Raw genomic sequence first — 144179 nt, 5'->3', positions numbered from 1 at the left:
AAATGTTTGTTCTCTTCCAATACTTGTATGTATATATGTCCCGTAATATACGCATAAGTATCAACAGTCAAATTGAGATTGTACGTTTGAAGTTTATTAAATTTCAGTAGGTATAACGTACTATATAATGATATTATTTTCTACGCAGCAACAAAATAATGTCATATTATTTTCGTATATTCATATGAAAAAAGTACATACATATTTCCTTGATTCTTTTTTTAAGTATAGAAATTAAATACATATATAATTTTAATATAACATATATTTATTTTCTTATATTTTACTAGCTACTCACTCGCCTGGGTGTACATATATTATATATATTAACCTTCCTCTAGAATCACTCTATCTATTTAAAAAAACCGCTTCAAAATCAGTTTAAACATACATAGGGATGGACAGACAGCGGAAGTGACTTTGTTTTATACTATGTAGTGATACAAATAATATTTATATATTCCTATTACATTTTTTCAAGTATTACAGTTTTTAACAACTCGCAATATACTGTTTAAATGATCACATTAATTTCCTTTCCACTGGAATAATAAAATGCATTTAATTAAACATTAAATAAACCTGCAATTATTAAAAAAATATAACGTTCACATAACTACTAATGTATAACTAGCTGAATTTAACTTTACTTTTCTAAATTAAAAGAATTTTTCTAAAATAAAAGTAGCCTAAATTACTCCTTATTAAATCAGCTACCTACCAAAAAAAGTCCCGTTAAAATCGGTCCAGCTATTTCAGAGATTAACCGGAACACACAGACAGCCAGACAAAAATTGTAAAATATGTTATTTTGGTGTATGTACCGTAATTATATTCATATGCATGTAGTAATAAACGGTTATTTCAAAATTACAAACAGACACTTAAATTTTATTTATATATAAATATAAATTTTAATAAGTAAAAAATAGAAAACTTTATTAGGTACATTTTCACTTAAAATTTAATAAACGAATTACATATAAATTGCACCGGCTTATTATCTCTCATCAGCGCTGACTGGTAGACAGTCAGCAGGCTTTAGATCCGCTATGTACAAAAATTGTGAGCAATAAATAAAAAAATTACTACTATAAATGTAAAAAAATTACTCACGAACAAATATGTTGGACATCAGCGTTGCTGGCAAACAGAAGACGATCACCAGTATATCAGCGACCGCCAGGTTCACGATGAAGAAGTTGGTGACAGTCCTCATCCTCGGCGAGCGGTACACCACGGCTATCACGAAACAGTTCCCGATGAGACCCACTACAAACACGAGCAGATACGCGACGCAATACACTGCTGTCATAGCACCGCTGTGCCTATACATAAACTCGTCTGTTATCACACCAAAATCAGATCTATTCATCGTTATATTCATTTTAAGAGGATAGCGCTCCATTGAATCATCTAAATGGGTAGATAGGGGCTCTAAGTCTGGTAGAACACTATTGTCAGGCACAAATTTACTGTTCATAACTTCAATAATGGAATTCGAAAGGATATCTGCAACGTTATGGTTCTTCGAATGATTCTCCCTATGCGAGTGGTTATGGTGCCTCCCATGATGCCTAGTCTCATGGTTCGGTGTCTGTGTTGAGTAATTTAAGAACTCCATTAGATCATCAGTGAAGAAATCCCCAGTCGGGATCCTAAGCGGTGCCATAGCTGAGTTTATGACATATCGACACAATTAATGTTAAACACAACACACAAAACAACATCAAAATTGTCATAGCACATAGTTAAAACAAATGTTCGTATCGTCAATTAGAAAAGTGAAAAGTTTCGTAAAGTCGGTCGCTCCGTGGTAGCCGGTCTACGGTCGTTCCGGGCGGCGTTGACTCGCCGTCTGGCGTAGCGCTCACTTGCCTCGTACTACGGACTTCGACGCATGTGCATTCTGCTACGGTTTCGGACAAAATCACTTTATGCATTTATGTATAGACTTATTTCAATAGTAGTAAAGTTTAGATTGGCTTGTCTATTGCTTAGAGAGAGAGTTTTGAGGAAGTAGGAAGGTTATCGGGATTGCATTCGCAAGGTTCGACAATAGAATTCCGTCTAGTTTTGATAATTTTTGCAAGCAACGAATTGTAACAATACCTTTTTATTAAATAAACTCCTACACTCTCTCTTTTTATATGTAAAAATAAATATATTTAATTAAACTGCCTGCCTGGATGTTATAGCGCTGTAATTAGGTCGCGTAACTAAAACTCTCTCATTAAAACAATATCCTGCACAGAACAATGCCCCATGTACAATAATGTTTTAACAACCCTCAAAACTTTGTTCGTTACACAGTATACCAAGGAAATTCAAATGTTTTAGTATGATAGTTTAGTATTTAATTTTGCAATGCTTATTTTAGGGTAACTAGTTGTTTTTCTTTTGTTTATCTATATATTAATACAGAAAATAAAGACTTTATACCCATTTTTACGAAAATTGCGTGGACTCTGAGTATGAAATTTCGAACATTTATAGTTTATATAGAGAAGTGCAGAATTCTAATATATGTATATTTTATATTATGGGAAAAAAACACAATAAATCAATAAAAAAAACATACACTACTATGTATGTTTTCGCACACTTATATGTAGATTAAATAAAAAAGAAGTGCAGAAATCTAATATATTTTTTTAATGATGTATAAAAACACATTATATCAATAAAAAAAATCATTACATACACTACTATGTACTTGACACACACGCATATATACTCTTTTGTTTAATTGTTATTGCAGGTTCAAAGATTTTTTTGTGTTGTTATTTTTTTTTAATTTCGACCACTAGTTTTTTTATATGTACATATCTATTTCTTAGTTATGTTAAAATTTATTCTTGTAGTATTAGTTTTCTTGAAAATTCATAATGCACTTGCATATAATTCTGTGGGTGAATATAATATGATGTAATTCTATCACACTCCATCCCGTCCGATCCGTCATACTCGTGAACGGGTTTTGTATATACTACGACTGATTTACTCTTATTTCAGTTGGTTGTATATTGAATTTAATTGAATTAGTGCTAATTGGTAGTTTGTATTCACACACTTCAACTTAAAATGTAAAGTAACAATAAAATTATTTAAAAGAGCAACACGCAAGTTTCTTGCTCGTTCTTCTTGTGATGAGACAGCTTTCCGAATGAGCGGTAGATTAAAAAAAAATGTGATGACTATTCAAAAGTGCTTCAATGTAAGTTTATTTGAATAAATAATTTTCTATTCTTTCTATTCTATTCTATCATATAGAATATTTTTAATTAGTCGCTTGAAAAGCGAAACAGGCTATAAATCTTTATATATAAAAATTACATATCACATTGTTTATCCGCGATAAACTCCTAAACTACTGAATCGATTGCAAATTTGATTTGCACATTGTATGCAATTTGATCAACTTGAAATATAAGATAACATCTCAATTTACAGTCGCAATATTATTTTATTCAAAAACCTTAGCCACAGCAACGCGTGGCCGGGTTTGCTAGTGAAACTATATGTTATTTCTCATCTGCTTCTTCCTTATCCCATTTATTTGCGGTCATTATAATAATATGTTTTTCTCTTCCATTCATCCCTGTTCGCAGTCATCTCGTTATTTACTTTCTTTCTTACCACATCATCTTTTACACAGTCCATTCATTTCTTTTTCGGTCTTCCTCTGCTCTTATAACCATCCGCAATCATATGTAACACCTTCCTTAAGATATGATCTTCATTCCTACGCATTACATGTCCATACCACGATAGACGATTACTTTTCAACCTCTCCGACCGCCTTCCTTTATTTCTGTACGTATTTAATTGTTTTTTATTATTAATAAGATTTACATATACTAATAACATATGGAAACCTTCAAGAAAAGATTATTCCTTCTTAAAAAGTCGGCAACGCACTTGCAATTCCCCTGGTGTTGCGGGTGCTCATGGGCGGCGGTAATCACTTACCATCAGGTGAGTCGCAAGCTCGTTTGATCTCTAGGATATAATATTGCGTTTTTTTTTTGTGCAAAGAAATATATATAATTGTTCTCAGAATATCAGTATAAATGACGTAATACTTATTATTGTACGTAAATAAACTTGAACGACATTTTGAAGCGGTTTCCTTGATCTTCGCTTTTTTCGTATTGGAGCATTATATTGTAATAACTTCAAAAAGGTCTTGTGTTTCTTCAATTAAATAATACTTGAGTGGTTTCACCTTTATTGTGCTATACAATTTTTTTAGCCTATAGGTATGTATAATAATATTAAGAATTACTATAGGTTATGTAATAAGAAAAGTTTTAATAAATGGACTATATCTATGTCTACGTAATTTATTTTATATACAATAAATGCATCAAAATGTAATTTATATGAATCAATAACTGATATGTTACTTGTAAATACATAGATTACATTATTAAGAACTGACATTAAACCAACCACAAAGTTTAATGCAACCACATGAGAAGATAGAACGCTTTTGACAGAACGGTGGTCATTAAGTATATAGTAGAGTGAGAGGCACATGTCATTCGTCCGACGACAGCTCGCCATTTCACCCTCGCTTTTTTGACTTGATCGGTCCATCGCATACCTGATCATCCTCTGGATCTAGTACTGTGGGGCAGTTTGATTCCTTAATTTTATAATATAGAAATATAATACAAATAACGTAATGGATAGGCATTATTAAACGACTTACTTCCGATGGTCGCGGGTTCGATTTCTCGCACGGTGCAAATATATTCATTAGTATTATTTTTTTTATTTATTTATTTCTTTTTCTTTAAGTATAACAATATCAATACAAATTGATATACATCTAAGATAACACAAACATATTTTTAGCGTTACACAGACAATAAGTGTTTTTAAACATATAACAGTACGAAAATAATATATATAAAATAAATGTGACGATCAATAATTAACTCAGTAAAAATATTTATACACGTTTTAATAGATATACCTACACAATACAACAATATCAAATCATTAGTATGATTTTTTGTATCTATGACTTTTAGTATGTTTTCTATATATATATTTTCAATATATATATATATTCTTATAAGTTTTTGAACAAAGGAAGGCAGGTGGACGGACACTCTAGATTTAGTCGCGAATGCGAATAGGTATATATATTTAGTTATAAGACGAATCAATCGCGATTCATAATTGTAAGTTAGAATTAAATAAATAACTTAAATGAACTTTCTTATAAAAAACTCATCATAAATTAATATACCTATATATTAATTATGTGATGCAAATATTTGTGATAATAAATAAATAAACTGAAATAAAATTCCATTTTGTACAATGAATGTTTTACAAGCAAATTTAAACAGTATTTTATGTCCTTGCAATTAGGTGAACTTATATGTAATAACTAGCTACTCAGCCCGGCTTCGCACGAATGTACATGCATATTTTTTTTCTCTTTATTTTGACACATACAGTCGTTAAAAAAAACTCATATATTATATATTATTACTAAAAAACAAGACATTGAGTATCGAAAATTAGTTTAACAGTAGTATTTACTAAAATGAATCACTTCGTTGACATTTAATAATAAGCTAAATATGACAATTAGAGATGAATACTGATAGTTAATTTTAAACTTTCGTGTTTAATATACATTATTTAAATTATTAACCGGGTCTTAACACGAATATTTTTTTGGCAAATAAAGGTATTTACCTCTCTCGATGTTTCGACTAGGTTGCACTAGCCGTGGTCACGAGCTGACTGGAGTAACAGCGATGTCAATGTAGATAGGTGACAGCAGTTTTTTCTTCATCTACCGTCACTAGATTGTTTAACGAAAGTTCGCGACACACAGCACTCACGGTATCCGTACAACGTAATACGTTTATTTGCCATAAAATTATCCGTGTTAAGACCCGGTTAATAATTTAAATAATGAACACTGATTTTTGTAAATTTGGTTAACTCATACAGTACATATATCTATTATACTTATATATAAAATAATAAAAGTACACCATAAATACAGTAAAGACAAAGTTTAGTAATTCCTTGTGTATGACGCCTTGTATTATATATATATATATATATATATAAACCGTCCTCTTGAATCACTCTGTCTATTAAAAAAACCGCTTCAAAATCCATTGCGTAGTTTTAGAGATTTAAACATACATAGGGACAGACAGCGACAGCAAATTTATTTAATATATTGTACAATGAATGTTTTTCAAACAAATTTGAACAGCTTTTCCATGTCCTCAAACTTAGGTGAAATTACATGTAATAAAAACTCCGATCCGCGCCATCTATTGAACACATAGGAAACTAACATCTTGTACGCTTGAGTTTCAGTTCAGAATGGAAACTTATATTTCAGGTTTCAGCCGATGGCGCTATTGTTTTGTTTATCTTAAGTAATTTATTATTGGCAGAACAAATTTGGTAAACTTTCAATCAAATAGTAGAAAGAACGGATTGGTTTGTGTGTAGTCTGTGTGAAATAAAAAACAACTTTGTATGTTATATGTTACATTAACGAACATGTATAATATAGTATAGATACAATATTGTATTGGGCTTAGGTCTGTAATAATAGTTGTGTAAATAAATAATAATAAATCCTATATAAAAGTGAAAATTTACTATGTAATGTAAGTGTGGGCCCAGTGTACCATAGTTACCGTAGCATTTGAACTGTCGTGCATGTAATTTACTCTGCTATAAAATAAACCAACAATGTTTGTTCTCTCTGATTGTTCATAAAATGCATAATATATGCAAGTAACTGTAAAATATATTTGGTTTTAAGAAAGTATCATTTCAATCTGTTCGACGACTGAAAAGATAGCGAATAGAGATTCTCACGAAAATCTATATATATATACTAGCTGTTCCGGCAAAAGTTGTTTTGCCTTAAAATAAAAAAAAAAATTAGGGGTGGACTACCCCTAACATTGAGGGGGATGAAAAATAGATGTTGGCCGATTCTCAGACCTACTCAATACGCTCACAAAATTTCATGAGAATCGGTCAAGCCGTTTCGGAGGAGTATGGGAACGAAAACTGTGACACGAGAATTTTATATATAAGATAACTCACAGGTGACTGACTGACATACTAATCTATAAACGCACAGCCCAAACCACTGGACGGATCGGGCTGAAATTTGGTATGCACGTAGATGTTATGACGTAGGCATCCGCTAAGAAAGGATTTTGATTATTTCTACCCCTAAGGGGATAAAATAGGGGATGACAGTTTGTATGAAACTTTGTCAATTTTAAACCAATCCTTTCCCTTTAGAGGTGAAATTTTGAAATAAATTTCACATCTAAAGGGAAAAATTAACGCGAGTGAAGCCGCGGGCAAAAGCTAGTGGATAATAAAACATAAAAAACGAAGAATTATAATGTAGATATTTAATCAGCAATCCATTTCGCAAATGAATATATATAAGTTGGATTGAATCCACAAACATTGCCAGATAAAAACAATAAACCACTACACCGCTAAGGTATGAAATGAAACGTCATAGGAGACAAGTGGAATAACCCACAAATATACAATTTTTATCAATACATAACGTCCTTGGAATGGGGCGTTGACTAGAAGGTCTGTCGTGTCATTCCGTTTTGCAATACAAGAGGTATCCAGGTAGGCAATCCATCATATGCGAGCTTTGTAGGACAGAGCTCGAATTAAAGTTGGGTCAACGACCAGGCCCCCTTCCCCACTGGGCACACTTTGCACGTGCCCAGGGCCCCGCGATGGATTGGGGCCCCTAGTCTAGTCTAGTCCTTATTCGATTACCAAACGATAACCGATAGCTACTCTACTCTCACCTGATAATCAGTCTTAACAAATGCTTACAGACTATGGTCAATTTATTCGGTTTTGTTAATTTTTTTTATAATGTCTGACGAGAACTTGAACCCATCCTCACATATCTTTTTAAAATTATTTCTGCCTATCTTGTCTAAATTTGACTGTCTGTATTGACTAATATTTTGGGAATATATATATGACATGTAAATTTAAATTATTTTATGTATGTATATACATCTAATAAATGGCACATGTTGTCTGTTGTATGTCAGAAATGACTAATGTGTTGAACTAATATATGTTAATTATGTTAAACCATCACTGTAAAACCACATTTAAACAATAAATTTCATTTCATTCATTAAATTTCATTACATTTCATTAAATTTCATTACATTTCATTAAATTTCAATAAATTTCATTTCATTTCATTTCTAGTTTGTTTTCAAAAATAGTCGTTTTCAAAAATGTCTATGCTAACCAAATAGTGTTTTATTAATATGGTCGTAGGGGCCCCATTTGCGCCAGTGCCCAGGGCCCCTAATAGGTGAAAGACGGCCCTGTCAACGACCCGCTGTTTCATTTGTCGAAAGCTTACGGCTGTATAAAGTAATTTCTCCACACTGTAATGAATGGACTCAGAAATCTGATTTCACCAGACACCTGGAGTATACATAGGAAATAGGCCCACGCAAGATAATATTTATTGTCTGTATGTAAATATATTTAGTATTGTAATATATACATATAAATAAAATTGGAGTGTCTGTTTGTAACATTGAAATAAAAGTTTTTTACTACATGCATGTGAATATAAATATGGTACATACACCAAAATATTTTTTTGTACAATTTTTGTCTGTCTATCTGTTTGTTCCAGCTAATCTCTGAAATGGCTGCACCGATTTTGACGGGACATTTTTTGGCAGGTAGTAGATGTAATAAGGAATAACTTAGGCTACTTTATTTTTTTTGTAAATATAAATATACATAGAAAACACCCAGACCGACACAAACAATCATATTCTTGTATACAAATGTTTGCGCCGTGCGAGGAATCGAACCAGCGACCATCGGAAATAAGGCGGTTTGCTACACCGCTAGACTACCGAGGTCGTCAAACATTAGTAACAAAAATATGCTATATGAATAAATGATTGCAAATTTAATAGGCACAATCAGCAATAAAAAAATTATGATGGTAGCTGATTCGATACCACCACTACCTGTGGAAGTTTTCTCTAGAGAATACTGCATGGTTTTTTTCAAAACCGACCCAGATTTAGTAGTAGAAGTATCGATTGGAAAATGCATAAACTGTTCTTAGTTATTTATCTTAACACAAAATCTGTTATTGAGTGAAATAGTAGTTTTTCTGTTATTTGTTAACGAAAGTTTTCTTGCGAGACTAAAGCCGTGCTTTTTCAAAAGGTCCAGTTTTAGAGGAGCTTCCTTTCGCGTACTCTTAGATAATAGAATGAACTACCTGCTGAGGTTTTCTCGAGAGACTTCAGCATGGGGTTTTTCAAGATGGGTATGTTAAGGTTTCTTAAGGGTCGGCAACGCGCACGTGATACCCCTGGTGTTTCAGGCGTACATAGGCTACGGTAACCGTTTACCATCAGATGAGCCGTAAGCTTGATTTCCACCATAGGAGTACAAAAAAATGCCCTTCCACGCTGCATCTTTTTTTCTGCGGTCGCCGCTCAAAACCCTTACTGTCCCAAAGGCCATCTGTCCTACAAGCTATGTGGCCTTCACATTGCCACTTCAGTTTCGCAAATCTTCGCACTAAATGAATAAATTGATCGCCGCAACGATTCATCACGGATTCGATCCCATTACAACATGTATAGCACACTACTCAACCGCTAAACCAGCGAGGTCTTCAAAAGTTGTTGAATTAATTTGTTTATTGTTTCTCGGAAAGTTAGCTAAAAGTGCCTACTAAGTATATTTACAAGTTTATACCGAAATAGCTCATTGGGTTCTAGTAATTATAAAAGCACTTTGGTATTATTCGGCTACACTTCAATTAGTACTAATAATTTGTAAAAGACATTATTCAAAATTTAATGTCATAGTTCATATTTTTGAATTCATCAATACACAGTCCCCTCTGATCGAACCCCCGTCTAAATCAAACGGGGAAATTACGACGGCCTGAGCCGAGGTTCGAACCCCTAGTGGTGCCCTCAGACTAAAGTCGTATCCGTCAGGCTGGAGTTGGCCGCTCCATAAATCCTTCCGCGGGTTTAAAGTGCCGTCTGCACTCGCCCCCTAACGTCCGGTGAAGCTGTAAAGGCCAGCTGCGGCCAACAGCATTAGAGTAGTTCGAAAAAAAGTAGTACCCGTTCACGAGTATGACCGATGAATTAAGTCAATGTTATAAGATGTAACTAAGGTTACTTTAATTAAAGAAGTTCAACCCGAACGAAGGCATATTTACAGATGTAATAAACATATATTGAGGACAATATTTAGGTCTAAAGATTCAAAATAAAAAAAGATTGAATTTCTTTTGTGTTAGTGTATAAGTCTCGTATTTTGTTTCTAAAAACATGCTAAAAATATTTAATAATATTACAATATAGTATTTACACACAAAAAATAAACATTATTCTGCGTGAAAACAAAAGTGTTTTTGAAATTTTATTTATTACTAGATATTCCTAAAATAAAAGTAGCCTAAGTTACTCCTTACTACATCAGCTACCTGCCAAAAAAAGTATCGTCAAAATCGGTCCAGTCATTTCAAAGATTAGCCGGAACAAACATACAGCCAGACAGACAGATAAAAATTGTAAAAAAATGTTATTTTGCTGTATGTACCGTATTTATATTCATATGCATGTAGTAAAAAACGGTTATTTCAATATTACAGTCACTCCAATTTTATTTATATGTATAGATACTATATAAATAAACGTTAATTTCCGCGCAAAGTCGCGGTTAATTGCTAGTATGAGTATATATTTAAATTAGTACTCTGGTTAATATTTCGCAGAACTGAATAATTACACACTCAATATATTTTGGGGTACACATATTTAGAGATCCATTTTCCACCGCGGGTGTGTCGACCCTTAACACGAACGAGAATAATCTCGAATTGAAATGCATAGCAGTGTCACGACGGCATATGTTTGGCCACGCATTACATACATATATATCATATATATAAAATTATCGTGTCACAATGTTAGTTACCATATTCCTCCAAAATGGCATGACCGATTTATATGAGATTTTATACGCATATTCAGTAGGTCTGAGAATCGGCTACTGTCTATTTTTCATACCTCTATAATTATCCACCCCTTAATTTTTTTTTTATAATCTAAATATATATAACTCAAAGGTGACTGACATAGTGATCTACCAACGCACAGCCCAAACTACTGAACGGATTGGGCTGAAATTTGGCATGCAGGTAGATGTTATGACGTAGGCATCCGCTAAGAAAGGATTTTGATTAATTACTTGGGTAATTAATCAAAATCCTTTCTTCAAGGGGATAGAATAGGGGATGAAAGTTTATATGAAACTTTGTCAAGTTTAAACCGATCGGGCTGAGACTTTAAAATTTCACCTCTAAGGGGATAAATTAACGCGAGCGATGCCGCAGGCAAAAGCTAGTAAATACATACATACTAAATTTTCACCCTTCTTTCCCCTATATTTTAATAGCGATATTAATTTATATAGCAAGGCAACGTTTGCTCAACTAGTATGTATATATTAATATGTGAAGTAAAAACTTTTTTACGAAAAGTCGTCGAAATTTCACAACAATCCTCGGTGATCCAGCGCTTTAGCACACCACTTTAGGAGGGTCGCGAGTTCGATTCCTTGCATGGTGCAAATATATATTGTATTCATTAGTATGATTGTCTGTATCGGTATGGGTATTTTCTATATATATTATGTAAATAAATCTAAGTATTTATATAGTGTTTTACATTATAATTTTAATTTTTTCCCTACCGTCCAGTTCGGTATATAAATCCGATTGAGAAGAACTGGGAAGAAACTCAATTGGATTACTTTTTTTTTAAAGCTAGTTTACTTGCAATGTATATTTATATAGGTGTCTATGTCTAACATTGAACGAAAATCCCGTGCATGAACAACTATTGCCATGCACGTTCGTCATTAAAGTAATCTTATAATTAATCTTTGAACTCTTTAATCTCTCACATACAGTCTATGACCTACAGTTGCGAGTATATGTAGATTCTTTATATCCTGAATGACACTATCGTATAAAAACATCCATTTCTACCAATACTGGCTGTATAAACACTCGACGGTGCACTGTGGAGTGGCTTCCATTTCCTAGAGCCAGACATCTGTTATTGAATTGAAAAAGAAAAAACAGTTTTTGGCGGGAAACTCTTTGTTTTTCTGGTAATTTCCATTTGTGCAAATAGTACATTAGGTGAAGTAGAAATTCTGAATCAGAGTGCAACATATAGTTTTCTTGCTCGTTCTTCTTGTGATGACAATAAAAAAATGTTTCAATTCGGTGGAACAGATAACTTTTGGAGATCCAGCCTATCGTCATAGTCGTAGAATACTGACAGATCTGACAAATATTTGAATAGAACAAAGACTGGCGTGTGTGATCGTCTAACATAGGATCACACACGCTAGTCTTTGTGGAAAATATTGACCAAATAATACTTACATGTAGCCGGATCGTCGGATGTTCCCCTGGAAGAGCCGGGGGTCGATGCTCGCTTGTTGCGATTCACGTCTGGTTTCCACTTCAGATCTGCTGTCCACATCAACTTGATGAAAAGTTCATAATGTTCTTTTGGATTATATTACTCAAATTTTGATTTTATGAAACACAGCTACGTTGCATCCGAAACAGTTTTCCGGATGAGTGGTAGATAAAAAAATTATAACTACTATGCAGTAAGAGTGCTTAAATTTGAGTTTATTTTAATAAAGATTTTTGGATTTATGTCAAATAAAGTGCTTATATTTTATTTATTTGTATAAAGATTTTTGTATTCTGCGCTTCAAAATCAAAATATCTTTATTCATGTAGACTCTTATGATATGTTAAATCTACCATAGACTACGTACTAGTTGAAGTTGTAGTCTCACCTATTTCAACCAAGCAACTTGCTTTATGATATCGGTTGTAGGATCTTATTAGACAGCGAAATTTCACTGCAGGTAATTACAGGATAAAAGGTATGACATTTTAGTACTACGGACATCACGTTATCATTATAGATGTGTGATGTGACAAGAATGGATAAGATAAAGAATGAATACATTAGAGGAAGTATGAAAGTAGCGTCGGTGTTGGAGAAGTTGAAGAGTAATCGTCTATCGTGGTATGGACATGTAATGCATAGGAATGAAGATATTTTAAGGAAGGTGTTACATATGAATGTGGATGGTTATAAGGGCAGAGGAAGGCCGAAAAAGAGATGGTTGGACTGTGTGAAAGATGATATGGTAAGAAAGGAAGTAAACAACGAGATGACTGCAAACAGAGATGAATGGAAGAGAAAAACATATTACGCTGACCACTAATAAAAGGGATAAGGAAGAAGCAGATGATGGACATCACGTTATCATAATAATAAAATGTGTACTCATAAAACTGAATCACTCTTTCAAGAAACATCGTTAGTATTTTTTCATGCTAAATTGTTCACGTGACTGCGTAATTTATGGTAGGTAGGAAGGATATGAAAATACTTTCAATTTGCAACTCTGCCACTTTGGGATAGAGTTACTTTTAGCTTGTAGATCGAATACTTGAATACCCCAATTTAATTAAGAATTATGACTGCGAGTGGCTAAGACCAAACCAATACGATTTCCATCAAAAAACGTGTTACAGAAATCATGAAATAACACGTTTCCTGGAAACAAATAACTAATTAACGTTTCGAACCGTCACGGTAAGAATCCAACTAATTTTAAACCGTAATTAAACCTTAAACAAGGTACAAAATGAGAAATATAAACTCTATGTATATGTAAACGGATGGGAACATATTATAGACAGCCTGTTCAGTTATCATACACCATGTAAGTACATAGTTACTTAATACTAGTTATTTCCACGACTTCGGCCGAATGATACTCTAATTTAAACATAAAATTTCTTATAATTAAAGAAGTAGAAGTTACTCCTAATAACATTAGCAATCTCCGAGTGAAAGTTTTATCTAAATCGATCTAGCCGTTTGACCATGAGAGCGACCATGACCACATGACAGAGATCATGATGACCATGATCAGATGGACAGACATAAATACTGACAGGCAAACGTTTTGTTAAGTTATGTTTTTGATGTTCACAAGTTGTTAATTTTGAAAAGTTGTTAATTTAAAATTGCAAACTGAAACATCTATTCTTAGTTATTATTAAGCAATAGATTTTAATAATGCATTTTTATAAATTATGATCATCATTACATAATATAAAACAAAGTCGCTGTCGCTACTACAAAACTACGCATCGGATAAAGAAGCGGTTTTTTTAATAGATAGAGTGATTCTAGAGTAAGGTTTATATTATATAATACACCCATGTGAAGCTGGGGCGAGTATTTAGTAAATTTATATTGTTTTATAAAACTTCCAATTTATTCGCAGTTTTACAGTTATTTCTCGCAATAATTGCGTTATTAGTACATCAAGTTAAATACATATAATCATTTAAAACAGGCGTATAATCTGTAATTCATTAATTCATTTTTTAAGTACATTATAAAGTTTTAGTACAGAAATGTTATGTTACAAGAAATTTATACTCGGAATATTTATAAATTTATTACTAGCAAAAGTAATAATGTATGTACATCTGTAATTGGTCCTATACTAGAAAACGAATCTTTGTTCTTCAATCTAATTAAGGTAATGACAAGTTGTAGATAAAACTGTAGATGCAGAAAATAAATAAATTACAATTTAACATCTTATATATGTAATATACATTTTTACTATTTTATATCTCAAGTGAACATCACTACAAACTCATTTTGGCGGACGACATATTTATTTAGCTCTACATAATCTCCAAATACTTCAAAGCAATCAGTTCCCATCGATATAATAAAATAAGTTTACCGAAAAAAAGGTATGGGACCTTATTTGTTATCCGACAGATTACTAGTAAACACACAAAAACAATAACAGGTTCGATGAACCCGCGCCTGCCTTCATTCATTCGAAGCCTGTGCCAAAAAGGATTAAAACCAAAATATGTTAATACATTTTCAAACAACCGTCGCTGTTTGAGTTATTTTAAACATATCAATAGCTAACGACCCGTCCTGACGTTGCATATGGGTATATTCCATTACTGTAGAGGACTCTAATTTTGTTTTAAACCTTTTTCGCCGTTGTTAGCAATTGTATACATTATACAGGGTTATTGGTAACTCGATGTATTCCCGTCAGTACGAGATAGCAGCTCAAATGCAACAATTTTGACATACCATAAAATAGTTTTTTCAATTATTCTTTTTCTATTAATTATCGACTATTATACCTTTTTAGATAGCTTATTAGATGAGAAAGTTTTATTAGTAATTTGTACGCTTAGAGTCATAATGTTTTTTTAAGTTACATCGCACTTAAACTCAAGTAACGTTTAATTTATCAAAAAAAATAAAATTAAATGTAATCATAGCTATTATTTATTAAGCATTCATTGGTATTTTGTGAGTTATTCTGTTTTGTTACCAAGTCTTCTACACATAAAAATTAGTTTAAAAGACATTCAACAAGCCAATTTTTTTTAATAATGTTCTAAAGACGCTGAATTTGATATTTTTTTTTTAAAATCACAAAATTTAAAATAACCCGAAAACTATTAAGTTTCGGCCAAACATATATAGGGTTAAAATTATTGTATTTGAGCTTCTCTATTTCGTCCTGATGGGAATACGTCGAATTACCAGTAACCCTGTATGAAGGGAAATTTACAATGGTAATGTCATCATATCATCATCATCTGCTTCTTCCTTATCCCATTTATTTGTGGTCGGCGTAATATGTTTTTCTCTTCCATTCATCTCTGTTCGCAGTCATTCCGTTATTTACTCCCTTTCTCACCATATCATCTTTCACACAGTCCATCCATCTCTTTTTCGGTCTTCCTCTACTATTTGGGGTAACCATTTTTCTCACCATTCATCTCTGTTCGCAATCATTCCGTTATTTATTCTCATTCCTCACCATATACATCTTTCATACAGTCCATCCATCTTTTTTCGGTCTTCCTCTACCCTTATTTCTTACATTCATATGTAACACTTTCTTTAAAATATGATCTTCATTCCTACGCATTACATGCCCATACCACGATAGACGATTACTCTTTAACCTCTCTGATGGTAATGTCATTACGATTAAATATTGGTTGCTCTTTTTTTATTTGCTCTTTTGCATTCCATAGACTTCAAACCATATACGTTTTTGCGTTTTGTTTTAAATTCTATTTATTCCTTTTTTTTCTCACTTGCTCGTGAAAAGTATTTTGTCGGGTATGTGTTTAGTAATATCACTTCTCTCCTTATACACTACTAGCTACTCGCCCCGGCTTGTATTGTATTGTATATATAAACCTTCCTCTTGAATCACTCTATGTATTAAAATATACAAATAAACCTTCCTCTTGAATCACTCTATGTATTAAAATAAACCGCTTCAAAATCTGTTGCGTAGTTTTAAAGATTTAAGCATACATAGGGATGGAAAGACAGTGACAGCGACTTTGTTTTATACTATACTAGCTACCCATCCCGGCTTCGCATGGGTATACATGTATTATACAAATAAACCTTCCTCTTGAATCACTCTATGTATTAAAATAAACCGCTTCAAAATCTGTTGCGTAGTTTTAAAGATTTAAGCATACATAGGTATGGAAAGACAGCGACAGCGACTTTGTTTTATACTACACTAGCTACCCACCCCGGCTTCGCACGGCCAGTCAGTTATATATTATTCGTACGTCCATTACAAACAATTATACAAAATGACAATTATTTTTCTTAAAATACCGATAACTTAAATGGTCTAAGCATTCGTCTAGACGTCATACTCAAGACTTCTTTAATCTTCCTGATAAGTAATGAACACATTAGCAGCAATTCTGTAAGTATTGTCAATGACAGCATCCCTGTATTTTTAAGATTCTAACGTACCTCTCAGTGGTAGATAAGATCGGTGTGTATTTTTATTGCAAGCTATTTTTAACCTACGACTCAAACAGATAATGTTCAAATTTAACTGCAAGTTGACACGTTGGATTCAGGTGTTCTGTAATGACAAAGAATATATGATATATCTATGGCCATACCATAAATAAAGAAAAGTAAGGCGATGACAGGTGAACTGTCAAAATAGCGAGGGAAGAAAAAGTCATTCAGAAAGTGATACACACGTGCACAAATGATTCATATATCTATAATTAATATTGTTAGTTGATGAATATTCTATAAATAAACATTCAAATAATACAGAAGACTTTGATTTAAAACACATATATTACTTTTGTATTGAAATCTATCTCAGGAGGAAAACACTGACTATTCAGTTAATATATTTATTTACATACTCGTGACCTAGTGCTGGTTGTAGGGTCTAGTCTGTTCTAATCACTACGACTGTTTTAATCCTATTGTGTATTTAATATATGACCCTAATAAATTAGTGTTAGTTGGTGGTTTGTATTCGCACGTTTCGAATTGGAAATGTAAAGTTACAATGATTATTTAAACGAGCAACACGCAAGTTTCTTGCTCGATCTTCTTGTGATGAGACAGCTTTTCGAATGAGCGGTAGATTAAAAGAATGATAACTATGAATATTCAATGTATTTAATAATAATAATAATCTCAGGACAATTCACACAGCGCCATCTAGACCCAAGTTAAGCTAGCTAAAGCCTGTGTTATGAGTACTAGATAACTGATATAAATACATGGATACATTTTTTTTTGTAAATACATACATATTACACATAGAAAACACCCAGACCGATATAAACAATCATACTCATGAATACAAATGTTTGTGCCGTGTGTGGAATCGAACCCGCGACCATCGGTCTTAAATCGGTGTGCTAGACCGCTAGACCACCAAGGTCGTCATTTAAATTAAGTTTATTTGAATAAATGATTTTTTATTCTATTCTATTAATTTATAAAAAATCAACATTACCCTTTAGTTCAACAACTCGTTATAAAGTAAGGTAACGAACCCCAAATTTAAAAATCAGGACTTGAATTTGGAAGTGGCAGGACAATTTAAATTTATGCAATGTATTAGTACAATAAATGTGACAATTATTGATCGTCACATTTATTGTATATATTATTTTCGTACTGTTTTATGTTTAAAAAGACTTATTGTCTGTGTAACGCAAAAAATATGTTTGTGTACTCTTAGATGTATATCTATTTGTATTGATTTTGTTATACTAAAATAAAGATGAATTAAAATAAAAAAAAAAATGTATTATCAATGCATGCAATCTACTTGTAGCCATCCATGTTTGTGAGGAGAAATAAAATAAATTACAATAATTGTAAACAGGACGCAATAATAGAGTTGCAATAGCTAAATAAATATATAGTGAAAACAGATGAAACGAAATTAGAATAACTAAAATAATCATATTGTAAACTAGATATTAAAACAGATGCACGAATTATAAATATAAAATTTAAAAACCCAGGACGCTGCGCTAGTACTAATCAGGACCTCCCTTGACAGTACATATCTAGGACATATCCTGGAAAAACAGGACGGTTGGTAACTGTATCATAAAGTGACGAGAAATAACTGTAAAAAAATATTCGTGGCAGATATACGTGATGCGGATTTGTATTGACAGCACCGTCGTAAGTTGACGGTAATATCGTTATATATATTTGACATGATCGATACCGTAAAATACGAGTTTCGGAATACATTTAATATAGAGAATTATTTATTTTAGGTGTTATTTGTGAATAGAATAGAATAGAAAATCATTTATTCAAATAAACTTAATTTAAGCACTTTTGAATAGTCATAACAATTTGTTTTTTATCTACCACTCGTTCGGAAAGCTGTCTCATCACAAGAAGAACGAGCAAGAAACTTGTGTGTTGCTCTTTTAAATAATCCTTGTAAGTTTACATTTACAAGTCAAAACGTGTGAATACAAACTACCAACAAGCACTAATTTTTTGGGTCAAATATAAATATGCAATAAGATTAAATCAGTCGTAGTGATAAGAGCAGACCAGTCCCTACAAGCAGCACTCGTTTCACGAGTATGACGGATGAGCCAGCCATCACTGCGCTCGACCATATTTTAGGGAGCCCAATGACCCGGCCCACCACGCCGCCACATGTCTGGACATTTTAGTGAGCATGACTACTCATTCCACACGACCACGTCACAGTGAAATAATTTTAAATATTATTTCCGAATTTATTTTTTTATATTCAGCAACTATACGGTATGTTATTTGTAAAATACTTTTAAGTATTGTTTATTGAATATTTTTTTTATATTCAGCAACTGTACGGTAAATAAATTAAAAAGTTGTATTAAAAAACGTTAATTATATGCTAGTGACCTTAAAATTGTTAAGCTATGTTTTATTCCTTATTGTTACTTTATTTTACCTTTACTTTATTTCTTAAGATCGTTATTACATTCAGCAAGTATAATACATTAAGCAAATTAAAAGTTGTATTAAAAAACGCTAATTTTATGTTTGTAACCGTAAAATTGTTAAGCTATGTTTTATTCCTTAAGATCGTTAGACCTTTTTATATTACGAGTTCATATTCTTTAGCATACAGCCTTATTTCCGATGGTCGCGGGTTTGATTCCTTGAACGGTGCAAACATTTGTATTAATTCATTGTTTGTATCGTTCAGGGCGTTTTGTATACATATTATATATATAGGTATTATATATTGACAAAAATATTGTATTCGTGTATTTATATCAGTTGTCTAGTACCCATAACTCAAGCTCTGCTTACCTTGGGACTAGATGGCGCTGTGTGAATTCGCCAGGGTTATTATTATTACATAACCGCAGATAGCGGGTAATAACTATCGGATCGGGCCCAGTGGCGTGCCCTGGGGAACACCTATGTCTAACAGAGAAAATATTGCTGATGATGATTCTCTTGTTATGTCAACATAAATATTGTTAGCCATCATTCAAGAATGATGCGTGTTTACATAAAAAATGTTTTACGTTTGTGCGTATCTTCGTGAGTAGTTACGAGGGCATTGACCTCGTCAATATGTACGAGTAAAATGCACAGTTGATTGCAAATACAATTTTCCGTAAGCCCAAAAGATCACGGCAAGCCGCCATAGTCAACAAATGTGTTGGCCCAATTGATAAGAAAATAGCGTATACTACGTAATAATAATAATATAATGTCTCAGGGACTGCACACTGCATCATTTAGTCCTAAATAATGGAAGCAAACATTAAAAAAAAAATATCATACCTTTTTGATATCTTATACATGACATATTTTTTACTCACTACAACTACAATCCTAATTTTAAATTTCGTCCTAAAGTTACATTTCGTTATGTTAGTTATATAATTTGGGTGATAATCACAAAACCATCGAATAATCAAAGGACAGTAGAAGATCTACATTTTATATCTACAGTTATATTTATTACCTACTTACGCAGAGGTTGATACAAATGTTGTATTGCAAACAAGGGCAAATTCCACGTGATCCATACTGGAAACCATTATGGTCAATTACTGGTAAATTGATTATCCTTCCTATCATTTCATAATTTAAGAGCTGAACTCTTGTCGGTGGATTTCTCGTCACCTTCCACGAGCTTTTATCAATCTTTTCAGTTGTTGATACGACACGAATCCAACTTTTTCCTTTTTTTTTGGGTTAGATCTTCCCCTTCCTCTCTTTCCATCTATTTTTCCTTCGATAATACTATTAATAAGTTCGTCGTATCGTATCAAGTGCCCCAACATTTTTCGCCGCCTATTCTCAATAATATTTTCTCATAGTTTCCTCAAATTTTCATCCTCCACTGGTGATCCGGTATTTTTTTTTAATTTAATTTAATCCATAGACCGATAAGTCCATGCGCTTTTACGTTTAGTTTTAGATTTTTTTTCCTTTTCCTTTCACCTTCTCCACGATATTTGTAAATATTATATTAAGTATGTGTGTGGTAGTGTAGGTTTCCTCCTTGGCGATCCGGTGTATACCGTTAGAGCAGATGTGTATATTTATTATCGTAAATAAACAAATCGCTGTCCGCTCGTGTCTTACACTGTTTACCGGTACTTGGTGGAGTTCAAACACCATTTCCATCAGATACGTTTGTTCAGCGTTCGGGCAATAGACGGATTTGTTATGACTGTCACAAGCCACTGGGCATTTGTCATTGACTGCACTTCTAAAACTATATCAAAATATACCATATTTTATTGGCTGAGCGGGTTCTTTTCAGAATGCGATATTGGAATGTTTGAATGTAGCTATTGTTGTGGACAATGTATAGTTTTTGTCTGCAACTGGCCTTTTCAGCTTCACGCGATGATAGGGAGCGAGTGCAGATGGCACTCCAAACCAAAGGAAGATGGAGCGTCTGAAGGCCAACTCCCGTCTGACGGATAAGACTTTTGGGTGATGCTAGGGGTTCCAACTTCGGCTCAGGCTGTCGGAATTTCGATCTCCGTTTGAATTGGACGGGGATCGATCGGAGGGGACAATGTATAGAATATAATACAAACCGTTTATTGATCACAATATAATTCAAACTCAAAATGTTGGAAAAGACAACTTTTGTACAACGCTTAACACAAGATCTTATAAAAATAGATATATTTATACTTTTTTCCCCGGACAATGAACACAGCGCTATCTAGCCTCACGGTAAGCAGAGCTTGTGTCATGGCTACTATACAACTGATATAAATACTTAGATATTCTTTACATAAATACATAGAAAACACCCAGACCGACACAAGCACCTGGCGAGTAATCGAATCCGCGAACATCGGAAGTAAGGAAGTGTGCTAACTGGCCACCGAGGCCGTCAAAACGTCCAAAACTAATGTTAGTATATTACACTAACCAATATTCTCGCTTTCTGTATGTTTTTTTTAAATCAGTTAAATAATATTTATAAATTATAATTTTTTTTAATGGATGAAAATGGAATGGTGTTCAAGCGGTATTTGTTGGAGAGGCAAAAGTGGAAGGTGGTAAGATGAGCACGAAATCTAGTCAGTTAGTCCAATGTGAGAATTTCAGCAGAAATTAACCACAATGATTTCTAGGGACCGAGTGGAGGTTTATTTGAAACGCTAGTAGAGGACGCAAGCTCAAAAAGAGTCCTGATTTTAACGGGTTTGACTGTAACCTATAATATACGTACTCATGCAAAGCCGGATGGATAGCTATATAAACTGTTTAAATTATTGTAATAAAAAAAACACTAATAATGCAAATTGATTTCAAGCTTTTGCTGCTACAGACAAACAAAAAAATAAATCACGACCAATCGAAATAATGGTCCTTATTGTACGAATTTATTAGCCAAATATTTGTCCAACGTTCTACAGTTTACGGTTTTGTGGGTAAAACAACCTGTACAAGATGCTGCACAACAAAGCACACAGACTGTGGAAGTGAGCTGAAGGTAACTCGTCTAACTGCAACATTGAAAAGTATAGCGAACTAGGTTTATTACTCTGTGGCTTTCACGCGGGAACAAGCACCATATTCTTCTTTTTTTATTTTACGACCCGTGTAAATTTTTCCCGTAATAAAATCTCGAATTTTCCATTACTGTATTAATGGCCGTTTTTTGACGACAAAGGTTAGTGAACTGACTCGATTGTTTTGGTCCATAAGTTCACAAAATGCGATAAAAATAATACTTTATCGGACTCTCCATTGTAGTTCTGTCTCTGACCTCAAGGTATAACACTTTTATTACATATTTTCTATTTTTATAATCTATACATATAAATAAAATTGGAGCGTCTGTTTGTAATATTGAAATAACCGTTTTTACTACATGCATATGAATATAAATACGGTACATACACCAAAATAACATTTTTTACAATTTTTGTCTGTCTGTCTGTCGATCTTTTTGTTCCGGCTAATCTCTGAAATGGCTGGACCGATTTTGATGGGACTTTTTTTGGCAGGTAGCTGATTTATTTTACTTTTGCTACTTTTATTTTAGAAAAATGAACATGCGGACCAAGTCACGGGAACAGCTAGTACATTTGTAATATTCCAAACATACCAGTGAATTTATAAATGCGCTGCAGATATTTAGAGACATTTTTGTTAAAAGTTATACATTAAAAATTAATAAGCTCAAAAGAAAACATAATATATATTTCTTTAGAAATAGAAATATGCATTTAACTATTTTTTATAGAAATAAATTTCAAAGTAAGTTCTTTAAATAGTATTTTTTCATTAGATACTCTGCCGTGGTATGTTATTTTCATTTTGTAAAAATATACTTAAATATCATTACAAATTAAGATGTTCACACTGACTTCACAAATAAATATGGGACTGGAAGCCGGGATAAAGAATAAAATATTATAATAATCGGTTTTTATTAACTCACTTTAGTCTATTTTTATTTTACTAACATAACGAAATGTACTAGTTCAGATTCTTATTAGTTCTTCTCATTTGAAATAACAATGAATGAATGAATGAATGAAAACTATTGTTCCTCTCATTGTTAACTATAATAACGTTTTTATAGAAAAACTTTCAATCCATAGCACTGACAATATTATCTGATTACACTAATAATGAGTGCGTAGTGATTTCTATGTTGATTATCGCATGCCCCTTACTTGTTATACTGTAATTATTTATATAAAAAACATCTATTAATAAGAGCAACACACAAGTTTCTTACTCATTCTTCTTGTGATGAATCTGCATTCCGAATGAGTGGTAGAATCAAAATATGACTATTCAAAAGTGCTTGTAATAATTGTACTCAATACGCTTACAAAATTTCATGACCTACTCAATACGCTCACAAAATTTCATGAGAATCGGTCAATCCGTTTCGGAGGAGTCATCATCATCATCATCGGGAGGAGTATGGAAACGAAAACTGTGACACGAGAATTTTATATATAAGATATATTCTAATTAACAAATTTATTAATAGTACAGTCAATTTTAGACCATTTTTTTTATAAAATTCATCTACATTATAATAATAATAATCTCAGGATTCACACAGCGCCATCTAGTCCCAAGTTAAGCTAGCTAAAGCCTGTATTATGGGTACTAGATAACTGTTTAATACATAGATTTTTTTTTCGTAAATACATACATATTATACATAGAAAACACCCAGACAGATAGAAACACAGACGACAAGCAACACATTTTACGTATGTTCACAAAATGAATATACTTAAAAACATTTCTAGACGTCGATTATTGAAAACATACAATAGTGTGACAATGACTTAATGAGCATGTCTCCAAAATCCACATAATCTCAGAAAGGAAGTTCCCTAAATCCCGTCAAGTGTTGATACACAGTCCCGCGCATTTTGCGCACACATGCATATCTGGGACATCCTATGTCTACATCCAGGTTACAGCTGGATCGGTCACCGACCCCGTGACGTCAACGAACGCCAGAAGGGTCCTTATCAGTGCACAAAACTGCGTAGTGCGGGGGCTGCAATTGTTTGGAAGTGCAAATTGATTTTGTCAAAGAAACATCCCTGTTTTTATGTCGCCTTGGTAAACAAGGCCATAGAAATAATTAAGCGACAAGTAAAAGAGTTATTTCCTTATTATTCTAGCATTTTAATATCCTTTTATTTTTTAATATTTTTTAGAAATAGAAACAGAAATAATCTTTATTCCCTAGGCCATATTATAAAATATGCTCTCTCAAATATGGTTGAGCGCAGTGAAGGCTGCTGTAGGGATTGGTCTGCTCTTATCGCTACGACTGATTTAATCTTATTCTGTATTTCTATTCAACCCTAATAAATTAGTGCTGGTTGGTAGTTTATATTCTCACGTTTCGAATTGGAAATCTAAAGTTACAATGATTCTTTAAAAGAGCAACACACAAGTTTCTTGCTCGTTCTTCTTGTGATGAGACAGGCTTTCCGAATGTTGTTGATGTGTTAATAAAAAATAACCCAGGATAATTAACACAAGGCCATCAAGTCCCACTGTAAGCAGAGCTCGTGTTATGGGTACTAGACAACTAATATAAATACTTAGATGATTTTGTAAATACATGCGTAATATACATTGTAAACACCCAGACCGATACAAACAATCATAATTATGAATACAAATGTTTGCAACGTGCGAGGAATCGACCCTCTACCATTGGAGGTAAAGTGGTGTGCTGAACCGCTGGACCACCGAGGGTGACGAAATGATAAAATTTACAGTATATTTAAATCCAACAAAAACTAAAAAGAAAATTAAACTTATAAATATATCGAGCACTAGTCTTTTTAATTTAGTTCAATTCAATTCATAATATCTTTATTCATGTAGGTCTATTACAGACTCTTATGATATGTCAAATCTACTGTCAGTTCGGAATGAAAACTGACACAAAACTCAGCTCGTACATCAAGTCTATAAGTGTATAATCTATATTATTAAATTATTAAATTTCGTCAAAGGGTACGGTAGACTCGAACGAAACCTTATGTGAATAACAAAACATAAAAAAATATTGATTTCGAATCGACAACATATATCCGCATAATTCGGATTATGGAGTATTTCGTTAAATTCTAATGACACTGACAAACAAACCGCAGTCGCCATCTTTTCATTTCACTAACATTTTCTTCGGTCGTTGACGTTTCGCGAAAATATTGTTTTTGACACTTTTTTATGATAAAATAGTATGTGTTTCTTCTTTAAACCTGAAATTGGCCGATTGCGAGACAAATTTGGCAATTTTTTTTTTATTAATTTGTTTTACGGCTCTTGATACAAGTCCTTTTTAGCCCAACTTAAAGTTTTACTAAAAAATAAAAATTATTTGTATAAAAACTTTTGCACTTTTTATTTACTATATTTATTAAACACAATGAACGAAGTTTTACAAATCTATGCCTTGCTTACTTTTAATATTCCATGAGAAACGATGACTACAGAAATATCTACCCACATTTCATCTGAGCGAAGCCGGGTTTTCATCTAGTATTTATATCTATCAAGTTAAATATAGCGAATTTTAATTTATTTGAAAATAAAATACAGCTCTTATTACTCGCTAGTAATGATCGTTAAAGTTTTTTGCTCACACAAAAAATCAAATATTTCCTGTAAATCTAATCTTAATAATATTATAAACCTGAAAGTTTGTATGTATGGATGTTTGTTACTCTTTCACGCAAAAACTACTGAACGGATATTCATGAAACTTTACAGTAACATAGATTTCCATCAGAATAATACATATGTTATATTTTTTATTAAAATTTAAAATTGGTGTAATCGTGGGCACAGTTAGTAATATTATAAACACGAAAGTTTGTGAGTATTGATGTTTGTTACACGTAAACGGATATTCATGAAACTTTACAGTAACATAGATTATACATCAGAACAACACGTAGGCTGTAAATTTACGCGGTGAAACTGCGAACACATCTAGTATTACTATAAATGAACAATTATACACCTCTAAATATAATTTCGGTTCATTATGATTATATCTATCTAAATATATATAACTCAAAGGTGACTGACATAGTGATCTATCAACGCACAGCCCTAACGACTGGACGGATCGGGCTGAAATATGGCATGCAGGTAGATGTTATGACGTAGGCATCCGCTAAGAAAGGATTTTGATTAATTCTACCCCCAAGGGGATAAAATAGGGGATGAAAGTTTGTATGAAATTTTGTCAATTTTAAACCAATCGGGCTGAGACTTTGCATGCATAAAGCTATATGACGTAGGCATCCCCTTTCATTCATAATTTAAGAGCTGTGCTCTTGTCGGTGGAGCTCCCGCCACCTTCCACGATCTTCCATCAGTCCTTTTAGCTGTTGATACGACACGACTCCAACTTTTTCTTTAACTTGCTTGATATAGCTGTGTCTTGGTCTTCCCCTTCCTCTCTTTCCATCAATTTTTCCTTCTATAATGTTGTTAATTAGTTCGTCGTGTCGTATCAAGTGCCAATTTTTCCCCGCCTAGGCATCCCCTACGAAAGGATTTTGATTAATTCCACCCCTAAGGGGATAAATTAACGCGAGCAAAGCCGCGGGCAAAAGCTAGTAATATTATAAACGCGAAAGCTTATAAGTATGGATGTTTGTTACTCTTTCACGCAAAAACTACTGAACGGATTTTGTCGAAACTTTACAATGATATAGCTTATACATCAGAATAACACATACCGTGAAATCGCGGGCACAGCTAGTATTACTATAAATGAACAATTATACACCTCTAAATATAATTTCGCTTCATTATGATTATATCTATATGTATATATATATATATATATAACTGAAAGGTGACTGACATAGTGATCTATCAACGCACAGCCCAAACCACTGGACGGATCGGGCTGAAATTTGGCATGCAGGTAGATGTTATGACGTAGGCATCCGCTAAGAAAGGATTTTTGTAAATTCCACCCCTAAGGGGATAAATTAACGCGAGCAAAGCCGCGGGCAAAAGCTAGTAATATTATAAATGCGAAAGCTTATAAGTATGGATGTTTGTTACTCTTTCACGGATTTTGTCGAAACTTTACAGTGAAGCTATAGCACTGTAAAGTTTCGACAAAATTCATCGTTCAGTAGTTTTTGCGTGAAAGAGTAACAAACATCCATACTTATGATAGAGATATTCAGTGGATTACGTATACAGTTGTAAATATAATTTATTTCGTTCCGATTGCAGTTGCACGTTACACACAAACTGTTACTTAGCAACAATACTTATTTTAAATGTGATGGATTATACTTTTTCTACTTCAATCAATGTGCCTAATACGGTCCCTTAATCCATTACATTTAAGACATTCTACATCTCTACATTTAAATAACATACATAATATAAAACAATATACAGAAGAGTAAACAATAGAACTACTAGCAAAAAACATATCCAAAATTAAATCTGTTAAAATACTAACAATTTCTGTTGGACCTACAATGTGCCTAATAACTTATAAGGTGTGTACTTTATACGTCAGCGCCAACCGCGGACACAGCTAGTATTACTATAAATGAACAATTATACACCTCTAAATATAATTTCGTTTCATTATGATTATAAAAAGGGCGTTAGGTGTAGGAAGCTACTTTCCCTCGAACCAGAGTAACCTTTTGTTGCTCTGAAAAACTTACCAACAAAAATAGATTAACATTATTTTCAATTTACACGCTCTCTGTCAAGATAACTAATTTTACATGTTTAAAGTGGCCATGAAATTGGATTTTTCAGGATCTCTACCTCATGAAAGGTGAAATGAAAATTGTTAAGGTGCAATTTCATTCCTTTAGGAAATTATCACGTAGAGTTACGGCAAGAATTTGTGGATATTAGCTGTGCTGTGGTGTCATCCGCTTTTTTTTTTCGGTCTACACTAATGCTGTTGGCCGTAGCTGGCCTTTACAGCTTCACCGGACGTTAGGGGGCGAGTGCAGATGGCACTCCAAACACGCGGAAGGACTTATGGAGCGGCTGAAGGCCAACTCCTGCCTGACGGATACGACTTGAGTCTGAGGGCACCACTAGGGGTTCGAACCTCGGCTCAGGCCGTCGTAATTTCGATCCCCGTTTGGATTGGACGGGGATCGAACGGAAGGGGGTTTCATTCGCGTGAAATTTATAGCAAGAATAGAATATAATAGAAATTCATTTATTCAAATAAACTTACATTGAAGCACTTTTGAATAGTCATTACATTTTTTTAATCTACCGCTCATTCGGAAAGCTGTCTCATCGCAGCCTATGTGTTATCATAGCCTATGTGTTAATCGGATTTATAAGTTACATTACTGTAAAGTTTCATCAAAGTCTATTCAGAAGTTTTTGCGTGAAAGAGTAACAAACATATGTACACTCATCCCTCTATCCATCCATACTCATAAATTATTAGTAAGATGTTTGACAAAATAGGTACTTAGATTCTCTCTTATTCCAGAAGGGTCTGGGTAGCAAAATCTGAAAAAAAGAGCAAGTAGATGTTGGTAAGAGATCGCTTTGAGTGATAAGAACGCCTTTTGTTCGCATATTTTTCTCTCTTTCTTTTTTGTAATTATTTGTTTTTTTTATGAACAATAATCAGTTATTATTATTATTTGTAAAAGTGTATTTGTAAAAAAATATGTTAATCTATACATATAAATAAAATTGGAGTGTCCGTTCGTAATATTGAAATAACCATTTTTTTTACATGCATATGAATATAAATGCGGTACATATACCAAAATAACATTTTTTACCATTTTTGTCTGACACTCTGTTTGTTGCGGCTAATCTCTGAAATGGTTGAACCGATTTTGACGGGACTTCTTTTAGCAGGTAGTTGATGTAATCACTACATTTATTTTAGAAAAATTCTCTAATTAACTTTTTTGTAAAATTCCACAAGGACGTAGTCGCGAGTACAGATAGTTGTAGACTATACAGAGATGTCAGCATAAGTGTGTTTCTCTCATAGTTTACAACTGCTTACATAGCAAGTTGCTCGCCATTTTGTTTTGGTTTTAGAGTATTCCTACAAGATAAGAGGCATCACTTTGATAGCCTCGATGGTCTAGTTATTTAGCATACCGCTTTACTATCCGATGGTCGGGAGTTCGATTCCTCGCACGATACAAACATTTGCATTCATGAGTATGATTGTTTGTATCAGTCTGGATGTTTTCTATATATAATATGTATTTATTTCCAAAAAAAGATGCATCCATGTATTTATATTAGTTGTCTAGTACCTATAACACTAGCATTGCTTGGGACTAGATGGCATTGTGTGAATTGTCCTGAGATATTATTGTTAGAGATAGATATTAGCTTAGTTCTTTAAAATGGCAACGGATGAGTGTACCATGATAATGTGATGTAAGTAGCTGATTGCTGTGAAGCTTTATAATAGACGTGTGCTAATTTTCCATTCAAATAAAATAAGAAAATATTCGCATATCACTGCAGCTCGGATCGAACTTGTGACCGTGTGCTAAACCACTAAGCTACCAATATCTATGTTGGCAACCGGCCGCCGCAAACTCTTTTTTATAATTTTATTATTTTTAAATCTATATTTTTAGAATAGTTCTTTTTATACATCAAGATTTCTGATACATTTCAATTATTCTATTATTGTCCTTTTGATCGTTCGCAACTACACATTAATCTTATACATAAAATTCTCGTGTCACAGTTTTCGTTCCCATACTCCTCCGAAACGGCTTGACCGATTCTCATGAAATTTTGTGACCGTATTGAGTAGGTCTGAGAATATGCTAACATCTATTTTTCATCCCCCTAAATGTTAGGGGTAGTCCAACCCTACTTTTTTTTTATTTTAAGGCAAAACAACGTTTGCCGGGACAGCTAGTATATTATATTATTTTATTTCACGTTGATCTGAAATATAATTGATTTACAGTGTAGTATTCCTATTCGCTACTCTATGGCATCGCGATTTTAGAGTTATTTAAAAAAAAATAATGCAAATTTATCTCTGTGATGTGGCAACCCCATGGATCACTTTTCTTTTCGCGCTTGAAACGGCATCGCCGTCATTAAAACAATTTATAAAGTTTTGGCTTTTAAAAATGGCAAGTTGCAATAAATTATTGAAGAAACTTACTGAGAAACAAAAATATCACTTCCGACTCGTGCGTCGAAATAAATATGAAAGTTTCGACGGAGAATCAAAAGTTGTACAAGTCAAAATACTAAACGAAGCAGAAGCCCTATAAAGTTTAACATAAATGACCCTCAGGGTAGAATATACAAGGTAACTAATTATATTTTGTACAACAATTTTCAATGATTTCCAGATTTTGTACACGGAAATTATTTTTAATTTTTTTCCTAACCTCAATCCGGACGCCGGCAACACGTGGGGTTTGTTTTTCGTTCCCGTACGAATCCGTGTCGGTACGAGATACTTAGACACGAAGATCAACGCTAGTACGAGATACTAACGTTGATAATCTACTTTGTTCACGTTTGCTACGAGATACCTATGTACGGAACAAATAATCGTAAGTATCTACCACGTATTTCGTGGTTTCTATTTATAGAATCCGTGTCGGTACGAGATACTTAGACACGAAGATCATCGTTAGTACGAGATACTAACGTTGATAATCTACTTTGTTCACGTTTGGTACGAGATACCTATATACGGAACAAAAAAATCGTAAGTATCTACCACGTATTTCGTGGTTTCTATTTATAGAATCCGTGTCGGTACGAGATACTTAGACACGAAGATCATCGTTAGTACGAGATACTAACGTTGATAATCTACTTTGTTTACGTTTGGTACGAGATACCTATATACGTAACAAAAAAATCGTAAGTATCTACCACGTATTTCGTGGTGTCTATTTATAGAATCCGTGTCGGTACGAGATACTTAGACACGAAGATCATCGTTAGTACGAGATACTAACGTGGATAATCTACTTTGTTCACGTTTGGTACGAATACCTATATAAGGAACAAAGAATCGTAAGTACCTACCATGTATTTCGTAGTTTCTATTTATACTATCCGTGTCAGTACGAGATACTTAGACACGAAGATCGACGTTAGTACGAGATACCAACGTTTATAGTCTACTTTATTCATTTTTTGGTACAAGATACCTATGTACAGAACAAAGAATTGTGAGAACCTACCATGTATTTTGTTGTTTCTATTTATAGAATTCGTGTACTTAAAGTCACGAGACACATGATGCACTCTTTAGTTAGTTTGTTATGCTCATTTGGTACGAGATACCAATGACAAAACTGAATATTGTAGGAGATAGGTACATGCTACATAATGGGACAAAAACATTTATATTTTTATTTATACCTGGGCCTCTTGTATTTCAGACATTACAAATGTATTACAAACTGAGACTTCTGTTAGTGAAGACCTTGGTGACAGCTCACTTATGTGCCTAAAAGTTGCTACAAAGATATTAAAAAGGGACACTATGCCAGCGATGAACCAAGCTTGGAGGACCTAGAACCATATGGGGAAGCTTTTGGCAATGATTATGAGAAAGAATGAATATTTTTGGATGGAAAATATGAAGATACAGCAGAAAGATACATATTCTCACATATATCAAATAATTTTTTCACAAATATAATACAAACAAACAAGTACTTATTGAAGAAAAACAAAAATCTCTTACAACTGTAAGTATTTTTAGGCCCAATACTAAATATGTATTGAGGTGAAAGCAATTTTAAATGAGAGCTCTAAACTGAGGGACAAAACTGTAGAAGCACAGCAGCACCAACTAGGTATAGCCACAGCTATAACTGGACAAGTTCTTTCAGACCTAATTAAAAATCAGGTGCTGAGAACATTCTATTATTTAAATCATTGAGTGATGCAAGCAAACTCTTAAATGAGAGGAACCATCATCTTATTAAACAAGAAGGGTGATTCTATCACCATTGTTAAATAATTTTTTATCACAATGATGGGAAAAAACAAAAAGGATAAACATGTATATACAGAAAACCTAGGAGTAAGAATTAAAGCTAATTATTATTCCTTAATACACATAAAGAAACTACAATGACCCATAACAACAAAGTTTACAAGCAAATCTGTAAACATAGTGGGTCCAACTTGGCAAGCTGTTCCAAACTCACAGGAAGCAACAAAAGTGGACCAAGGAATTACAAGTTCACTCAGCCGCAGAGACCACCATAGATCTAGCGGCGCCCCGAGAAACTGCAATAAGGTGCCTACACCAACAGGCACTAATGGTACATACAGCCATCAGGTACATGCTGACAATTTAATAAATATATATATACATATATATATATTTCTTTCATATGGGCGGTCACTAACTAGTGATCCAGTCATACTGCAGTGAGTGCAAGGATATTGTACCCACCTTTTTTTCATATGTCAACCAATACATTTGACAACTCTAATAAATAATATGTCAGTAAGTGGAAAGAAAACTCACACTGCTATAATTTTCTCAATCTAGAGGCTGTAACACAATGTAAACATGAAGACAATGAATTAAATTCCTCAATGGAAAATTTTGGTTCAACCTAAATTTCAAGCCTCTTAACAAATTTGTTAAAGTAAAATATTTCAAGAATATTCTACTTCAATTCACAGTATTTGTAGTTGCTTACCTTCAGAGGCATGGCTACCTGTCAACAATATATCTTGATGACTATATGTGTATAGGATGTACCTATAACAAAGGTTTAGCCAATAGACATGTCACCCTCCTTATTTTCTTATGTTTGGGTCTCATTGTTAATTCTGAAAAAGTATGTTAACTTAGAGAGACTTACATCCTGCCAGTTTCTTGGATTTATTATTTATTTCCACACTATGACATTTAAATTACCATTATAAAAATGTATTGATATTAAAATGTTAACAACAAAATTAAAAAATCTGAGACTGTTAAATAAGAGCTTTTGTAAAGTTACTTGGTACTCTGGTATCAGCCTGTCCAGCTATATCTCTTATGATAGGACACTTAAAGAGCAATGAAAAGGGCTACATGGCCCTATTACACCGCAATGATAAGTATAATGATGAAAGTGTTAGAGGACTATGATCTTATACCGAACAGCAGTTGTAATTTACCAATTAGAATTACTAGCTGCCTAGTTTGGGCGTCAATGGTTTGCAAAACTGTAATGTATTATCAAAAATTGATAACACTACTACTATCGCAGGTGTTTAACTAAATGGGCAGTGTTCAATACTCAAACTTGAACGACATCACTATAGACATGTGGAGTTGGTGTGAAAACATAAATATAAATATTTATGCATCATACATTAAGTCAAAAGAAAATGTTGTTGCTGATGAATCCTGTTACACAAATATGGACACAGAATGGGAAATTAATGACAAGGCATTCCAATGAATAAGAAGTCAATTTGAAACCTCACATATTGATTTATTGTGATGGGTATGTTTCATGGAAGGAAAATCCATCTACCTTGTAATATGGATGGTTCAACACAAAATTGGATAATTTACCTGCTGTGAGACTTAACTCTGATACCTCCTGGTAACTAAACCCATCATATGCAAACTAGTAATAACCTCTTGTTATTTCCCTTTAGGACAGCTCATCCACTATATTGTCAACTTACCCTGACAATGAACCTCTTCTGTGGACAACATTCAGACACCGAGGTTTGCCAGAGAGTTCATTAAACATCAAGCTAGCATCTGTATCAACAGGTATAATGAAACAATATTATACTACTTACAAAAGCTGTTGCCAGTTTTGTTAACACAAACATAATCAAGGATCAATACTTGGCTCCATCCCTTTCAATAATAATAATATTATTTTATTTTTATTCTTTACTGAAAACTTTGAGAGTGGAATTGGTTATAACACATGGTAGGATCAGATGGCAGAATCAAATGGTTTCTTCTCAGACATGTATATAGATTGAAATCATAATATATAATAATACATAATCACTATAACGATACAGAGGAATGTGGAACCCATCTGTGGTATTACGATATCTGGCTAGTTTACCAAACACTTCAACTCTAAATCTTGAAGTACTCGGCAAAAATTTAACAACTCTACTAGTTCTAACCACTGTTCAATGGGCTCAAACCCTGTACATAATAAAACTTGAGTATATATTAATATCTGAAAATAAGATCGCTATTTCCATCAATTCACTGAATTGATAGACATCAAAAAACAAACAGTTTTAGAACTTCCATGTTAACATCAAGAACCAAATATATGACCAGCTAACATGCTTCAGGAGTAAATCAAGCATACATTAGTAATTAGAAATAAGGAGCAATACCTCATAATCATATCAAAAGTTTTACCATCGGACATCATAGCATACCATTAGTAGATGCATCAAATGCACTCTGGAGGATAGTGGAATTGATATTGTAAGTACACATCCCGCCACCTCGTCGGTGAATAAAGCGGGCGTATCTCTTGACATGATAAGGAAAACAGCTGATTGGTCAGGACATTGACCTTCGGAAAATTCTATAATTTGCCAACTAAAAATAGTTGTAATACACAATTTTTGGAATTCGATTAGTATTGAATAATTAATTAATATTACAATTGAAAAAGTCTGATTAGAATTATATTAACATTAGAATTATCTTTTTTTAGTTCTTATGAACAATTAATCAATGTGCTTAATTACATTATTTTGAAAAATAATTAAAAATGCTGATTATTATAAATACTTTTATTAATAATAAGTAATAATACCCATTATGAAGCGACTCTGAACAGCTACACTGTAAATCAATTATATTTCAGATCAACGTGAAATAAAATTGAAAATTGGACTAACTTACCTAAGTGACGTCCAATTGTAATTTTGTGAACGTTGATCTGAAATATAATCACCCGCCCGACCCAACATCAGCCTACTGTTGCTGATCCCGTTCATAATGGGTAATGTACATCTGAAGATTTCAGCTCTAAATCAGTGATCCATGGGGTTGCCACATCACAGAGATAAATTTGCATTATTTTTTTTAAATAACTCTAAAATCGCGATGCCATAGAGTAGCGAATAGGAATACTACACTGTAAATCAATTATATTTCAGATCAACGTTCACAAAATTACAATTGGACGTCACTTAGGTAAGTTAGTCCAATTTTCAATTATAAACTACATGTTTTCATCATTTAAATACTCATACAGTCCATCGATCCATTACAATCTGCGTTAATACAAGTATTACGTAGGTACTTTACTTACGTCACTGTTTGAATTCGCAATGGGAATTTTTTGGCAATATGTGTAAGAAGATATATGAAACATTTCCTTGAAATATAATACTTATTTGACTTGGAATGAAATCTTCTAAAAAATAGATCCAACGGATAGATTCTGCGTCTCAAACCAATACGGGGTGCGTTTACCTTTGTCGATTCACATTCTAGTCACGAACTAATCGTACTGCGGGCCATTTGTTACGATTCAATTCCTGAAACCTAGTTTACGTGGTTCTAGCTGATAACTAGGCAATTGTTCAACACTTAAACGTTACCTAGACCTCGGTGGTCTAGCGGTTTAGCACACCGATTTACGTCCGATGGTCGCGGGTTCGATTCCTCGCACGGTATTAACATTTGTATTCATGAGTTGTTTGTATCGGTCTGAGTGTTTTCTATGTATAATATGTATGTATTTAAGAAAAAAAATCTATGATAATGTATCACATATATAGTACTCAACAGAAGCTTTAGCTAACTTAACTTAGATCGAGATGGCGCCGTGTGAATTGTCCTGAGATTATTATTATTATTATAAATATTAGGTTTTTAGGACTCAAACTAAAAAAAATATTACCATGAATTTAAATCAAACCAAAACAAAATATATTTATTCATGTACGTCTATTACAGACTTTTATGATATGTCAAATCTACGATCAATTCGGAATGCTTTCGAGATGAGAACTGATAAGAAACTCAGCTCGTATTCTTTTCAAATATGGTTGTACATGTTTACAATAATACAGAATCATTCACAATTATTGCATTATTATAGCCCTTATTCAGATCAACTTGATTACATTATTTAAAAAAAAACATTAAAGTTTACAAACGAAATTAAATATTGTAGCATTTGTACCTTTTTTAATTTCTGCAGATCTGTTTGCCAATCGGCAATAATTCCCATTCTCCTCTTTCTTGAGCCACTGTTATATTAAAACGAATACTAATATTACGACCTGGCTTTACCTTGCACAGATGGACAATTCACAAGGTAAATATAATAATTTAAGAGAATGTAACGAAACCTGTGCTAGGAATACCTGTGCTGCAGTATTCTGGTCCGATCTTGATCTCGTAGTCTCTGTCGTGGTCTCGTCGTAGGTAATCAGTTCATAGCACTTTCACTAGAATTTGAGACTTTAGTCTGGAAAGAATGAAAATAGTTTGGTACAAAGCAATAATAAAAATAATTTTCAAACTATAAATTACATTATATAGGTTTATATTAATTTCATAGTACCAAATAGGGCTCCGCTGAGCATATGTCGTGACGGGGTGCCACGATGCTGATATTCTGTGGATACCTTCATATATAATAATAGAATTATTATATATGAAGGTATTGTTTATTTACTTAATTGTAATACTAAGAACTTAAAATTAAAAAGCTTAAAAAATATAATACAATAATTAAAATATATTTTTAAAAGAAGTCCCTTTAGGCAAAGTTCCGAAGATACTGGCAGCGTTCCAGTTGAAGATACATACATAGATCTAGGCGGATAACACAGAGTAAACATTTACGACATACTACCATGTATAAATAAATATCAAACATAACTACACACTGAAACATATAATAAACATAGGTAATACTAGTAGATAGACACCTTGCATTACCATGACTAGGCAATAAAGTAAAAATTTACCTACGACGATTGCATCACACTACTATATGGATCGTCAACTTGTTTGCCATTTTGTTGCCATAAAAATAACAACGATGATAAATATAGACTACAAGCTATTCCCGCGACTTCGTCCGCGTGGAATTTAACATTATTTTTCTAAAACAAAAGTAGCCTAAAGAACTAAAAATTATTTTGTTCGTCTTAATTTATTCGTTCCATTAGGTACTGATAGGTTCAAACTAATACATTTATATCCTGCATCATCCCTTATTTTATCCCCATGCGGGTTGAATTTATCAATATCCTATTTAAGCAAACATCTTCATCATAGTAGGTCCAATCTTTAATTTCAGTTCAATCAGTCGAAGATCTAAGAAGATTTATACAAACTTTCATCCACTATTTTATCTCCTTAGGGGTGGAATTTATCAAAATCCTTTCTTAGGGGATGCCTACGTCATAGTAGCTTTATGCATGCAAAATCTCAGCCCGATCGGTTTAAAATTGACAAAATTTCATACAAACTTTCATCCCCTATTTTATCCCCTTGGGGTAGAATTAATCAAAATCCTTTCTTAGCGGATGCCTACATCATAACATCTACCTGCATGCCAAATTTCAGCCCGATCCGTCCAGTGGTTTGGGCTGTGCGTTGATAGATCACTATGTCAGTCACCTTTGAGTTATAAATATATAGATTTCGGTTACGAATGTAAGGCAAAAGATTCAGCCGCAATATAACAAAGTGCCTTCACATGTCCTTGCCAAAAACATCTAGTTCTCTCCCTGATCCCTACAAACACTTGTATGGATGATAAAATATGTTAGGTATTTGAGTAAAATATTTAGGCAAATATAACAATTTAATTCACATACATGTCCCATATTTGGAATGAATAGGGTTTATATTTCATACTAGCTGTACACACGACTTCGTCCGTGTGAAATTCGACTTTATTTTTCTAAAATAAAAGTAGCCTAAGCTACTCCTTACTACATCAGCTACCTGCCAAAAAAAGTCGCGTCAAAATCGGTCCAGCCATTTTAGAGATTAGCCGGAACAAACAGACAGACAGACAAAAATTTTAAAAAATGTTATTTTGGTCTATGTACCGTATTTATATTCATATGCATGTAGTAAAAATCGGTTATTTCAATATTACAAACAGACACTCCAACTGTTTGTTTTTTCCGGCTAATGTCTAAAATGGCTGGACCGATTTTGACGAGACTTTTTTTGTAAGGTAGCAGATGTAATAAGGAGTAACTTGGGCTACTTTTATTTTAGAAAAAGTCGCGGGAACAGCTAATGTTATATTATCTACAGGCCGTATTAATTTAATCAAAAACACAAATTTGTAAATTCCACTACAATTATTGTTTATCCTATACGAAATATATTATCCTGATAGATATTTTATTAAGAAGTTGTTTCGTTAAAAGCTATCAACGAGTTTACAGATGACTGCCCACCCCCAGTTGATTAGCTAGCGAGAGGCAATTAATTTATTGCCTCTTGCCCATCCGCTTCAATTCTGCTCTAAATTTACGTTACAAGATTTTTATGAAGATCTACACCATTATCTATATTTATAGCGTTAGCTGTAATGTTCGAACTTGTGGCGGCGTGGTGGGGCAGGTCGATGTGCTTCCTGTAATATGGTTGAGTGCAATGATGGCTGGCTCATCCGTCATACTCGTGAACTGCTGCTTGTGGGGACTGGTATATTCAGTTTGCGAAGACTGATTAGATTTTTTTTTGTAATAGCATATGCTGGTGGTCACTCTATTCTCCCAAATCTGAATTTAAATGACTGTGTTTTATTGTAAACATGTACAACATTTTTTTTGAAAAGAATACGAGCTGAGTTTCTTGTCAGTTCTTCTCATCTCGAAATCATTCCGAACTGACGGTAGATTTGACATATTATAAGAGTCTGTAATAGACCTACATGAATAAAGATAAGTTGATTTTTTTTTTATTTTATCATGAATGGAAATCTCTGGTCTCGCGGTTTAGTACACCGCTATACTTCCGATGGTCGCGGGTTCGATTTCTCGCATGCACAAATATTTGTATTCATGTGTATGATTGCTTATATCGGTCTTGGTGTTTTCTATGTATAATATATATGTATTTACGAAAAAATCTTTATCAGCTATCTAGTACCCATAACACAAGCTTAACTTGGGTCTAGATGCCGCTTTGTGAATTTTCCTGAGATTATCCTAATTTTTTTTATGCTACGATAGTGACAAACAAGCATACGGCTCATCTGATGGTAAACGGTTACCGTATCATAGACGTTTGACACACCAGTGGTGTTGATTCCGTGTTGCCGACCCTTAAGGAACCTTAATATACCCTATTTGAAAAACCCCATGCTGCAGTCTGGCGAAAAAATCTTCATTATCAGATTACAGAAAAATACTACATTACTCAATAACCGATTTTATGCTAAGAAAAATAACTAAGAACAGTTTACGCATTTTCCAATCAAAACTTCGACTAAAGCTGGGTCGATGACCGAACAAAATAACGACTTTTGAAGGGTTAAGGGAAATATATTGAAAAACATCCTGGCGGCTCCTTACGTGAGTAGCACTTTATTACTGTTTAAAAAGTTCGACTTTGGCTTTGTATTTACCTACCGTGAGACTTATGCTTGCCTAGTAGGCAATCATAAGTCTCACGGTAGATACGGTATCATCCTGCCGTAGAGATTTGTGACATTAAAAAAAAACCGGAAATATATAAAAAAAAATACATTATACTTATATAATATTTCTGATTGACTCTCCGTTGACAGACATACCGTTAACAATTCTAAGAGTTGGCACGTGTGAGTCCTATTATTTTCGATCGCAAATAGTCATTTAATATTTTTAAAAATCTAATATATAAAATTCTTGTGTCACAATAGTAGATACCATACTCCTCCGAATCGGCTAGATCGATTTTTATGAAATTTTATACGCATATTCAATAGGTCTGAGAATCGGCTACTATCTATTTTTCATACTCCTAAGTAGTAAGGGATATCCACCGCACACGGCAAAATTTTTAATTATTATGTGGCATTAAAAATTCATACAGCCCTTAATTTTCACCCTTCTACCACAACCTCTATTTTTAATTGCGATAGCAATATTTAAATTTATATGGCAAAATAATGTTTGCAGGACAATTAATTATTACATAAAAATAACAATTCTTTCCTCCTTATAACAATTTAAGTAAACTCATATAGAACTATGTTTTGCATATTTCAAAAGTATTATTGATATACCGACAACGTTTGCCGGTGCAACTAGTTAATACATAAAAATAACAATTCTCTCCTCCTTGTAATAGTTAAAATAAACTCATATAGAACTATGTTTTGCATATTTCAAAAGTATTATAGATATACCGACAACGTTTGCCGGGACAACTAGTTATTACATATAAATAACAATTCTCTCCTCCTTGTAATAATTAAAATAAATTCATATAGAACTATGTTTTGCATATTTCAAAAGTATTATAGATATACCGACAACGTTTGCGTGACAACTAGTTATTACATATAAATAACAATTCTCTCCTCCTTGTAATAATTAAAATAAACTCATATAGAACTATGTTTTGCATATTTCAAAAGTATTATTGATATACCGACAACAACAAATCCCTCTTCTGGGATAAGTCCGCCATTGTACGCATGTTTTTTTTTTCTAAGTCAATTGTGTCCTTTTATTTATAATGTTATTGTACAATAAAGTATTACAAACAAACAAACAAACGTTTGCCGGTGCAACTAGTTATTACATAAAAATAACAATTCTCTCCTTATAACAATTTAAATAAACTCATATAGAACTATGTTTTGCATATTTCAAAAGTATTATAGATATACCGACAGCGTTTGCAGGACAATAACAATTCTCTCCTCCTTGTAATAATTAAAATAAACTCATATAGAACTATTTTTTTGTTTTGCATATTTCTAAAGTATTATGGCAGACGCCATAAACCCAAAAACGATGTCATAAATTATTTGGTGGCCTACCCAAAGCTCCATTAATTTTTACCGCTCTATAAGGAAGCTGTTTATGTGGATAACCTTAACGTAAAAGCGACTCGCTCACAGTTATATACTCTAGTTTACATATAATTCAGCTCATTTTTATCTTCGCATTCAAATGAAATCTTATATATAACATTCTTGTGTCACAAAATTAGCCGTTTTAGACGACTATGATAGTCCTTCAAAACGGCTATAAAATTTCATAAAAATCAGTCCTATTATCAAATTATTATAATTCAAAAAAGCAACACACAACTTTCTTGCTCATTCTTCTTGTGATGAATCTGCATTCCTAATGAGTGGTAGAATCAAAATATGACTATTCAAAAGTGCTTGTAATGAGTTTATTTGAATAATTATTATTTTTATTTTCTATTTAAATTTTATGTGCATACTCAGTAGGTCTGAGAATCGGCTATTTAAGACATCGTTTTTCAGTGATACCATATCTATGTAAATATATATTACTCAAAGGTGACTGACGTAGTGATCTATCAACGCAAAGCCCAAACCGGAAGGATCGGGCTGAAATTTGGCATGCAGGTAGATGTTATGACGTAGGCATCCGCTAAGAAAGGATTTTGATTAATTCTACCCTCAAGGGGATAAAATAGGGGATGCAAGTGTGTATGAAACTTTGTCAATTTTAAACCGATCGGGCTGAGATTTTGCATGCACAAAGCTATTATGACGTAGGCATCCCCCAAGACAGGATTTTAATAAATTCCACTCCTAAAGGGATAAATTAACGCGAGCGTAGCCGCGAGAAAAAGCTAGTGTATAATATGTATGTATTTAGAAAAAAAAAGATCTATGTCTATGTATCAGTTATCTAGCTTAAGCGAGCTTATCTATGTATTATCAATTTTAACTATATTCTTCACGATCACTTAAGATGTAAAATCCGCTTCATTCACAGGAAGTTGCATTAAGCTAACTGTCCGGTTATTGACTTTGGGAAATTCAAAGCTGTCTAGTACAATAATGCTTCTAGATTCGAAACATTATCTACCTTCAGTCTGTCTGTAGTTAAAGCATGAAAGAGAATTTTCTAGATTATTTTCAGGACTGTTATTATAGACTGGAATAATTAGATGCACTGACAGCATTCTATATATGGTTTGACGGCCTCGATGGTTTAGCGGTTTAGCACACTGTTTTACGTCAGGTGGTCGCGGGTTCGATTCCTTGCACAGTACATTTGTATTCATGAGTATTATTGTTTGTATTGGTTGTTTTCTATGTATATTAAGCATTAGGTCTGGGTATATTCTATGTTTATTACATATGTTTTTACAAAAAAATGTATCTATGTATTTATATCAAATTCAAATTCAAATTCAAAATATCTTTATTCATGTAGGTCTATTACAGACTCTTATGATATGTCAAATCTACCGTCAGTTCGGAATGATATCGAGATGAGAAGAACTGACAAGAAACTCAGCTCGTATTTTTTTTCAAATAATAGTGGAACATGTTTATGATAAATACAGTTATTAAAATTCAAATTTGGGAGAATAGTGACCATATCAGTTGTCTAGTACTCATAACATACATAAGCTCTGCTTAGCTTGGGACTAGATGACGTTGTGTGTATTTTCAAGGGGTACTATTATTATTAGTTTATATATTTTTTTTATTTCCATAATGTGTCATTGGACTCCCTAAAATATGGTCGAGCGCAGTATGGCTGGCTCATCCGTCATACTCGTGAACGAGTGCTGCTTGTAGGGACTGGTCTGCTCTTATCACTACGACTGATTTAATCTTATTGTGTTTTTATATTTAACTCTAATAAAGTAGTGCTGGTTGGTAGTTTGTATTCACACGTTTCGACTTGTAAAATGTGAACTTATAAGGATTGTTTAAAAGAGCAACACACAAGTTTTGCTTATTCTTCTTGTGATGAGACAGCCAGATGAGCTGTAGTTTAAAAAAAAATGTTTACTATTTAAAAGTGCTTAAATTAAGTTTATTTGAATAAATGATTTTCTATTATATTCTAGTCAAACTCAAATTTTAAAATATATATATATATATAAATAGCTATAGTTTTTTAAATCTATGACCACGACGTACGGATCGACGACTGATAAAATCTACCTAACCTTTTTATTTAAACCCTGAAAAACATTGAAAAAAATGTCTTATAATCAAGTAATATAAAACACAAATTGCCCTATTCATTTAAATAAATTAATTGAATATATTCCAAACAAGATCATTGGTGGATGTAAAATATAAGCAAACCGTATTCTCTAAAAGCAAATAAGCTACCAGTTGCAGACGAAGGAAATGTTAAATGCAGCCAATAAAAGCCTATACAGATTTGGTGGTAATAAAAAATCCTAAAATCGTCATCCAAGTGACGTCATTCAACAGAGTGCGTTCACCCCGCGCTCGCCACAGGCCTATAGGGTGACCGTTCTGTACCCGCAACACGGACAGTGTTCATTCACTGGATTAACTTACAGACGTTGATAAATTACTTTATTATTATCTCAAGCTTAGCCCATGATAATATTGGAGTTAATTATATTAAACGGTTAAAGTCTATTCATATTGCAACGGAAGGAAAATGTACTTTTATTTTATTTTTTATTTATTTAATTAACAATATAAACTTACAGCTAATTGCCAACACGTTTATGTTTTAAAACTATTTATACTACTTAAAACTATACGATGATGAATATATTCTTATTTTAGTAATTATGGAATGCAAGGCTTCTGTATATACGTCAGCATCTTGGACCTTACCTAAAAATAAATTTAATAATTGCAATGCTCTCATAGTGGGAGAATTGCTAGCGTGGCTTGTGTACCGACGCGGTTTTTTTTTTTTATAGGTGATTATGGATTGGTGCACCCGCCTGCGCTAACGGTTTACGCGGGCGGGGCACCAGTGGAGGATGATAGGATGAACATGAGGTCAGGTCAGTTAGCCCATCGTAATAGCGACGCGGTTGCAAACAGTCGGACACGACGAAGGTGACACTTCTCACGTAATTCGGAGGGATATTGAATCCTATCCGTTCTACAACTGCGGGATTATCTATCTGGTTGCGCAGCAGCAAACAGTAATGGACTTGTGTAGGCTGTAGTGATAATTCTGATACACTTGTTTTGTTGTACATAATCTTAAATTATAAACGTGAAGGTTTGTGAGTATAGATGGATGACCGGTTGAAAATCCGTTGCGTAGTTTTAAAGATTTAAGCATTCATAGATACGGACAGACTGCGACAGCGACATTGTTTTATACTATGTAATGATGATATAAAATACATATATAGATAATATAATATTACATAATAAATTTCTCGTGTCACAATGTTAGTTGCCATATTCCTCCGAAATTTTATATGCATATCCAGTAGGTCTGAGAATCGGCTACTATTTTTCATTTCACTAAGCGATAAAAGTTGTAACACCCCTAACAATTTTATATATTTGGGCAATTTTTTTTTTTAATTGGTATTAAATCCTAAATTTTCATCCTTCTACTACCCACCTCTTTTTTTTAATAGCGTTTTTAATTTATATTGCAAAGCAACTTTTGTCGGATTAGGTAGTATATATGTATATATGTATGTATATATATTTACTTATGTATTGACTTTTTATTGCACTAAACATATATAATATATATACAAGAATTATATATATAGAATATTATACTATACAAATTTTGATGGACAAAAGCTGTTTCTTATCGCTCGCTTATATAAAGTGGCCAATAATTTACCAAAACATAGAAATGATTTTACACCATAACGAAAGTTTCAATTCCCTTTTAATTGTATTAGAAAATTATTACAAAGCTTTTACGTGGGAACACTGTAGAATAGAGGTCTATTGAACATCAAAAGGTTTTCACTAACGGATGGGAAAGCCACAAATAACCGCAACAAATGGTCACACGGACCGTTTCAAAGCACCTAGTTGTGTTTGACTAACATTTCGCAAACATTTATATCTCTTTGTTTTCTATTATTGGTTCCATAGTCAGGGGCGGACCGTGAATTTGTGGGGCCCCGGGCTAAAACCAATATTATTAGAGGCCTACCTAATTTTACAAGTCAACTATAAAAATACTCGATTAACACGCACATTCATGGGTTAATTAATCTCAGGGTTATCAATAGAGGTGTCAGATTTTTTTTCAGCCTACAAGAGGCAAATGCTGAAGTAGGCAAAAAATTATGAGATTTTAGTTTTTTACATGGGACAAATGAAAAACAATATTATATAGTGACATTCTTTATTCATTTATATATTTTTCTGAAGAGCAAGTCTGGTTTAATATATTGTTATTGGTTTAAAAAAAAATACAATTATAATCGTAATTAAAAACAGTCATAAATTCGCTTTTTATTAAATTATGGGTTTATAAGTAATTATGGGTACAATTTAGTAAGAATAAGTTTATTTGCGGACAACATTATAATTTTAATTTTCATACTGAACGTTACGTGCGTGAGTATTTTTGTGCTTTTAGATCGATCAATTTAATAATAAAAAACGGAGCACGGTTAGAATACGGGACAGAGTTAGTCCCGCCGGGACATTTTAATCTGAGCTTAAAATATGGGACGTCCCGGGAAATAAGGGGCGTCTGGCAATGCTAGTTTTTTTTATGGTTGATAATGAAATGGTGCACCCGCCTGCGCTAACGGTTTACGCTGGCGGGGCACCAGTGGAGGATGATAAAATGAGCATGAGGTCAGGTCAGTTAGCCTATCGTGACAAATTCATTAAGAATTTATCACGATGGTTTCCAGGGGGAACCGCGTGGAGGTCGACCTAACATGGTACATTGCTAGCAATGAGATCATCAGTCGACATTACTAACAATCCCCTTTCCCCCCTGGCAATGCTAGTTGTCAACCCTATGGTAGATTTTTTAATATTTTAGATTATTTTAAATCTACATAAATAGCCCATAAAGGCTAGGGGCCCTGGGCTAGTCCAAAAACGCAGGTAGATCCGCCCCTGTCTCTAGTTGTTATTATATCGGCCAGTGGTCCGTAACAGTCTATTTCCCACTAAGAGTAAAGTCAAAGTTTAATATTACTGTAAGTAGTTTTTTGTTTGTTCCGCTTTCCTGTTGATTGTGTATTCTAATGAATGTTTTATTTGGGACTGCTCTCCTTAACTTGCGTTGATTGATTGTCGACTGATAAGTTTATAGTAATTTAATTAAATTTAACGGTGTATGATAGTTGTATGTAACCTAAACTTTAGTTTTAATATGGTTTATTATAATTATGTACAATCTCATTTGAGATGAATATGAGTAAGGATTTTATGTTGATTTTAGTTTGAGACGAGAAAAATTGTCAAAGTTTTTTCGGATCGAACTATTTAAATTCCGAACTGATGGTACATTAAAATGTTCAATAGTGCCTATGATTTGACGGTCTTACTTCCGATGGTCGCGGATTCGATTCGACGGGTAAAACACTTGTATTCATGTATTCATGATAGTTTGTTTCGATCTGGGTATTTTCAATATATATTATGTATATATTTTTAAAGAAGTATATCTAAGTACTTATATCAGTGGGTGCATCATTTCATTATCACCCATTAAAAAAAATTGTTAAGTATTTTTATTTTATGTATATCTTTCAATAATGCCAGTCCTTACCGCACTAACAGATACTATTTGGAATAAATAATCTATCTATAATCTCAGGACAATTCACACAGCGCCATCTAGACCAGGACCGGATCCACTTATGGACTTTTTGGCCTGCAGCCCAGGGCCACAATTACAAAGGGCCCCGATTTCCCACTGAAACGATATCTAAAATATAGAAAAATATCTAGAATATTAAAAAACCTATCATAAGGTTGGCAACTCTGAGATCAATCAACCAATGCAAGTGCGCGTCTATCGAAAGGAACGGGGAATTTCTGGTCGCTTGTTTTTGGTCGGTGTACTTTTTTAGTTGAGTAATATAATTAGGTAGGCTAAGTAGATTTAGCGCAGGGCCCCACAAATTCACGCGCCCCTGATGTAGACCCTAGAAATATTGGAATAATATGCTTATAGACTTTACATCAGTATATCATCAGCTTGTTTCCCATTCCAGTCTCATTTCAATGTCAACAATGTTTCCTAAAATTGTGACCTCGAGCTGAAATAAATAACTTTACAAAGTGCAAAGAACTTAAGACGTGATAACACTCCTGATTACAGATGCACGTGTACCTTTGTTTGTTTTCCTCAGATTTCATGATATGTTTAGTTCGCGACTTCTTAGCTATGGTATTCGAAATATCAATAGATTATTGTGTGATTCATTAGATTATTGTAATAGTTGTAACCCATTATAAAACACCAAATTGCGAATATATATTTTTATTATAACGTCTATATAATCAGGCAGTATGAAAGTGGCGCCGGTGTTGGAGAGGTTAAAGAGTAATCGTCTATCATGGTATGGATATGTAATGCGTAGGAATAAGGATAATAATTTAAGAAAGGTGTTACATATTAATGTGGATAGTTATAAGTGCAGAGTAAGGCCGAAAAAGAGATGGATGGACTATGTGAAAGATGAAATGGTAAGAATGGGAGTAAATAACGAGATGACTGCGAACAGGGATGAATGGAAGAGCAAAACATATTACGCCGACCACAAATAAATGGGATAAGGAAGAAGCAGATGATGATGTATGTATGTTGATATAGTCAGCGGTGTAACAAATACTGAAGAAGTAACAAAAGACAATGGTACTTTTGAGAAAACAGAGTTCTATATTTGACAATTATAAAATAAATATTACTAATCAGGTTTTAATCACTTTTTGATCTCCAACATGCTCGCCACGCCAAAGGACTATGGTGATGATATATTCCAACATAATAATGTTTTTATTTGTTAAAAGATCTAAATTAACATTATAATAATGATAACAATAATCTTTATTTTACTGCTCATAAGGTACAATACCTGAGTTCAACATACAATACCTTGCTTTGTGTCACTACTCTACTCTACAATATTTCACTCAACTATACACTATCTAATATATATTTTTTTTTATTTTATTATTAATTTGAATATGTAATTCAACCAAATTTTGAAACTTGTAAAATTCTACAGTAATCATTAATAGAATTTATTGGTTACTACTATACTACTCAGCTGTGTTTTATGCCTGGAGAGTGAAAAGGTCTATTATATTTTGCGTTGCGTGTGAAAATTTGACAAAAGAGAAGAGATAGTGAAGGAACTCAAAATGAGAGAACTCTCTAGCGAGAGTGGCTATAGTAATAATGAAGTAATAATAAACTATATATCTAATAGATAGAGATCTGGGTTTTGTAATGTAATCGATATAATAGATTGTTATGATAAACAGCAGGATCTATCTATAGTATAAGTATTAAATTTAATAAAAGAAACTAAAGAAATCCTATAAAGTAATATTTTTATTACAATTCTTACACTACACAGTATTTACAAAATTACAAAAACGTCATTTAACATAAATATGCATAAGGTGGTTATTATATTAACTATCGTAACACTATAAAGTCTTCCTTTTACTTTCTGAAGACATCCCCAAAATGGCACTATTAACTGCAACCACTCTCTTTGGACATAAGTACCAAGATTATGAAGGTAAAGCTACGGTAGGCAAGAAGAACAATATCTTACACTAACATGTACAGGCATTAAGTCTTATTTACATTATGTATACACATAAAACACTATAAATACAACTAAATTGCACAAATCATAAACTCAATTGTCTATCACAATAGAAGTTCGTAGAGTATTCCAACAATCACAGATTTGAACTAAATATGCTATAATGGCCTAGCAAACATAAGCCTCTCGCTGCCTTGTCTGCGCATTATTTCTGCTGCAGCAGGCGTTGCCACAAACACAGCAGCCTGCCCACCCAGCTCCATAAACTTCCCTCTATTGTTCTTTGCACTTGGCTTTCTCTTCATCCTCGTATCGAACACATCCTCTGCTTCACTGTGATCGTAATCAATCATAGGCTCATTCATTCTTCTCACATTCTGCTTGTTAGTGTTCATGAAGTACGATTGAGTTATATTGGAAACGTTTGGAGATGATATCTGCCTAGTTAATCTGGCTTCAGATCCAATTCTCTCCAAAGGCGGGAAGTGCCGCTGCATGTTTTCGGAGAATGACTGTCTTCTATAGTGGATAGGTCGAGGATCGATGGTCGGGTGATGAGCGAAAGAAGCTCGTCGAAGGAATCTGTGGTCCTGCTCGGATCGATGGAAGATCTTTCGACCTTCCTGATTGTGGTTTGACTTTAAAGAATCTTCGTAACTGCAACTGAAAAGATAAAAATACTATCTGAAGAGATTGAAATTTTTCAATGTTGATTCTTAATTTATATCAATCAAATTCTCAGCTCGAACAAAATTATTTGAAGTACTCGTATAGCAAGATAGTTATATATTAGAGGTTTGATATAGTTTAACATATCTTAAAAAAGAATAATAATATACATATAAATAGACCAGATCAGACCAATACAAAAGTCATACCCATGAATACAGATGTTTGCATTATGTGAGGAATCGAACCAGCGACCATCGAAAAGTAAGGCGGTGAACTAAATTGTTAAACCACCGAGACTGTCAAATGTTTGTTTAAATGGAGTTCATATTTATCATTATGAGAAAAATGGTAATTAGGTAAATTCTATAAGTTATCTTAAAATACTAATTTCATTTTGAGTATTAGAATTGTTAACAAGATGGATATTGTTATGGGCATTACAAACATTTCTTTTTTTAAAAGTATTCTTACCCGCTGCTCTCTTCTGAAGTGTGCAGGCTGGACTGTCCGCACGGACATCGAACACCTTCAGCGATCCCGGAATCTTGGCCACTGGAATTCACTGACGTTATCGATGTGTCTTGCCCCTTCCTATGTTGGATGTACATGAACGGTATGTGTGTTAGACCTCATGTTAAATATCGTGTAGGTATCGTGTAATGTGTTAGATTCACCAATGACAGTAAACCAAAATATGAATATGACGGTCGCATTATCTATTATTTCTGAATTATCATTAACATATTAAACATTATCAATGAAAGTTGATGGTAATGTAATCGAGTTGAGATTGTGATTATCATCACAGTTTCTTTATTTTAACTTATTGTATAATTTCAAAATGATGTACAAAATAAATGGATCAAGAATCTTTCAAATTTAATATAGATTAAAGACGCAGTCTTTAGAATTTAAACAGACTATGATACATCAGTGAATCTGCACAGAACTTGAATTATCATATTATAATACAAAATAATAGTAATAATAAGAAGTATAAATACAAATACAAATGCAAAGTAAAGTAAACTGTTGTGAAAATAATTCTGATTATAATATAGTTTAAAAGGTAAACGTAAATATAAAGCATGGTTATAAGGTAAATAAATATTATTATATTACAATGCTAAATATAGTTATATTAGGCGGAAAGATAAACAATATTAATACAATAGTAGAGTAAGCAATCACAATCAAAACTCGACGTGGTGTATAAAGTTTTATGTTAGTTGGGAAAGTATTAAATTGGTTAGTGTAGAATGATAAATTTAGACCAATACAGTTAGAGCCTAGACACATTCCTGAAATATTAATAAAAATAAAGAATATATAATATGTGTTAGTTAAGCACACGGTTAAAAATTGTTGCAAAATCAATAGATATTGACGCACCTTTTCTGCATTGGTCGTTGATTGAATTTGATGCACATCCTTTCGTGTTTCGGATTGAACTCATTATTAACGCATTTCTGATGCGCTTTACCGAAGTCTTCCACCGTGTTCCCGTGTGGACATATCTTCTTTGCTACATTGTGATTGACCACATCTATATAAGAATCGGCTTCACTGTACGACTGGTTCAATTCTTGACACTGGTTGGCCCCGGATGGGAATAGGCCTCCGTATTTAGTTAGGTGTTCAGTAGAAAAAGCATTAAGACGTTGGGAATATGGTTTCTGACGTTGTCTGTTAGGGCAAAAGATAGAAGAGGATTCAGTAAGAGGTAACATTTTATATTAAAGAAACATAGATGTGATTGAAAGGGGGTGAGTGCAAAATTACATAGTGCTACATTTATACAATAGTGCTAACTACGAAGCATTCAACGAAGGCAAAGGTTCGAGTTTCGCTAAATGTAGTAGTGAGTTGCATGCTTTCTTTAGTGATGACGTTGGGGTCTGAAATACAATGGCATTAAAATAAACGTTGCTTACCTGTAGTAGCTAAAACAGAAAATATTAAAAGATCTACTCTTAAATATCTCAAGTATTATTACAAATTTTTTATATGAAATCCTATAGTTACCTAGTACCCATAACACAAGCTTTAGCTAGCTTAACTTGGGTCTAGATGGCGCTGTGTGAATTGTCCTGAGATTATTATTATTATTATTATATCTCAAGTATTATTAGAAAATTGTTTATATGAAATCCTATAGCAAAGAAAAAGAATAAATTAAAATTTTTAGGACGGATAATTTTTCATACGACACTTTCTTGTCTTTGTTTTGCAAAACTTTTATTGAATTCCATTATTTTAATATTCAGAGCTAGAATTAAAGTAGAAGTGACAAAACACATTGAAATATTGGTATACGTAACTACAATCAATCATTATTTAATACTAACTTTTACCAGCGGCTTCGCTCGCATTGAATCAAAAACATGTTTTTTAAAAAAAAGGATCCTATGTTCATTCTAATACCTCCAAGAATATGTGTATAAAATTTTATGACGATCAGTTCAGTAGTTGTGCGTGAAAGCGTAACAAATATCCTTACTTTGCCATTTATATTATTAGTAAGAATAAATTGTGCGATGAATCATTGTGAATTTTCTAAGATAATTGTCGAAAATAATGAGGATATAATCATTGAATCAATAGATTTCATACCTCCTGCTCCTCCTGACGCACAATATGCAAATAGCAGCTGTACAGGCACCAACAAACACAATACAAGCAAGTGCTACGATGCTTATCTCCATAGTGCTGAGTAACTTTCCACTTCTTGCTTGAACCATAGCTGTTCCACCAACTTCTAAAACTTTGAATCCACCCAGCTCATGGCGGAGATCTGCCTCTCTTTTTAATAGAGACCTGGAATAATAGTAAGAAAATAATAAAAGACAATGTACGTGTAGCTACTAAATTTGAACAGAGATCAAGAAAGAAAATACTGAAAGTACGTAGCAGTTAATGAAAAATGGTAAATTAATAATTTGTGATTAGATCATCATCATCATCATCATCGCAGCCCGGAAGACGTCCACTGCTGGACATAGGCGTCCCCTAAAGATTTCCACGATGATCAGTCGTGCGCTACTCGCATTCAATGTCTTCCAGCGATCTTGACCAGATCGTCGGTCCACCTTTCTGGAGGCATTCCCACGCTGCGTCTTCCGGTCTGTGGTAGCCATTCGAGGACTTTATTGCCCCAACGGCTATCTGTCCTACGAGTCGCTTCAATGTTGCAATTCTTCGGGCTGTGTCTGTCACTCTGGTTCTTCTGCGGATCTCCTCATTTCTGATTCGATCACGTACAGTAACTCCGAGCATAGCCCTCTGAGTGACTCTGAGCTTGTTTATGAGGCTCATAGTTAGCACGTGATTAAATAAATTTTTAATATTAATTTTAAATAGTTTTTATTTTTTCAGAGTCAATGGTAAATCGTACAGTAGGCACTGATACAGTTGCCGTATCAAGAAACTTATTATAATACTAGCTGTACAAACGACTTCGTCTGCGTGGAATATATCTTTATATTTCTAAAAAAAGTAGCTTAAGTTACTTCTTATTACATCAGCTACCTGCCAATAAAAGTCCCGTCAAAATCGGGCCAATCATTTCAGAGATTAGCCGGAACAAACAGTCAGACAAAATTGTAAAAAATGTTATTTTGGTGTATGTACCGTATTTATATACATATGCATGTAGTAAAAAACGGTTATTTCAATATCACAAACAGACACTCCAATTTTATTTGTATATATAGATAAAAGAGGTGCACTCGTATCTTAGAATACTGTATTGTATTTTTTTTTGTCCCGTAGTATTTATATATAGTATAAAAAAAGTTAAACTTAGCTGTAGTTTTTATTTTATGTGTTACTGTAAAATTGGTAGTTTGTAGTTATTATTTCTCACTTATATTCAAAACATTTTCAAGTTCAAATTCAAATTCAAAATATCTTTATTCATGGTAGGTCTAATACAGACTCTTATGATATTCTGCATTCAATTAGTGTTAGATGTAAAAACGAAACTGGGTTAGTTATACGTTTCGACGTGAAATTTTCATGATAATTTCATAACTTTGTCAGAGCAAACTTTTAATTAGGTATACTATCCACCTCACAATAGAATGTTTCCTGTATTCACATTACCGAGATCGAATTCGAGACCTAATTTATGTAAAATAACTTTATCACCACTACACCGTATCGTATAATTCTAAAGACAATATTAGTGATTCATCTTTTAAATTAAAATCTTATTTAGGTAGCTTATTTAAAAATAGATCTTTAATGTTAATTTGATTTTATACTAAAAATAACATGACCTCAAGCTTTCTATAATTAGCGCAAGATCAACATCAATATGAGAATATTAAAATAATAATCAACAGAAAGGCTTTGAACTTTTTTTTATAGTAATACTACGGTGGTAAACAAAGATATGGCCCATGATGGTAAACAGTTACTCCTTATTACATCAGCTACCTGCCAAAAAAAGTCCCGTCAAAATCGGTCCAGCCATTTCAGAGATTAGCCGAAACAGACAGACAAACAGACAAAAATTGTAAAAAACATTATTTCGGTGTTATACCGTATTTTATATTCCTATGCATGTAGTAAAAACGGTTATTTCAATATTACAAACAGACACTCCAATTTTATTTATATGTATAGATAATTATTTGCAAAAAAATAATCTGCTTTGAGAACCAACGACCTCGTTACACATGTCAATACATAATTCATTCTCGGTAGTCGTTACCCTCTCGTAGGAGGGCTAAACTGAAAACAAATGAAACTAAATGTGAACACTACGCTATGTACTAACTTCAAGTTTACTTCCAAAGAGAGTTCGTGTTTTGGAACCCTTTACCCTTCTGGAAGCGCTCTCCGTTATCTCAAGGGTCACATCCGTATAAATCCGGTAGTTTAATTAATTTTTTTTAATTTCCGTATTTAATACTAACTATTAATGTAGTTTAACACGTGCTATTTTATGGTAAACAAAGATATTTACCTCTATCAATGTTTGGACTAGGTTGCTAGCCCTGGTTACGAGCTGACAACTAAACCATCAATTCAAACAGAAATAGAAATATAAATAATCTTTATTAAAATAAACATAATATAAGCACTTTTGAATAGTCAAGTACTTTTATTCTACCGCTCATTCGGAATGCAGACTCATCACAAGAAGAATGAGCAAGAAACTTGTGTGTTGCTCTTTTGAATAGTCTACGTTCCGAATTAGTGGTAGAATAAAAAAATATGACCATTCAAAAGTGCTTGCTCTGTTTGTTTGAATAAAGATTATTTCTATTTCTATTTCTTGGCAGTTGAAATAGGCCACTCAATATCTTATACGAAGCCTGTATCCGTAAAAATGGTATTTCTTGGCAGCTGAATTAGGCCACATATTGACTTATATGACGTCTGTATTAGTATATTAGTAAGTATAAATTAATATTTTGCAAAAAGAAACTCGATAGGCCACTTTATAACTTGTACAAAACCTATCTCTGTAAACATGATATTTTGCAAAAAAATTCTTTAGCTGATTTTACAGTCTTTATTTAGGAAATCTGAATTTAACTTTTTTATCAAAGTACAGTCATCCTGAAATATCCAATCAAAAAGGATAACCTTTTATATCATCATCTAGTGCTTATAAGCAACCTAAGTTCAAGGAACTTTTTACGAGCACATTCCATTACGTTTTTTTTATCAACTTCACTGGCGCACTAACTGATTGTCGGACAACGAAGATTAAGCTATACATATATATATATACATATAAATAAAATTGGAGTCTCTGTTTGTAATATTGAAATAACCGTTTTTTACTACATGTATATGAATATAAATATAGTATATACACAAAAATAACATTTTTTACAATTTTTGTCTGTTTGTCTGTTTGTTCCGGCTAATCTCTGAAATGGCTGAACCGATTTTGATGGGACTTTTTTTGCGAGGTGTAATAAGGAGTAACTTAGGCTACTTTTATTTTAGGAAAATGAAGTTAAATTCCACGCGGACGAAGTCGCGGGTACAGCTAGTTTTGAATATAACATTTTTTACAATTTTTGTCTGTCTGTCTGTTTGTTCCGGCTAATCTCTGAAATGGCTGCACCGATATTGACGGGACTTTTATTTGCCAGGTAACTGATGTAATAAGGAGTAACTTAGGCTACTTTCATTTTAGAAAATGAAAGTCAAATTCCACGCGGACGAAGTCACGGTTACAGCTAGTTTTGAATATACCATTTTTTACAATTTTTGTCTGTCTGTCTTTCTGTTCTGGCTAATCTCTGAAATGGCTGCGGGACTTTTTTTTGCCAGGTAACTGATGTAATAAGGAGTAACTTAGGCTACTTTTATTTTAGTAAATATATGTTATTTAGTCGCGGGTACAGCTAGTGGTAAATAAAAAGGTAAAGGACAGATAGCTTACTTCTGTAGCACTTCCATGTCGATGATCGCGTTGGACATGGGATCCACAGCGTAAATATACACGTCAGTCCTGAAAACAATAGGTCACTGATAAGTGGATATCAAACTGGTTCTAAGCTTCTAAATTTCCTTAAAATATTAATAAATTATAATCGTTTGCATCTCTACTGTTTTTTGGATAATGTAGATTTGTACAGGCGAATGAAATTTTTAAATTTCATACACTCTCGTTTTTAAATCTTCAACAAACATTTATACGACGACCTCGGTGGTCTAGCGGTCTAGCACACCGCTTTTCGACCGATAGTCGCGGGTTCGATTCCTCGCACGGCACAAACATTTCTATTCATGAGTATGATTGTTTGTCTCAGTCTGGATGTTTTCTATGTATATTATGTATGTATTTACAAAAAAAAAATTATGTATTTGTATCAGTTATCTAGTACCCATAACACAAGCTTTAGCTAGCTTAACTTGGGTCTAGATGGCGCTGTGTGAATTGTCCTGAGATTATTATTATTATTATACACAAAAATAGTATAATATATAATACAATTAATTGTTTTATTTCTTATACTCTTTATTGCACTAATTACAGAAATTACAGAACAAAAAAAAAGAATTAAAATAGAAAATATACATTGAAACTTTGTTTGTATATATAAATATACATTGAAAGATGGTCTTACTGCTAAGCAATCTCTTCCAGATTACCTTTAGGTGGATAGAGAAATCAAAATAAGAACAGGAGAATTTGTTGACAATATAAAAAAAAAATAATGAAAGTATAGTTTATTATGTTTAACCTTTCTATTATCAGACTGCATCTAGTTTCACGATAGAAATCGAAACCAAACATTGCAGCAAAGTACTCTCAAAGGTGACTGACATAGTGATCTATCAACGCACCGCCCAAACTACTGGACGGATCGGGCTGAAGTTTGGCATGCCGGTAGATGTTATGACGTAGGCATCCGCTAAGAAAGGATTTTGATTATTTCTACCGCCAAGGGGATAAAATAGGGAATGAAAGTTTGTATGAAACTTTGTCAAATTTAAATCGATCCGGCTGAGACTTTGCGTGCATAAATCTACTATGACGTAGGCATCCCCTAAGAAAGGATTTTGATAAATTCCACCCTTAAGGAGATAAATTAACGCAAGCGAAGCCGCGGGCAAAAGCTAGTTTTAATATAAAAATGATGAATAATATGTAGTAGTGACTTCTTTTATATAATGTAATACTGCAACTGGGCTTTACAGCTTCATTGATGCAGCGAGTGCAGATGGCAGAAGGACTTATGGAGCGGCTGAAGGCCAGCTCCCGCCTGACGGATACGACTTTAGTCTGAGGGCACCACTAGGGGCTCGAACCTCAGCTCAGGCCATAGTAAATTCGATCACTGTTTGATTTGACAGGGAATCGAATAAAGGGGATATAGTGATTTCAATATTAGGGGCATATATAAAAAATTAGGAAAAAATGTTTTTTAATCGATTGTTAATTTTTCTTTTTTCGGACTTTATGCTGTTGACCGCAGCTGGCCTTTACAGCTTCACCGGACGATAGGAGGCGAGTGCAGATGGCACTCCAAACCAAAGGAAGGACTTATGGAGCGGCTGAAGGCCAACTCCTGACTGACGGATACGTCTTTAGTCTGAGGGCACCGCTAGGGGCTCGAACCTCAGCTCAGGCCATAGTAAATTCGATCACTGATTGATTTGACAGGGGATCGAATAAAGGGGATATAGTGATTTCAATATTAGGGGCATATATAAAAAATTAGGAAAAAATGTTTTTTAATCGATTGTTAATTTTTTTTTTCGAACTTTAATAATGTTGGCCGCAGCTGGCCTTTACAGCTTCACCGGACGATAGGAGGCGAGTGCAGATGGCACTCCAAACCAAAGGAAGGACTTATGGAGCGGCTAAAGGCCAACTCCCGCCTGACGGATACGACTTTAGTCTGAGGACACCGTTAGGAGTTGGAACCTCCTAACCTTCTAACTCCTAACCTCCTAAGGGATATAGTGATTTCAATAATATTAGGAGCATATAAAAAAAATTGGAACAAATGTATTTTATTTGATATTTAAAAATAATGATAACTTTTTAAAAATCGATTTGTAAATTCAAATTCAAATTCAAAAATCATTTATTCTTGTAGGACATTTTAGCCGCTTATGAACGTCAAATTTTTACATTCTAATTTTATTTTTTCCCTACCGTCCAGTTCGTTATATAGATCCAATTGAGAAGAACTGGCAAGAAACTCAATTGAATTACTTTTTTTTTTAAAGCCAGTTTATTTACAATGTATTTTTATATAGGTGTCTATGTCTAACATTAAATGAAAATTCAGTGCATGAACAACTATTGCCATGCACACTCGTCATTCAAGTAATCGTTTAGTGAGTAATAGGCTTTGCTCAGTAAATATGATTTAACAGATGTTTTGAATTTATTTAAGGGTAATTCCAACATATCCTTTGGTATCTTATTGTAAATTTTTATACCTATTCCCATAAAAGACCTATTAACTTTTTCTAAACGATACTTGGGGACAGCGAGTTTGTCTTTAAATCTAGTATTAATATTATGAATATTGCTGTTTTTTGGAAAATAGAATTAAATATTTGTTTTCGATCGACAAAATGAAATAAATGTTAACTTACGCGACTCCGTCCATGGATGCCTTTGCGTTTGATTCTAGCCGTCTCACTCTAATATCATACCCTGTTATCCCAGTAAGGGTCCGAGTAATATTAATGATTCCCTTTTCAACTTCCATTGGCTTTGCACCGACAACCAGCACTAGTTGTTTATTTTCATCTAGCACATACACCTGCAAATAAAACAAGTCTATTAACTTCTCTCTCTATTTATAAAGAACTAGATGTTCCCGCGACTTCGTTCGCGTGGAATTTTATTTTATTTTTCTAAAATAAAAATAGTCAAGTTCCACCTTATTACATCAGCTACCTGCCAAAAAAAGTCCCGTTAAAATCGGTCCGGCCATTTCAGAGAATAGCCGAAACAAACAGACAGACGCGGACGAAGTCGCGGGTCCAGTTAGTAATATATAAGAAATAATATATTGAATTATTAAAGAACAGGTGTATAGTTATAATAAAGCGTTCGTAGATGATAATAAGTCCTAAGTTCACCGGCTCATCTAGATTTAAATAATATTTGGGCTTGAATTTAATATATATTGCTTTTAATATTAAATTTAAATACGTATGCCCATGAGGGATCACGCTAAATATAACTTATTAAGAATTATGAGAATAGAATAGAATATAGCCTATATGTTATTCTGATGCGTAAGCTATATTACTGTAAAGTTTCATCAAAATTGGTTAAATAGTTTTTGCGTGAAAGAGTAACAAACATCCATACTTAATAATGTCACATCTATACATATAAATAAAATTGGAGTGTCTGTTTGTAATACTGAAATAACCGTTTTTTACTACATGCATATGAATATAAATATGGTACATACACCAAAATAACATTTTTTACAATTTTGGTCTGTCTATCTGTCTGTTTGTTCCGGTTAATCTCTGAAATGGCTGGACCGATTTTGACGGGACTTTTTTTGGCAGGTAGCTGATGTAATAAGTAGTAAATTAGGCTACTTTTATTTTAGAAAAATTAAGTTAATATCCACGCGGACGAAGTCGCGGGAACAGCTAGTAATTCATAAAAATGTTCTTACGTGTACTCACATTATAAAACTCTAAGAGAAATCAGTACTAAAACTAAGAACAATAAATGAAATGTAATAAATAAGTGCAGTCTAGACACTCTGTAGCAGTTTCGAAAACGATAAAGTTGTCTAGGTGATATTCTCCGTTTGTATACACTACTTGATAATGGCTATAAGGCCTAAGGAGAAAAAGAAAGATAAAGAGAGAAGAAAGAAAGAAAGAGATAAGGAATATTCTTAACAAACATTACTTATTTTAGTTTACTAATTTACTAAAAACTAGCTTCGAGTAACATTATAAAATGAAGTCGTTTCCGGTGTCTGTTCGCTTAGATCTTTTAAACTACGCAACGGATGCAGTTTTCAGCAATAGATAGAAGCCGGGAAAGGTAGCTAAGTTAGTAAAATTAAAATCTACAAAGTCATTCTTTGAGTTCATACAATTAAATTGGGTTTTAGGTACTTAGTTTTCTACTAATACATATTTGCTAAAATAAGAAAACTACATACAAATACGTTAGCAATCGCCGATTTTCCATCATCAGCCCCTCGTTTGTCAGTCGCTTTTACGTCGAATCCAAACACTCGTCCAGCATCTCGAGTTAGAGATGACACAACACGTACAGTTCCAGAAACTGCGTCGATGGCAAATCTGGGAGCTTGCTCGTTGATTATTTGATAACGAATGTCAGCGTTAATTCCTGTATCAGCGTCAGTAGCCTGGTAAGAGTATACAATTTTATCAGAACCTGATTTAAAGCAAAAAGCCAGACTTAAAAAATCAACCGACCGATCTAACGTACAATTTGTTCACTCATCCAAATTTGTAATCAATAGTATATTTGCCCAATAAATTCAAGACTATAAGCAATTCTATCATTTTCTACAACCCGTAATCTGCTGAAGACAACCTCACCGACCATCTGAGCATTCGAGCCGCATCATCACGTATTATTTGGTACTAAGTACTAAGATGTTTAAGTAGATACAGCCTATTTGTCAAATATTAGCTTTTATGATATTGTGTAGAAACAGTTTGTTATTTTACATATCTGTTTATTTTTATAATCCAAAAGAAGAGAAAAAATCATTATAGTTATTGTCATATTCAAAATATTTTGAAAACCCACCTGTAACTGTATAACTTGATAACCAAATGCTGCAGTTGTAGGTATAGCAGTCACTAATGGTCTGCCACCGTTTATAAATTTGGGAGCATTGTCGTTCACGTCCTTTATTCGTACCAACACTTTTACGTCATATTTACTCATTCCTTCTAGAACATCGTCGGCTACTGGATAAATCATGTGAGGCATATCTCTGCTCACTTTCTGTCTTTCAGCCCTTACTATTACTTCATAAATATCCTTAACTTCACGATCTGGACTTCTTACCAAATACAGAGTACCATTACGAGGATCAATCACAAACATTTTCTTAATACCAGGTACGTCTTCATTTAGAATAAAGTATTTCATCTTCGTATTTTCATAATGCTCAGTTAAATTTAAAGTGACTAGTTCAATTGGTGTTTCAATGTTTTCTTCTACTTCTAATTCATAGTATCTTGATATGAATACAGGTTTATCTGACATTTCAACTTCATCAGGAACATCAGTGACAGTCAGCATCAATATGGCAGTTGAACTTAGACTAGGCGATCCTAAATCTGAAGCTACTACCGTTACATTATGTACCGATTGCGTTTCATAATCTAATCTGCCCATTGTAGTGATTATTCCTTCCTTAGAATCAATGGCAAATAGATTTAATTGATTCTTTTTTTGTGGTAAGCTATAGAGAATCAAGCCGTTTCCATTTCCAATAAAGTCAGAATCATTCGCATATACCTTAGTAACAGTAGTTCCTATAGGTGAATTTTCTTCTAAAGTAGCTTTATAAATAGGTAACATCATAACTGATTCGAAGTTATGGTTTGAAATTTCATCTGCTTCTGGATGTTGCCACTTCAATAATTCATTGTAACCATAGAACTTTGGCGCGTTGTCGTTTACATCTAATACTTGTACTTCTACACTTACTGAAGAAGATAGTTTATTATCTGCTCCGTTATCTCTTGCTACAACGGTCAGTACATATTTGTCTTCTTTTTCTCTGTCAAGTTCACCATTAACACTGAACACTCCAGTCAAAGGTGATATTTCAAATGGCAGTTCTTGGCTGGATGGTTGGATAAAGTAAGAAATATTGGCGTTTTGTCCATAATCAGCATCAGTGGCATCTACCTTGCCTAGAACTTTTCTTGTATACTGAGCCTCCTCAACATTAAACATATACCATGATTTTTTGAACATAGGATAATGATCGTTGATGTCTTTTATAAAAAATCGGACAGAGATATGGTCACTCAACTCTCCGCCATCTAATGCTGATATATTTAATCTAAATTCTGATTCAGGAGGTAATGTTCTTGCAACAATAATATGTCCATGTCTTTCGTTTATTACAAAATATCGTTTAATTTGTAAAGAATCAGAGGATACTTCATGCGGAGGTATAAATACTTCTGAAATAAATTCGTATCTGACTTGACCATTAATTCCACTATCCATGTCAATGGCACCTAATTTTAATATTGTTGAACCTATAGCTACATTTTCTGGTACTAAAAATAACGGACCTAGGTCTCCAATTTTTAGAGGAAATTTGTTCCTTGGTTTCACTTCTACATTTACAAGACTCCCTGATGCTTCATTCTTTTTTTCTTTGTATATTTTTACTTGAACATTGTCATCGGCTTCCAACAAATCAATATTCTCTCCGAATGGTATTGTTAATTGTTTATATATGGGTACATTATCATTTTCATCTACGACTGTAATTGTTAATGTTGCATCTGAACTTAAACCCCCTCTATCTCTTGCTACTATTTTTAGCAAATAATTACTTTTTTCTTCGCGGTCTATTTTGTCACCAACAAATGTAACGATACCAGTGTCTTGATCGATATTAAACATTTCATGTCCATCACCAAAAAGTGTGTACATAAACATAGCATTTTCTTCGATATCAGAATCCGTAGCTAGTATTCTATTAGTAATTTTAACTTCTGTGCCTTTCTTCGAATTTTCAGGAATATATCCTTCATATGCCTGTATTTCAAATATTGGTGGGTTATCGTTTTCATCATCAACGTGAATGGTTACTTGATATATTCCTGCACCAGAAATCATTCCTTTATTAAATTCTGCAATAATGGTCAAACTGTATATATCTCGCTTCTCTCGATCTAAGGGCTTTTGGGCATAAATTGATCCGTCTTCTCCTATAAAATAAAATGTTACAAAGTTAATTTAAAAACAATATTTCATTATGTAATTAATAAAATAAAATATTTCAATACTTTACCAATAGCTATGTCCTCTGAAACATCTTGCTGATTGGCAATTATGAACCGAATATTTCCTGTATTATTCGTAGATAATGTACTTATATTGACTGGAAAAATTTGGCCAATCATTGCTCCTGCTACGTTTTCCTTAACATGAAACACGAGCGGAGTTTTAGAACCCCTAAAATGAATAATTATATTATTGAAAATCCTAAGGCATAAAAATACAGAAGATATGTACAAAAGTATTACTTCAATAAAACACCTCTCTCGTCATTAACATCAACGACATGAATTGTAGTATTCGTCGATATTGTTATATTAGAATTGTCCTGCATTGCTACCGCCTCAAAATCATAAATTGGACGATTAAATTTTGTTAGTTCTTCTATAACTGTTATAACCCCAGATTTTTCTTCGACAGCAAATGGTACTGTAAATATAAATATAATGTGTAAAATCTTTGGATTTGCAATGAAAGACTCAATTTTTTATACATTGGCATACCAACCTCCTTCTTCATAACTATGTAGCAAATCATAAGAGACTTCACTTTTTTCCATCGCATCATTGATTCGAATCTGTCCAACGCTTGTTCCAATGCCAACATTAGATCCTACCCAAAATTCGTACGGAGATCCAAGAAAGTCCGGTCTTTCTGATTTATTACCTAATAAATAATTAGTGTTACTTTAATATATACAATTATCTATTAAATAAACAATCTGATTTCACAATTTTATATTTACCAACCTTTACCAGGTCTAGTAACGTCAATGGTAACTACAGCTAAAGAATATCTTCTCTCGCTAGGATTAGCAGGTTGATCTGAAGCTTCAATAAAAAGAGCATGCCTTCCTTCTATGATCGGAGTTTCAGCTACACTAATGGCACCAGTCTTGGCATCAATCAGAAATGGTGATGTAATAGTTAAATTACTAGTTCTTTGTAAGTCGTAATAAACCATTCCATTTCTGCCTAAGTCTGGATCAACAGCCTTAATTTTTCCGATAAACGTACCAATTTTAGAATTTGACTTAATATTAAATTCATAAAGGTTACTCGGAACAAATACAGGATTATTATCATTAGCATCTAAAAGAGTTACTTCTACAGTTACAAAAGACATAAGTTGATGAGCTTCTTCGAAAAATTCAATATTTTCATTTTTATTTCCTAATTTATCAGGAAAAACGTAAGTTGTTCTGTCTCTGTCTCTGTAGCCTGGTCTAGATGTAACGGAATTTCTACGCCATTTTGATTGTCGTTGTTTATCATAAAACGCTCCAACAACACTGGGATTTTTTTCTTTAGCATATACTTTCATCCTCAAAGATGAGTGACGTTCTCTGTCCAAAACGGTCTGAAATGCAAACATATTATCTCTTATATTTTTTATATTATATGAATATCCTTATTTTAAAAGTATTAAACAATTTGCTTTTAAAAGGCTATCCAAACAGTACTTTTGTTTCAAAGATTATTAAATAACATGACAGTTTAACAATAGCCCAGTACCAAACAAGGTAACATAAATATGTTTTACACAATTGAAAATCATACCTGATTTTTAACAGTGAGCCATCCACTCCTAGGATCGATTGAAAAGGCGCCTTTACGATCGCTGAGTTGATACGTAAACTCTCCATTATCACCTTGATCTATATCTGTTGCCATCACTTGTAATACACTGAAACCTGAAAAATAAATTTATAAAATCATCGGCTTGTCATATAATAGAATAAAATCCCCGAAGCTAGGTGGAGCGATAACATACGTAGGGTTGTGGGTAAAAATTGGACGAGAAGGGCTGACGATCGTACCTAGTGGCGAGCCTTGGGAAAGACCAAGCAGTAGTGGACTGCAATGAGTTGATGATGATGAGAATGACGAGGCGGTAACAACGTAGCCATTGCATTTCACGTAAAAATGACTGGAGGAATTACAATTAAATTTTCACAGAAAAAGAGATAAATAATAGATATACTATAGTTTTCTTTCTTTCTTGTTGCCGTCTGATAGTATAATCACCGGCACTATTAGTCAAGTAAGAATAAATGAAAATTATTTATTGCTTACCTCAAAGAATATAGAAATAGAGTATATAAGAAAAAAAAACAATTCATACAAGAAGCAAAATAATAATCGATCTGTGGTAGGCCAGTGGTCGAAATTAGATCTTAATAAAAAATACAATAAGATCTTTGAATCAGCAATAATAAATAAAAAAGAGGATTCATACGTATGTGTCAAATACCATGATATTGTGTTTGCTGTTTTTTATTGATTTAATGTATTTATTATAGATAATTTAAAAAAATAATAGCATTATGCACACCTACGCTATATAACCTATAAATGTACGAAATTTGATACTCTACTGTCCTCGCAAATTTTGTAAAAAGGGGTACTAAGTTTATGCTTCACGTATTAATATAATATAATGATATTGTTTGCATATTATATGTACTTACCGTTGGGTAAATTTTCTACGATGCTTATGTTATAAAAATCTACTTCGAATTCAGGTAAGTTGTCATTTAGATCCAATATTTCAACTTCTATTCTGGCTTGTGCTGTTTTTAGAGGATTATCGAGCTGCGATGCCTGTACTTGTAACACAAACGTGTTACCTGAAATAAAGTTATTAGTATTGAACGATCTATTTACATTCAAAAGCCTAAGTTCATCATATTCATTAGGAATTAAAATATTTAATTAAATATTTGTAATTAATTTATTAAATATATAAAAATTCGCGATGTCTACTACAACTACAAACCTAATTTTGATGAAAATTTTATATGTACACTTGATAGGTCTGAGAGCAGGTTGTTATCTATATTTATAGCCCTAATTGACAAGGGTGGCCCATTCCAAATATTGTTTTATTTTTAACGACTTAATTTTATATTTCATTCAAATAAAAATAAAATACATATAACCTAAATGTATTACTAAGGTTGTTATGTATTTTTTATATCCCTAATTGACAAGGGTGGCCCACCTTAAATATTTTTAATTTTTTGGACATAAATTTTATTTTTCGAAAGTAAAAATTACAACCTAAATTTTCACCCCTCTATTATCAACCTTTATTTTTCAAAAGGCAAAAGAAGTTTGTCGGTTCAACTTGTTTTTATATAAACTGTTTCGATATCTACCTTCATTTTGTAGATATAATACCAAACACACTAAAATAGTTTGTACCTTACAATAATAAAAGTTCTATTACATTTACAAATAGGAATAAATGTAATATCTTTAAGAATACCTGGAAGACCTGTTTCAGCATCAAGGTCTATTTCTTTCTCGAGATACAAGGAACCATTGAGAGAGTCTAAAAGGAATAGTTTTCGCTCATTGCCTGCAACCAGTTCGTACCGCAGAGCTGCATCGATACCTTCATCTTGGTCAAATGCCTTTATATTTTCTTGAAATGTTAATGCCTGATGTATACGTTTACCCTATATCAAAATACATAATATCATATAATGTTACTTATATTATATTTCAAGCATTGTGTTAAAATTCTATAAACATATATTCTTTAGGTAGGGAAAAACTATAATATAAAAAATTTTACGTTCATAAGCGACTAAAATGTCCTACATGAATAAATGATTTTTTAATATACTATACATGGAAAACACCCTATACAAATAATTATACAAACAAATACAAAATGTTTGTACCGTACAAGGAGTCGAACTTTTAGTTCGACCATCAGAGGTAAACCGCTTTGCTAAACTGATAGACAACCGAGGAAGTATGGTAAACCATATATGATGCAATGTAGCTTTCAGTTTACCCTGATGTGTTACTAATTATAAGAACGAAGGGATTGTATCCACGCTATAAAATTACCATTTAGGTATTCTTCAGTATTCGTTCTATCTCTATTCAGTAACCTTGCTTCTCCAATCACTCAAGCGCGATAGCAATACTTTTAATCGAAATCTTGCCGTAAATATTTACGTTATATTCTACTCGGTTTACTCTATTATTACAGTAAATATAGGGGTATTTTTTTAATATTATCAAAATTTTATTTCTATTTCACATTTTTAAAAGCATCTATCTCAAATTGTACATGCGAATGAGCTAAAGATAGGTCCTTTTTTTGATGAGAATCAAAATTTTCAGTTACTTCTAAATGTAAAATAAAATTTGCTTAAAGAAAATCTAACTTGCCTTTGCACAAAATTTCATCGAGTTTAATTATAATAGTTATTTTAGAAAAAAATCAAAGTAATTAAGAGACGGGCTTAGGGCGAAAAATCTGGGATATAAGCTTTTTTTTTTAACTACTATGGTGGCAAACAGGCGTACGGCCCATCTGATGGTAAATGGTTACCGTAGTCTATGGACGCCTGAAACACCAGGGGTGTCACGTGCGCGTTGCCGACCCTTAAGAAACCTTAATATACCCTTCTTGAAGAACCCCATGCTATAGTCTCGTGAGAAAAGCTATTAGAGATTGCGTGATTATCTACTATACTACACTAGTACACACAGTATTATAAAAATGGTGAAGAAGTTAGTAATATTTACCAGCAGTGGATAAAATTCGGGTATCTGCGTTCTGTAGACGTCGCGTGAGAACTTTGGCGGCAGATCATCATTATCCAATACGTAGATCACGACTGTTGTGTTGCTGCTACGAGGTGGAGATCCACGATCCTGGAATTAGTTTAATAAGACATTTAAAATTTAAGTTTAGTACGCGATGGTCCTCGCATGCGAGCAGCGCAGGTCCGATCGTCGTGGAGATCTTTGGGGGAGGCCTATGTCCAGCAGTGGACGTTTTCCGGGCTGCGATGATGATGACGCGACGATCTTGTTACGTCCGCCTCTGCCTCTAGTATATAGGTAGCATTTGAAAACCATTGGTTTGTCTCTCAGAGCAAAATCACTAAATTACTGTTTATCATATTCGTGCAAGAAATTGAATCTGCACCCTGGAAGTAAAGTGGTGCGCTGAACAGCTAAATTACCAAGGTCAAAATTTTCAAGTCTAAGTGTTGATGAACAGACTACCATAATTGAAGAGATTTGTTGATATTGGTAATCATATCTATTTTATCTTTAATAATTTAAGAAAAAGTCTCTATTTTTTTCTCCGTTTATACCTTCCAAATATTCTAAATATCCTACATTTAATGCTACAGTTAAAACTTTTTCCGGAAGGTTCAAATATTTAATAAATGCACATGATCACACTATACTATAGTTCCCCATGTAGTGAAAGAGTATTGTTAGTAATGTGGATTGTTGACCTCATTGCTGACAAAATGCCACGAGGTTCTCCCTGGATATCATCACGATAAATTCCTGGTGAATTTGTCATGTGAAACTGACCTGACCTCATCCTCATCTTATCATCCTCCATTGGTGTTCCATCAGAGTTAACCGTCAACGCTGGAATAAGCACTCCATTATCATCTTTTCGAAAACTAACATTGTATACACGTGTGAAGGAATAGTTGGTGTCTAGTCCTCGCTAGTTTGTATGATACTTACCGAAGCTGTAACTACAATTTTGAACTCCCTATCTCCCGTATCGTAGTCAAGTTGTCTCTTCAATATGAGAGCAGGTTTGTGTGAACTTTCAAGTGCGAAGTGGTCATCACCGTTGCCACCTGTGATGCTGTACTGGATATCCGAGTTTGGCGTATTGGGCTTGTCTCGATCAAATGCACGGATTCCTTTGAATATTGTTAGACCTGTGAATATTGAATATGTCAGTGAGATTGTCTACTCGGGCAATGATGGACTTGTGCGAGTAGCTGATGTGGCCCCCAAGGGGCATACTGAGGAGATCCCTCCTGACGAAGAAAACCTTACTCCATGAGGACATAATTGTCTATCAAAATGCTAGACTGGTGGTTGTTGTTGGAAACTATTTTATAAACCTTTTTTATTCTCTACATTTCTATTAGTACTACACTCAATAGTTGTTTTGCCTTATAATAAATAAAAAAATTAGGGGTGGACTACCCCTAAAATTTAGGGAGATTTAAAATAGATGTTGGCCGATTCTCAGACCTACTCAATACGCTCACAAAATTTCATGAGAATCGGTCAAGCCGTTTCGTAGGAGTATGGGAACGAAAACTGTGACACGAGAATTTTATATACAAGATGAAGCTGCATTACGGTGCCTGATTGACATAGTTGTTCTTCCAGAAGGAGTGTCGGGGGAGGGGGGAAGGGGGGGGGATCGTGACAATGTATGGGGGAAGTGTAATTTTCGCTAGTTTTTTATAAACACTATATTGTTTTACATGTGACAAAAGTCATTACAATATTTTACGACTATATCGGTGCCGTTTTCCATTGTTTGGCTAGTCTTGATCTCCTTCCTTCGCAGTCAGTTTATTATGTACATTATAGATACATATATAGCTCAATCTAATGATAATGACACTAGACTAAAGAAATATAAAATATAATATATACATATCAATTATTAATCGTTATATAATATTAAAAAAATATGTCGACAAACATAGACTTCATGAAGAACGAAGTAAGTTAGTTTCAGTTATGGTTCACATAACACAAGCTCTACTTAGGCTAGATGACGCTGTTAATAGTCCAAGTATATTATAACTATTTTGCTATCCGATTCAAGAATATATGTCTATACAAAAGAGCTTATATAAAGTCTATTTGGATAAAGAATATTACTATTTCTTCTTTGGGAAAATGGTTCATTTTCAGAAATACTATCACTGGTTTTAGGCTTGCCTTCGGCGTATATATCTTTAGGGAAAATGGTTCATTTTCATAAATAATATCACTGATTTTAGGTTTGTCTTCGGCGTATATATCCTCACTCCTTACTAATATTGTAAATACGAAAGTAAATCTGTCTGTCTGTCCCGCTTTAACGCTAAAACTACTGCACCGATTTAAATAAAATGTGGTATACATATAGTCTAGACCCTGAGAAAGGATATAGGCTTTTTAATGCGAAGATTGAGTTGTAAGGGGTTGGAAGGGGAGATGAAATGTTCTATGGAGGTATCAATATGACTTGAGTGTCATATTGATAGTTTGTATATTGAAAGTTTGTAAAAATTTTACCCTTTAGGTGGTAAAATAAAATAGGGGATGAAATGGAAATTCCTCATTCGTCCTCTATTACTTGCGAATGAAGACACGGGCTCAGCTAGTATTCTATAAACCTAGAACTTGTAATATACATAAGTTCTACTTACAGCGAAAATAATATAACTTATACATATCTGAAATTTGGGTGCTACAAACTGGCTTATTAATCTTTTAAATTTACAAACTCAAGTACGTACTACAATCAATCAAAGAAGAAATTTCATTATGTTGAATTACCTTCATCTGTTGCCTAAACGCTACATCTTAATATAGGGATGAAATTATTTATTAAGCTAGTTGTTCCCTTCGAATGCATGGAATTTAACTTTATTTTTCTAAAATAAAAGTAGCCTAAAGAACTAAAAATTATTTTGTTCGTCTTAATTTATTCGTTCCATTCACTGATAGGTTCAAACTAATACATTTGCATCCTGCATCATCCCTTATTTTATCTCCATGAGGGTTGAATTTATCAAAATCCTATTTGAGCGAACGTCTTCATCATAGTACCTTTAATCTGTAATTTCAGTTCAATCAGATGAAAATCTAATAAGTTTCATACAAACTTTCATCCCCTATCTTATCCTCTTAGGGGTGGAATTTATCAAAATCCTTAGGGAATGCCTAGGTCATAGTTGCTTTATGCATGCAAAGTTTCAGCACGATCGGTTTAAAATTGACAAAGTTTCCTACAATCTTTCATCCCCTATTTTATACCCTTGGGGGTAGAATTAATCAAAATCCTTTCTTAGCACATACCTACGTCATAACCTCTACCTGCATGCCAAATTTCAGCCCGATCTGTCTAGTGGTTTGGGCTGTGCGTTGATAGATCACTATGTCAGTCAGTCAGTCACCTTTGAGTTATATATATTTAGATAGGAACATTTTTGAACATTACTATTATATATTAGAAGAGAAATTATATATTAGATGGTGTGGGTCGCAGTTTCAACTACCGTTTAAGGATGCTGATATATAGTCGGTTAGTTGTCAGGTTAATCACACTGCCCTCTTTGGAGAGGAGATGGAGTAGTCAGTATTTGAAGCATCGGAGCAACCTAAAGGTCAACCGACTGTATATCAGCGGCCTAATTTAAAAGAATTGGTAGTCGTCCCAGACGTATCGAATCGAAATGTCTATCCGTTCTTTAACTGCAGTTTCGTTTGCTATTACTTACGAATTCTTGTTTTTGCTCCTAATGTTTGTAAACATATATTTAATAATCTGAATCAATAATTCGGGGTTCAAATACAAATCCGATTTCAAAGTTTGTTTGTATATTCCAAACAGACACTAAATAACATTTTAGGTGAATTGTATACAAGCATAAATCATTACATAGACAAGCATAAAACAAAGTCGCTGTCGCTGTCTGTCCGTCCCTATATATGCTTAAATCTTTAAAACTACGCAACGGATTTTGAAGCGGTTTTTTTAATAGATAGAGTGATTCAAGAGGAAGGTGTATATGTATAATACATGTACACCAGGGCGAAGCCGGAGCAAGTAGCTAGTTATATATAAAAGTCGTTATAAAAATAAAATTTGAATAGAGACATTTCAAATCCCTTAAGTGAGATTGCGAAATTCTCTAAATGACAATGTAAATATAGAAAAAAAAAACAAACGTCACATCACTATTATCTAAAGATAGAATGTATGCCTATGAGAATATTCTCGAAATTCCACATTATACCCACAACATGCGTAATCGTATCCATGTCGCAGTCAAATATTGTATATCGATTTATTATGAAATTCCCAGATTCTTTGGAAAACATTACTTACATTACTTTACATAAGTGATTCATAAAGTGCTACACGTGAATAGAAATAGAAATAATCTTTATTCAAATAAACTTAATATTTGCACTGTTGAATAGACGTATTTTTTTTTATTCTACCGCTCGTACGGAACGCATACTTACAACAAGAAGAATGAGCAATAAACTTGCATGCATGTAAAAAAAATACGGAAGTATCCATTAAAAATTGGGAAGCTTGCTTGATGCTTTGAAAATCTCCTACATATTATTCCGTTCCTGAGATAAGTATAGTCTTTTGAATTGTAATACATATTTTTATTCTATCACTCATTCGAAAAGCAAGAAGAATGAGCTATTGCTCATTTTATTTTAATGTTTTTTTTTGTATTTTTTAAAATAAAAGTAAGTACCAAAACAAAATTGGGAAGTTTGTTTAATGCTTTGCAAATTTCATGCTTATTAACCGTTCCTGAGAACTATAGATAAACAGATTTGAATAATAAAAATATTTTTTTACCTCCATAAATTTCACGACCTATGGTCCAAGTCGTATCCATTAGACTATACTTTATATTTTCCATTCTAGGAGTCTATTACATATTTTCTTGTAATTGTCAAAATATATATATAGCTACAAAACTTATTGCAAAATATTATATTATATTATCAAAATATTTTTATCAAATCTAGGCGTTTCGTACTTTAACAAAAGATGCAATCTGGATGTAACATTATAAATGTTTATAGCTTGTATGGTGTTTATAGCCTGTCACGTGGGTTGTGATTTTCGTGCTCTATTTATGTTATTTTTGGTAAAATACACATCAAGGGTATCATATATTTTTAGTATATGTTACTCTAAATAAATATTTGTATCACTAAATTACCGACCGACCGCAAGAGTGCGTATACGAATTTTCTACATTCTGGTTTATCACGATCTACCAAACAGTTATTGACATTCTAATGTTACAATTAAGTATCAAATGTTTTAGTGGAATCATTAAAATTTACATATTTATTCTGTGTATTGTGTAATCTAAAATATGTTTGAGAGCAGTGATGGCTGGCTCACCCGTTATACTTGTGAACGGGCGCTAGGTTGTAGAGATTGCTCTCATAACTATGACTGATTTACTTTATAACTCAAGTAACTATTTATTTATTTATATCAACTTTGCTATTTGTCAGTTTGTATTAACACAAAATTCTCGAAAATATAATTCTGAACAGCTATTATGTAAAAGAGCAACACTTGAGTGCGTAGCGATTTCTATGTTGATTATCGCATGCCTTTTACTTGTTATACTGTAATTATTTATATAAAAAAAGCAACATACAAGTTTCTTGCTCATTCTTCTTGTGATGAATCTGTATTCCGAATGAGTGGTAGAATCAAAATATGAATAAGATAAAGAAGATATAAGAATAAAAAATATTCAAAAGTGCTTGTACTGAGTTTATGTGAATAAAGAATATTTCTATTTCTATTTCTATTACTTGTTCTTCATTCTACATGTGATAAATCTGCTTTTTGAATGAATAATAAAATAAAAATATGACTATTAAAAAGTGCTTATATTAAGTTTCTTTGATTAATGATTATTTCTATTTATATTCTGTTTTCTCATAGTTATAGCTGTATGAGTAGATAGTCTACGTTATGATTGGCAATTGAAATTTTCCATCCGTTGGGCTGCTGTAATAGTTTGAATAAGTTTAGTCCATCCCGTCCAGTAATCGTGAAACTCAAGAATTCTGTACTATTTTATTCTAAAAAGACTCTAGAATTTTGTATTTTATTATTATAAAAAATAAACTGTTTTACTAACCTGCCGGTGTTAATTCGTCCACTGTAACTTTATATGGCAAATCTATGAACTTTGGTGAATTATCGTTGACGTCTTCTATGTACACTGTCACTGATAAGTAAGCCGAGATCTGCAATTAAATATTATCAATAATTTAATATAAACAGTATATATGTGGGAAAGAGAAGGAAGCATTATGTTGTCTCTAGCGCACACTGCTGGCGTCATGCGGCCATTAAGCTGCAAACGGTGCGAAAAGTTGAACGTCACACCACGCTATCTAAATCCTGGATTATTCATAGACTAGAGGTTAACTAATGGAATTGAACTGTTTTTTTTTTAAATATATTATATTTCTAGAGTAAAAAGTAGCCTAAGGTACTCCTTATAAAATTAGCTAATTGTGAGTGAAAGTGTCATCAAAATTGGCCCACAAGTTTGTGACGGTGTCACACACAGAAAGTCTTGAAGACACTTCAATGTTATTTATTTGTATAAATTTTGATATTGTAAATAACAACTGGGGAATATTGATGACTGTATAATTGTTTTTGAACTTTATGTTTCTAGTATTCCTTGCCAAAAATTCCAAAAATAGTCGTTACTAAAAATAACTACTTACTAAACGTATAACAGCGAATTAATATGAAAAATAATTTGTCGCCAGTGAACGATAAAAACCAATTTACACTCGGGCGAAACTGAATCGGTGGTAAAGTATACAAACATCCAAAATACCCGTCCAGACAATGAACTTAATAAAATCTGATGGATAACCATTAATTATCTGCTCAAACAAAATAGGAACCAGACGAGAAGGCGGGAAACCAATTCCTTCCATTTGAACCTCGAGTAACTAACTGTCAATTTCATAAATTTCCTTTTGAAATAACACAGAAATCTTCGGCCGCGGAGTTCGTCGACTCCCATTTTAAAAATGTCTTCACGTTTTTACGATACGGGTTATAAAAACAACGTAAAACCGTCTTCCCGTTCTTTTATTGAGTGTTGCATGAAAACGGTTGTTATATACAGTGCATTATTTCGCAGCAGTTTTATTTCAGTTAATGCATATTTTTATGAGTTTAATTGTTTTATTACGACTCTAAGATTTCCACGCAAATTTTCAGACTACTTAAAAAGTTAAAGTAACTTATCAGTTTGATTTAAGAAACCTACAAGTAATTAATCTAAAATATGGTCGAGCGCAGTGATGGCTGGCTCATCCGTCATACTCGTGAACGGATGCTGCTTGTAGGGACTGGTCTTCTCTAATCACTATGACTGATTTCCTCTTATTAATTGTTTAACCAGTTGTTGTGTATTCAATATTTTTTCTATTTGATTATTTAATTGAATTAGTGCTAATCGGTAGTTTGTATTCACACACTTAAACTTAAATTGTAAAGTAAGAATAAAGTTATTTAAAAGAGTTGCTCTTTCAAGTTGTTATTCTTTTAGATGAATTTGAGTTATAGAGGTATCCCATCACCAGTTTCAAAATCAGTGTAACTTACAAGATCATCACCAGAATCGAAGTCGCAACCAAGTCTGAACTTCATAACATTTTGCGGCGTGTCACTGTCGACCATGGAGTTGAGGCTTTGTGCTAACACCACGGAGACGTGAGTTCGATTCACGTCTCGATACGTAAAGTATTGGGCATCTTCTTCTTTATCCACCGGTTGGAGACTGAGGTTCTTTCTGGAAAAGATAAAATCATCTTATATATAATTAGTTACCCACCCCGGCTTCGCACGGGTGTACACGTGTTATACATAATATATATATATATAATAATAATAATATATAATAATAATAATAATAATATGATTTATTTATTTCTCCTCACAAACATGATGGCAACAATACATGTAGTATTTTTTATAGTAAAATACTTAAATTTATACATATAAACCTTCCTCTTGAATCAGTCTATCTATTTAAAAAAACCGCTTCGTAGTATTAAAGATTTAAGCATACATAGGGACAGACAGCGACAGCGACTTTGTTTTATACTATGTAATGAAAAGAGAAGAATTGACTGGTGAATCTCAGAAAATATGGCTTTCTAATATAAGAAACTAGCTGTGCCCCGCAACCTTGTCCGAATAATGAATATTCAATAATCAACCCAAAAAAGGCAAAAGAAAAAAGTTTTATCGTCCTAGTTTCATAAATGACAATTTTCCATACAAACTTCCATCGAGTATTTTATTTTACCCCGTTCGGGGTTAAAATTTTGATATTCAATACAAACTTTCATCCCCTATTTATTCTACCTCTTTAGGGATTAAAATTTTCACAAACTTTGAATGTAATATTTATTTATATTTAATTAACAGCCTAAAAAATAAGTTTCAAATTTCTAACAATAAAAACGACGATGCTTTCATACAAATGTTTCATGTCCATTTCAACCCCTCACAATCTTTCTATGCCATTATAAAGTAACCTACGCCCATTCCCTCTTTCTCAGAGTCTAGACAATCTGTGTACCAAATTTTATTAAAATCGGTTCAGTAGTTTTGGCGAGACAGACAGACAGACAGAGTTACTTTCGCATTTATAATAATTAGTACGGATAGTAAAGAGTAAGGAATATGTGAAATATTTTCAAGTTAAACTTACAGTGCCCTCTATCGACACCTATTACAAGTTTCAAACAACATTAGCAGTCAGAAAACACTGTCTGCTTTCATAAAACCGTTGTCAATGTATAGTTTTATATAATCGACAGATGGCGCTATGCACTACTATGTTATTTTATACAAAGTATATAAGCCTAGCTGTTCCCGCGACTTCGTCCGCGTGGAATTTAGTTAAATTAATAATTATAAAGTTTTATATTTCTAAAATAAATGTAGCCTAAGTTACTCCAGCTACCTGCCAATATAAGCCCCGTCAAAATCGGTCAATATTTAATATACAATAATATCTTATTAAAATTATAAACGTGAAATTTTGTAAGTATGGATGTATATTTCTTACTCTTTCACGCAAAAACTACCCAAATAATTTTCACAAAACTACAATAACACAGCTTACATATCAGATTAAGACATAGGCTATAAATTCCACACAGATGAAACCGATGGCACAGCTAGTTTACCACAAATTAGACCATCATCTTAACAGTTCGAGGTCATTTATAAAACATAATTAATTACCCACCGAACCAGTTTACGACACTTCAATTAATGTTCCCAACATGTTCATTGACTGCAGGTATGAAACTTTTACGTAACGATACGTAAATATCAGGGTCGTACAAACAGGTTCGTGAGATGATCAATAACATAATTATTATCAGAAGTAGATCATTTATAATTTCAATCATTATATATTTAGCTTGCTTCTTCATATATTATTGCATTGAAGTATAATTAATGAGTGTATTGTGGGATTGTATTTACTTTTTAATGATTGTTTCGTAATCAGATGGAAGTGATTTTTTATTACATATGTCCATTACTAAAATAATAAGATAGATAGATAGATAGATATATATATATATATATATATATGGACATATAGATTGATATATTCTTTTTGATTGATATATTTTTCACAAATTAAAGCTACAGACAAAATAATTATACAAGTAAAAGAAATGGTCGTGACTTTATGTGCCGCAAAAGACGTATAAAAACCAACGTAGCATAAAACTACAAATACTTAATATTATCTTATCTGTGATACAGATAAACCTTTTTAAGGCCCCGATGGTGTAGCGGTTTAGCACACAGCTTTACTTCCGATGGTCGCGGGTTCGATTTCTCGCACGCTGTAAACATTTGTATTCATGAATATGATTGTTTGTATTGGTCTGGGTGTTATCTATGTATATTACTATATATTATTATATCAGTTGTCTAGTACCCATAACACAAACTCTGCTTACCGTGAGACTAGATGGTGCTGTGTTAAATAACCAGGGTTATTCATTTTTATTTATTTATTTTGTTTCTACTGTAAAAGCACTGAATAATTTTTTTCCTCTATCTTATATAATTCCTTTAAAATACGTAAATATTATCTAATTTGCTAGTGTTAAATTAATTAACTCGCAACCTGTGAGCCATTAAATTACCAATCATAATGTACAAATTAAACTGTGATTTACTATAGGTACTTATTACTATACTCAATTATGTTATCATGTAACATACACTCACACACTGCGCCCGTTACGGTACTGTAACTTCATGATTTATACTTTACAATTCTACTTTAACTCAAATACATTTATTATTACCTGTACTCGCGACTTCGTTCGCGTGAAATTTAACTTTATTTTCTAAAATAAAAGTAGCCTAAGTCACTCCTTATTACAACAGCTACCTGCCAACAAAAGTCCTGTCAAAATCGGTACAGCCATTTCAGAGATTAGCCGGAACAAACAGACAGACAGACAAAAATTGTAAAAAATATTATTTTGGTGTATGTACCGTATTATATGTATTAAAAACGGTTATTTCAGTAATATTATGTTATCTGTGATATTACAAACAGACACTCCAATTTTATTTATATGTATAGATTGAGTATTAAAACATACATATACGTAGCACAAATAGAGAACAAAGTATGGACTATGGATCTATAATATACTCCATATTATAGAATAGAATAGAACAGAATAGAAAATATTTTTATCAAATAAACTTATTTGAAGCACTTTTGAATAGTCATAGTTATATTTTTTTTAATCATCACAAGAATAACGAGCGAGAAATATAATAATATTGTGATAATAATATACTATCTTTAAACAATTTTTTATACTACTATTGTGGTAAACAAGCATACGGCCCATCTGATGGTAAATGGTTACCATAGCCTATGGACGCCTGAGACACCAGAGGTGTCACGTGCGAGTTGCCGACCCGCAAGAATCTTTGGATAACTCAGCATCATCTAGTCCTAAACTTAGCAGATCTTGTGTTATTGGAACTAGATAACTGATATAAATACTTAGATTTTTTTTTTGTAAATACATACATAATATACATAGAAAATACTTCGCCGGGTGTACATCTATTATACATATAAACCTTCCTCTTGAATCACTCTATCTATTTAATAAAACCGCTTCAAAATCCGTTGAGTGGTTTTAATGATTTAAGCATACATAGGGACGGACAGAGAGAGAGAGAATTTGTTTTACATATACTATGTAATAATATATTATTATGTGTAAGCTATATTACTGTAAAGTTTCATCAAAATACGTTTAGTAGTTTTTGCGTGATAGAATAGCAAACATCCATACATACCCACAAACTTTCGCGTTAATAATATTAGTAATATTGCATATATAGGGACGGACAGACAGCGACAGCGACTTTGTTTTATACTATATAACCATAAGATAGTTTTGCGCATATATCATTAACTAACTTTTGCCCGCGGCTTCGCTCGCGTTAATTTATCCCCTTAGGGGTGGAATTTATCAAAATCCTTTCATAGGGGTGCTAGTATATTTATGAAAGCAAAGATAGTAGATTTATACATGCAAAGTATCAGCCCGATCGGTTTAAAATTGACAAAGTTTAATACAAAATTTTATCCCCTTGGGGGTAGAATTAAAGAAAATCGTTTCGTAGCAGATGCCTACGTCATAACATCTACCTGCATGCCAAATTTCAGCCCGACCCGTCCAGTGGTTTGGGCTGTGCGTTGATAGATCACTTTGTCAGTCACCTTTGAGTTATATATATTTAGATATACAGTTAGATTATTATTATATGTATAAAATAAGTAAAACGGATACATTAGTAGTTCCGGTGTCTGTGAAAATCTTTTGCCTCGTGGTCTAGTCTTAATTGTGAGTGTAATTATATAACAGTATTAACTTGTATTCTGAGTTAACTACTCGAGTTATGTCACTATAATATGCTATTTATGCTCTTAAATCGGGTTAATAGAATTAACGGTAGTTTTGTATTATTCAGTTACAATTACCAGCTGACTAACTGCCATAATTATATCCGTTATATTATAGTTTAGTATTATCCATATATATTTATTCATATATACATAATATAATAATAACAATCTCAGGACAATTCACACAGCGCCATCTAGACCCAAGTTGAGCTAGCTAAAGCTTGTGTTATGTGTACTAGATAACTGATACAAATACATAGATAATTTTTTTTTCGTAAATAATATATATATAGAAAATACCCAGACCGATACAAACAATCATACTCATGAATACAAAAGTTTGTGCCGTGTGAGGAATCGAACCCGCGACCTAAGGACGTAAAGCGGTGTGCTAGGCCGCTAGACCACTGAGGTATATATATTGATAGACGCGAGCAGCGCAGGACCGATCGTCGTGGAGATCTTTGGGGGAGGCCTATGTCCAGCAGTGGACGTCTTCCGGGCTGCGATGATGATGATTGTTTATAAGTTAAATAACTGTTACAAACAATCATACTAATAAATGTAAATGCACCGTGTGAGGAATCGAACCCGCGACCATCGGAAGTAAAGCGGTATGCTAATCGTCAATAGTAGCACAATTTTATGTAGACTAGCTGACCATCGCAACGTCGTCTGCATGACACTGACTTCACATTTATCATTATATTTCGACCAAATATCTTAATATCCTTTTATATAAAGCCTACTAGCTACTCGCCCCGGCTTCGCACGGGTGTACATGTATTATACATATAAACCTTCATCTTGAATCACTCTATCTACTAAAAAAACCGTAGTTTTTGCGTGAAAGAGCAACAAACATCCATCCGTTTTCACAAACTTTCGCGTTTATAATATTAACTAGCTTTTGCCCGCGGCTTCGCTCGCGTTTATTTATCCCCTTAGGGGTGGAATTTATCAAAATCCTTTCTTAGGGGATGCCTACGTCATAGTAGATTTATGCATGCAAAGTCTCAGCACGATCGGTTTAAAATTGATAAAGTTTCATACAAACTTTCATCCCCTATGTTATCCCCTTGGGTGTAGAATTAATCAAAATCCTTTCTTAGCGGATGCCTACATCATAACATCTACCTGCATGCCAAATTTCAGCCCGATCCGTCCAGTGGTTTGGGCTGTGCGTTGATAGATCACTACGTCAGTCACCTTTTAGTTATATATATTATATTTAGATAGGATTAGTAAGATTGCATTACTGTAGAACCATATTTGTTTGTTGTAAAATCTTTGCACCTTACATTGCTCAAAGCGGAATGAAATCGCATTATGCATTGTCCAACATATAATGTGAATATGATTGTATATGTTAAACTATGACAAGATATATATACTGTTGTAGAAATATGTAGTAAAGCTAATGGTGAGATGGTAGAGAGTGAAGTGACATAATATATAATTTTGTTTTTATAGTTTTGATTATAGACAAGGAAACTTTAAATATATTAATATCAAAAAAGCTTCTCAACATATACAAACAACTGTAGACAAATACCAATAAAATTCAGATCATCATTAATATTATGTTTGGTTTTATATTGCAATAGAATGTCCGTCCTTGTGATGCTATTATTAGAAAATAATGAATTATTTATTTGGTATTCAATCAAGTTTAATTGTTTGATATATATATAAATATATATATATTATTACTAGCGTTTACCCGCGGCAATGCTCGCATTGAATCTATTAAATAACTTCATTACATGCTGCTACATGGCGCAGAAGTAGCAAAGTGTTGATATTTTATTTTATTGTTTTTATATTATATATATATATATATATTTTTTTTTAATAAAAAGTATCCTGTGTTGATTCTAATACCTCCAAGAATATGTGTAGAAAATTTCATGATAATCGGTTTAATAGTTTTTGCGTGAAAGCGTAATAGGCATCCCTACTTTCACATTTATAATATTAGTCAGGATTATTTTGCCTTATATGCAAAACAAATATCTATTTATTACGAATATGAACAATAACAAGAATAATAAAGCTCAGAAAAAAAAAGAAGACAGACAAAATTTGTAAAAAATGTTATTTTGGTGTATGTACATATTTATATTCATATGCATTTAGTAAAAAAACGGTTATTTCAATACTACAAACAGACACTCCAATTTTATTTATATGTATAGATTATATAAAACATAAATATAATACCTACAGAACCCCATAAATCCATGTTAGATATGCTGGTGGTGATATGCTAAATATATAATTTAATGTCTTTCAAATAAAATTGCTATCATTTGAGAGACGTATTGGAGCAACACTTCTATGTCTTATTGTCCAAATCAGATGCAATCACTGTTTCAAGATAAATGCTGACATAAACCATATTATATTTGAATGCCAAGTTTTCAACATACAACGGTTGACATATATTTCAGCGCGGCTCATTGAGGTTACTTGTGACCCGAGAGCTGGTAGCTATTTTGCCCAAAGGCTAAGTATGGCCATTCAAAGAGGCAACGCTGCCAGTATCTTGGGTACGCTGCCTCGATGTGCCGCGTTGGATTACAATGATTGTTTTTTGTAATTGTTTATATAGAAAATTGATATTGAGGAATTATGTATATTTGTTTAATACAACGGTTGATTCTTGTCAGTGACATTAGAGACATCGCAAAGGAACACTCACAAAGTATTCCCCGCCGTGTTCAAGATTTGCTATCTCACTTTGAATATTTTATTCCAATATATAACTACATTGTACATACTATGGAAAAAATTTAATATTAATGAATTATTACTAAAATTGTACTGTCTAAGCTTATATAATAGTTTATTTCTTATGTTTTGTATTAAATTCATTATAAAAATGTATTCGACTGAAGGACTTGTATCCATAGTCATGAATAAAGCATTATTAAAAAAAAAAAAAAATTATTTTCCAAATCGATGTCAATTTCCACCTACTGTCACTTTCGTAACTGATTTAAATGATAATAATAATATCTGCGCCTAAATCGGAAACACCATTGTTGTATGGTAACTTTGTATTGCGTAAAGTATATATTTACATAGATAATCTCATTGTATACAAAGTAGTAGTAAGTTAGCTACTGGTTCTTTGTATAAAAAAACACCTATTTATTTTTATATATACCTATAAATTTCTTTAAAAAAGTCTATCTAAAATTATGCATAGGAATTAAAAATCTTTTAAAAAAATCTGCTTAAAATTATTCACAGGTATTAAATTTCTTTTAACAAAATTTACCCAAAATTATTCACAGGTATTAAATTTAAAAAATTGTTGACTATTCAAAAGTGCTTCAATGTAAGTTTATTTGAATAAATGATTTTCTATTCTATTCTATTCTATTCTATAAATACCATATATAGAAAATACCCAAACCGATACGTTTATATATAAGTAGTAGTAATCAGTCATACTAATAAATACAAATGTTTGTACCACACGAGGAATCGAACTCGCGACCATCGACTGCAAAGCGGTGTGCTAAACCGCTCGACCACTGAGACAATAAAATGTTGTAACCTCCTATCTACTTACATCATTACATAGTATAAAATAAAGTCGCTGTCGCTGTCTGTCCGTCCCTATGTATGATTAAATCTTTAAAACTATGCAACGGATTTTGAAGCGGTTTTTTTAATAGATACAGTGAATCTTTTTTTTTTTTTCGGACTACTCTAATTCTGTTGGCCGTAGCTGGCCTTTACAGCTTCACCGGACGTTATGGGGCGAGTGCAGATGGCACTCCAAACCCGCGGAAGGACTTATGGAGCGGCTGAAGGCCAACTCCTGCCTACAGTGAATCTAGAGGTAGGTTTATATATATAATACATCTACACCCGTGCGAAGCCGGGGCGAGTATCTAGTTAGGATATATAGTGATGCCTACATTCATGCATTGTCATTTTTACGTAAGAACTTAGTACCTTATAAATTCACTGCCTCCTTTCTCAAACCGGTATAGAGCAATACAAGTATTATTATGTACCATTGTGCAAAAAACTTTTAATTTAAAATTTTTTAAGCAAAGTATCATATTTTATTTAATAAATAATCCTGGACAATTAACACAGCGCCATCTAGTCCCACGGTAAGCAGAGCTTGTGTCTTGGGTACTAGACTTAGATTATTTTTGTAAATACATACAATCATACTCATCAACACTCAGACAGATACACACAATCATACTCGTGAGTACAAATGTTTGTACTGTGCGAGGATCGAACCCGCGACCATCGGACGTAAAGCGGTGTGCTAAACCGCTAGACCACCGAGGTCGTCGAAAAAATGATTACTTATATTAAAAGTGATGGATTACACTTTTTCTTCTAAAATCAATGTGCCTAATATTGCATTCCATGAACAGTTATTTTCTGATGGATGTTTAAGATAGTTCCAAATGTATAATATTAGTTCACTCCGTACAAACTATATGGCGCCATAGGTAAATGTAGATGACGCTATTAAGATTTTTTTTGTTTTAATGACCTCCCTATAGTATTTTTTTTTAATTCTTATCATTCCTATTGAATGGTATTTTCAATTGGAACCCTCAATAGCAGATTTTCGACCTCACGGTACCTATTGGTTCACTACACTTACACTTTTTCTTCTAAAATCAATGTTCCTAATATTGCACCGTGAACAGTTATTTTCTGGACTACCTAAGTTTACAGGTAGATTATTTATAAATTATAAATACCTTATATTAAAAAATATAAATACCTTGGATGTACTTCAATCTGCAGTACTTCCTCTCCCACTTTCAGGTTCTCAGGTATCCTCACAAACTTCAAATATTCGCCAACTGGGTAAAAATTGCAACCTGCAATAAATAAAACAGTAATTTAGTTTTTATATTTGTCGGAGAAGTTGAAGAGTAATCGTCTGTCGTGGTATAATACCTAAATACCGTTTAACCAAAGTTAGTAATTCGTTTTATGGTAATTGCGTAAGGTTTTACAACAAACTACCAGAGTCTGTTATAAATCTGCCAGAAAAAAGATTAAAATGTCGTGTAAAGCAAAAAGATTAAAGTTTGTAAAAAAGCATATTATAAAATTGTAGAGTTCATTAACGATAATAATGTTTTTGTAGAAAAACTTAAAATTCATAGCGTTTGACAATATTATCTGATTGCACTAAGAATGAGTGCGGTTTTTAAGTTGATTATCGCATGGCTCTTACTTGTTATTGTATAATTATTTATATATAAAAAATCTATTCAAAAGAGCAACACACAGGTTTCTTGTGATGAATCTGCTTTCCGAATGAGTGGTAGAATAAAAAATATGACTATTCAAAAGTGCTTTTATTGAGTTTATTTGAATAAAGATTATTTCTATTTCTATTTGAATGCGTAGGAATGAAGATAACATTTTAAGGAAGACGTTACATATGAATGTGGATGGTTGTAAGTGCAGAGGAAGGCCGAAAAAGAGATGGATGGACTGTGTGAAAGATGATATGGTGAGAAAGGGAGTAAATAATGGAATGACTGCGAACAGAGATGAATGAAGGAAAATAAATACATATTGTATTGACCCCAAATAAACAAGTTAATTAGTATTTATATTTACAGGAAAAGACACCCTCTGTAGCGTTCTACCGCCGTACTTCTAATGCTTGTGGGTTCGATTCCTCGCACTTACAAACATCATTCATGAGTCTGATTGTTTGTATTAGTGTGAATGATTTCTATACATATATGTTGGGTATGTATAGATTTAATGTGTAACCGATTTTGAAACATTTTTATTTGAAAGTTAATGGTTCTTTTATGGTCGCACATATCTTTTTAATTTCATCATCATCAGCCCACTGCAGTCCACTGCTGGACATAAGCCTATCCCACGGCACGCCACTGGGCACGATCTTCAGCCCTTCTCATCCAGTTACTACCCGCAACCCTACGTAAGTCGTCGCTCCACCTAGGTGCGGGGCGTCCTACACTACGTTTGCCAATTCGCGGTCTCCACTCTAGAACACGCCTACTCCAGCGAGCATCGGTTCTGCGACAGATATGACCAGCCCACTGCCACTTCAACTGGCAAATACGAAGAGCTATGTCGCTGACCGTAGTTCTCTGGCGAATTACTTCGTTTCGGATTTGATCCCTCAAATAAACTCCAAGCTCTTTCCATAGCTCGTTGAGCGACTTTGAGTTGGTGGACCAGTCGTATCGTCAGTGTCCACGTTTCGGCACCGTAAGTCACAACGGGTAGGACGCACTGGTTATAAACCTTGGTCTTAAGGCTTTGTGGTAGCGACGACGAGAAGACTTGACGAAGTTTCCCAATCATTTTAATCTTTTTAATTTAATTCTTTTTTTTTCATGAGTCATTCATAGTTGAGATATATTTCTTTGAGGTCTGAACACGATATTATAGGTATATACATTAAAGAAATAAACATATCAAAGCAAAATATCTTTAAATGTAAGTCTATTACAGACTCTTATGTTATGTCAAATCTACCGTCCGTTCAGACTCTATCAGTTCTACAGTTCTTTCGAGCTAAGAATAATTGACAAGAATCTCGGCTCTTATTCTTTTATATTAAAAAAAAAGTATTTATATTGTTGAAGTATAAAAGGACTAAGCAATGGTATTTCCACATAATACTACATGCATTTTAAATAATAAGTTACGCATAATCGAGAACAATAAATAACAATACAATGTGGCTATTACACATGCCAGTAAAAACCTTACTTCGTACGGCGCCTAAACAATGGGATAAAAATACTCCCATCTCGTCAAGTCCTTAATAGGGGATAAGTTATTCGCGTTACGAAATGTCGAATTCACACCGATATGCGATAGATTGAAAGCACTATTCTGCTGTCAAGTTGGAGAGCCGAGAAATATTTGTGGGAGAATCTTTGGTAAGGAATACAGCGTATGTTACGAGATGACATTGAATGAGTATGTAAAGAGTAATCTGTGATTTTTTTTTATCTTAAATATATATAACTCAAAGGTGACTGACGTAGTGATCTATCAACGCACAGCCCAAACCACAGGACGGATCGGGCTGAAATTTTGGCACGCAGGTACATGTTATGACGTAGGCATCTGCAAAGAAAGGATATTAATTCTACCCCCAAGGGGATAAATTAACGCGAGCGAAGACGCGTGCAAAAGCTAGTTATATATGTGTACTCTTATATGAAAATTGCCATTATCATCACATTATATCTATCCACTTTGCTTTTGATGGTCACGAGTTCGATTCTTCTCACGCTACATACATTTGTATTCGTAAGTATGATTGTTTGTATGTGCCGGGATATTTTCTATTTATATTTTGTACTAGCTGTAGCCGCGACTTCGTCCGCTTGGAATTTAACTTTATTTTTCTAAAATAAAAGTAGTCTAAGTTACTACATCTACTACTTGCCAAAAAACATACAGACAGACAGACATACAAAAATTGTAAAAATTATATTTATAATCATATGCTTGTAGTAAAAAGTGGTTATTTCAATATTACAAACAGACACTCTAATTGTATTATTAAATTTATCTGTAAACATGTATTCAGCTCGTATTCTTCAAATCAAAATATCTTTATTCATGTAGGTCTATTACAGACTCTTATGATATGTCAAATCTACCGTCAGTACGGAATGATTTCTATAACAATTTCGATAATAAGAAACTCAGCTCTTATTCTTTTCAAATAAATATTATTTCAAAAGAATACGAGCTGAATTTCTTGTCAGTTCTTCTCATATCGAAATCATTCCGATTTGATATATCATAAGAGTCTGTAATAGACCTACATGAATAAAGATATTTTGATTTGATAAAACAAATTAAATCATAACATTTACTTATACTTGAGCAGCAGTGTCACTATTTTTATTTTTGATTCTATTATTCACAAAATATTGACCAATTTGTAGTTTAGGATGATATAACTTTGCGTAATTTGAATGAAAAAAAATTGATTGTTATCAATAGGATTAGTTATGACGGTGGTTTTAATATACTTAATTTTAATCACCACTAGGTCCGGATCAAATCGACCCGCCTGTAACAAACAGTGGCGTCGGCTATGGTGAATTTTCCCATCGGCCACAAATCGGATTTCTCAACGTGTCGCTTGAGTGGTAAACGATGGCTCTGTCCGTAAAATTTGCAATTACACGAGCTGTGAAATCTGTTTATAGAATGTCCCTATGCGATTTTTACGCAAGAAGTTTTTATAAAAGCGTCGTGGTTTAGTTCTTTTGACACCACAGTATGTGAATTCGAATCCAAAAAGACTTTTTTGGCAAATATATGCTTCGAGCGAGTGCGCGATGGAATCCTAAACTACTAAACTGTATTTGATGAAACTTTATATGTATAACTACTATTATTGAGATATTGTTGTTGATTATTGTTTGTCCGTGATGGAATCTTAAAGTACTAAACTGATTTTGATGGAATTTTATATGTATATTACTAGATTTGAGAAAAATTTTATATCTATTTTTATACCTCTAAATGATAAGTGTGGCCGACACTCATAATTTTTTTCTAATTTTTGTTTACATATATATTTTAATTTTTATTGGTACATAGTGTATATAAAATATAGATAGAGATATAAATGAGATAAGTTGAATACGATAAATTCTGAAGAGAAATCTTTCTGTTAACAATGTAACGATGTTAAAGTGTAATTAACTCTATACTATTGACATATCAATTTTTTAATTTATTTAATTTCGTATCCGTAATCTTTATGAAAAATATATACCTACTAACTTCATTAGGTTTGTTCATTTATTTGTGAAACTTAATTTCTCGAGGTACACAAAAAATGCACACCATTTTTGTTGTACAGAAGATATAAAAATCATTAATATCTGAAGTTACTTAAAAACATTAGCGAAGGTAATCAAAGACCCTTCATGTGCACACATTATATAGCGAGATATTTACCATTTTATATTATCAAGGACCTCCTAATCATATGGTATAATCACAGTAACCTAGATACATCAAAATAATAATTGCATTCAATAGTGTCTAGTAAGACAAATCCAATATTGTCTACTAGGCACTGCCGTGTCTAAACTGTGTCACCCCACCTTACATTTTCCTATTGTTATTTAGTATATAAGAACATTATTTCTATGTACATATTGTCAGTCTATTATCATGTGTAATATACATCGTCTCGACCAACAACATAGTAACATCTTATATATAGCTAGACATAGCTGGCAGCTATCTTGGACAAAGAATTAGTCTAGCTATTCAAAGAGGGAACGCTGCCAGTATCTGCAAAACGTTGCCTAAAGGGACCCCTTTTAATAATATATTTTAGTCATCATACTATTATTTTTTTTTTAAGCTTTTTAATTTTAGGTTCTTAGTTGTACAATTTGGTTATGTAAATACTAGTAATAAATTTAAATGTATGTACCTAAAAAAAAAAGTCAATTCATTAATTAAAGTTAAGGTTACAGCTATAATTTATATAGATCAAGTTACGAATTCGTAAGCTAGACATATATATATATACGATAAGTTCTGAAGAGGAATCTTGTGGTTAACAATGTAACGATGTTAATCAACTGTGAAATAACTCTATACCGGTGGCATACGTTCACATAACTCGACATCACACGTGTGGCCGATTCCGACCCGATAAAGTACCGCAAGAACACAACAGGGTTGTCACTGCAATAGAAATAATAATGTATTTTATATAAAAAATTGGCCCTGACTACTACAAAATACAACATATATATTATACATACTTAACGTATATTTATTATATACTAGCTATGATAGACTGCGTTGCATCCGCGTTAAATGTATAAACCTATATGTTATTCTGATGTATAGTTTACTGTAAAATTTTATTAAAATCGGTTCAGCAGTTTTGTTGTGAAACAGTAACGAACATTCATCTATACCCACAAATTTTCGTGTTTATAATATTAATAAAATAAGGTGTTGTAGTGGATCGTATTTGTATCAGTTTATTACTGACTTTTATTCGGAATAAAGTCAGATTTCTTTTGTAAAACGATATATACGAGTATTTTATATTTAGGTACAATTTAACGACCTCGGTGGTCTAACGGCTTTACGACCGATGGTCGCGGATTCGATTACCCGCACGGTACAAACTTTTGTATTCATGAGTATGATTATTTGTATCGGTCTGGGTGTTTTCTATGTGTAATATGTATGTATTTTAAAAAAAATATCTTTGTATATGTATCAATTATCTAGTACCCATAACACAGGCTTTAGATATCTTAACTTGGGTCTAGATGGTGCTGTGTAAATTTTACTGAGATTATTATTATTATTATATAATTGAAAATTATTCATGCTAATGGATCAACACAAAAGCCATTTTAATTGTAAAAGAAATAATAAAAAAAAACATACATTTACGAATATAGTATAGTATAATATTCATAAAAAGATTTTTTTATTTACACATGATGTACATATATTTTTCTAAGAACATTATCAGGAGATGAAAATTCAAAACAGTAAAGGTTCTATAAAAAATAATGTATTATATCGATAAAGATGTTAGTATAGAATGATTCTAGACCATTCCTGAATCGTCCTGAGTCATACGGATCTACAATCTTCCTACAACACAATTCTTTTGTTATTTACATAATTTTGACTAAATTTGTAAATTGTAAATTTTGAAAAAATATATAAATAAAATTGCGAGAACCCTATTGATAGCGGCCTGCAATCAGTCATAGTTCAAAAGTAATTTAGGAATCCGCGAGAATTTGTTTATTAAAAAATATTATGTGTTCCATCATTTACAACCTAGTATGCCAGAAACGTGGGAAGGCCTCCAGCAAGGTGGACCGACGATCTGGTCAAGATCGCTGGAAGGCATTGGATGCGAGCAGCGCAGGACCGATCGTCGTGGAGATCTTTGGGGGAGGCAGCAGTCCAGCAGTGGACATTTTCCGGGCTGCGATGATGATGATGATGCCAGAAACAATAGCGTCTCTATTATAATTTTTTTTTTATTTGTATTCAAAAGTATTTAAGTTTTTTTTTTTATTCCTTTATGTACACAACTGCAAATGTACCAAAAATATTCACAGAATGTTGGAGGGACCTGGCTTTCGTGGCACAGGTTCACCTATATCGATGATTTAATTTTTATCAAAATAATCTTAATATAAGCACTTATAAGTAGATAGTTATTCCACTACTACGCTTAATAAAGCAGATTCTCCTAAAAGGAATGACATGAATTTAACTACATTTATTACCGTTCTTCTTATATACTGATTTAATCAAACATTTATGTTACACTAGCTGATCCCGCGACTTAGTCCGCGTGGAATTTAACTTTATTTTTCTAAAATAAAAGTAGCCAAAGTTATCCTCCTTATTACATCAGCTATCTGCCAAAAAAAGTTCTGTCAAAATCGGTCCAGCCATTTCAGAGATTAGCCGGAACAAACAAACAGACAGACAAAATTTATAAAAAATGTAATTTTGGTATATGTACCGTATATATATTCATATGCATGTAGTAAAAAACTTAATAATGACATACGAGTGATGTAGAGAAAGATGTATATTTCTTCAACAGAACGGATTGAATCTGCATTTAAAAGTTTAGAAACACTAAGTTTATAACACCTTTTATAAACACTGCCATTTGCAGTGACAAGTTGTATTACATAATGGTACATATTCGCATCACTGTGTACACGAGACGCGAGTTGGTCGTGTCTCAAATTTTAGAAACTAAAATTAGCTGAGAATCTGATGTGGACGATTGATAGTGTCTCGTTAAGTAAAAGTATGAGAAAACCAAATATAATGCAACGTATCTAGATTTTGATGTAGAAATTTTTAGAGAATTTTGTGACCTAACATTTAAAAGTACTCTAATTGTTTGATAAGAAATCTATTAGAATAGAATACAATAAAATTTCTTTTGGACAGTTTTATTTTTCTATTCGTATATATCACTACTTCGGAAAACATAGATATCTTATATATAAAATTCTCGTGTCACAGTTTTCGTTCCCATACTCCTCCGAAACGGCTTGACCTATTCTCATGAAATATATATATCTGAGATTTATATCATCTATTTTTCATCTCTCTAAATGTTAGGGGTAGTCTAACCCTAATTTTTTTTTATTTTAAGGCAAAACAACGTTTGCCGGGACAGCTAGTATATATATATCACTTGGTTTTTAAATAAATGTTGTTCAGAGTTACATTTTGAAGTCAGATGTATGTAGGTATACAACTGCCAATTATTTATACACATATATGTACCTTATATTTTTGTTATATTATTGTCATTTTTTAATCTTTATTCCATGGTCATTCCCAATAGCAACGATAGTTTTTCTTCACGTAAAATTAACCTACAGTCCATAAAAAACAAATTCAAAATATCTTTATTCGTGTAGGTCTATTACAGACTCTTATGATATGTCAAATCTACCGGCAGTTCGGAATGATTTCGAGATGAGAAGAACTGACAAGAAACTCAGCTCGTATTTTTTTTTAATGTTGTACATATTTACAATAATACTATTTCATTTAAATTCAAATTTGGGAGAATAGAGTGACCACCAGCATATGCTATATAAAAAAAATCAAAAAATTGTTTGTATCATCCGAAGAATCAAACTCGGGATCATCTGAAATAAAGCTACGTATTAAAACTCAAAAGATCTCTATAGTGCTTATCAAATAGGAGGTAAAAACAATTGTATCAATAATAATCAGATATAGAGAAATCGCGGGAATATCTCTAAGGTCGTAACTGATAATATTGAAGATGTAACACGTTCAATGAAGTAAAAAATTGAAAGGTAGCCCATGTAATGATAGACAAAGCTGATTTAATCTTCGAGGGAAAAGATATGGCGCGGCAGAAGGCCATGGTGCATCTGCATTATGATCTGTAAGTGCTTCCTCTTATTGTTTACAAAATAACGGGTCTGCGCGGAGAAGTTTTGTTTTGTTCACTTCAAAATTGAGATGTTCTATCTATGATACTGTATATTTAGCTATATCTATTTTATGTTTATACATTATAAAGAAAATAATAAAAACACGATGGAGTGAAAAAGACATTGCTCGAGGAGGTGCGGCCAAAGTTTCGTCGCAACTGAGATAAATATACAGTGGTGAATATACAGATACAGCTACGATTAGGTACTTAATATATTTTAGTGGTAGCTATATGTCACGAAAATCGACCATAATAAAAATATCTTTGAATCAACGATGAAAATTATAAGACTATATAAAAAAAAAATTCTATATTTTTCTTATTAATATTTTCTTGTTTCTCGTTTAATCGTTAAAATAACCGTTTTTTACATGCATATGAAATATAAACGCGGTACATACATTAAAATATTTTTTTTTACAAATTGTTGCCTGTCTGTCTGTTTGTTCCGGCGAATCTCTGAAATGGCAGGACCGATTTATACGCGACTTTTTTTGGCAGGTAGTTGATGTAATAAGGAGTAACTGAGGTTACTTCTAATTTAGAAAAATTCTTTTATTTTAGAAAAATAAAGTTAATATTATACATACGTTTATAATTAGACGTATATGTATATTATTTATTTATTTAATTTTAATTCGTTACATCCATATTGTGTTAGTAAAAACATAAAACTATGTTAGTATAATATACATATACATATATTTAATATATATCTGTGTCCACGTCCAAGTTATATGTATCATATATTCGCAATTTTTAAATTTATTATAACAGTTTTTATATTATATTATAATTAAAGTTTTTTTTTAATGTAACAATCTCGTAAAATATATTAACAAGTCTGCACTCAATATTACGCGCTCGCCCAAGAAACCAAGTGACATCCTAAGTACGACCGTGCTTATGTTTATAAGTGTGGTATCAGAAAACTCGTATCACAGAATCCGTTCTACGGTGAAAGTCCGTTAGTGGCCTAAAACCTACAGGAGGTAACTACTATAGAAATTGCTCCAATAAATTACAGTGCTAGTCTCCATAATCTATTATCTAGGTCCATTGTTCCGATCCACGTAACTGATCTCTGGATCAGCATCAGCCGGTCATGAAAGCGTGATCCGTTATCTTATTTAAGTAAATATTTGTTGTGATTACCTCGGTGGTTTAGCGGTTTAACATACCTTACTTCCGATGGTCGCAGGTTCAATTCCTCGCACAGTATATTTGTATTTATGATTGTTCGTATCGCTCAGGCTGCTTTATAAATATAGTACTGTACCCGCGACTGCGTTCGCATGGAATTTAACTTTATGTTTCTAAAATAAAACTAAATCTAATCTAAAACTTAGGCTAAGTTACTCCTTATTACATCAGCTACCTGCTAATAAAAGTCCCGTCAAAATCGGTCCAACCATTTCAGAGATTAGCCGGAACAAACAGACAGACAGAGAAAAATTGTAAAAAATGTTATTTTGGTGTATGTACCATATTTATATTCATATGCATGTAGTAAAAAAACGGTTGTTTCAATATTACAAACAGACACTCCAATTTTATTTATATGTATAGATATATATATAATATGTACAAAAATGGTCGCAGGTTCTTGAGTTTGCATTCATGAGTATGATTGTTTGTATCAATCTGGGTGTTTTCTATGTATATTATGTTTGTATTTATATAAAATTGTATCTATGTACTTTTATCAGTTGTCTAGTACCCATAACACAAGCTCTGCTTCCCTTGGTAGTAGATGGCGTTGTGTGAATGTGTATCTTTGTATTTAGATACATATTTTTTATGATTAAATTCGAATCTCACTTAATTTTCATAGATTCGTTCAACATGACGTCAACGATTAACAATGCTCTCTGCCCGACCTATCTCGGATAATACTCGTGATATGATGATATGATATGATATGATATATTATGTTATAATATATATGAAGCAATGAAGCACAGTCTGCCACAATTTAATTTATTGTTTATTTTATTTGTTTTGTTTTAATGTCTATGTTATGTAAGATTAGACTAAGATTTGTTCCTGGATGTATAAGTTATTATATTAAAATGTTCTCTAAGTAATAGTGTAATTGTTACACTATCTCGTATATACAATATATATTGATTATAATTAGACTTGTCATAAGTGTCTGTTATGGACCTACATGAATAATTTTTTTTTAAATTTTGAATAGTATGAATCGAATAGAATAAAAATCATATATTATATATTTTAGCGACTTCTATGTTGATTATCGCATGCCTCTTACTTGTTATACTGTATTTATTTATATAAAAAAAAACATCTATTATAAAGAGCAACACACAAGTTTCTTGCTCATTCTTCTTGTGATGAATCTGCATTCCGAATGAGTGGTAGAATCAAAATATGACTATTCAAAAGAGCTTGTAATGAGTTTATTTGAATAAAGATTATTTCTATTTCTATTTCTATTTCATATATTCAAGAAAACCACAACAAAATTATAACGAACGGAAAATGTCTATGTACATGTATCAGTTGTCTAGTACCCATAACACAAGCTTTAGCTAACTTAACTTGGGTCTAGATGGCGCTGTGTGAATTGTCCTGAAATTACTATACTACTATATTACTACTATTTTACCCTAATACGTGCCTTTGCTGGCCGTATTAAATGTTGTATGCTTATAAAAAATAAATATCAAATTCTATAAATATAAATATCAAAGGAAAGTGAAGAAGAAAGCGCGTACGCATCTGAATCAAGTTGAGAGTTCAAGTTCGATGCCGGCTGGTTACATAACTCTCAGTTCAACAAACGCGGATGCCATCAAAATATGATTAGCATAGCATTAATTATGAAATCGATTATTAATAGTTACGAAGAAAGTTTTCATTGAATATTGAACAGGATTATGGGAAGCGAGGCGTTGTTATATTAATATATAAAGCAAAATCTTTGTGGCTCCTTTAACGAAAACACGTGGACGGAGGTGAATGAAATTTGACACACATATCATTACATAGTATAAAACAAAGTCGCTGTCGCTGTCTTTCCGTCCCTATGTATGCTAAATCTTTAAAACTACGCAACGGATTGTGAAGTGATTTTTTTAATAGATAGAGTAATTCAAGAGGAAGATTTATATATATTCTCGCCCTGGCTTCATCCGAGTGTACATATATTATGCATATAAACCTTCCTCTTGAATCACTCTATCTATTAAAAAAAACCGCTTCAAAATCCGTTGCGTAGTTTTAAAGATTTAAACATACATAGGGACGGACAGACAGCGACTTTGTTTTATAATATGTAATGATATATTTTTTTTATTGATGATAATGGAATGGTGCACCCGCCTGCGCTAACGATTTACGCTGGCGGGGCACCAGTGGAGGATGATAAGATGAGCATGAGGTCAGGTCAGTTAGCCCATCGTGACAAATTTACCAAAAATTTGACAAGATGTTTTCCAGGGGGACCCGTGTGAAGGTCAACCTGACATGGTACATTGCTAGCAATAAGATCATCAGTCCACATTACTAACAATCACCTTTCCCCCTAGAATTGTTATATTATTGATCTTATTAATTGTAAACAGTTGTTGTGTATTCAATATTATTTCTATTTAATTATTAATTCAATTAGTGCTAATCGGTATTTTGTATTCACATACATGACGACCTCGGTGGTCTAGTGGTTTAGCACACCGCTTTACGTCCGATGGTCGCGGGTTCGATTCCTCGCACGGCACAAACATTTGTATTCATGAGTATAATTGTTTGTGTCGGTCTGGGTGTTTTCTATGCATAATATGTATGTATTTACGAAAATAAAATCTATGTATTTGTATCAGTTGTCTAGTACCCATAACACAAGCTTTAGCTAGCTTAACTTGGGTCTAGATGGCGCTGTGTGAATTGTCCTGAGATTATTATTATTATTATACTTAAACTTAAATTGTAAAGTAAGAATACAATTATTTAAAAGAGCAACACACAAGTTTCTTGCTCATTCTTCTTGTGATGAGACAGCTTTCCAAATGAGCGGTAGATTAAAAAAACTGTGATGACTGTTCAAAAGTGCTTCTATGTAAGTTTATTTGAATAAATGATTTTCTATTCTATTCTATTCTATTTTAAAATCTTGGTATTGGTCTGATTTAGTAGTTATAGTGCATAGTAAGGTCGATGGTTAGAAATTCAATACACCAGATGAATGTATAGCGATCTGGCATCGAGGCATGAGAAACTGAGTGATAGCTCTTAGTGAAATTGAATATATTAACATAGCTTATATGACTACGGTAGGGACATCAACAATATCCCACTATCTCAGTAGAAACCTAAAAGATATTTTCAATAGACCTCGATGGTATAGTGAGTTAGCACACCGCCTTTCTTCTGATAATCCCAGGTTCAATAACCGTACGAGGTACGGTACAAAACATTTGTATTTATGATTGTTCTTATCGGTCAGGCTGCTTTATATATATAATAGTAACCGCGACTTCGTCCGCGTGGAATTCAACTTATGTTTCTAAATAAAAAAAAATTCTAAAATGAAAGTAGCCTAAGTTGCTCCTTATTACATTAGCCACCTGCCAATAAAAGTACCGTCAAAATCGGTCCAGCCTTTTCAGACATTAGCCGGAACAAACAGACAGACAAAAATTGTAGAAAAACGTTATTTTGGTGTATTTACCGTGTTTATATTCATATGTATGTAGTAAAAATGGTTATTTCAAAATTACAAACTATTATATACTAATACTATATTACTATATAGTATTAGTTAAATCATCAATAAAGCAAATACATAAAAAAAAAAAATATATAGGACCTGTACGGAATAAATATCTATCTATTCCGTACAGGTCCTAACCTTGACCCTCACGAGACGCGAACGAATCTAAGAATCACTATGAAAGTGAAATTATTCTATGTGTACGACATTCCATGACCAGCATTCTAGTGTGAATAAAAAAGACGATGTAATACGTAGTAGATCTACTATTTTAAAACTGGTTACTTTGTAATGGTCGAAAGCGAAAGCATAAATCCAATAAGATGAATATGTTTCATAGGACAGTGACACGAGTTGTTTAACACTCGAAATTGAATCTTTTAAACTGGTACAGTAGGAGTCAATATTGCACAAAATATCACAGTCAAATGTTTGTAGCGTATGGAGACTCGAACCCACGAACATTATAAGTAAGGCAGTGGGATAACCCCTAGACCATATGGGGTCCTCAAAAAATGAACTAAGATTATTTTTTATGATTACGAATTTTTGACTCTGATTTTTTGTACATATTACATATATATCTATACATATAAATAAAATTGGAGTGTCTGTTTGTAATATTCCGAGACCAGACAGACCGATTCAAACAATCATACTTATGAATACAAATGTTTGTACCGTGCTAGGAATCGAACCCGCTACCATAGAAGGTAAAACGATGAGCTATACCACCGAAGCAGTCGACATATTGGCGACGGTTACTGTTTACCATCAGGTCGGTCTTTAAGATTATCTCGTGACACTACAGCATGGGATTTTTAAAGAAGGGTTTATTAAAGTTTTCTTAAGGGTCGACAACGGACACGTAACACCCCTGGTGTATCAGGCTAAGGTAACCGTTTACCATCAGATGGGCCGTAAGCTTGTTTACCACCATATAATAGTATAGAAATATAATAGAATAGAAAATCCTTTATTCAAATAAACTTAATTGAAGCAGTTTTGAATAGTCATAACATTTTTTTTTAATCTACCGCTCATTCGGAAAGCTGTCTCATCAAAAGAAGAACGAGCAAGAAACTTGTGTGTTGCTCTTTTGAATAATCGTTGTAAGTTCACATTTACAAGTCGAAACGTGTGAATACAAACTACCAACCAGTACTAATTTCATCATCTGCTTCTTCCTTATCCCATTTATTTGGGGTCGGCGTAATATGTTTTTCGCTTCCATTCATCCCTGTTCGCAGTCATCGCGTTATTTACTTCCTTTCTCACCATGTCATCTTTCACACAGTTCATCCATCTCTTTTTTGGCCTTCCTCTGCCCTTATAACCATCCACATTCATTTGTAACACCTTTCTTAAAATATTATCCTCGTTCCTACGCATTACATGTCCATACCATGATAGACGATTACTCTTCAACCTCTCTGACACCGGTGCCACTTTCATACTTCCTCTAACCAACCAGTACTAATTTATTAGGCTTAAATAGAAATACACAATAAGATTAAATCAGTCGTAGTGATAAAAGCAGACCAGTCCCTACGAGCGGCACTCGTTCACAAGTATGACGGATGAGCCAGCCATCACTGCGCTCGACCATATTTTTTTTTACACTCAGCCCGAGTGGGCAGGGAAGTGAGCAGTGCGAGAGTGTAATCAGGAGTGGAAACACTTCCTAAGCCATTGGCGATGCCACTCGCGCTGCTCGGCGCTCCCTCTATTGTCGGTTGTTCGTGCGCGAGTAAAAGGACTGGAAGCGCGAGTGGCAGCGTGTTTTTACATTCAGCCCTCTCGCTCAGTTGTAGCCCGGCAATATTTTCGGCAGCGCGAGTGACAGGGGAAGCGGCTATATGTAAACATAGCATTAGGGAGCCCAATGACTAGGCCCACCCCGCCGCCACATGTCTGGACATTTTAGTGAGCATGACTACTCATTGCACTCGACCACGTCATAAAAAAATCGTGTTTACCATTCGTATTACATAAAAAGATGTTCTTCGACATTACTTGATGACATCTACAATAGTGAAACTCCAAACAAACAAGCACTAAAACATAACTGTCAGAAATGGTTGAACTAGTTTCCAATTGGCGGTTTTACGATATAGCGCTGTATTTTATAACTAATATTTGAACGACATTTAAATTTTAACTACACACAATATTTACTGGTGTATACATATATTATAAATTTCCATAATTCATAACGTACTTGCTTTGACCGCGGCTCTGTTTGCACTCAATAAAATGCCCTTCTTTAATTTATATTTTCAATATTCGTTTCCTATGAGATTTGAGCCGTTTTGAACATAGATTTAATATAAATATTACCAATATTATAAATGCAAAAGTTTGTGAGTATGGATGTATGGATGTTTGTTACTCTGTCTCGCAAAAAGTACGAAATGGATTTCGATGAAACTATAGGGCAGGCTGTACTGTGCGTATGTTATGTATTATGTTAATCACGGCTGTGCTATTTCCAATGGAATGGTACAGCGGTGATTTTTATATTTATATGTGAATGTATTTTAATTTATATTTTATTTTAATTTAATATTAATTTTTGATATTATTTGCATTTTATTTTTGTGTGTGTATTTTGTGTCTGTACCTACTAATATTAATTATAAGAAATCTGTAATACTAACAAAGTGGGCAAGTAAGCCTGATAATATATAACATACATTATTATTATTTTTTCTAAACTTCAAAAAAATCTCATCTCCCCTCTTAAGGAGAGGAGATGGCAACTTATCCCCGGCAGAAGCACAGTCGGCCGGGGTTCAGGGCCCCAGGGAGAGATACTGGCGTACAATGCGGGCAGAATCTAAGAGCACCGCTTTCTGCATCTTTCCCGGGAGTGAGCCGCCTCGGAATCCCAACCGTCTGAGATGTTGCTCCAGACTGGTTGGGATAAGACCGTTCACCGATATAACGAAGAAACTTAAAGACTGTACAAGTAGAAACTTACGCAATAAAAATAAGCTAATTTTACCTAAATGCCGTCTACACAAAGTTAGTAATTCATTTTATGGTAATTGCGTAAGATTCTATAATAAACTGCCAGAGTCTACGCTAAATCTTACAGAGAGGCAATTCAAATCTTATATTAAACAAATGTTATGTAAAAAAAGCCTATTATAAGATAGATGAATTTATAGATGATAGCAATATATAGCAAGAACAAGTTTATTTGCGGACAACGTTATAATTTTAATTTTCATACTGCTTTCTTGATATATGATAGCGTAGCGGCTTTTGTATTGATTGCCGCATGCATCCTTATGTAAAGTGCGAATACTGTAACTACCATATAGTAATTTTTGTAGCTGTGACGTGGTCGTGTGGAATGAGTAGTCATGCTCACTAAAATGTCCAGACATCTGGCGGCGTGGTGGGCCGGGTCAATGGGCTCCCTAAAATATGGTCGAGCGCAGTGATGGCTGGCTCATCCGTCATACTCGTGAACGAGTGCTGCTTGTAGAGACTGGTCTGCTCTTATCACTACGACTGATTTAATCTTATTGCATGATTATATTTGACCCAAAAAATTAGTGCTTGTTGGTAGTTTGTATTCACACGTTTCGACTTGTAAATGTAAACTTACAAGGATTATTTAAAAGAGCAACACACAAGTTTCTTGCTCGTTCTTCTTGTGATGAGACAGCTTTCCGAACGAGTGGTAGATAAAAAACAAATTGTTATGACTATTCAAAAGTGCTTAAATTAAGTTTATTTGAATAAATGATTTTCTATTCTATTCTATTCTAACGATTGGAATGATTTCGGTGGACACCACCCCCCACATTTCGGTCACCTCGTGAGCCAGGTCGAGATATTTTCTCTTTTTCTCAGTTTCAGCTTTCACGAGGTTCTCGTCATGCGGTATGGTGACGTCCACCAAAAACACCCTCGAAAGTGCCCGATCCATCACCACGATATCAGGTTTGTTCGCAAGAATGGTCCTGTCCGTGATGATGGATCGGTCCCAGTGGAGCCTGACGCTGTCGCTTTCGAGGACCGGCTGGGGCTCGTACTTATAGTACGGCAACCTCTCATTCGCGAGGCCGTACTTCAGAGCGTACTTATTATTATTATTATTAATATTTTTTATGTATAAATTATTATTAAACCGGTTTAAAAACGGTTATTTCAATATTACAAACAGACGCTCCAATTTGATTTATATGTATATTACAATAACAATATACGTATATATGTGTATTAAAGCTGTAGAACATAAATCAAGCAACTTTTTTAAGCGTGAAGAATGCTTAAATCCTAACCTGACCTAACCTCATAAAAGAAATTTATATAATTATAAAAAAAACTAATAATCGTAATTTTACGATGTTTTTCTAATTACGTAACATGTTTCTATTGGCAGTTTCGTAAATATTCATTAAACAATATGAGCGGATCTTGCTCATTAATTATGAAATTTGGGAAAAAACGAAAGTGGCCGCACCGGCCGCCAGTTCAGTTCTATACTACATCGATACAGTTGAAATCGTTAATGGAGATTTCGAGAAAATTATACTGTTTGTAGAGATGATATCATTTGTGTTGCGCAAGTGTTAGCATCATTAAATAGTATAGTACAAATGTTAAACTAATATGAAATTATATACAAAACTAGCTTTTGCTTGCAGCTTCGCTCGCGTTAATTTATCCCTAAGGGGTGGAATGTGTCAAAATCCTCTCTTAGGGGATGCCTACGTCATGGTAGCTTTATGCATGCAAAGTCTCAGCCCGATCGGTTTGAAATTGACAAACTTTCATCCCCTATTTTATCCCCTTGGGGATAGAATTAATTAAAATCCTTTCTTAGCGGATGCCTACCTCATAACATCACCTACATGCCAAATTTCAGCCCGGATGATCGGGCTGAAATTTGGCATGGCCAGTGGTTTGGATTGTGCGTTGATAGGTCACTATGTCAGTCAGTCACCTTTGAGTGACCACATGTATATATGTATAGGATGCATTGATTATCTCCATAACAAATTTAAAAAAGTTAGTAGAAACAAGTCACTTTTAGCTGCCACACTGTCTTATTTCTGATGGTCGCAGGATCGAATCCTCGCACAGTACAAACATTTGTATTCATAAGGTTGGTTGTTTGTATCAGTCTTGAGTATTTTTTATGTGTATGTATGTATATATTTTCACAGTAAATATCTGTATCTATTCTGTTAGTAACAACTTAATAATATAACTTATCCTATGTTAGTAGTACAATCTATACATATAAATAAAATTGGAGTGTCTGTTTGAAATATTGAAATAACCGTTTTTTACTACATGCATAAGAATATAAATACGACACATACACAAAAAGTTTTTTTTTACAATTTTTGTCTGTCTGTCTCTCTAATAGCTAGACCGATTTTGACGGGACTTTTATTGGCGGGTATCTGATGTAATATGGAGTAGCTTAGGCTACTTTTATTTTAGAAAAGTAAAGTTAAATTCCACGCGGACGAAGTCGCGAGTAGCTAGTATATAATAATAATAGACTTACAAACAAACAAATAATCAGAATTATTCCACTGCCAACGTTCTAGACTTTCCTTGTTGTAAACAAATTATCACCAGTTTAAATAACTCTCAATGGCGAGTTATATTTAAATTATAACACTTTCACTAAACAATTTCTTTAAGCGATTTTCTAGAGTGCAGTCGGCAGGTTGTGTACCGCTAGAATGATCCTCGGGTCATTGCCACCACGTAAAAAGTCGGGAAACATTGCACTTGGTGTAATAGCAGTAAATGGCATACTACTGCCGTGTGGGAATTCGATCTCGGTTATGGAATAAAAACGCATTCCATCTCAATATGTTTAAGATCTTCCGCGTTACAGTATAGTAAAAAGGTTTATTACTATTTTAAATTTGACACGGTCATTATATACGTTTAATCCGTTTCCCTAAGGTTGCCTTGAAAAGATTGCTTTTAGCAATAAGGCCGCCTTATTGTAACGATACATGTGTATTTTGTTATATTGTTTGTGCTTCTTCTTTACTGTACGTTGCAAATAAAGTATATTCTATTCTATTCTATTCTATTCTATTCTATATATACCTATCTATACATATAAATAAAATTGGAGTGTCTGTTTGTAATTGAAATACTACGTGCATTTTTTGCGTTTTTTACTACGTGCATACTAATTTTAAGTACGGTACATACACCAAAATAACATTTTTTACAATTTTTGTCTGTCAATCAGGTAACTGCCAAAAAAATTCCATCAAATCGGTCCAGCCATTTCAGAGATTAGCCGGAGCAAACAGAAAGACAGACAGACAGACAAAAATTGTAAAAAAATGTTATTTTGGTGTATGTACCGTATATAACATTTTTTTTAATTTTTTAGCAGGTAGCTGATGTAATAAGGAGTAAGTTAGGGTAGTTTTATTTTAGAAAAATACACTTATATTCCAGTTTCCGCGACTTCGTCCGCATATATATATATTTGTTATATGTATGTCATAAATATTGTTGTAAGAAAAAAATATTATTTTTTTCTATTTACACAATAGAAAAAAATAACGATATTTCCCCTTAACATTGACAATCTATTGGTATAGTTTGCTTTAGGGACTCTAAATTATCATAATGTTTAGTGCAAACCATACTCTTTAAATTCGACCACATATCATATTTTTAATGACTCATCTTTCTAAGGACTTTATATATTCTATATATAGTTCGAAGAGAAACTACAGTCGCTGATGGTAAAAGACATATATTTCAAGTGACAAATAATGGTATAATGATAGAATATGATTTTAAATATATGTAAAAAATATAATAAAAGTCTAAGAAGGTGTGTCGTGCACACATATCCTTTATAAAAGAATGACAAATTACAAATTCAAATGTAATAATTTGTTTAATTTTATTTTTATTTGTACCATGAAAGAATACATCAGAGGAAGTATAAAAGTGGCGCCGGTGTCGGAGAGGTTAAAGAGTATTCTATCGTGGTATGGACATGTAATACGGAGGAATGAAGAGAATATTTTAAAGAAATAGAAATAGAAATAGAATAATAGGTGTTACATATGAATATGGATGGTTATAAGGGCAGAGGAATACCGAAAAAGAGATGGATCGACTGTGTGAAAGGTGATATGGTAAGAAAGGAAGTAAATAACGAGATGACTGCGAACAAAGATGGATGGAAGTGAAAAGCATATTACGCCGACCCCAAATAAATGGGATAAGGAAGAAGCAGATGATGATAACCGTGCACTGTGCGAGGAATCGAACCCGCGACCATCAGAAGTAAAGCAGTAAGTATGTAAATGTCGATAGGTGTCAATAGTTTATTCAACTACCATCACTAAATTGTCAAAACATCATCCATTCACGGGATTCGTACATTTAATAATCGATGTTACCCACCCTTGTTTAAATTTCTTAAAGCTGTTAATCCTAACGGGATCCACCTTCTCCATAAAAGGGTAACTGTCGTAACATTTATGAACATTGTGTACAGAGTGAAGAACAGAGTGAAGAATAAACCTTCCAGTGGGACAATTTTTAGAGCATACAATGCCACGCAGTATCTTAATAATAATAATAATTATTAAGATACTGCGTGGTCGGATAGAAAGAAATAAGGAAATATGATCGGGTCTAGATGGCGCTGTGTGAATTGGACAATTCACACAGTGTAAATCGCTAGCTCATCGAGCCCTAAATAAGTAACAGTATTGACAATTTAATATACCTCTTTTCCGGATGACATTAAATATGCAAATTTATAATCGCTAAATACTACTGACATTTGGAAATCAGTAACTATGGGTGGTTCTACTTGCAAGGGAATTTTCCGCGGCTCACCCTATTTTGTACAGTTTTTGTAGGCAAATTATATTGAATTACGATCGAATATGTACAACTAAATGATTTCTATTATGACACTAAAAATTAGCTCACTCCTACATATATATCTATCAAAAATTATAATTTAATGTTCCGAATTCTCAGTATCCTGACATGTCTCTCGCCTGTAATGAAAGTTTATAAGCTGCACAGTAACTTTATTTTGAGTGTGTACGTAATATCTGCACTAAAATAGGAATGTATAATATATATAGTTTCAATGTGTTTCTCTAATTTTATCTTAAATACGAAACTTATTTTTTTTAAATGCATTATATTTTGTCTCTCGGTTTTTATCTCAGTATCCTGCTACATCAAAACACGTTAAAATCAGTTCGAATTACCGCGTCTAGCGCATTGCTGTTCGGTCAGAGAAAATGATCTAATTAAAGTGATCTTTCAATCACTCGCGCGCTTCTCGGCTCGCAATTGTTTGGTCGCTACGGTGAGTTGTGTGTGTGAAGTTTTGCTGCGGCCAGTCAGCTTAACAGTATCCTGGTACGTATTTATTTAAAATCCATTACTATCTATATACTTTTTTTGCATTCATATATCGTAAATAAGTTACATTTGAGTACAGAATTGCATAATTTCAATATTAAATGTTGCATTGCGTAATTATTGGCTGAAAACTTAACATAACCTCAGTAACCTGTCTTCAGTCTCCTGGCAACATAAAAGCCAGGAGACTGAGTATGAAGCAGGAGACTGAGAGTTTCGAGAATCCGCATGATTAAATCCAGTTAACATGATTGATATATTAATTATTGGTACATTTTTGTAGTATAGTTACACATTATTTGTAGAAAAAATGTATAAGCTCGGATTTTCCCGAAGCAAAAACTCTGATTTCTAACATTTAAACTTATTTAATATTTTTTTTTGTTTGATATAATTTTTACATTTTTTAGTTTAATTTATAACGTTTTAGATATCAATATGTGTAGGTAGGTAATATTTAAATACTTAAAAAACCGAATGAAATGTTAATTATATTCTTTTACAGAAAAATGGCCAAACAAAAAAATATATCTAAGGAAGAAAGATTAGAGAAAAAAAGATTAGCTATAAGGCTTGGATATGAAAAAAATGAAAATGATCCTGTGAAATCAGCGGCTCAAAAAGAAAAAAGTCGGCAAATATATTTAATTAGAAGAAAGAAAGAACAAAAAATCGAAGTTGTTAAAAAAGCTTTATTTGGTGACACTTTAGAAAAGCAAATATCAGATAACATTACCAACTTAAGCACAAAGAGTGAGAAACTAGTTGCAAACAGATTGATTATGGGAAGTGTAGTTAAAAGAAATAAAATTTGGAAATTAAAAAACAAACTTATCACGTACAAAAAGGTGTGGCACTCACAAAAACAAAAGGAGAGATCAAAAACAAACTTACGAAATGAGGTATAAAAATTTCTAGAGGATAACAGTAGATTGTGTGCCGGCAAAAAAGATTTCATCACTAAAAATAAAGTGAGCAAACAGAAACGCTATCTACTTGATACTCTTAAAAACTTGCATAAAGAGTTTTTAAAATCTGGCAACGTTCTCATCAACTGATGAGACACTAGCACACATCGAGTAACTACTCGATGTGTGCTAGGCTAAAACCTTTTTGGATAGTGGCCCCAAAAGTAATTGATAGGGATACTTGCAAGTGTACTACACACAGCAACATACAATTAGTTGTTAGTGCTTTAAATACTGCAAAAATACTGAAAGACACAAGCTACCAAAGATTATTAACTTCTTTATGCTGTGACAGATGTAACGAAAAGTGCTTAGGGAGAATTTGTGAATTATGCTCTGATAAAGCTATTTTATTTAGCGAAGACTTTGACGACACAGAACTGGTTATCTACAAACAGTGGGTTTCTTCAAGAGAAATTATTGTAGACCCTAAGACGAAAAGAGAATGACAGGTTATAAAATAAAAGAAAGAAAATATTGAACCATTTGTTCGAGATCTTAAAGTTAAACTGCAGAATTTCCAATAATTAATTTGAAACCTTGTGTAAGGTTTGTTGTATAAAGAATACTAAAAACCTTATTTGATTTGATTATTTTTTCAAATATCCTAATTATGTAATAAGTACTAATAAGGGACATTTTCTAGTTATTTGTAAGTCAAGGTCTAACAATAGAAGTGTTCCATGGAAGACACTATTTTTATTAATAAAACATACATATTTATTTAAATAATTACAACGGTTTTTAATTTCTTTCGTATAATACTCAGTATCCTGTTCATAGTCTCAGTCTCCTGGGGCCATATTTTTTTTAAATGTTCATAAATTTGGTATATTTTATTTTTTTGACTGGCCCGTTCGGGATCAGTAAAATAATGACCTAAGCTAAACGTCAAACTACTTTTCAGACCTTATACGCTAAAAAAATGTTGTTCCAAAAATTCATTTATTTTCGTCCCTCCTGAGTAGAACCACCCCTATAACTGCATTATGAAGACGTCAAAAGTATTATATAAAAACAAATAAAACGATATTTCATATGAATATCATACTAACTATAAGGACGGATTTCACCAAAGAAACTGATCGCGTTTAGTTCAAACTGAACGCCATTAAAACGTTTAAACGCGTTCAAAGCTTCATTTTGTATTTCACTACTACAAATTTCGCTAAACACGTTTATAAATTCTGAACGTCTGTATTCCTACAGTTAACTCATTAAACGTATTTAAAGCAGCTGTCAGTTGTCAAACAGTCATCAATCAAATTTTTGACAATATAATATCGGGAATAAAAAGAAAATTGCTAGTAGTGTAAAAAAATCCTCAATAAATTAATGTTTTACTAGATTATAGGTAAAGGTTGTTGTTTTATATTTTGTAGTCGACGGTACTTATTAAATTAAAAATTAAAAAACTTATCCTAATTATCACATGATTGAATTATAAATATTTTCTAGAATTATTTTATTTGAATTACCTATTGCATTAAATATTATTTTATGAGCGTGTAACACTGTGAACGAATGAAAATCTAAACTTCATTTTGGTAAACGCGATCTGTATAACGCTGGTGAATTCCATTTAAAGTAAAACGAGATCAACGTCATTCCTTTTTTCGAGTTCACGCTGAACTCCGTTTCCTTGAACGTGTTTATACTGCGATTGGTGTAATCAAGCCTAATAGACATGTATATTTGGTAATAAAGTTCTCAAGTAATTATGAACAGGTCCACTTATTTAAAGCCTAACTGATTGGACATGGACCATTATAGAACTGGGTCTTGTTTACAAAATATCTCGTTAGGATGCAAATTGTAATTATAACTTCCCATAATCCATTTCAATATAAGCGCGTAATAGTTTATCATGTTTTATATAAGCAATATTTGAACTAAATACACAAATAAATAAAATTGAAATGCCATTTTGTAATTTAGAATTACCAGCTTCTGACTATGAACAGAATAGAATAGAATAGAAAATCATTTATTCAAATAAACTTACATTGACACAACAACAACATTACTTAAATAGTCATTAAATTTTTTTAATCTACCGCTCGTTCGGAAAGCTGTCTCATCACAAGAAGAACGAGCAAGAAACTTGCGTGTTGCTCTTTTAAATAATTTTATTATTACTTTACATTTTTAAGTTTAAGTGTGTGAATACAAACTACCAATTAGTACTAATTCAATTAAATACTCAAATAGAAAAAATATTGATATATTCAATATTTTTTCCTCTCCTTCCTCTTATCAATTGTTTAACCAACTGGTTAAACAATTAATAAGAGGAAATCAGTCATAGTGATTAGAGCAGACCAGTCCTTACAAGCAGTACCCGTTCACGAGTATGACGGATGAGCCAGCCATCACTGCGCTCGACCATATTTTAGGGAACCCAGTGACCCGGCATTTTAGTGAGCATGACTACTCAAAACACTAGACCGCGTCAAAGCTACTTACAATTGCCATCTGATAGTTATAGTATTCACATTTTACATAAGTATGTTAAATCCAATCAAAATATCTTTATTTATATAGGTCTATTACAGACTCTTGATATGTCAAATCTACAGTCAGTACGGAGTGCTTTCGCGCTATGATCTGACAACGAAACTCCGCTCTTATTCTTTTCAAATAAACTTGTAGATGTTTACATAAATATGGAATCATTTTTAAATTCACATTAAAAACATTCCTTAGAACATTCCTTAAATAAAAAAATGCACATAAAAAAGGATAACAATACAATAAATAGAATAGAATAGAATAGAAATAATCTTTATTCAAATGAACTTAATATGAGTACTTCTGAATAGTCACATTTTTTCATTCTACCACTCATTCGGAATTAAGAACAGAATAAACTGTATACATTCCAAAATTGTTCTTACTATATTTCTATTTCTGAACCTCTCATTATTATAGTTAAATTAATTTCTAAAGTAATGCTCGAAAACAGCATTAATCAATTCGTTGCGATCATTAAAAACCATTGCACAGTTCACCGTTTCGAGAAGTACCAAGGGTAGGTTCTTTTACAAACATAGATTTGTTTCACAGTCGACCTGACGAGCCGTGGTGACGAAATCTTGTCACCATATAACTTGCTCAACTTCGACCATTAGTAATTGAAGGTAAAAAATTACGATAATACAAATTGCACGATTGTTCCCTTTGGTTAATTAGTTTGAGTAACTTATTCTTACTTAATAATAACGGGACAATAAACAAAACATCTGTTAAATCATATTTACTGAACAAAGCCTATTACTCACTAAACGATTACTTGAATGACGAGCGTGCATGGCAATAGTTGTTCATGCACTGGATTTTCATTTAATGTTAGACATAGACACCTATATAAATATACATTGTAAATAAACTGTCTTTAAAAAAAAAAGTAATTTAATTGAGTTTCATGCCAGTTATTCTCAATTGGATCCATATACCGAACTGGACGGTAGGGAAAAAATTAAAATTATAATGTCAAAAATTTGACATTCATAAGCGGCTAAAATGTCCTACAAGAATAAATTATTTTAGATTTTTTGAATACACAGAGGCCACCTAGTCCCAGGCTATACAGAGCTCATGTTATAGGTACGAGACAAATGATATAGATAAATAGATATTGATATATTTTTTTGTAGATAACAATCCCGAACAATTAACACAACGCCCGCCGTGTCGTTCCACAGTAAGTAGAGCTTGTGTTATGGGGACTAGACAACTGATATAAACACATAGATACATTTATTTTGTAAATAAATAAATAACATGTACCTGCATGCCAAATTTCATTCCGATCCGTCCAATGGTTTAGGCTGTGCGTTGATAGATCACTATATCAGTCACCTTTGAGTTATATATATTTAGATTTTTTTACTTTATATCAATTGTTAATTTATAATTGTTTCTCATTTAAAAAGTATGTATGATTATTTATCCCCTTCAGTATTAAACAAACATTTGTACAGAATAGGTGCTACAGACAGTCCTCTATGCCGGGGCTGCTTTGTAGCCGAGGAAACGGCCGCTCACGTAATCCTGGAGTGCGAAGCAGTGACCACACAACGCAATCCATAACACAAGCAAGTGTTATGGATATTTTTATTTTAATACTGCGATACCGTTATTAGAATACGTAAAATGCACCGTACGCATCACTGTGGGTATATATATATATATTTTTTTTTTAAATTTTATTTCTTTGTAATTGTTTATTTTTTCTTTTATCCATTACGTATATAATGTTTTAGGATTATTATTTAAGATTATTAGAATATAATTTTACTTTTTATTATTTATATACTTTTTTCTTGATATTATTATTTTTATTTTAATTGCATAGTATCTGATTTATTAAGTTAATGTATACGTATTTTTTAATTGTAATATTTGCGCGTCCGTACTGGGGGCCCAACTGAAAATCAGCGCTGGAAAATATTTCCAGCATTATGCTGAGTTGTGGCCCACATTGACTCCGTTTTTTAATGTGTAAATTATTCTTGTATTTCTTATGTTATTACTGTAAAAACGAGTTAATAAAAAAATTCTATTCTATTCTATTCTATTCTCAATCAAATCCTTGGAACGGTGAGGTCGCTGACATCAGGAGACTTCTGCGCTTCTGGGAGGAGCTTGGCTGGCTACGTTAGTAGCCTGGCTCTACACGCACAACGGCCCGAATGAGAGGCCAATTACGGAAAATGTAGTCCAACATACACTACACTACACACTCCCTTCAGTATTCTACGTACTTTTGGAGGAATGAATAATAATAATAATATTTTTCATTCTTCTTTTGTCAGATCAATATAATTGGATCGAGAAATAATGAAAATACCTATGGAAGACTCCAGAAATATGTTAACCAGATAAACGACGCTGTAGATTCTTTTTGGCCTTACAGCAGATAGGAACTAATCCTAATGCACAATAAAAGAAATCACAACACAAAGTTCTGAATCAGGCATTTCTGTATTGTTCGGTTCGAGTAAGTAAGTCGCATCTCACGGCCGCGTTTGCTGATGTCAAGAAGCAGTATCTGCTCTCATTTTGTATTCTATTATCAAAGCCATAAGGCTGTATGTTGACAACTAGTAAGTTTGTGTAAGCATAGCCCACTTTTGTTCAGCCTATGCCGTAATGACAGCGATGACACGCTGTTTTTTTCTCCGCTAATTAATTTGCTTGGCTTAGAGAAATCCATGGGAGGCGTGCGGAAACATTTTTCTTATTACAAGGTGATCTTGCTGTTAGAATATATTAATCTCTATATTTAAAGTAACTTACTCTGTACAACTTTTGTGATCTCTGTTATATTTTTATTATCTATGATTCTTTCACCTTGACCCACTTCCGGTTTTTGTTAAGACAATAAAAGATGTCGTCTTTTTGTTAAAATAAATAATTAAACAAGTACATAAGCATCTAATCATTTCATAATTATCAACACTTGCACTATGTCAGTAAGGGCACGATTTGTGATCTTGTAACCCTTTGTTTATATATTCTATGATATATTATATGCCTTTGGAAGTTTGACAGTTTAGTTACAATGAGGGTTTTAAGTACTTTGAAATTATTGTACTTGTACTAAACTGTAGCAAACACATATTTAATATATAAAATTCACGTGTCATGGGTTTCGTTTTTATACTCCTCCGATTTTGATGAAATTTTCCAGGAAACAGACCCAACGGTTTAACACACCGCTAGACCACCGACGCCGTCAAAGATTATTTATCTCATAACTGTAATATATTTATAATATAACTATTTTAGACTTATTATCACCATTGCCTTGCATTCATCCTATTATTTGAGTCGGCGCAGTATGTCATCTTCAACCACTGATCCATATCGGCCATCATATCTAAGCTTACTTGCAAAAAAGCTTACTATAAAATTGAAGAATTCGTTAACGATAATAATGTTTTTATAGAAAAATTTTAAATACATAGCACTGACAATATTATCTGATTACACTAATAATGAGTGCGTAGCGATTTCTATGTTGATTATCGCATGCCTCTTACTTGTTACACTGTAATTATTTATATAAAAAAACATCTATTAAAAAGAGCAACACACAAGTTTCTTGCTCATTCTTCTTATGATGAATCTGCATTTCGAATGAGTGGTAGAATCAAAATATGACTATTCAAAAGTGCTTGTAATGAGTTTATTTGAATAAAGATTATTTCTATTTCTATTTCTTACTCTCCTTTCATACATACACCTCATCTTTCACACAATCAATCACACTAACATTATCATTAATATCAGTACCTTCGTATTTCTTTTTATTGCTGGTTAAATTGCGTGCGATATATCTGTGAGTATGTCCATTTTTAGTGGTTTCAGAATGAGGCAATTATAACGCTGGCGGTTTGAAACTAATTGTGTAATTTGGATTCTTCAAATACTCGAGATAAAGCAACTTTAATGTCAAAGTTCGTAATAACACCAAATGGTATAACAACTTTGCCTTTCTAATAATAAACTGATGATTTATTTTGTTATATAACTTTGGAATATGACAATGGAGTGGAATGAGGTATGAAATAATTGCAAAGAAAGCTACCAGCTAGAATGAATGTTAAGTAATTGCTATGTATCATCTGTAGAAAAGGTCTCGTCCAGATGAACGTGATGGTAAGTTAAATTGCGGATGTAATTTGTTAAAACATTTAAAAGTTTATCATTGGGTCATCAACGGATAAGATATATATACTTTAAAAACTTCAAGTCTTACATATTACGTGAAATAACGGTTTAAATAATTTTATTTGGTTTATTGTATATTAATGCAGTTATCACTGCTTTGTTTTACCAGGATCGCATAAAATTTAGTAGGTAAATACAGATTCAAAAGTATAAAGATATACGTTCATAAATTCTTTATTTCACTAGGATAGCATAAAGTTTACTAGGTTAAAATACAGACAAAAGCATAAATATATCGGTTGAACGCTTATACTTACACTTTACTTCACTAGGGTTGCATAAACATTACTAGATTAAAATAAAGATTGAAAAGCTTAAAGATATCGTTATCACTCCTTTATTTCACTAAGATCGCATGAAAATTACTAGGTTAAAATACCGATTTTAAAGTATAAAGACATCGGTTTATTATTCTTATATTTATTAGGATCGCATATAAATCACTGGATTCAAAATCAGATTCAAAAGTAAAAAGATATCGGTTCGTCACTCGTTTATTTCACTAGGATAGCATCAAAATTACTAGGTTAAAAAACAGATTTAAAACCATAAAGATATGCGTTCATCGCTCTTTTATTTCACTAGGATCTCATAAAAGTACTAGGTTATAATACAGATTCAGAAGAGTAGACCCATGGGTTCAGGAAATGGATGAAAACTTGGAATAAAACGGTAGAAATGAAGTGAAATGAAATGAGTATTTATTTGCTTAAAATGTATTATATATGTAGTTTTTAAGGTCTTTACTAGACGCTAATAAATATGGATAATAACTTACTATTTATTCTAAAGTAAATTAATAAAATTGTAGCTAGTAGTATCCTTTTCTCATGAGGAAAGACTCATGCTCTGCAGTCAATATATGGGTTATTATGGTGATAAATTAGTTATATATATAGGAAATTCATCCCCACACGCTGTAACCTAAGTGGTCTCGGACAGTACGGTTTCAGAGGAGCTTCCTTCCGCGTACACTTAGATTGTGGAATGAACTACCTATCAAGGTTTTCTCTAGAGACTGCAGCGTGGGGTTTTTCAAGAAGGGTATATTAAGGTTTCTTAAGGGTCAACAACGCGCATGTGACACCCCTGGTGTTTCAGGCGTCCATAGGCTACGGTAACCGTTTACCATCAGATGGGCCGTATGCTTGTTTGCCACTTACGTGGTATAAAATAAAAAGTATTTTTTACGAAATAACTCAATACAAGGTAAACCAGATCATTGCATATTTAAGTATCCGTAATTTAAATTGATATTTATTACGCCCATCTAAATCTAAATATCGAAAAGCAATTCGCAACCTAGTGAGAAATTAACTATTCACACAGAATTATTAATTTAGTATTACATACATAAACATTACGACTTTTGCATATGCTAAAAGTATGCTGGTAGAAATATTTTATGTGCTATTAATTTTATCTGAGGCCGTGAGGACCGTATGTTTTGTTAGTAGGTTTTAATATGATTTTCTTTTATATTATCTAGCTTCTTTTTTTTTTTTTACTAAATATGTTTTTTTTATTTATATTTGAGGTTAAGATACGATGGGTCTGACGCACCAAAATTGGTCAAAATCCCTAATTTATGTAAGAATATAAAAAATATAGCGTGACGTAGAGCACGCTATATTTTTTAACGAAGGCGAGGTAGGTAGCCACCTCGCCTTAGCACGGGTGTACATGTACTATACATATAAACCACTCACTCTATCTATTAAAAAAACTACTTCAAAATCCGTTGCGTAGTCTTAAACATTTAAGCATACATAGGGACGGACAGACATCGACAGCGACTTTTGTTTTATACTATGTAATGATTGAAATAGAAAACAAACTAATGACCTGGTTTATTTAAAGTACTAATAATAGTGTAATTACTTATTAACTTAAATAACTGTAATGAGCAAATAAAACGTGACACAAAAGGCGGATTTAGTGCTAGAAATATTCTCTACTAGTCAGTACATACATACTTACATAAGTACATGAGTAGCATTATGCATATTACAAAATACATCATGGCGTCAATAGTATAACTATGTAATATCATGTTATCTGTGATATAACTCATACTGTAATTCTCAATCACTCGTCAAATCAAAACATAGCTTGACAAAATGGTAGAGCATTTTTTTTCAAAGCTGTATTATGATTTTATAGGTTATTTCAATTAGATGATACCCCTCTGATCGGTCCCCCGTCCAATTCGAACGGGGATCGATATTACAACGGCCTGAGCCGAGGTTCGAACCTCTAGCGGTGTCCTCAGACTAAAGACGTACCCGTTAGGCGGGAGTTGGCCTTCAGCCGCTCCATAAATCCTTCCGCGGGTTTGGAGTGCCATCTGCACTCTCCCTCTATCGTCCGGTGAAGCTGTAAAGGCCAGATGTGGCCAACAGCATTAGAGCAGTCCGAAAAAAAGTTATTACCCACTCAGTACCACATATCCCACTGTTTTAGGTTGACTGGAAGAGATCTCTTCTAGGGATAAGTCTACCTTTTCTCATATTGTCTCTAAATTATAATATCTTTGTATCTGTGCAATGCACACAGGTCACGGAAGCTTTGAGGACAAAATAACCTCAAAAAGATCCGACGTAGAAGGCAATGGGAAACCACTATGTTTAAGTCCCAAGAAAACTCATGTCGATAACGTTGCTACTTTGTCGGATGATCCGGCTGACCCCCGGCGCCCGTCGATGCCCGGGTCGGCGCGTGTGAAATATGTGACCGAAGACTCTTCGACAGTGAGTCATCAGGCTGCTGAAGTAGTTAATACAACTAAAGACCAAAAGAAACGTATAGATGTTCCAAGCATAGAATAGGTACTTGGAACGTGAGAGGAATACCAAAGCCAGGCAAACTCGCGATCGTGGAGAAAGAAATGAGTGAACACCAACTCACGTTACTGGGAGTATGTGAACCCATATAAAAGGAAAGGGGCACCTTCTAACATAGAATGGTAACATAATGTTCTTCTCTGGTCATGAATCGGAGATTGTTAATGGAGTAGGCATAATAATACCTAGATATAATTATTTTCTCAAAAATAAAATGGACAAAGTCGCAAATATCAGCTAGTTAGTATTAGATGGTAAGTGATTACCGCCGCCCATGAGCACCCGCAACACCAGGGGAATTGCAAGTACGTTGTCGGCCTTTTAAAAAGGAATAAGCTCTTTTCTTGAAGGTTTTAAATATCGTATCGGTTCGGAAATATCATTGCTGGAAGGTGTTTGTGCGAGGCAAAAAGTTTCTAGAAAACCGCACTGTGGAAGACCGCCATTCATCCAGATGATCAGGATGGTATTTCAGTTTCTGGCGGGTGGTACGGTGGTGAAACTCAGCAGCTGGTATTAATCCGAACAATTCCTCAGAGCACTCCTGTGATATATGCGGTAGAAAATGCACAGAGATGCAATATCACGCCGCAAAGCCAATGGGTCGAGTCTGTCACATAGACGTTGATTACCAATGATTCTGGCTGCTCGGTTCTGAATGCGGTCAAATGGAAGTAGCTGGTGTGGAAGTAGCTGTGTGTATGTTAATATTACAAAATTCGATACTATGTATGCCTCGCGTATATCTCTTGACAGTGCCTAAGTATCGGTGGTTTCCTGCTTGTATGCAGCAAACAATACACTGAGATACTGCCTTTTTGCGTATGAGCTATGCACACACACTACGTTACTCACACCATTTTTTTGGTTATCTGTATTGCATTTTATTTTACCCGTATATTTGTTGTGTATTGTATTTTGTTTGACTTGACTAATGTAATTGTATATCTGTTTTTATGTTTGTTCTTAATATTACAGTGCTTGTGTGTGTGTCTTTAACCTAAATAATTTTTTTATCGATCTATATAACGTCTGTCCACTAAAAGGCTGAACTGAAATGTATGAAATTTAACGTGATAACTGATGATAGATTGTATCACGAGGAATAGAATAGCAAATTCTTTATTGAAAATTAACAAGCAGTTGTGAACTGTAATACTTTTTTTATCTGTCACTTATTTGGAATGAAGAAACACTGGTCATCGTAGAGGTAAAATTTGGGGTTTTGGGGCAAATTAACTGTGGGGACATCAATTGCCGGGTTATTACCTAAAGACGCTGTTACTTAAAAACTGACTTAAACTACGGACATAATTTGATAAGAATATTTACAATTATACTATTCTTTACCCAACTTGAGAAGTAATACCCATACTTTAGGGTCTGAAAATTTTTTTTTTTGAGATTATGTATTTTTTTGTGGAAATCTTGACATTTTGACATTTAGTATTTTTATTTTAAAAAAACAACAGATGAGTCACGACCAATAAATACAAATACATACATATTTCCATACATTTCAATATGAAACAAATGGTGCTCACGTTTACATCGTGTGGTAAGTTCCGTAGTTGTTTTTTCTACGGTCAACGACCTGAACCCATCGAGCCATTACGTCATTATGCATTATTTATTTATCTTTCATTACGTACATGAACGGACGACTCGAGCAATTATCATGTTAGTTTACTATAGTCGACAGCCTCGGTGGTTTAGTGGTTTAGCATATCGCTTTACTATCCGATGGTCGCGGGTTCGATTCCTCACACGGTATAAACATTTGTATTCATGAGTATGATTGTTTGTATCGGTCTGAGTGTTTTCTATGTATAATATGTGTTTATTTACAAAAAAAATGCTTCTAGTACCCATAAAACAAGCTCTGCTTAGCTTGGGACTAGATGGCGCTGTGTGAATTGTCCTGATATATTATTTATTTATTACTGTAGGTACACATCCCTACCGTTTCCAAATTAAATTAGAAAGAAAAGAAAATAAGTTTATTTGCTACACATAACAATTTTTTTTTGTTATTGTTATGTTTATCAAAAAAACTCTTGCAATTTTTTCTTTAATTATAAAATAATATTTCAGGACAATTCACACAGCGTTATCTTGACCCAAGTTAAGCTAGCTAAATCTTTTATGGGTACTAGATAACTGGTACAAATACATAGATATATATATATTTCCTATATACATACATATTATACACAGGCAGTACAGTAGAGACCAGCTAGTATAAAGAGAAATCTTAAATTTTTTTTTTAATTGCCCCAATTTTTTTTGCTTCAGTTACAGATATAAAATTACAAAACACACCAATTTTCAACGTAATATTTACGCTATAAAGAGGTGCCAATTACCGTTGTAGGTGCTCTTACTTTCTTCATACGTAATGTCAATTATATCAATGATTGATCGAAAATGATTTAATGCGCCCAAAGACCATATTTAACTATAAAAAAAATGTATGCTGTTGTGTCATGAGCAGATATGAAAGTCATGTTTTTTCTGTAAGATTCTTGGAAACCGAATATATATATATATATGTTACATATTATATAGATCACCAGTGATATAACTGAAATTTTAAACATTCTCTAGACCCACCCGAATATCGTAATCGCTATAAAAAATTAACCAGAGCAGTTTTTTTTTTTAATTGATTTCTTCGATTTCTTCGATGATAAGGATATATGTAGCATTGTGACCTACATAGAGCTATTGTGCTCGCCCTTCTTTAAAGATTATTGCCTAGACCCTTCAGAGGAAAGAATTGAAGGATATTCATAAGAGCGATGGTTTTTATCTCCTCAGCATATAATGCATACTTACCAAAGGATTCAAAATTCGTTATGTAGACTCGTCAGGGATAAGAATCGAAGGATATTCTTAGGAGCGATAGTGTTATCTCCTCAGGATAGAGTGCCGTCAGAAACAAGAATTGAGGATAGGATATTCTAAGCAGAGATGGTTTTTATATCCCCAGGATAGAGAAGCGAGAGAGACTTTCTAAAGGAGATATATAATTTATGCAGAATGTTACAGAAGGAAGGACTGTATTAGGGCTGGTTAAAAATGAGACACGTTCGTGAGGTAAAATAGGTGTAATCAGCTCGCTAGCATAACACTATAAAAACTATCAAAACGGTTGCCATCGGCAACACATGAGTTGAATGCCTTAAAAAATCATATTCTTGTATACAAATGCTCGTACCGTGCGAGGAATCGAACCCACTACCATCGGAAGTAGCGTTCTGTATTAGCTAACCCGATAGACTACCGAGTTCGTCAAATATTTATCTATTACATTTCAATACATCGTGTTAGAAAAAGTATACCATCATTTTCGGATTTATTTAGTTTGATATCGGTGTTTACATTTCTGTGGAGTTAGTCAGGAATATAAGTAAATAAACACAATTGCGCTGCTAAAAAAATTTTCAGTTTGTCTTATGGTTGATTGGTAGAGAACGCTTGGTGTTAAGTTCGCTATATGTACAGTCATATAATGAAACTGTGCGTTAAAGTTGAAATAAATAACTATATAGATATTTAGATAAAATTTTTATTCATGTTAAACAACACACAAGGCACTGTAATATTAAGAACAAAAATAAAAACAGATATACAATTACATTAGTCAAGTCAAACACAATACAATAGATAACAAATATACAGATAAAATAAAATGCAATACAGATAACAAAAAAAACGGTATGAGTAACGTAGTGTGTGTGCATAGCCCATACGCAAAAAGGCAGTATCTCAGTGTATTGCTTGCTGCATACAAGCAGCAAACCACTGATGAGGCACTGCCCAGAGACATGCGAGGACGCATGTAGCAAAACCACAGCTTCAGGCCTATTAGATTATAATAAATAGAAATAATTATTAAAAAAAAAACTATAATAAAATAAGAAATAGGTATATCATATAAGCATAATATAGATAGAAAATTATTATCAATTCATATAATAAAATAAATTTGAAAAACAAAAGAGAAAATAAACTTACTGTACAGGAGTGTTAAGAGTTGAGTGTTACCACTTAACACATAACACTGCTGTGCAATGAGTAAATAAATAGTAAGTATTTTTTAACATCCATCAGATTCCTATAAATGATATAAATTATTATTATTACATTTAATTTTAATTTTGGACATACTGATTATTACTTAATTTTGGATATTTAACAATATAAATAATTATGACATTCGTTGTTAACATTTAACAAGTTATATTAACATGAATTTAAATTGCATGCTCAAAATGCAGCTGAATATGGAACTGTAAATTTATTTGTAAGAACAATGTAACCTATTCTAAGCAAATAAATAAATAAATAAATAAATTTCCGATGCCACTACGCTACAAGTATTAATGAATAAACCCTAAAGAGTTATAAAGTGTATTAATATATATAATATGTTCTCAAGAGACTGGTCTCACATTCATAAATAGTTAAGAAAGTGGATTTGCTTCCACACCATTAACTGAGATTTGATCTTCGCCTCGTTACGGTCTGAATACCTTCAAACTGTGTCGTATGATAACCGCGCATGCGCAGTTTATATATATACTAGCCATGTTACCACTGTTAGTCATGGCTTCGCAGTTCGCACGCACATCTAAGTGTACATATATAACTCAAAGGTGACTGACATAGTGATCTATCAACGCACAGCCCAAACTACTGGACGGATCGGGTTGAAATTTGGCATGCAAGTAGATGTTATACTGTAGGCATCCGCTAAGAAAGGATATTGATTAATTCTACCCCCAAGGGGATAAAATAGGGGATGAAAGTTTGTATGAAACTTTGTCAATTTTAAACCGTTCGGGCTGAGAGTTTGCATGCATAAAGCCACTATGACGTAGGCATCCCCTAAGAAAGGATTTTGATAAATTCCACCCCTGGTGATAAATTGACGCGAGCAAAGCCGCGGACAAAAGCTAGTATATTATATATATGAACTTTCTTCTTGAATCACACTATCTATTGAAAATACATTTCAAAATACGTTGCGTAGTTTTAAAGATTTAAGCATACATAGGGTCAGACTGACAGCGATAGCAACTTTGTTTTATACTATGTAATGATTATATATATATTTTTTTCTTTCTTTCTTTCTTTGCATATATACGACCACGACTACGACACTATACCATATTATCTGCTTCTTTCTTGTTCCATTTATTTGGGGTCGACGTAATGCACTTGAATCTATACGGTAACATTACATTATTATAAAAAAAAATCGCCTGTAAAAACATATAGATATTTTTTTTTATTCTTGCTAATCTCTGAAACAGCTTACCCTTTTTGACGGGACTTTCACTCGCAGATATCTAATGTTATAAGGTGTAACTTAGGCTAGTTTTATTTTAGAAAATTTATTTATTTGAAAGAAGGATGTTAAATTTGACATGGGCGAAGACGCGGCGAACAGCTAGTTAGAATATGACCAGGGTTTGCTTACATTTAACAACAACTTCCTCTGTGTTCTGATCTGTTCAAGAGATCGCTCACTTCCGATGGTCGCAAGTTCGATTCCTCGCCTGGTACATACATACATTTATTCGTGCGTATAATGTCTTTTCATAATATTGTGTCATCATCATCATCATCGCAGCCCGGAAGACGTCCACTGCTGGACATAGGCCTCCCCCAAAGATCTCCACGACGATCGGTCCTGCGCTGCTCGCATCCAATGCCTTCCAGCGATCTTGACCAGATCGTCGGTCCACCTTGCTGGAGGCCTTCCCACGCTGCGTCTTCCGGTCCGTGGTCGACACTCGAGGACTTTACTGCCCCAACGCCCATCTGTCCTACGAGCTATGTGCCCTGCCTAATATTGTGTATGTATTAAAAAATATGTATCTATGTATTAATATCAGCACAAGCTCTGCTATTGCTATTGGTATATATCTGCTATATATGAAATTCTCATTCTAATTAAGAACTAATATCAATAAAATATATTAAATGAAATTGTTTCTTATTTACATACAAACAAAGTTGGATTTGTAACAAGTTTTAATGATAAACTTTGTAATAAATTACACATATCACAGTGCATCTCCAAATACCAATATATCGTTCTTAAGAAACATGGAGGCGGACTTTTTAAATTTATGTAAAAATTAAGAAAGTAAACGTTTGGAAATTGGTTATGAAATCTCTCTTTGGTTACGAAACGGTTATAATACATATATTAATCAATATTAACCATTTCGGGTACATATGGCATAGAAGTATTGCATATTTTCAAGGTTGTTATAAGGTTATTAAAAAGCGAAAGTTCTAGAAGAAATCAACATGTGTTTATCCGTTTATCCCTTACGTAGGCAGAGAAAGCCAAATATCTTACATATATTATACTAACTTTTGACCTCGGCTTCGTTCGTGTTAATTTATCCCCTTAGGGGTGGAATTTATCAAAATTCTTTCTTAGGGGATCCCTACGTCATAGTAGCTTTATGCATGCAAAGTCTCAGCCCGATCGGTTTAAAATTGACAAAGTTTCATACAAACTTTCATCCTCTATTTTATCCCCTTGGGGGTAGAATTAATCAAAATCCTTTCTTAGCGGATGCCTACGACAACATCTACCTGCATGCCAAATTTCAGCCCGATCTGTCCAGTGGTTTAGGCTGTGCGTTGATAGATCTCTATGTCAGTCACCTTTGAGTTATATATATTTAGATATTATGACGGCCTTGGCAGTCTAGCGGTGTAGCACACCGCTTTACTTCCGAAGGTCGCGGGTTCGATTCCTCGCACGGCACAAACATTTGTATTCATGAATATGATTGTTTGTATCGGTCTGGGTGTTTTCTATGTATATTATGTATGCATTTACAAAAAAAAGTATGTACATATTTGTATCAGTCATCTGGTACCCATAACACAAGCTCTGCTTATCTTGGGACTAGATGGCACTGTGTTAATTGTCTCGAAAAATTAAATATTAAAGTGATGAAAATGTGTAAAATTACTAATGATGTGCAGACTTATGTGAGAACAACGATTATTTATAAATTCATACTATTACTGTTGTAAACAAAACGTTGGAAGAGACGAAAAAGTTAAACAAGAAAAAAAGATAACAAATATTTTTTTTATTCCAAAACACATTTCATTAGTCATTTGTTAGAAATCGAGAGACTGATCATATTTTAATGAGTCACAGTTTAAAGATAGAATGTCAGTTTCACAACAGTTTCAAAACAGCAAATTTGATTTTTCTTAAAGCAACTCAACTTGAATCAACATTAGTAACGACAAAACTGTACAAGTATATCAGCCATCTGATATGAACTCTACTCTCCCAGATTTGAATTTAAAAATAAATCAGTATTATTGTAAACATATATGTACAACATTTATTTGAAAAGAATACGAGCTGAGTTTCTTGTCAGTTCTACTCATCTCGAAATCGTTCCGAACTTACGGTAGATTTGACATACCATAAGTCTGTAATAACATATTATATTCATAATAAAAAAAAGTTTCTTCATATTTTTTATCATATAAAAAAATCGTATCATTACCCAAATTGAATTGTCTCAGCGCGGTGAAAGTCGAGAAAGCAACTGCTTTACTAATCTCATGAACTTTGACCATAAATCTACATTAAATTGTCTCAAATGACCATTTACTCAAAATTTGTACAACTGCACCATTATATGGTAATAAGACATAACTGTTATTGCCTGATAAAATAAGGATATTACTCAATGTGCTAAGATATGCCTCTTTACAGTAATATAACGTAATCCACAAATACTTACTATAGTTAGAATAAAACGTGTTATAGGTTTTCCGTGACAAAAGATAATATTCTCAAAAAGAAACGCGTAAAAGTACAACACGTAAAAAAGCTATTGCAAACAATAATAGAAAATCTAATTTATTTTTAGTCAGCTATTATTAAAATGCAAATATTTTAGGATGTAAGTAATCTAATTCAAAAGTAAACACAGAATAATATAATTATATAGACAATTGTAGTAAACATATCTTAGGATGATCTTTAGTAGAAATAAAATTAGAAACTATTATCATTCAAAGAAGGTGAATTCAAAATGCTGATATAAAAAGAGTATATTCATGCTCTTTTTGAGGATGTCACTAATGTCTTAATACGTATATGAATCAGATCAAAAACAGCGATAAATTTATTGTAATATAATTCTTCGTTATTTTACAGAAGATGACAACCAATAACATTATAGAGAGGCTTCGAAACTATCCCAAATAATTATAATACGATTAGGAATTAAAAGCAATAAATTTATCGTGGTCTGAAAGTTAACACTACTGAAATTCATATCATAAGAGGTTTTAATTACATACTTAAGATAGAAGCTAAAACTATACTACTATAATTATATATGTATAATAGAATAGAAAAAAAAATTTGTTCAATTGTTAGAATTCACATCATTATCGTAGAAAAATCCTATATTTTAAAAATATATTAAACGAAGGTAGTTTGTTTTTAGTACTAATGAAATACCCAATGTAAGGATTATTACGAATATTGTAAATAGCGCCATCTAGTATTTATAGACCAACCTACTACACTGACTTTGGTCTATAAATACGGAGGTCGGTAGTTGAATAATCCTCTTTCCTTGCGTGAGCCGCGGCATTCAGTCGACGAGCGCAGAGCGTGCCGGTTGTGTTTTGGATATTAAAGTGAATTGTATTACCAATGGGTTTATCCCGGTCTTAGTTGGGCCTGGGGGGAAGCTGCAAGTAGTGAAGGTGAGTGTTAATGCATTCTAAAAGGGCCTTTTAAACCTACACCCGTGTCACAAGTCACGGGCGCTACTTGGGGTTTCCCTTGCGGTAGCCGGCTTCAAAACCTCAGTCGTCCATCATAATTAGTGCTTCTTACACAAATAAAGCACTTTTGAATAGTCATAATATCTGTTTCATCACAAGGCAATGTAATAGTGTTCGGTTGAATTTTATTCAGATAAATCTTTAATCAGAAATAAACTCTATTGTCTCGTAATAATGATAGTAATTGGTTTAAAAGGAATACCAAAATAATTGTAATATATCATTCTACAGCTTGTTTACAAGAGATCAACGTGACTTATGTCGACAGACAAACAAAGAGAAGACGACTCGAAGATAACAGTGATGTGATGGCTGATAGTATTAGGCGGGTTTTTAGAAATTTAGGATAAATAAATGCATGGCCGTGAGCTCATGAAAGTGAGATGGTCACATAAATTTAGAACAATAGTATTTAAACAATGGCAAGTTTAGTTTAATGTCAAAGTAATTCAAACTTTCACAGTTGCTTTATTTGATAATGAAAATATTAATCAAAATAATTGTGTGAATGAGCACTTAGAAGTAATGGCTGTTATTAGTTATGCGAGATGTGGAGTTAAATTTGAAGTAGCGGTACATATTGTAAAACCACTATATCTGTACATCTATACATATAAATAAAATTGGAGTGTCTGTTTGTAATATTGAAATAACTGTTTATTTACTACATGCATATGAATGTATATACACCAAAATATGTTTCTTTTTAATTTTTGTCTGTCTGTCTGTTTGTTCCGGCTAATCTCTGAAATGGGTGGACCAATTTTGACGGGACTTTTTTGGTAGGTATCTGATGTAATAAGCACTAACTATACTAGCGGTACCCGCGAGTTCGACTTCGTTCGAATTTAACTTTGTTTTTCTAAAATAAAAGTAGCCTACACTTTTATATTAGAAAAATAAAGTTAAATTCCAGCTGCGAACTATGTCAAAGAAAAAGGCAATAATTGAAATTTATAAAATAATATAGTACATAAAAAAAACAGTTTTAAAAATACATAAATTTAAAAATATCAAAAGAGTTTGCAGCCATTATCTAGACCAACACTAAGTAATGCTTAATACGTAATATTTTACACAGATGTACGTAATATTAAAAAAAAATCAAATACATTAATATAACAGTTATATAGAACGGACGTCGAACCCGAGATCAGAGATACGTGACGCAGCCTCTTAAACCGCTACACTCCAAGGTCGTGATATATACCCCCTCCGATCGATCCCCCGTCCAATTCGAACGGGGATCGATATTAACCTGACCTGAGTCGAGGTTCGAACCCCTAGCGGTGCCCTCAGACTAAAGTCGTATCCGTCAGGCTGGAGTTGGCCTTCAGCCGGGTGTGGAGTGCCATCTGCGCCCGCCCCCTATCGTCCGGTGAAGCTATAAAGGCCAGCTGCAGCCAACAGCATTAGAGTAGTCCGAAAAAAAGGTGATATACATGTATATGTATATATATATGTATACTTTCTACAAAGTTTATATAATGCTGAAGTAGTTAATACAACTGAAGACCAAAAGAAACCCTATATACGTTCCACAGAATAAAAGAAAAGAGGTCGTGATACGATAGATAAAACATGCAATTATAAAATAAAACACTCACATATCGTATCTCTCGCAAGTGTGGCCACGAGCAGGAACGTAATAAATCTTGATGCGTATATTGACATGTTTATTATTTTGTTGCGAATTAATTCACTAAAATGTATACACTTGGCATTTCCATCACTAGCACTCGTACACTGCTTGTATTATTTTGTTTTCGTCTGCATTTTGGTGTGTTACGACCTGTAAATAAAAGAAAACAGATTAAATTTGACTTAATTATTGTAAGGACTGAAAATGTATTTATTTATGTATAAAAAAAGATCTTAAATCTATAAATGTAAAAAAAAATTGGAGTGTCTGTTTGTAATATTTAAATTACCGTTTTTTACTACATGCGTATGTATATAAATACGGTAGATATACCAAAATAACATTTTTTACAATTTTTATCTGTCTGTCTGTCTGGTTGTTCCGGCTAATCTCTGAAATGGTTGGACCGATTTTGACGGGACTTTTATTGGCAGGTAGCTGATGTAATAAGGAGTAACTTAGGCTACTTTTATCTTAGAAAAAATGAATAAATGATTTTTGAATTTGAATTAATACAACAGTTAAATTCTAACTAAACTTGTTTAATAGACATTAGTACAGTTTTTAACGAATACAAAATAGAGATACGGATCTGCACGTAAATCTTTTTCGTCCAGTTACCATTCTATTACCATTGCGTTTGTTCTGTCAATCCAAGGTCCGGTACAATTTCTCAATACTTCCGATCATATCTAGTATTGCGAAAACATTTTTCTGTATATTACGAAATAATTATAATGCATTCATACTACTAAAGTATTTTTATGCAAGTATTATCGTTTCATTCATGTTTTAAACTAGCTTTTGCCCGCGGCTTCGCTCGCATTAATTTATCCCCTTAAAGGTTGAATTTATCAAAATCCTTTCTTAGGGGATGTCTACATCAGAGTAGCTTTTTGCATGCAAAGTATCAGCCCGATCGGTTTAAAATTGACAAAGTTTCATACAAACTTTCATCCCCAATTTTATCCCCTTGGGGGTAGAATTAATCAAAATCCTTTCTTAGCGGATGCCTACGTCATAACATCTACCTGCATGCCAAATTTCAGCCCGATCCGTCCAGTGGTTTGGGCTGTGCGTTGATAGATCACTATGTCAGTCACCTTTGAGTTTATTTAACTTTATTTAGATTTTGAAAATCCACTGCCCAAATAAATCTTTTTTAATTAACGACTGTAATTAAGTAATTATTTCTTTACTTTAAATATAGTATAAATGTTTTATTTTATTTATACTTTTTATAAAGACTCTTTATTTCTCAGAAAATATAATTTAGTAATATATTTAATAATATATTTTAGTCATCATATTATATTTTTTTTAAGCTTTTTAATTTTAGGTTCTTAGTTGTACAATTAGGTTATGTAAATACTAGTAATAAATTCAAATAGCTTAGTCAAGTAAATCAATAAAATTAAATAAAAATACCTTATTCGTGTAGGTCTAATAATATATTTTAATTAAAATAGTAAATATATGTACATTAATTGATATAAAACACTCATAAGAGTGTAGGCCACGCACCCTTATATAAGCTATAAAGCTTATATAAGGGTGCGTGGCCTACGTAAATCTACATAGTATAATATAAAGTCGCTGCAGCTGTCGTTACGTCCCTATGTATGCTTAAATCTTTAAAACTACGCAACGGATTTTGAAGCGTTTTTTAATAGATACAGTGATTCGAGAGGAAGGTTTATATGTATAATACATGTACACCCGTGCGACGCCGGGGCGAGTAGCTAGTTTTATAGACTACGTAAGATGCTTATTCCTTATCACATTTATTTGTGGTCGGCGTAATATAATATTCTCTTCCATTCTTCCCTATTCACAGTCATTTTGTTAATCACTCCCTTTCTTACTATATCATCTTTCACAAGGTCCATTTTAAATTTAAGTTAATACTATATTTTATTATATTCTAAACTCATTAATCCGTTTAGACTACATACAAGTATAGCTCCTATTTGATAGTCCACTTAAAACAATATTGCGGATATTCACGTTGTTTTTGGAAATTTCAAATTCCAACCCACGGATACGTTATATCTTCTTTTTAGAGATAAAAGTGAAATTATGATTACGTAAACGGATATCTTAATTCTGAACTTGGAATTGAACTTACGACCTCGGATGTTAACAAAATCGTGTGTAATCATGCCGTCATAACAGATAATCTCAGATTTTTATAATCATTAATATATCATCATAATAAACTGTTTTATTATTGGGTGTGTATGGACACACATTAAATATATAGTTACAAGTATAAATATATAATTTATACTTGTAATTTATATATTAATAGCAACACCATGGTTTCTTGCTCGTTCTCCTTGTGATGAATCTGCGTTTCGTATGAGCCGCAGAATCAAAATATGACTATTCAAAAGTGCTTGTAATGAGTTTATTTGAACAAAGATTATTTGTATTTCTAATTATAATTGTTACAATAATAATTCTTATTATGTAAAACGAGTTAATAAAATTAATAATTATCAATTAATGATAACTACAGATTCAATAACAAAAGTGATGTGAATTCACAACCATAGGTAACCATACATGCCGCAACAATCGATATTCTCAAAGCAAGATAATTACCTCCCAATGAACCGTATCAAAGCGAGTAACGGGATGCTGCGCCGTTAGGGAACGCGATGTACAGACGGCAACGTCCCCCAGGCTAGTTATTGTAGTGATTCTTATAATTTTGTGCGCTTGGGAACGACCCATTGAATGAAAGTGTGGTGTACTGTATTTAAATATTAATTTAAACACCTCGGTGGTCTAGCGGTTCAGCACACCGCTTTACGTCCGATGGTCGCGGGTTCGATTCCTCTGCACAGACATTCGTATTCATGAGTATGACTGTTTGCATCGGTCTGGGTGTTTTCTATGTATATAAATAATTTAAAAACATCTATGATTTCTAGTACCTATAACACAAGCTCTGCTTGGCTTGGAACTAGATGGCGCTGTGTGAATTGTCAAAAATGTTACATCTGAAGCAGTGTTAAATAGACAGACAGATAATTGGTTAATAACTCCAGATATAAATAAATTCACATTGCAATAAACAAAAAGACATGCAAATTACACAACGCGAGCAATAATTACCTGGTCTAAGGCGTATGTTTGCATTTGCAGTTCGTGTTGCATTATACATGTAATATCTACCCAGATTACCAGACGTTCTGTAATATGTAGCGGAAATGATTACCAGACTCTCTTACTTCTAAAAGACCAACTTGTAAAGCAACGGTCATGTTGAGAACAATAGATTCGTGATTCTTGATTTAATTTAGTTTTAACATAACGAAATGTCTATACAATTACAGTATGTTACGAAAACTGTATTAATTAATGTAACTGTATTGAGAGTATATGCTTTTTTTCTATATTATAGTGAATGATATCAGCTGCTTCATTTTTGATTCGTTTTCAATGATGTTATATAATTTTATATTGTATAGGATGTGTAATCTAAACATTCTATACATAAAAAATTATATGTATTATGTAGGATGTGTGTCCTACACGTCTTATACATATAAAATTATATGTATTATATAGGATGTGTGTCTTATACGTCCTATACATAAAAGATTATATGTATTATATAGGATATGTGTTCTAAACATCCTATACATACAAAATTATATGTATTATATAGGATGTGTGTCCTACACATCCTATACATACAAAATTATATGTATTATATAGGATGTGTGTCCTAAACATCCTACACATAGAAAATTATATGTATTACATAGGATGTGTGTCCTAAACATCCTATACATACAAAATTATATTACATCATTCTCATCATTATTATTAATATCAAGTATTGTTGCGCATTTTACTAAGTACTATATATCAATCCAACGTAATAAGGAGAAATCTAACACTCTATTTATTTATACTGTCTACTAAATACAATATATATAAAATAGTTGAAATAATAAATGTACATTGACTGTTTCAAAAGGCGGTCTTATCGCTAAACAATCTTTTCCAGACTACCTTTAGGTGCATAGAGAAAGTAAAGATAAGAAAATCTATCACTATTTTATTTATTTACTAGCTGTTCCCGCGACTTCGTCCATGTGGAATTTAACTTTATTTTTCTATAATAAAAGTAGCCTAAGTTATTCTTCATTACATCACCTACCTGTTAATAAAAGTCCCGTCAAAATCAATCTAGCCATTTCAGAGATTAGCCGGAACAAATAGACAGACAGACAAAAATTGTAAAAATAATTATTTGCTGTATGTACCGTATTTGTATTCATATGAATGTAGTAAAAAACGGTTATTTCAATATTACAAATAGACACCCCAATTTAATTTATATGTATAGATATATATATACGGTATATATACCAAAATAATATTTTTTGTAATTTTTGTCTGTCTGTCTGTCGGTCTGTTTATTCCGGCTAATCTCTGGCTGGACCGATGACTTTTTTTGACAGGTAGCTAATGTAATAAGGAGTAACTTAGGCTTCTTTTATTTTAGAAAAATAAAGTTAAAGTCCACACGGACGAAGTCGCCGGAACAGTTAGTAATTTATAAAAAGTATATATATAAATTTTGTATAATAACATAATGATGCCTTGCTTAATACACAAACACACATGCGCTTTAATTATCATTAAATAACGATACAATTTATAACAATCATTACAGTTTACGCTTTCAAAGATCACTATAGGTAATGGAGAAAGCAGCAGGTAGAAATTCACACCTATCAATTTAATTGTTGATTTTTTTTACATTGTATTAGCATCTACACAAAGTATTGTATTCAATTAAATTATGCTATAGTTACTGCATTTAGATATACATACATATACACACGTATCATATGACTATACGCACAAACGGCGTTTCAAAGGAGCGGTAGAATAAAAAATATGACTATTCAAAGGTGCTCATAATATCTTTTCAAATAAAGATTATTTCTATTTCTAAACAATTATACTTATGAATAAAAATATTTGTGCCGTGTGAGGAATCTAACCCGCGACCATCGGAAGTGAGGCGGTGTACGAAACCGCTAGACCACCGGGGTTTTCATATAATCTTAATAGTATTATAAACGCGAAAATTTTCAAGTATGGATATTTTTTACTCTTTCACGCAAAAACTACTCAACGAATTTTGATGAAACTTTACAGTAACATATCTTATGCAATGGAATAACACATAGGCTGTATTTGCTATTGAAATTTAATGCGTAATAATAATCAATTCATGATATATAAATAATATTATTTGTGTAATAACGAATAGGCGGGGAAAAATGTTGGGGCACTTGATACGACACGACGAACTAATTAACAACATTATAGAAGGAAAAATAGATGGAAAGAGAGGAAGGGGAAGACCAAGACACAGCTATATCAAGCAAGTTAAAGAAAAAGTTGGAGTCGTGTCGTATCAACAGCTAAAAGGACTTATGGAAGATCGTGGAAGGTGGCGGGAGCTCCACCGACAAGAGCACAGCTCTTAAATTATGAATGAATGAATGTAATTTGCTATCATAGTTATAAAGGAAACTCCATGTCTATAAAGCGTTAAAATATGAAAAACTTATAGTGGTTAGTACTTCACTTGTCTCTAACTTTCTATAATAATATATTGTTTTTATTATTGGTTTATGCAATCTATATGATTTCCACTCTCCACCGCATGTAAATTAACACGATCGGCTTTCGCTTTTTGGGATTTTCACTAAAATTGTCTTTGAATTTACGTGGCTGTTATAGAATTAGAATAGAGTAGAAATATTACAAAATAATTCAAACACTTTTGAATAGTTATATTTTGATTCTACCACTCGTTTGGAATGCAGATTCATCACAAGAAGAATGAGCAAGAAACTTGTGTGTTGCTCTTTTGAATAGATGTTTTTTATATAAATAATTACAGTATTGCGACTCTGAAGTGGCAATGGGCAGGGCACATAGCTCGTAGGACAGATAGCCGGTGGGGCAGTAAAGTCCTCGAGTGGCGACCACTCAAGACGCAGCGTGGTAAGGCCTCCAGCAAGGTGGACCGACGTCTGGTCAAGATCGCTGGAAGGTATTGGATGTGAGCAGCGCAGGACCGATCGTCGTGGAGATCTTTGGGGGAGGCCTATGTCCAGTATTGGACGTCTTCCGGGCTGAGATGATGAATTACAGTATGACAAGTAAGAGATGCGATAATCAACATAGAAATCGCTACACACTGATATGCTAATTATAGTGTAATCAGGTAATATATATGCACCTTTCGATCAATGTAGCCCCTCCGATCGAACCTAGTCCTATTCAAAAGTGGATCGAAATTACAACGGCCTGAACCGAGATTCCTAACCGTAGCGGTGCCCTCAGACTAAAGTCATATCCATTAGGCAGGAGTTGGCCTTCAGCCACTCCATAAGTCCTTTTATAGGTTAGGAGTGCCATCTGCACTCGCTCCCTAACGTCCAGTGAAGCTGTAAAGATCAGCTGCAGCCAACAGAATTAGAGTAGTTTCATACCATTCCGTTATCATCCTTAAAAAAACAGTTTTGATGAATTGAGGTAACTTTATAATCGGGTTCTTTATCACATTCGCATGATAAGAAACTTGTTTACAACATTTCTTGTTGAATCACTAACAATGCGTGTATGTTACGAGTTATTAATAAGTAATCTGATTAATAGTAACATGTTCAGAAACTAGTAGTACGGAACCGCTATGTAAGTCGACTGTAAGACTAGTTTTTTTAGTAACATTATGAAGTCGAACAAATTATATTAAACACAGTATGTATAAAGAATTTATAAATATATAACAATGTTATAAAATTGTAGAGTTTGTTTAGTTGAATGCGCCGATCTCAGAAACTATTGGTATCAATTAAGTTACATACTTTTATACATATAGTTGTATTTATTTATATCTCCTTACTGACAACCCTAACGTTAAATGTCTATTTTACTATAAGTAACACCTTCTATTTTATTATCTACTAGCTGTGCCCGCGGTTTCATGATGACATTTATAGCCTATATGTATAAGCTATATTACTGTAAAGTTTCATCAATATCTGTTCCGTAGTTTTTATCAGAAAGAGTAACAAACATCTACCCATACTCACAAGCTTTCACGTTTATAATATAATTAAGATGTGTACTATTAATAAGTATCTGTAACTTGGTCTGCGTTAAGATTATCATTATTTTATTCATATCTGCGAGTAAAAGTCTCATCAAAATCGGTCCAGCCATTTCAGTAATTAGCAATAACAAAGAAACATTAACATTTATGGTTTTCTATTAGTTGGCAGTTATATATTTATACAAAATCTTATACATGTAAAATTATAGAGCGGTTGTTAATATAAATAATATATTATATTTTTTTAATTCTATTATTGCACTTGCTTATATATTTAACTAATAATAAATTAATACTTCAAGTGACGTAGTTAAAAAGCTTAATATGCAACTCATGCAATGAATAAACACACAAATATTATGTATGCTTCAAACCATCTTATTTTATTTTCACTTGAACTTTTAATCTTTAGAAACTATACGAACACGTGAAATTCTGTTTGTCATAATGTCTCTTTGCACAATGAACATGTCGGAGTTGTATTATGATTTATTTTTGTATAGCAAATTCTGTATCTATATATATATATATATATATATATAAGTCAAAGGTGACTGACATAGTGATCTATCAACGCACAGCCCAAACCACTGGACGGATCGGGCTGAAATTTAGCATGCAGGTAGATGTTATGACGTAGGCGTCCGTTACGAAAGGATTTTGTTTAATTCTACCCCCAAGAGGATTAAATAGGGGATGAAATTTTGTCAATTATAATGTACATTCTTCTTTATACTTTAATATTTTAACAATCGTTCCTAATACATATCTCCGTATATCAAGTCTTTATCTGTATTTTCTTTTTATCCATACACGTCTTACTAATATTATAAACGTGAAAGTTTGTGAGTATAGATGGATGTTTGTTACTCTTTCACATAAATTTCACGCGCCTAAATCCGCGAGCCCAGCTAGTATAGAATAAAACTAAATCAGATTTTATTCGATTTGATAGAAAACGAAACAGACTTACTGTAATATACAAGTTATTCCATTCCAAATTCAAATCAATTCCAACTTAAAATATTCCCGCCAACTGGCGCTAACTGCGTGAGCGTGTGAACCCCGAAAAACGAAAATGTGCATTCATTATGACTGCCGTTAATATCTTAGTTGACATTACTCATAGTCTAATTGAGATTTAACAAGAAAATCTATGTGAATTCACGTGTCCAGTGTGAGATAAACTGCTGGTGGTGTGTGGAATCGGAGTCAAGGACGAAAAGTGCACGCAAGGTTTTAATTTACCATGAAATTAGCTCGGTCGGTGAGTCCCGCTTTCTCCTTTCTATTTCTGTCAGTACACAGTCTTCTGCTGGTTTCTGGGGATATTCAAACCTTTCTCAGGTAGCTGAATAAGATACCACAGATTTCATCTTTAATTCAAAGTCATAATAGAAATAATCTTTATTCAAATAAACTCATTACAAGCACTTTTGAATAGTCATATTTTGATTCTACCACTCATTCGGAATGCAGATTCATCACAAGAAGAACGAGCAAGAAACTTGTGTGTTGCTCTTTTTAATAGATGTTTTTTTATATAAATAATTACCGTATAACAAGTAAGAGGCATGCGATAATCAACATAGAAGTCGCTACGCACTCATTATTAATGTAATCAGATAATATTGTCAGTGCTATAGATTTAAAGTTTTTCTATAAAAACATTATTATCGTTAACGAATTCTACAATTTTATATAATTCAATTTTATATATATTAATCTACCAGTTAGTGTCTTTTGACTGGCAGAGTAAGTGTTCATTAACACAATCTATCATTTATGGATTTATCATTTGTTTTATGCAAGTATTAAATAAAACCGTCCGCGTGGAATTTAACTTTATTTTTCTAAAATAAAAGTAGCCTAAGTTACTCCTTATTACATCAGCTAACCTGGCAATAAAGGTTCCGTCAATATCGGTCCAGCCGTTTCAGAGATTAGCCGGAACAAACAGACAGACAGACAAAAATTTTAAAAATGTTATTTTGGTCATATGCATGTAGTAAAAAACGGTTATTTCAATATTACAAACAGACACTCCAACTTTATTTATATGTATAGATAACTTATTTTCAAACAGTTACCCGCAGAATAAGTGTTCATCAATATAATCTATCATTTACGGATTAATCGTTTGTTTTTATGCTTAGGTAATTATTAAATAGAATCAAACACAATGCACAGTTGTATAAAGTGGGTAGCATCCAAACCACTCAGCTATACGGTACATTATCAATAAATAAAACTGGGTAAACACACATTATGGAGTTTTCATGTCTTATATCCACCGTTTAATATTAAATAGAAATTTTGCATGTCAAAAATAACAGTGTTCTATTTGCCTGTAGTTAAGATTCAAATTGTATTTGTTATTTTGGTCCAAATTTTCTAAGTAAAACTTTTAAATTATATTTTAAATATTATTTATATATAAAAATATTAAATTTTATACACAGTCGATAATAATATAGAGAAAAATAAGTAATTATTTAATTGTACACAATAACAATAGAATATATAGATAAGATAAGATAAGATAAGCATTTATTGTCTATAACTGTGTTACATCATATATGGAAACGACCAGTTTATCCATTTTGGACGTACAATATGAAAATTAATATGTACATAGTATTAATGAAATATAATAATAATAATAAAAGGTTTCTGTCCCTGGGGCCCTGAACCCCGGCCGACTGTGCTTCTGCCGGAGGTATGTTGCCATCTCCTCTCCTTAAGAGGGGAGATGAGAATTTTTGGGAAAAAAAAGAAAGAATAATAATAATAATCTCAGGACAATTCACACAGCGCCATCTAGAACCAAGTTAAGCTAGCTAAAGCCTGTGTTATGGGTATTAGATAACTGATACATATACATAGATATATATTTTTTTGTAAATACATACATATCATACATAGAAAATACCCAGACCGATACAAACAATCATACTCATGAATACAAATGTTTGTGCCGTGCGAGGAATCGAACCCGCGACCATCGGTTGTAAAGCGGTGTGCTAGACCGCTAGACCACCGAGGTCGTCGAAATATAAAATGTTATTTATACTAACAAACTTAGTATAAATATTTTTTGATATATATATATATATATATATATATATATATAAACACCTCTTTGGGCACTTTGTTGATCACGCCACAAGCGAAACACTTGCTGATTCCACCTTTTGCACTGAATAACTTCACACCTATCGCGTATATCTCAGGCGGTATGGCAACGTCGCATTCTATTTTGCGATGCGGCCATATATATTCGTCGATAGTACGATATACTCGACACTTTTTTTACTAATAATTCGTGACTGAATGGCTCCGAACGGCTAAATTTTTGGTATACACAAAGACTTTTTGGCTCTGAATATATTCCAAAAATCAATTAATTATGTTGATCACTTTATATACTCGTCCTTACTGCGATACTTATTTTCATCCGAATATATATAGATACCGTAACGGTCTATCAATTATGAATTTATTAATTTACTAATGTAGATATTTTATATTCGCAATGCTCCATACATGCAAGCTCCAGCAACGGTGGAGGCAGGGTCTCCCCTGCACCGTACACCGCACCCCGCGCACACAAACAAATTAGATATTTTTTGAATACACAAAGACTTTTTGGCTCTGTATATATATTTCAAAAATCTATTAATTGTGTTGATCACTTTATATACTCGTCCTTACTGTGATACTTATTTTCATCCGAATATATATAGATACCGTAACGGTCTATCAATTATGAATTTATTCATTTACTAATCTAGATATTTTATATTCGCAATGCTCCATACATGCAAGCTCCAGCAACGGTGGAGGCAGGGGGAGCACCGTACACCGCACCCCGCGCACACAAACAAATTAGAATAAATTAAATTCATAAGATTATTTATATATTTCGACTGCCTCGGTGGTCACACCGCTTTACATCCGATGGTCGCGGGTTCGATTTCTCGCACGGTGCAAACATTTGTACTCATCGGTCATCGATTGTTTTCATCGGTCTGGGTGTTTTATATGTATATTATATATGTATTTACAAAATAAAAATCTCTATTTATATCAGTTCAGTATCAGTCTGTGTTAATTGTCCAGGGCTATTTATTATATTTTTATAAACGGTTATCTTTTTCCATCGCACCGCTCGCTATCGACAGTGAATTCATAGAAATCTCACTCTAAAAACAAAAATAGTTTTGTGTTTTGTATTTCAAATACTAAATGCAAAATAGGTATTTTCAAATTACTTTTTCAAAATAAAGTACCTTTTGAATTTTTGTCCAAATGTCAGACATTTTATTTATTTTAGGTATGTCAATCATTACATAGTGTAGTATAAAACAAAGTCGCTGTCGCATCTAACAGTACATAAACAAAGAAAGAAGACTTTTTGGCTCTGATACCGTAACGGTCTATCAATTATGAATTTATTATACCTAATCTTTTATATTCGCAATGCTACGTACATTGTAATATCCGCCTCCATTCATTGTAACGGTGGAGGGACTAAATAGTTGAATAAAACTGAATAAGCAGTTGCTCCACTCTATAGGTACTGCGTCGTCGTCGTATGCTGTTCATTTTTTCACTCGTTTTGGCGCCAAGAGAGGGTCACATAGTCGTGGTCAAGTTAAGAACTTATAATTTAATTTTGATAACAATAGATACAAGTAAAAAGTAGGTATTATATTAATGTACGTAAGTACTGTGCTTAAAAATATTTATTCTTTTTTGTACATTTGAAAAACTTAACACTTAAGGACTTGTACATATACATGTACATACTGCCATTTTCTCTTAAAGACATCCAGAGAAGCACTATTTATCAAATACGCGGGGTGCACCGACCTTTGACCTTATAACAGCTGATTCGCGCGTAACGAATTACACTGCTACTTTTTGGTATTTTATAGTGGATATTTCACTATAAAATATTATTATTTCTTTAGATTATGACATAATAACATAGTTTACATGATTTTAAGGGAAACATACGATAAAAAAAATTCCCGTAAAATCTAAAAGATAAAAAATGGTTATTGTTGGTTATCCTTAAGAGATAGACATATACCATCACGGACTTTTTTGTTGACCTTATTTTGATACATCTCAAAGCACTAGACAACACGCATTTTCATTAAACAGTAGTGTATTTTTTTATTTCTTTAACTTTAATGCACAAAAAAATTTGTACATGTGGCGGACTTAATATTTTGCCGCGTTATTTACCAGGCAACCATGAGTGGTGCAGCGAAAGATTATTGGCGGTGGACTAATATAAATAAGAAATGTCAAAAAAAGATTTATAAAGATAATAAAGATAAGCAAAATATACATTTCTATAAAAAAATAACAATATACATACATAAATATATATGCAAATATAACCCATAAATGTATAAATAAATACATAATGATCCGATAATCAAATTATAAATAAGTACAGTCTCAAATTGAAAGTAAGTAAAACAGAAAATATAGAGAGAACTATAGGGATATAACAGAAAGATGTGAAAAAAGGAGAAGGACAGTAAAAAGTTACAAATTTAAATAATGTTGCCGCAATTTCTGTTTAAATGAATTTATTACATTATTATATATATTAGGCATACGACTAGCCTTATGACTGTTACTTTTTTTAATCCATACATCTATACATGTAAATAAAATTGGAGTGTCTGTTTGTAATATTGAAATAACCGTTTTTTACTACTTGCATATGAATATAAATACGGTACATACACCAAAATAACATATTTTACAAGTTTTGTCTGTCTGTCTGTCTGTTTGTTCCGGCTAATCTCTGAAATAGCTGGACCGATTTTGACGGGACTTTTTTTGGCAAGTCGCTGATGTAATAAGGAGTAACTTACGCTACTGTTATTTTAGAAAAATAAAATAAAATTTCACGCGGACGAAGTCGCTGGGGCCAGCTAGTCTATAGATATACCGAGATTTAATGTTTAAGTTACTATTATGTTGTTTACAAAATTTTACTGTAATGTTACTATTACGTTATCCTACACAATTTGTATTATTTTGGATGAATAAATAAATAAATAAATAATAATCTATACATATAAATAAAATTGGAGTGTCTGTTTGTAATATTGAAATAACCGTTTTTTACTACATGCATATGAATATATATAAGGTACATATACCAAATTAACAATTTTTATAATTTTTGTCTGTCTGTCTGTCGGTCTGTTTGTTCCGGTTAATATCTGAAATGGCTGGACCGATTTATAAGGAGTAACTTAGGCTACTTTTATTTTAGAAAAATAAAGTTAAAAACCACGCGGACGAAGTCGCGGGAATAGCTAGTGTTATACACTAGCTATTCCCACATATAAAAAACACGTAGGTATCTCTAATATATTATAATATATTAGAGATACCTACGTGTTTTTTTTATTGATGAGTAGCTGTACTCGGGATTTCGTCCGTGTGGAATTTAAATTTATTTTTCTAAAATAAAAGTAGCCTAAGTTACTCCTTATTACATCAGCTACCTGTCAAAAAAGGTCCCATCAAAATCGGTCCAGCCATTTCAGAGATTAGCCGGAACAAACAGACAGACAGACAGACAAAAATTGTATAAAAATAAATTTTAGTATATGTACCGTATTTATATTCATATGCTCGTAGTCAAAAACTATTATTTATGAAGTTACATTCCACGCGAACGAAGTCGCGTGTACAGCTAGTTGTCGGTAGTCTAGCGATTCAGCTAGCACACCGCTTTGATTCCTGCTTGGTGGTCGAGGGTTCGATTCCTCGCACGCTGCAAACATTTGTATTCATGAGTATGATTGTTTGTAACGGTCTGGGTGTTTTCTATGTATAGATAATATATATTAATTTACGAATAAAATCTTTGTATTTGTATCAGTTGTCTGGTACCCATAACACAATGTTCAGCTAGCTTAACTTGGGTCTAGATGAAGCTGTGTGAATTGTCCTGAGATTACTATTATTACTATAATAAATCTTTTCAAATCAGCCGATGTTTATTTTTGCCGTAATACGTGCTGTTACCATGTGATAATATTACGTACTTACTGTTTGATAATGTGATAATATTACGTACTTATTGCTGTTTTAAATGTGATGCGTTCATTATTTATATTTCCTTTGAATTAAAGACAAGTATATATATATATATATATACGCGCACTTAGTTGCACACGATGTTGATCCAGCCACGACCCGTAGATACATTTGCTGATTCCGCTGTCTCTCTCTTTCTATCACTATAACGGTATCGTGGCGGAACGGCAACATGTTGCCGTTCCGCGTTCCCGCGTGTTCCCTAGATAAAGTATTCGTCGATAGTACCTGTACTCGATATATATTTTTTCAACAATTTCCTGCAATAGTGACTCCGTATTAGCAAATTTTTTTAAATGCACAAAAACTTTTTGGCTCTGAATATATTTAAAAAATCATTTACTTGTGTGTTGATGAATTTATATACTAGTACATGAAGTACCTAAAATACTTGTTTTGATCCGAATAGGTAGCGATATTATGAATTTATTATACGTAATCTAAAGATTTTGACGAAATAAGAGTAATTAGTTATCTGTTAACCTTGACTTCATGCTGGCACCAGTATTATCAGATGATGAACATACTCTTCGAAAACTTACAGCAGAAATATCGTGTTTGGACTCATTAGATTGGTCTCGATGAATAGAGTTTAAAAAACTTAAAATAAATGGTAAATTAGAAATAACGTATAAAAACACTCTACGCAAAATTCAACCACTTTAAAACTTAATAATAATAATTAGGAAAAGATCAAAGCTATAAGTGCACTGAAAGTAATTGATGGATGGATTGATTGATTGATATCCACACAATATTTTCAGTACTAAACAACTCTGTTTCTTCAGTAAAAGTGTAAATACACTGGTAACCTTTAATCATATTTTATATGCAAACATTACATATGCAAACCCTAAAGTTTTATTTCAGAATGGTCAGTAGTTTTAAAGAAATAAGCCTTTGAAATTGTACGTGTAACTTATATGTATACTAGTTTTTTCACAAGAATGAACAAAAGTAGAATGGCCTAGTTGGTAGTGTACTTATGTACCAACTTACCACACAGACACCCCGGGTTCGATTCCCACCATTGACTATTGTTATTTATTTCTTTTTGTTTTTTTTTAATTTAATATTTTAATAATTAAATTAATTTATACGAGAAAAACGTAGTTAAGTATTAAATTAATTTTACTAGTTAGGAGTGTACCTGTGTACCAACTTACCACACAGACACCCCGGGTTCGTTTCCCACCATTGACTATTGTTATTTACTTCTTTTTGTTTTTTTTTAATTTAATATTTTAATAATTAAATTAATTTATACGAGAAAAACGTAGTTAAGTATTAAATTAATTTTACTAGTTAGGAGTGTACCTGTGTACCAACTTACCACACAGACACCCCGGGTTCGATTCCCACCATTGACTATTGTTATTTACTTCTTTTTGTTTTTTTTTAATTTAATATTTTAATAATTAATTTATACGAGAAAAACGTAGTTAAGTATTAAATTAATTTTACTAGTTAGGAGTGTACCTGTGTACCAACTTACCACACAGACACCCCGGGTTCGATTCCCACCATTGACTTTTTTTTTGTTTTTTTAGAGTAATATTTAAAATTAACTATTTTAATAATTAAATGAATTTAATCGATAAAAACGTTTTTAAATATTAAATAAATTTTAAGTGACATTAACTATTATAGCATGCACAAAAAATATTTTGTAATAATAAAGAAAATACATTTGAAATGTTGTTGTGTTAATTATTTATAAGATCTTACTATAATTGTTAGCTGCTTTACAATTTAGAAAGTATAATAGTTAATGTAAATTAAAATTAATTTAATACTTGACAACTTTTTGTTCGATTAAATTCATTTAATTATTAAAATAGTTAATTTAAAATATAAAATAAAGTCAAAACAAAAAAAAATAGTAACAAAAAAATCTATGGCGGGAATCGAACCTTGAGCGTCCGTTTGTTAAGTTGATTTGAAATTCAAAGGCTTATTTCTTCGAAATTACTGGCCATTTTGAAATAATACTTAGGGTTCGCATACCCTTATCGGATACTACTACTACACGGAGTTTCGTCAAAATAAAATATCTAGGTTAGGTATAATAAATTCATAATTAATAGACCGTTACCGTATCTGTATATATTTGGATCAAAACAAGTACTATGAAATAAGAACGAGTATATAAATTGATTAACACAAGTAATTGATTTTTGAAATATATTCAGAGCCAAAAAGTCTTCTTTCTTTATTTATGTACTTGTTAGATGCGACAGCGACTTTGTTTTATACTGTACTATACTATGTAATGATTGATATACCTAAAATAAATAAAATATCTGAGGTTTGGACAAAAACTCAAAGGGTAATTTATTTTGAAAAAGTATTTTGAAAATACCTATTTTGCTTTTAGTGTTATAGTACTTTAACTGTTATATTTTAAGTAACAATGTTTAATTATAATTAATACTACTGCACCAACACCCCGATCGTGCAAAAAAAATTGCTGTTTCATTATTTTTTAGTTCAATTAGTGGTCTACCTAAGTCCTGGGCTAAGAGGGGGGACGGAGGAGTCATGACGCCCCCATGACTCCCATGACCTCCATGACGCTCCCCCCTGGATCCGCCGTTGCGTCTTCTCTTTATTCGCTCAGTAACGTTGTTACAAAAGAAAAGATTCCCGTCCAAAAAATAACAAGTAT

General features: G+C 32.9%; 2 protein-coding genes across 2 annotated transcripts; both read right to left on the bottom strand.

Moving 5' to 3' along the window:
• Positions 1-1108: 1108 nt before the first annotated feature.
• LOC131841394 (orexin receptor type 2-like) lies at positions 1109-1672 on the bottom strand. Its single transcript, XM_059189709.1, has one exon. It carries the CDS (start codon positions 1670-1672, stop codon positions 1109-1111), a length of 564 nt encoding a protein of 187 aa, XP_059045692.1.
• A 47379-nt stretch (positions 1673-49051) lies between these two features.
• Positions 49052-127299, bottom strand: LOC131841396 (cadherin-89D). The gene is made up of 21 exons (XM_059189710.1): positions 127178-127299; positions 84760-84859; positions 75614-75800; positions 74118-74226; positions 68920-69122; positions 67951-68079; positions 66671-66863; positions 65871-66029; positions 64960-65093; positions 64150-64759; positions 63908-64066; positions 63649-63829; positions 63414-63577; positions 61175-63330; positions 60555-60764; positions 59005-59174; positions 56330-56398; positions 52534-52737; positions 51313-51606; positions 50392-50511; positions 49052-49911 (listed from the first exon to the last, which is right to left on the bottom strand). Exons 1-21 carry the CDS (start codon positions 127242-127244, stop codon positions 49407-49409), a joined length of 6123 nt encoding a protein of 2040 aa, XP_059045693.1. The 5' UTR covers positions 127245-127299; the 3' UTR covers positions 49052-49406.
• Positions 127300-144179: the final 16880 nt, after the last annotated feature.

The sequence above is a fragment of the Achroia grisella genome, unplaced genomic scaffold (genome assembly GCF_030625045.1).
Source record: "Achroia grisella isolate CSIRO2021 unplaced genomic scaffold, CSIRO_AGI_Agris_v1 utg1668, whole genome shotgun sequence".
In the NCBI taxonomy this organism is placed as follows: domain Eukaryota; kingdom Metazoa; phylum Arthropoda; class Insecta; order Lepidoptera; family Pyralidae; genus Achroia; species Achroia grisella.
Note: the sequence above shows the minus strand (reverse complement) of the source record. Positions and strands in the feature narration are given on the sequence as shown.

Excerpts from the sequence above, each read along its gene's own strand:
- LOC131841394 (XM_059189709.1), bottom strand. The coding sequence starts at position 1,672 with ATGGCACCGCTTAGGATCCCGACTGGGGATTTCTTCACTGATGATCTA.
- LOC131841396 (XM_059189710.1), bottom strand. The coding sequence starts at position 127,244 with ATGTCAATATACGCATCAAGATTTATTACGTTCCTGCTCGTGGCCACA. Across the intron at positions 68,080-68,919 it reads AAATTGTAGTTACAGCTTCG|GATCGTGGATCTCCACCTCG; the intron begins GTAAGTATCATA and ends AACTAATTCCAG. Across the intron at positions 66,864-67,950 it reads CCGAATTTTATCCACTGCTG|GGTAAACGTATACATCAGGC; the intron begins GTAAATATTACT and ends ATTTTGATATAG.